This window comes from Amia ocellicauda, chromosome 14 (genome assembly GCF_036373705.1).
Source record: "Amia ocellicauda isolate fAmiCal2 chromosome 14, fAmiCal2.hap1, whole genome shotgun sequence".
Lineage (NCBI taxonomy): Eukaryota > Metazoa > Chordata > Actinopteri > Amiiformes > Amiidae > Amia > Amia ocellicauda.
Window position 1 is genome coordinate 17,772,258 of NC_089863.1, and position 135,453 is coordinate 17,907,710.

Sequence of the window (135,453 nt, forward strand, 5' to 3'; positions counted from 1 at the left end):
CTTTACTATATTTATACTATACTATACTATATTTACTATATTACTATATTACTTTTAATTTACAGGCACTAATACAATTGTGTGGAAAAAACAGAGTATGCTAAAATGATAGGATTACATACTTTCGTTACATGTAGAATATTTTTCTCGCATTTACTTCATCTTCACTGTTCCTGACGGTGGGGGTGTGGGGAGGGGGTGGGTGGGATTTGGGGACGCCAACATTGATCTTGCATAACCCACAGCAAATGTGCAGTTGCGCCCCTGGATGGATGGAATCTTTACTTGGCTGTCATATTAAACTCAACATCTGCTACAAGGAAATGCATCGGTGGAAATTCCCTCCAAAAAGGGAACACCCACAACAGCATCCAATCAGCTGCAAGGCTGTAATGCAATCTCTTGAGTGCTCTCCACAGTTGAAAAGAAAAAGCAAACGCATCCCAAAACACCAGTAACAGGGTTCATACACATTTAGAACAAATCAATTCCAGGAGTTTTCCAAAACTATTCCAGAACATAGAAATACATTTCCATGACTCACTCACTATATTTTTCTATACTGATTGTGATCATGATTTGTAGGAATAGTGAGAATCAATTACTTTGAAGTAGTTATATAGGGCAATCATTAAGGGGGGTTAAGGGGGATTTGACAGGGCACCGAAGGAATGTACAGGGTGGGGGGTCTTCAACTGTTTTTCAATCCCTCCAAAAGATTTGTATTTAAGCCAGACTGATTCTGTAGTAAAATAGCTCATTTTCCCTATGCTAGTGAAGCTCCAAAAGAGCTCTATTTAAGCCCTCCCGATTATTTAGTAAAATACATATTTTTACCTACACTAGTGAAGCCCTAAAATAGTTATATTTATGCCCTCCAGTCTTTAGTAACATAGATATTGTTACCTAAGCAAGAGCCGCGAGGCTGTCTTTAATATAGAAGAATTATAGAATATATATGTTATATAAGAAGCATAGACTATATATGTAGAAACTGGGAAATTTCAATACAACTCAATAAAATCAGCATTTGTAATAATATTAGTAACAAAACATCAAATGATTTTAAATAAATATGTAATATAATCCATTCATGCATTAAGATTAAGTAAATACATTTAATACAATCTAAGCACAAACCTATGTGTGTGTGTGTGTGTGTGTGTGTGTGTGTGTATATATTTATATAATTTACACATTAGAATAGCTTGACAATATCAAGTTTGAACATCCTTCAGTACATTTAAGTAGTATCATTCTTACAGAGGGGTGTGTGTGTGTGTGTGTGTTTACATATATACCGAGTGCAAGCTGGAGATCAAGGCCCCAGGTTTCTTTTCTTTTTCTTTTTCAGATCCTAATAAGATTCAGCCCGTCCTCCACTTTGCACAGATTTGTACTAGATTGCAACTGTTACGTACAGAGCTAAAGAATGATAATTCAGGCTAAATGGTGTTAACTTTAGAAAATCCTGAATATGCACAAAAGTAAAAGAAATGTAAAACAGAAAATGTAATTGGAACTTTCAGTAATCAACATAATATCAGTAAATACCACTCCTACCCAAGACCTATATTTTCCTGTATTGTAGAATATATCAAACGTGTTATTTAAAGAAAAGGTAAATGTAAAGCTTGAATAAATATATAAGTATAATGTTTTAAATGTATGTGTGTGTGTGTGTGTGTGTGTGTGTGTGTGTGTGTGTGTGTGAGTGAGTGTGTGTGTGTGTGTGTGTGTGTGTGTGTGTGAGTGAGTGTGTGTGTGTGTGTGTATTCAAAACACCCGGTGATGTAAATGAAATGCAACGTTACTAAGTTAACTTAAGAAATCCTTAGAAGAATTATAGAATATATATGTAGAAACTGTGAAATTTCAATACAACTCAATAAAAGCAGCATTTGTAGTAATATTAGTAACAAAACATCAAATTATTTTCAATAAATATCTAATGTAAGCCATTTATGCAATAAGATTAAGTAAATACACAATATGATTTAAGTAAAAATCTATGTGTGTATGTATATTTATATAATTTGCACATTACAATAGCTCGGGGGTGCAGTCTGAAGACCTTAATGATCTTGGTTGTATTGACAGTAAGACATTTGAACAGACTTCAGTACAACTAACTAGTAACTTATGTACAGACATAAAGAATGAAAACACAATTTAATAACGATAGTAAGTAAATGAAACTAAACCACACTTATTTAACTTAAGAAGTACATAACCGTAACAGTATATAACCGACATTTAACTGAGCACAGCTCTTTGCTAGTTAGATAACTCTCCACGGCCAAACAAAAGCCTTATAGTAGTAACTTTCTTACAGAAATAAAGAATGCACCCCATGATGTTAAGAAAAAAAATGAATTAAAAAATACTAAAGTAACTTTAGACATATTAAATATGTATCATTCATTAAGTATGTGTCTATTAAAACTGTAGATTTATACTTTTTCTAGAACAATAATCTCCAGGCTCAGCATCTCAGGGAGTGAGACCGACCCAGCAGCACATCAACACAATACAGACAGAGGCCAGAGGGAGCGGCAACCTTAGAGACGACAGCGAGAGACAAGCGCAGGGAGACACAGTCACACTAGAGTCACACCGGATCATGAGTGAATCCAGCAGGTCTGTAGTGAGATAGGGTTAACACAAAACAATCAGGTGCAGAAAAAGAGAGATGGGCTAGAAATAGAGAAAACACACACACACACACACACACACACACACACACACACACACACACACATACATTTAAAACATTATACTTATATATTTATTCAAGCTTTACATTTACCTTTTCTTTAAATAACACGTTTGATATATTCTACAATACAGGAAAATATAGGTCTTGGGTAGGAGTGGTATTTACTGATATTATGTTGATTACTGAAAGTTCCAATTACATTTTCTGTTTTACATTTCTTTTACTTTTGTGCATATTCAGGATTTTCTAAAGTTAACACCATTTAGCCTGAATTATCATTCTTTAGCTCTGTACGTAACAGTTGCAATCTAGTACAAATCTGTGCAAAGTGGAGGACGGGCTGAATCTTATTAGGATCTGAAAAAGAAAAAGAAAAGAAACCTGGGGCCTTGATCTCCAGCTTGCACTCGGTATATATGTAAACACACACACACACACACCCCTCTGTAAGAATGATACTACTTAAATGTACTGAAGGATGTTCAAACTTGATATTGTCAAGCTATTCTAATGTGTAAATTATATAAATATATACACACACACACACACACACACATAGGTTTGTGCTTAGATTGTATTAAATGTATTTACTTAATCTTAATGCATGAATGGATTATATTACATATTTATTTTAAATAAGTTGATGTTTTGTTACTAATATTATTACAAATGCTGATTTTATTGAGATGTATTGAAATTTCCCAGTTTCTACATATATTGTCTATGCTTCTTATATAACATATATATTCTATAATTCTTCTATATTAAAGACAGCCTCGCGGCTCTTGCTTAGGTAACAATATCTATGTTACTAAAGACTGGAGGGCATAAATATAACTATTTTGGGGCTTCACTAGTGTAGGTAAAAATATGTATTTTACTAAATAATCGGGAGGGCTTAAATAGAGCTCTTTTGGAGCTTCACTAGCATAGGGAAAATGAGCTATTTTACTACAGAATCAGTCTGAACCCCCCCTTGAGTTCAACTCAAGTTCAAGGTCAAGAGGTCAAATTAGCAAAGGTCTTGATGAGTGCCCTATACAACTACTCTTTGAGACCCCAGCGAACCTCAAAAACATCAATGATGGTAACAGAAGGAAGGTAACGTGTTGTGTTTTACATCACTACCTACCCATGTCTTTGAACTAGCTGTCTTTGAAGATGATACAAAAGATGATATACCCTTGTGCTGGCATGGCAGGAACTGCATATAATAATTCATTTTTTCCCTTTTCAATGACTGCTGCTTGTATTAGAAATGTCTTATCGCAGTTTACACTTTGCACAACTCCTGTCCACATCTTTCTCCAGCCATTTACTTTTCATACAAAAAGGCCATTGAATATACATTTCCCAAAGTAATGCAACACACCTAATACAAGTAGCCTGACTTTGGGCGTTTCCATTTTAGTGTTGCTCTTTGAAATTGGAAAGAGTACGCGAGTATGCTAAAATGATAGGATTACATACTTTTGTTACATGTAGAATATTTTTCTCGTATTTACTTAATCTTCACTGTTCCTGGGGGTGGGGGTGTGTTACTACAGACCCCTATTGGAACAGCACTATTCTACTGCACTGTTACTACAGCCCCCTATTGGAACAGCACTATTCTACTACACTGTTACTACAGCCCCCTATTGGAACAGCACTATTGTACTGCACTGTTACTACAGCCCCCTATTGGAACAGCACTATTCTACTGCACTGTTACTACAGCCCCCTATTGGAACAGCACTATTCTACTGCACTGTTACTACAGCCCCCTATTGGAACAGCACTATTCTACTGCACTGTTACTACAGCCCCCTATTGGAACAGCACTATTGTACTGCACTGTTACTACAGCCCCCTATTGGAACAGCACTATTCTACTGCACTGTTACTACAGCCCCCTATTTGATCAGCACTATTCTACTGCACTGTTACTACAGCCCCCTATTGGAACAGCACTATTCTACTACACTGTTACTACAGCCCCCTATTGGAACAGCAGTATTCTACTGCACTGTTACTACAGCCCCCTATTGGAACAGCACTATTCTACTGCACTGTTACTACAGCCCCCTATTTGATCAGCACTATTCTACTGTTCGTGTGCTGTCAGTGAGATATGTGTGCATGTATTCAATAACTCCACAGGTTCCATGTTCAGAGGAATAATTTTCCACTTTATTATTTCAGTGTCATCCACTGTATTGGGCGACTAGGTGTACTGGAATGGAATTGAAAAGAAAGAACATCATATTCCAGACCATGGGCTCACCAGAGTCTCCATAAATATTGCAGTTTAAAGGTTACACACCCTTCACAGTGGTTGAATGTACATGTGTGTCCTAATCAAACTCAAGACACTCTGCCCCCTCTCTCTCTCACTCTCCGAGTTTACTGTTGTACTGGGTAAGAGCTACTGTTTCCACAATGACATGCAAACAATGTATAAGAGGGGGTTCACATGCTAATTAGGTATATGCATTTTGCCACCTCCAACCTGTGGGACTTACATGCACATAGAATGGAAGCACAGGAGAATGACATCATAAGAGCCCAGGCTGTCATGTGACACCTGGTTTCTTCACCATCCTGGGCTTCATTCTGACAAACTCTCAGTGGCTCTAAAGCATGTGTCCACCTGCAGGATTGCAAATTGGACCAATATATTAGTGTTGTACTGCATTGTGTGGAGTGGGGGAGGGGGAAGGACAATCTGGATAACCTTAGATATTGCAAAGGCTGCTAATAAAGCCCAGGGACAGCAGGAGTGGCACAGCTGAGCCGGGCCTACTAGAGGCTGAGGATGGGGTTGTGACAGTGGCTTTGTGTGCTTTCCTGGCAAAGGTGACGATGGGGCTGTTGGCAATGGAGGAGGTGGGGGAGGTGAGCTTGGCATTGTCGGAGGCGCGCAGGGCGAAGAACAGCACAGACTGGTTGGTGGCAGGCAGCGCGGTCAGGGGCACCTGCAGGGTCTGCTTCTGCCCGGCCGGGACAACGTACAGGGAGGAGGTGTAGAGTCTGTGGGCCTGGGAGAAGCTGTTCCACAGGGCGTCGGGGGTGGGGCTCACACGCACATCATAGCTGGAGACTGTGGGGGGTCAAGGAATGAGGAACAGATTAATTAGGAGAGGAAGCACAGTGAGAGAGAGAGAACAGCATCCTTCAGTTATAGACTCATTGGCATGATCTACTGCTCAAAACTTTTCCTCTCCCTTTGCCTGTCTCTCTGTCTCTCTGCCTCTGTCTTGCTCTCTCCCTCTGTTTCTCCATGCCCCCCCCCCATTTCTCTATCTCCCTCATTCTCTCACCAGTGCCCACATTGTAGTCGTCCCCGGGTGCTGTCCACTGCAGGAGGATGCTATCATTAATCAGTGAGGCGGTCAGATCGGTCACTCTGGACGGGGGGAAGTTGTCCTGGGGCACATCTGGCACTCCTGTTACCTTCACTGTTCCCCCCACCGCACTGCGGCTAAAATTACCCAGACCTTTGTGATTCTGTTGATCGAAATCCACGCTGCGCCGCACCCGCCCTGTGGGGTACAAAGACGTCAGAGAGGCATAGAGATGGATGGAGGCACTTAATGGGCCCAATTGGTCACTTGGCAATAGGTGAGCCATAGTGTTGGTGGGATCTATTGGGGGCAGTATGATTGTGTGACTGTGTGGCCAGCATGTAGCTGCGTGTGCATTTGAGCATCCGCGGGTGTGATTGCATCAGCATTGGTGTGCAGTGTTTTTCAGTGTGCTTGTCAGTGTGAGTATCAGTGTCAGTGTGTCAGTATCAGAGTCAATATCAATGTCAATATGAGCATTAGTATCAATATGAATATTGATATAAATATCAGTATCAATATTAGTATCAGTGTCCCTACCCTTGCAGTGGTCAGGTTTGGCATGAGAAATTTGCTCTTTTGGGGACACCACCTGCACCCTGCCCCCCTCTCCCAGCACCTCCAGCTTCACACTGTAGCGCCCGTTCTGTGGGTAGTCATAGAAGAGACAGGTGTAGAAGCCATCATCCTGGGTTGTGTCAGGACCTGGAGGGGGAGATAGAGAGAGAGAGAGAGAGAGAGAGAGAGAGAGAGAGAGAGAGAGAGATATTGCAGCTTATTGGCATGCTTTGTAGGATGTATCTATGTATTTGTTATTCTATCTATTCAGTGTAAATCTGTTTGTATTTCATTCTATACTTTCATTTATATACATTTGCCTGTTTCTTATTGGTCATTAATAGGTGTGTATATATGTCTCTATGCGTAGCGTGCGCAGGTCGGTCCTCCTCTGGGTGCTCCTCACCACGCAGTTCTACTAATTAAAAAATCAAATGTTCGGTTGTGGTAATATGATAGATGAGAACAGTTCCCAAGGAGATTATGGGACATCTCCTTCCCACTAGGAAGCACCTGAAAGCCTGATGGTGAAGCTGCTGAAATGCCTCTGTGTACTGAGACCCACTTGGCCCACCCCCCGTCACAAGTGCACTGCACACGGGCTGTATACCCTCTTTTGCCACAGCCGGATAGGACTGCAGAGCTACCTCAGAAAGTGGGGAACTCTTTTCACAGATAATCAACTCAACATTATCAACGTTATCTTCCAATTCCAATGGACTTGGTGGAAATATCTTTGAGCACAATGACATAATTACAGCTTTTTTCAAAATGTGAAAGTGTGGGGCAAGCAGGTTTCTGATGGACACATTATGTTTCTTAACATGACCGATACTTTCGATGACGAGGGACAAGATTTCAGTCAAAGTTTGATCTGAGGGTGTGCATCACCTCTGGTGCTCCTGTGGCTCAGTTTGACCAGTATGTCCCCAGCAGTCCCACTTCTGAAATTCTGAAATAGATCTGGAGGAGACCACCTAGATCCACTTGATTGGCTGACAGACCTTCCAATCAGAATAGGTAAACTGGTGCCTGGCAGCCCCTTAACACAGGAACTCACCTGCGCCATCGTCGAGGGCAGGCAGCCTCAGTAATTTGCCGTTGTCGAGGTCCACGATCACTGTGACGTTGGCCTGGGTGATGAGACGGTTGCCCTGGGAGACCATGCCGGTGATGATGATTGGTTCAGGGTAGGTCACCTGTGTCTTCTCTATGATTGCAGTGACGATGACCGGAGGGATGCACTCATTGACAGCCTTTGAGATCACTGTGAGTGTGAAGTTCTGGGTAGTGTTGTGGCTGTTCAACAGTGTGAAGCTCCAGGTGCCTGACTGAGAGACACACAACACACTGTCTGTTACTGAATCTAGACACACACTGTGTTACTGACTCTAGACACACACTGTGTTACTGACTCTAGACACACACTGTCTGTTACTGACTCTAGACACACACTGTGTTACTGACTCTAGACACACACTGTCTGTTACTGACTCCAGACACACACTGTGTTACTGACTCTAGACACACAATTTAAAACCCAGACAGGCGCAGTGTGCTGGTCTCTCAGTGAGGCTCCAGCTCAGTCCAATACCTCGGCAACTCCAGGCAGTGTGAGGCAGGCGGTCCTCACGGCAGGGTCAGTGTCCAGATGGCTGTTGTTGTAGACGTTCCCCCGGGGGCTCCTCACGCTGACCTGTGGCTGGGCCAGCTGCCAGGTGAAGATGAACACTGTGTTGTTCCCCACAGTGGAGTCCACACTCACTGAGCCACTGAACTGGGTGCCTGGGGCAATCGTTTTGCCTGTGCTGTGCAACTGGGGGACAGAGAGAGGGAGAGAGAGAGACACTGTGAACCCTTATTGTCTATTGAGAAACTTACTGGACTATGGAGAAAAAAGATAGAGGGAAAGAGAGAGAGAAACACCATGATCTCCTTTAGCTGATATACTTGACCTAGTAATTAATGTAATGAATCAATTACAGTCCTTTTTCTGTGACCCTTCAGATTTGACCTGATGTCTGTCTCTGCTCACTGATCACTACAATAGACACCATACCTGTTCATATGGGTTCGTACAATAACAGGTATGATGTTTGCGATAACTGTGTGGAGAACTTTGATGACAGATGCAGGAATTGTGATGTGACAGGTTTCGAGCCTGTGCAGTTGCTTAATTACAATGTACCTGGGTGGGGGTGGTGATGTCGTCTCCTGATCCAGAGGAGATGCCACTGAACACGTCCATCAGCCAGGTGGACTCCAGTTTGTCAGTGGCGGAGAAACACTTCCCTCCTGCACAGCAACACACAGCACTGAACACACAGAAACTGAACACAGCACTGAACACACTGAGACACTCAACACAGCACTGAACACACTGAGACACTCTACACAGCACTGAACACACTGAGACACAGCATCAGTAACACAGAAGGGTGTATGTATGAGCAGACACACACAGTCATGCAGTTGTTCAATTGGGAATTCCCTTGAGACACAGGAATGTTCTACTGACTGCAGACCCTGCTGTACTGTACTGTACCTGTCCTGAGGGAGAACTGTTCCAGTCCAGGGTCAGCGCTGCACCCCAGGGCGATGGTGTGGACAATGGCCCCACTTTGTGCCACCTCGTCCACACAGTAACATACATCCCTGTCCTTCCCGTCTGTCAGCAGGATGATCTCGTCTCCGGCCACCTGTTTGTCGTCCCCCCTCAGGACCTGTGGCAGGGACAGTGGGTGTTGGTGCCGTCTCCACCAGGGGACTCCACTGAGACAGAGCTGTCACCCAGGGTCTGTAGAGCCAATGTGCCTTCTGCTTTTTCTTTTGTCCAATTGGTTAATGGTATTGTTACTCAGCTGTTGCACTTAATTAGCCACATTTGTATGTATTGAGGATATCCAGTGACTGATGAGAGGGGCCCTGTGTTAATTTCAAACTGTTCTTCTGAACTGTAACTCATTTGTTATCCTATAGTTGTCTCTGTAGGCAACTTTTTTTACATTTATTTTATTCACTTATGTATGTACTAATTTCATATTATTATTATCAGTAGTAGGAGTATAAGAAATAGTATAATTATGCTTTGTAACTGAAAACAAATATGCTGTATTAGGATTGCAGTGAGAGTCCACAGTGTTGAACAGCAATGCAGAGAGAATCAGCACCACCGACAGGGAGACAGAGTGTGTTGATTGGATATCAAACATATGGCTCAATGCTGACTGGCTATCGACTTTGCACAAGAATGCAATTTGAAGTGTGCCACTATTGTTGTCAAGGGGATTTTGGGTGTTTTCGATCAATCCATACAAAAAGCACAACACTTGGTATCAGGGTGAACAACTGTTGGGGTACAATTGCCCCCTATGCATTGTATATACCCACTGTATAACTGTTAGAAAATATAAGAAACTTTCCAGTAAGTTACTAGTTAAAACTTGTTTTTATTAAGATTTCTCTGCTCTTATTATGATTTCTCTGCTCAGACTTATCTGTGTGGCATAGAAACAATTTCTGCTGCCTTGGAAATTCTTTGGGTAACGACCCAAAATGATCTATTAACACATTCTTATTAGTACAGTGTGTCCTTGGTACCAGCGCTTCCATGTCTGGACTAATTACAAAGAATATTGTTTCCCATGTCTCGGAGCTGTCCCGGGACATATGCCAAGAAAATATCATCTAGGTTCGGGACGGCCCAGAAAGTCCTTGTAAATGTATAAAAGGCAGTGTGAAACTTTCAATAAATGAAGATAAACGAACAGACTTCGGTGTCTGTGACTTTTTTGTTCCCGAGCGCTCGTCTCCTGCTGAAAAGTCTCCTCTGTTGCTGGAAGCACTGACTGGGGTGCCTGATTCACTGGGATCCGAAGGGTTGCTTTAACTGAAGCATTGTATCTTAACAACAACTGTATGAAGATTGGTATGTGTAACAAGAACTGTATGAGGAGTACGTGTTTGGATGAACGGAAGAATAAAAATATTATATATCTTGCAAGAGGATAAGACTCCTAATAGTATAGGTACAAAACAATCTGTTTCTTTCTGAATAACTGAATACGTAATTGAACTGGGATCAACACATTTCATTCAACCAGCTCGCAACTTGACCCACAACAGGTGTGCAGTTTGGAAAATCATAAATGGACAAAAGAAAAAACAAACACAAAGAAGAAAACCCTACCATGTGCAAAGAAAAGTGCAGTGAAATGTCTTTGAATGAATTTTGGATTCAGAGCTCCAATTGCTCTGTGTTAAACACTTGGGTTCGAACCTGGGCTTTCCATACCTTCCCCTCAGTGTGGCACAGAGCCCCAAAGGGTAACCCACTCACCTCAAAGCCCCTCCTGAGGCCTCCACAGATGTCAATTTCCCGTTTGGGCTTACTGGGCAGAGCATTGACCAGCTCTTTGCGTGTGCTCATGCTGTCGATCTCGGTGAGGTTCTTCAGGATGACGGACTTACTGTTGAACTCCACAATACCCACCAGTGATCCCTGCTCTAAGATCTGCAGCAGGAACAGCTGGGCAGCCTGCCTCAGCGTGTTGATCCTGTCGGCCTGGGGAGGGAGAGAGTTTGCTGAAGGTGCTGCCCACTATAGCCTGAGCATTTTCAGAGAGTTTCAGCCACAAAACAAAATACACTGACTTACTGATACATTGACTGTGTGACTGTTCAGACTAAATTGTAGCTATTTGTAGTGTTGTAATTATGTATTTATACAATGTAGTGGCACCTACCACGTTAAAAATGCAGAGTGAGTTACTTTACAATTTTGCCTCATTGCAATCTCACGTATGACCAACACAGAACGTGTGCAGTCTCCACACACTTGACTGTGTTTTCTGCCTGTGAGGCGCATTTCCAGAAAAATGGCCACAGCAAGTTCATTGAGCAGAGAAGAGGACCAGTGAGTTTGTAAATGAAGTGAACTTACATTTCACACTTATACTTCATTTTGTCAGCAGATGGAATATTATTATAAGGGTTATTATTTAATTACAGTCTACAAGAGTTAATCTTTTGGGACCGAGAATCACCACATCTCATCTGAAAACATTAGCATCTATCAATAGAATTTAAAAAACTCTTTCTTTGTTATTTTCCAAATTACTGGTGATTTATTGAACACCTTCTGTCATATACTCATGGCTATTTGATATTTGATTTGATTATTTGATATCTGAGTGTGGATTAAAGCAGTTTACTTACAGTTACAAAAGACTTTGCTCCCAAAGACAAAAAGGGAACAAGTGGGAATTTGTAATCAAACATACAACCAGTAAATATAAACAGTTTTTGTATTAGATATTCACTGGGATATCAGTTTGCTCTATCAGCGTGTTTTCCTGATCTTCACTTTTATGAAGAATTGTTGACTTTTATTACAATATAGCCCCATTTATAATCGATATATAATCGACTGAACTGATCATAAGTGTTTATATTGTGTCATGTGTTTATTGTGTGCCTCGGTTGGTGCTGTACTCTACTGGATGTTTAGGGATAATGTTAAATATGAAGTGCAGTAAAGAGCAACTGCAAATGCTTAATTCTTGAAGTTGTAGTTTTATACTGCCAGTGGTGACTGTTGCACCCAAACACTGACTGGCTGACTGACACACTGACTGACTGAGACACGGACTGACACACTGTCTGATTGACACACTGACTGACTGACACACTCACTGCTCCCTGTCACTCACAATACTCATGCTGCCTGAGGTGTCCAGCACCAGACACACCACCCTGCGCTGGGCTCTCAGCAGGGTGAAGGAGGGTGGCGGGGGTGCACTGTCATTGGGGGGGTTGTTGCCATTCAGGAAGTCAGGGGTGCTGCTGATCACGTCCCACACGCTCCTGTAGTCACACAGCCGGTTGTGGGTGTTGGGCGCCTCGGAATTGTGGGAACGGCTGTCACAGAACTCTGTGATCTGAGAGAGAGAGAGAGGGGTTGGGAATGGGGGGAGGTGGTGCAGAGGGGGAGAAAGGGGAGGTGTGGAAGAGAGGGGGAGGAGTTGTTGAGGAGGGAGTGGCTGCGTTGTGTGTAGCGTTTCCAATACCTCACTCCAACAACAGAGCAGTTTTACATGAATTATTTAATCAGTTATTTTGTCCTATTTAATATGCTAAATATTTTACTTTTTGAATTCAATTCTTTAATATTTTCAGATTAAGATATTAACATTTAAGTTATTAACATATAAGTTATAAATATATAACTATTCAATTACCCAATTAAAAAAATAAACAAACAAAACAACTCTAGAATATTTGCACTGTACAAGTGGACAGGTGCACACACTGCTGTTGGCACATGAGAAAGGCTCAGCCACCCCCCCTTAAACACTGTCAATTTTTCTCTGATCCCAAAAGACAAACAAGATTCTTTCATGATAAATACAGCATCACAATACACATAAATGCTCTTTATACTTTTAGTTTGAAATATATGGCTAAGGGTGTCTGCTAAGAAATGAGAAAACAATACAATTTTATATCTACAAAAATAACAAATGAAAACAACATTATGAACAAAAATCACCCAGAAATTGTGACTCCCAGCATGGGGAACCCCAGCCCTAGTGGCCAGCACAGAGTCTGGCAGGCGCCCCACACTCTCTGCCAGGGTGACGCACTCTCTCACCTGTGGGATGAAGGGCTGGTACATGATGGACCCTGTGGTGTTCTGGGTGCTACTCGGCCGGAAGGTGCAGTCCCCAGTGGGCAGGCCTGTCTGAGGGTCCATCTCACACGCTGAGCCATCACTCTTCAGATGGGAACCAGAGATTGAACTGGAACACCTGGGAGCCAGAGCCAGAGGAAAGGGAGGGACAGACAGACAGACAGACAGACAGACACACACACACACACATAGAGGCAGAAGGAAACAGAGGAACAGAGGGAAAGTGAGAGGAGGAGGGGGGAGTGAGATTAGGGAGAAAATGGAAAAGAGGGAGAAGTTTAAGACTGACTGGTTCGATGCAATGGTATTGTAACACGGGGTGTTCTGTGAGGGAATCTGCACATTATCTGTACATAAGTGTTTGTGTGTTGGTTCGAGAATGTTCTGGGACCAAATCCTGTATATGTCAGTGTAAGTGAGGTCGCCCTGTCTGAAGCATGAAGCAGCACTAACTGGTGGTCCCTGCTCGTGATTGGTTGGCTGGGCACCAGGGGCGGGAGAGCCTCGCTGACGGCTTAGATACAGGGTGCCCAGCCTGCGAAAGGGGTTTGTTGTTTGTTGTTGCTGGGGAGTTCAATGAAAGGGTCTTTCTCTGGGTTTGATGTAGGGTCTGCTGCTGTGGATGTGTGTAATGTGTAGGAGCTGCTGAAACAAGTCTGTGCTGTAGTCAATAAACCAGACATTCAAGAACTGTAACTGATGTTAATTTCTCACAATTATCACAAGAACCTGCAAACACTACAGTATATTTATAGTGAGAGAGAGTAACTACAGCCTAACCCTCAGTCCAGAGCAGGTTAATTAACCCCCCAACCCTGCTGCTGTTAATAGAGCAGTTTTAAATTGATTATTTAATCAATTACTTAATTATGTTACTTTGTGAATATTTTCAGATTAAGATATCAGAGAGAGAGAGAGAGAGAGATAGAGAGATAAGTGGGTGCAGGGGGTGTGTGGGGGATGGAAGTGATGTCAGATACCTGGTGGCCTCTATGGTGCCGGTGCCTGATCTGTAGAAGGGAGTCTTGGCGTCAGACTCACTGAACACCCCCCAGCGCAGAGTCGCCCAGAGGCGCACCAACACACGACCTAGAGAGAAAGAGGGAGAGAGAGAGAATGAATGACCATACAGACCATTAATACTGTACTGAGCATTAGAGAGAGAAGGAGGGAGAGAGATTAAGAAAGTAAGAGGGAAGGGGAGGATCAGTGTGTCAGGCCTGTCTAGTCCAGTAACATCTCACCTCGAGGTCCGAAGATATCAGTGGCTGAGTTGTCCATCAGGTATCGGGGGGTGAAGTGGATGTACCGGCCCTGCTGGACACAGTGCCCCAGAGTGGAGGTGAAGGGAGGAGTGACGGCGTTTTCACAGAAAGGGTCAGACACCCGGACACTGGCCTGTGAGAGGAAACACCATTATATAGACAGTGCAGCAGCTCCCATAAGGGTCTGTACTCCTGTGGGTCTGTTTATACAGTACAGTGTCTGTACTCCAGGTGTATATATACAGTACAGTACAGGGCTCAGTCAGTGTCTGTACTCCAGGTGTATATATACAGTACAGGGCTCAGTCAGTGTCTGTACTCCAGGTGTATATATACAGTACAGGGCTCAGTCAGTGTCTGTACTCCAGGTGTATATATACAGTACAGGGCTCAGTCAGTGTCTGTACTCCAGGTGTATATATATAGTACAGGGCTCAGTCAGTGTCTGTACTCCAGGTGTATATATACAGTACAGGGCTCAGTCAGTGTCTATACTCCAGGTGTATATATACAGTACAGTACAGGGCTCAGTCAGTGACTGTACTCCAGGTGTATATATACAGTACAGGGCTCAGTCAGTGTCTGTACTCCAGGTGTATATATACAGTACAGGGCTCAGTCAGTGTCTGTACTCCAGGTGTATATATACAGTACAGTACAGGGCTCAGTCAGTGACTGTACTCCAGGTGTATATATACAGTACAGTACAGGGCTCAGTCAGTGTCTGTACTCCAGGTGTATATATACAGTACAGGGCTAAGTCAGTGTCTGTACTCCAGGTGTATATATACAGTACAGGGCTCAGTCAGTGTCTATACTCCAGGTGTATATATACAGTACAGTACAGGGCTCAGTCAGTGACTGTACTCCAGGTGTATATATACAGTACAGGGCTCAGTCAGTGTCTGTACTCCAGGTGTATATATACAGTACAGGGCTCAGTCAGTGTCTGTACTCCAGGTGTATATATACAGTACAGTACAGGGCTCAGTCAGTGTCTGTACTCCAGGTGTATATATACAGTACAGTACAGGGCTCAGTCAGTGTCTGTACTCCAGGTGTATATATACAGTACAGGGCTCAGTCAGTGTCTGTACTCCAGGTGTATATATACAGTACAGGGCTCAGTCAGTGTCTGTACTCCAGGTGTATATATACAGTACAGGGCTCAGTCAGTGTCTGTACTCCAGGTGTATATATACAGTACAGTACAGGGCTCAGTCAGTGTCTGTACTCCAGGTGTATATATACAGTACAGGGCTAAGTCAGTGTCTGTACTCCAGGTGTATATATACAGTACAGGGCTCAGTCAGTGTCTATACTCCAGGTGTATATATACAGTACAGTACAGGGCTCAGTCAGTGACTGTACTCCAGGTGTATATATACAGTACAGGGCTCAGTCAGTGTCTGTACTCCAGGTGTATATATACAGTACAGTACAGGGCTCAGTCAGTGTCTGTACTCCAGGTGTATATATACAGTACAGTACAGGGCTCAGTCAGTGTCTGTACTCCAGGTGTATATATACAGTACAGGGCTCAGTCAGTGTCTGTACTCCAGGTGTATATATACAGTACAGGGCTCAGTCAGTGTCTGTACTCCATGTGTATATATACAGTACAGGGCTCAGTCAGTGTCTGTACTCCAGGTGTATATATACAGTACAGTACAGGGCTCAGTCAGTGTCTGTACTCCAGGTGTATATATACAGTACAGGGCTCAGTCAGTGTCTGTACTCCAGGTGTATATATACAGTACAGGGCTCAGTCAGTGTCTGTACTCCAGGTGTATATATACAGTACAGGGCTCAGTCAGTGTCTGTACTCCAGGTGTATATATACAGTACAGGGCTCAGTCAGTGTCTGTACTCCAGGTGTATATATACAGTACAGGGCTCAGTCAGTGTCTGTACTCCAGGTGTATATATACAGTACAGTACAGGGCTCAGTCAGTGTCTGTACTCCAGGTGTATATATACAGTACAGGACTCAGTCAGTGTCTGTACTCCAGGTGTATATATACAGTACAGGGCTCAGTCAGTGACTGTACTCCAGGTGTATACACATTGTGAACACATCCAATGTCATTGTGCTGTTACCTTGGTGTATCTCTCTCTGCTCGGCCTGCGGTATACAGTGTTGTTCTCTCTCCAGCTCATCGGCACCAAGATCTTGATGTCCTTGAAGAAAGCCCGTCTTCTGGTGGCTGTGAACAGGTACTGCGAGGCCTCTGTGAACATCGCCTAGATGCACATAAACACAGATACACACATACAGACACAAACAGTCACTTAAGCTGCTGGCACTGTGCATAGACTACAGGGACGAAACACATAGTTTGAAATTAAATAAATATATATGTAGAGTTTACAGATAGTGGGACATGTTCCAAACACAGAGAGTTAGAAAGAGGAGATAACAGATTTCTTATGTAATAAACACATAGAGTAGGACAAGATGCAGACAGAAAGAGGTAGACAGCAGGAGAAAGCCAGAGAGACGAGACACACAATGCAGGACAGAAAATGCACACAGGCACACACACACACACACACAGAGGACAGGTGATGTCTGACCTGGATGCTCTGGAGCAGCGCGGGGTCCTCGGGCACTCGGGGGTGGATGGCCACCACCACGTCCCTGTAGCCATTCTGGAGCAGCTCCACAGCAGAGCCGGGACACACAGACAGCCACACTGCACACAGCAGCACTGCGGGGCCCAGCAACACAGCCCTGGACATCACCGACTGACACACTGACACACTGACACACTAACTGACTGATACACTGACTGACTGACTGACTGACAGACTGAGATGCTCACTGATACACTGACTGACTGCTTCAGGGTTTTAAATCGTCAGCTGCCTGCCTGAGTCTTTAACTCTCCTCCCTCATTGTAAGATGAGTTCCAGGAAATAAGGCGTGACTCTTACTGTTCACTTTTGGCAGCCCTGTGTAAGTCTTACTTGTGTCAGCCCCTCAGAGTCTTGCTGCATGAAGGAACTTGGATCTGTTTTTTGTTTGTATATGCAGTAGTGCAATGAAAAGCAGGGGCGGATTTTCAACTGGTTCAATGATTGCTCACAATTTAATAATTCTTCTGGAGCTGAATGCATAACAAGCAAAATAATCGATCATATCTTAAGAGTCAGTTGTATATTATAGATTTGGTAGTTTCTAGATTTGAATTGCTCTTTTACCTTCATAGATGTACATGGATAAATGATGTACTGTAGCTGTTCAGCACTCAGTTATTATGCACTTTATGTAACGATGTTTCCTTATGTATTGTTGCTTCTGTTGTCTCCCCTGATCTAGCACAGACCTGGGACTTAACTGAATTATGTCTGCACTTGTTACCTATTTGAACTAGGATGCGTGCTTATTGTATTGTACTGCATTTCTGTAATGCTTAGTGTGTAAACTGTCGCCCTGGATACAAAATAAATAATAATACTAAATGGTAATAATAATAATAACAGGCTGCACAGTATCTCTGTGGGAAAGCATTCATGGCTGGCTGGCTGTTTTAGGGCTACGTTTAGAGTGTGTAAACTTTAACACTGTGTTTGAGGTCAGACTTCATGAACAGCAAAGCTACATTGAAACAGTGACTGAAGTGACTTGTCTTCTTCACTGTAGGATGAGCCCTTACGGTGGCTGTGCCATAGAGTTACAGTGTCCTGTGGGATCAGCTCGCCTGTCCTTTGCTTTACTGCTTTGGACCCTGGGGAAGGCATGTCTAGTGTGGTAGGGCTGGGTTTCACTCGGGCTCAGGTGTCGTAAAGCAGAGAGGAGGCAGCTTGAGCTGAGGCACAATGCACAGTGAGATCATGGTAAACATGTCCAGATTCATGACTTGTAATTAATGTTGTAATTTATCCTCCCTCGATGCAGGGTTGGTGTTTTTCTCCAACCAAGCCCCCAAAAGTGTAACTTTGATAAACCCTTTAAAGGCACACAGACAAAGTCGTACACTGAGACTGGAGCCTTGTCCTCCTTGTGAGTCGTGAGTGAGTTGTATTCATCCCTGCTTGTGGCCTGGGCGGCTGTGCTATGTGAGCAGTCTTTCTGTTGTTGTTTTTTCCTTACAGAACTGGGATTAAGGCAGAAGGTGTGCAAAGATCGCATGTCACAATCTGTCGCTTGGTTTTAATTTTTTTCAAAGAGCCAGACCTTCTGCCTGCTGGTACTGTGCCAGGAAATTATTTTGTATTTTGGACTAAGTCAAGTTTTGACAGGAAACTTTACTGGGTGGCACGGTGGTGCAGTGGTTAGCACTGCTGCTTCACAATTCAAGGGGTCCTAGGTTTGAGTCTTGGCTCAGGGTGCCTGTGTGTGGAGTTTTCATTGGGTTCCTCTGGGCACTCTGGTTTCCTCCTGCTGTCTAAAGACATGCAGGTTAGGTACATTGGCTACTTTAAATTGTCATGTATTTGTGTGTGTCCAGCAATGGCCTGGCATCCTGGACTGGGTGTGTTCCTGCCTTGCACCCTATGCCTGCTGAGATTTGCTCCAGAATTCCCATGACACTCATCAGGGTAAGTATTTTTGAAAATTGATGGATGTGGTGCATGGGGGGGGGTGCATGGGGGGGGGTGCCATTGTGCCAAAATCAATCCTTTATAAGACGTTATATATAATCAAAAGGTTATTTGTTAATAAATAATGAAAGGAAATATTTTTATTTAACTTTTGTTTAGCATTTTCAACATTTATTTTCAAACATTTATTTTATTATATCAAGTGTTATAATAAGATTTGTGCACACAGACTAAAGCAAAAAAGCAAGTGTACAGGAATCATTTGCTACCCCTCAGGAAATGTGCAGTTGCGCCCCTGGATGGATGGAATCTTTACTTGGCTGTCATATTAAACTCAACATCTGCTACAAGGAAATGCATTGGTGGAAATTCCCTCCAAAAAGGGAACACCCACGAAAGCATCCAATCAGCTGCAAGGCTGTAATGCAATCTCTTGAGTGCTCTCGACAGCTGAAAAGAAAAAGCAAACGCATCCCAAAACACCAGTAACAGGGTTCATACACATTTAGAACAAATCAATTCCAGGAGTTTTCCAAAACTATTCCAGAACATAGAAATACATTTCCATGACTCACTCACTTTATTTTTCTACACTGTACAGATTCTGATACAAATACTTGTATCATTATCATTATCACTATCATTATCATCATCTTGTATCACTGCACTACCATTAAGTAACTGTTTTATACAGTATTTGTATCATAGTTTGTATTATTATTTTTATTATCAACAGTTTTATAATTATGACATAATAACATCTAATGGTTTAGATTTCAGATGCTTATTTAAGCTTTCATTAAAAAGCACCAGATGGTCTTTCTACAGTTTGATTTGGTTTGTAATTTCGAGAAAGAAAATGTGTCCTTAAGCCACATAGTTTTCACATGATTTGTAGGAGTAATGAGAATTAATTACTTTGAGACCCCAGCGAACCTGAAAACATCATTGTTTGTAACAGAAGGAAGGTAACGTGTTGTGTTTTACATCACTACTTACCCATGTCTTTGAACTAGCTGTCTTTGAAGACGATAGGAAAAGAAAAACCCTTGTGCCGGCACGGCAGGAAGTGCATATAATAATAATAATAATAAAAAAATCCCTTTTCAATGACTGCTCAATGCTGCTTGTATTAGAAATGTCTTATCGCAGTTTACACTTTGCACAACTCCTGTCCACATCTTTCTCCAGCCATCTACTTTTCATACGTTAACCACAGAATGCTTAAGACAAGTAGCCTGATTTTGGGCGTTTCCATTTTAGTGTTGCTCTTTGAAATTGGAAAGAGTACGCGATGTTCATCACTTAACAACAGTTTAAATATTTAAAAGACAGATGACTTTAGGACTTGACAGATGGGAGCAAAATAAAATGATACTCTCAGAAATTGATGTTCAAATGATTATATAGGATATTCCACTTTTTTTCCACTTATTATTTTATCATTTTCCATTAACATCTCCAGGCCTGGAAATTGTGATTTTCAAATTTCATGACATTTCCAGAATTTTCATGACTTGTTTGAACCCTGCAGGAAGTAACAGGGTCATATCTGTGGGGCTTCATTAAAATTATTTAAAAAACAAACTTATGAACAGGGTCAAAGGCTGTAGAGAGATCAAGCAGGATTAGAACAGGATATAGAGCAAAGTGACAGAGTGGAGAGCAGGTTCAGTTAAGGATACAACAGCAATGTCCCCCACCTGGGATTGAGCCCAGAACTACGGTGGCTCTGAAGTGCAACTGCTGAAAAAATAAAGCAGGGGCTGTGAGATTTGGAAGTGCTGAAAAAATAAAGCAGCTGCTGCAGCATTTTCAGAAGAAATTATAAAGGGAGGCACATTGTGAAATATATTTGACTGATGCCATTGGACAGCAAGCAAGTCACGTGGGCTGAGCAGCTTCTCAGAGGAGCCGACAGAGTCAGAGAAACGAAGCGTCATATTAATATCGCTGTGTCTTCTGCTCTGTCCACTGTGGTGTCATATTAATATCGCTGTGTCTTCTGCTCTGTCCACTGTGGTGTCATATTAATATCGCTGTGTCTTCTGCTCTGTCCACTGTGGTGTCATATTAATATCACTGTGTCTTCTGCTCTGTCCACTGTGGTGTCATATTAATATTCTGTGTCTTCTGCTCTGTCCACTGTGGTGTCATATTAATATTCTGTGTCTTCTGCTCTGTCCACTGTGGTGACATATTAATATCGCTGTGTCTTCTGCTCTGTCCACTGTGGTGTCATATTAATATCGCTGTGTCTTCTGCTCTGTCCACTGTGGTGTCATATTAATATCGCTGTGTCTTCTGCTCTGTCCACTGTGCACTTCAGGGCCACCGTACAGAACCCTCTGGACTGTCTTCATTGAAGAAATAATCTGCTTTTTAAATCTGGTAATAAAAGAGTTGGTTCTTTAATAAGTAATTTTTACAATGTTATACTTATTTTTAACCCCCCTACTGTTAAAACTAATGAAAAGGCTGATTTAGGAAATTATTAGTTCAATTAAGGATTCAATTAAGTAATTGAGAGCTCTGTTGGAACAAAAAACAGTAGGTTAGGGGCTCCTCCAGGACCAGGGTTGGGAACCCCTGCTCTAGGAAATACAATTGCAAAGGGGTGTGCTGTTCCGCTCATTTCAGATTTGCATTAACTTTTGAATAATGTCCATCTTGAAGCGGGGTTGATTATGCATTTGTAATAGCAGTCTTTGCCATGCTATTACAATAGCGTTTAACATCGCATTTTCATTTTGCCGGACATGTATTTTCAAAGAGGATTACATGATCCTCTAAAATAAAGATCCATAATAAGTCCACCATATAGCAAGGAAGTATTTGAAAATGCAATTGCAATTGGCTTTACCAGTAATATTTTAATATTGTCATAAATATGCTTACTCGTATACAAATATACAAATGGAATGATTGCATTTGCATTTTCATTTAGTCCCAAATAATGTGTGTATATATTGAACATGATTACCCAATTTTGAGATTGTATAATGATGTTCCATTTTGCATTAACATTTGAATGAAGTCTTCTATATGCTTCCATAATACATGACATCATGATATTATTCAGCTGCAGCATTGACACACAGCAAGCAATATTATTCTGCCTACTGCCAACATACACTAGATGGCACTACTGGAACCTAAAAACAGCACATAAATGAAGCAGCCAGAGAGAGCAGCACTGCAGCAACCTGTTACTGCAGATTAGCCTACATTTTACTCACCATTGCAGTTGGAATACATTTTTTCCTGGTCTTTGCTAATGCAAACTCAGATTTACTTGATAGCTAGATAGCTAATACAAATATTTGTATATTATAAAATGTCCATTTACAGCCAGACCCCCTGGAGCACGATGCCCTGGCCTGCAGCCTAGGTAACCCATTGGGTCAACCTGCCTCTACACAGAGGGAAAGACAGAGGTACACACATACAGATAGAGATGAGACAGAGAGAGAGACGTGCACACATACGCACACATACAGATGCAGACAGGACAGGAGACACACACACTCAGGCGTAAAGCAGACACACACACACTCAGAAGACAGGAGACACACTCACACACACAGAGGACAGGTCCTGAGGTCAATATTTGTATTGACAGAAAACAACTATTGCCGTAAAGTCAATGGTCCCCTGGACGAGAAAAACTAAAAACTAGAACCCTTATTTATAATTCTGCAAAAGCAAAACTAGCGCAGTGGAAGCACAAGTGGTTTATTTCAGCACATAAAGCTGAAGCATCAATAATGTGCTGGACTCGAGGAGGAAAAAGACCCACACAGCCTGCCTCTGCTGTACCATTGAGATAGCACTAGTACAAGAAGCGATCCAGAGAAAACACGGACAATATCCAGATAATACTGAGCTTAGTGTAAATACAATAATACATTGGAACTGATGATTTTAAAGTAGATTGAGTTTTAGCATGACGGGTGCATACTACTTCTTGCTTGTTCTACAGTGCTTTACAATGATATTGCATAGAACAAACAAAACAACGCATTCCGCACATGCGTGCCTTCATCTGAGGTGCGTTCAGTATTACATAAAACCGCAGACGGTGGCAATATATTACATTTTAATATATCAAAATAGATACAATAATAATAATAATAATAATAATAATAATAATAATAATAATAATAATAATAATACAAAAAATACTTCTGTTCAAAAAGTACAGAAAACTACAGATTTGGCAGATTTCCCCCAGGGCATGCCGATGGGCTAAACATTAGTTAATCTTCAATAACAGGCTAATTTTTTTTGTTTTTGTTTGCAGACTTAATGGTATTATTGTGGCAATAGAATTATTCAATGTTTTAAGCTAGTTTATGTATTTTGTTTCCAGAGGTTTTTCAAACATGCCACCAATGCATATTCCAAAGAAAAGTATTTAACTTTTGATTGTTGTTATTTGTTTTCAATCTTATTATAACTTTGCTATATTAAGATGAATAATTATTATGAAAGCTGTTTGCTTTTTCATGTATTGTTAATTATTAAGAATAACCTGATCTGGATTTAATCAATACACGTACCTTTACATCTGGAACTCTGGAATCAAAGGCCCTTGGAGTGGATTGCAAGCTAATATCTACCATAATCTGCTAAATGGTAAAAAAACAAAATATATGTATTATTATTGTAATGCAAGCAGAGGCGATTCTAGACTCGGTAGGGGCCCTAGGCAGAACATTTTCAGTAGTTTTTTTTCACATTCCACATTTTTCACATGCCCAGGAGCTGCTAATGGTGTTTTTTCTGGGGGGTGGGTGCTGACGGAGTTTTCTCCGGTGCTGGCATTGCTGTCAATGCTGTAGATTCGATTTGGTTGCCATTCGGGGGCCCCTAGAGTCTTGGGGCCCCAGGCAGCTGCCTGGCTTGCCTGTCCTTAAGTTGTGCCTCTGAATGCAAGCATTGTTATAAACAGAAATGTTTGAAGTTTAAAAAGTACAGGTTATGTAAGTAATTCTAAAGATATATGTTTGTTTTGTTTCTTCACCCCCGCTGCCCAGCCCCAGTAAAACAACATCTGCAGGATAATAATGTTTATTGTAACACTTTCAAGCATTAGTGAGTTGTGAGTATGTGCCTGTTTAAGGGCAAAACAGCTCTTTTACAGAACAGTGGTGAACTGACAGAGGCAGACAGGAAGGAAAACCAGACGGGTGGTATTGGACTCCTTCCAAAATAAACAGGGTGGATAGACAAAGGTGAACACAGAAGAGTCGGGGGCTCACAGGACAATGTTACAATGACAAACATAGTGGTTAAACTATCTACATTCTCCCACTCTCCCCCGAGTCATGTCCATCTGCTATGAGGGGGACTGCTCCCATTATGCCTCTGTCCCTTATGCAAATACCGGAGCAGCCCACCCCCACCTCCTCAACAAATCACATTATTTTTGTTGTTTTATTTTGCCTTTTTTGATTTGTTCCTGTTAACACAGCGCAGTCTGTCCTTGTTTTATTGGCATAAAATAAATATTGACTTGCTGACAGTTAGTTGCTAGTTGCCCCTTCATTGTAAAGGCACAAGGCTCCACACTCGCAACTCACAATGCACTTTAAACCCTTACTGAATGAGAAATTCTTGGAAACATAGGAAATTCCAGGGGTTGAGACAAGAAATCCTGACACTGGAGCCAGACTGACACCTCTCCTGTAGGCCAGTATGACAGCTGAACGATACTGTTGTGGCGTCAATATGATGAATGGCAAGATATAGACAATGTGAGGTTTGTTTCTGTGCCTGCAGGGTATTGGCAGTAATGGCTGATGGTGGTGCAAGAGAGAGCTGACTTTCCAAGCGTCACAAGGTCACTTCCTGTAACACTTTCAGCTGTTATGACTGTTGTTGTTGTTGTTATTAGTAATGTAGTTTAAACTAAAGTTCAGGAGGAGGACCACCCCCAGTCTTCCATCACTTTTGCTCCGAGCGCAACCCGTCAACTCCCTCATACACACGATCATAAGCAACGTGTCATAAGCTTCCCTGTGTCGGTCAGTAGATTCTCTCCATGGATAGGATCCTTGGATCACTTAGATATTAATGAACACCAAACGAGCACGATGGGTCGAATGGCCCCCTCTCGTTTGTAAACTTTCTTATGTTCTAACATACCAAATCTTAGATTTTTAGAATGTATATAACATACATACAGAGAGAGACAGGGAGAGTGAGACCAATGAATTGACAGATGAATTTCTTACCATTTATACACCCTGTAAGAGCAGATTTAAGAAGCCACAAATGGAGTTCAGCACAAGGAAGATTTTATTAGGCTTACAAGAGCGTTCCTGGAAAGAGGACTCAAAACACCAAGTAATCTCTAAAGCCTCAACAAACTCCAAAACATAACCATCTGTTTTACAATGAAGTAACAAACAAAGCTACAAAATAAACAGTTTTCACATTGTCCTGTTCCAGGTCACAAGTGACAATCCAGCTGCTATCTACATTATTAACATATTCCTGTTTAAACAGAATAACACTCAGCCATTAGCTGGTACCTTCCTGTTCAGTAGCTTAGTTTACATACATTTCTATTGAATCTAAACTTTATATAAATTGCTAACACTACACAAACATACATCAATTACACCCATCTTAAATATACAGTTGCTCTATTTAGCACAATAAAGTTTGATATCTGTAACAAACGTTACAGATGGGGCAGTCATTTAATGTAACTTGATTAATGACTTAGATATCTTCATGCTGAGGTCACCGATGTGTAAAGACCTCAGTAGTCGGGACGAGAAGCTCAGGGTAGGTTAAATGAATGACCAACACAGAGATGTATAGTCAAAACAGGAGCTGTGAAATGTATTGTGCAGAGGTCAAAGTGCAACAGATATGAATTAAGCAAACCAGAAGTGAAGCAGATAAGCAGGACCATGAAACAAAAAGGGCAGAAGAAATAAATGGTTTGAAGGCATCCCTCAGTTAAATTGATGAGGGGAAACTGAACCAAAAATATTTAAAAAAACAAAATGGCAAAACCACTAAATACAGAAAGATTTAACAGAAACTGCTACTCGGGCCTAGAGTGACAGTGTGTGAACGCTGCTAATACACAATGTTGTCACAATGTTGTAGCAATGTAATATAACTTCATTTAAGTTGCTAAAATGTTGTGTCAACATTGTGTGTTAGCAGGGAGGCTTACTCCTGATGAGATTAACGTTTGGGGCCTGAAAATGCTCCTGGAAAAGGAAAGAAAATTTGTATGCTCTTTTAGTTGAAGAAAAGGCAATGACATGCATTTAAAAACAACAACAGAGAAAACCATACACTTTATATTTAAGACTGGCTTAGATTTAACTAAATATCCTCATGAGTCCTCTTGATGCATCAAGGTCAGTAGTTTAAAAATGTCTTATTGTTAGAAAGGGTGATGTGACAAAGGAAAAGGCCTTATTATGTATTGAAATATAGCTGGAAATGAAATGTTTGGAATCTAGACTTTAAGGATCCAAAATGGAGGTGGTATTCAGAGTCAAAATGGCGGCAGTGATGAAGGCAGGATCAGATCATCACATCCATGCTGGCAGTTTAACCCAAGTTACATATAACTTGGCGTATTAGTTTGATATCTCCTCTTTAGATGGTGGGGACCTAGTCGAAACTTGCATTATTTGCATTGATGTTTTTTGGTATAAATAAAAAAAAGATATGTTTAATCTTTTTTACAGAATTAATGGATCTCCTGGAATACAAATGCTCATCTCTCTCTTTCTCTGTAGACAGGTACTGGCCAGCCTCCGCACTCTCTCCCCGGCTGCTACACTGGACTGAGGCGTGCTAACTTTTTGAGATGTGGGGAGGGGTGTCCACAGAGCGCATTAATGACCGAGACAGAGATAAAATCTGGGTAACCCTAGATGCTGCAAAGGCTGCTAGTAAAGCCCAGGGACAGCAGGAGTGGCACAGCTGAGCTGGGCCTACTAGAGGCTGAGGATGGGGTTGTCACAGGGTTTTTGGGTGTTTCCATGGCAAAGGTGACAACAGGGCTGTTAGCAATGGAGGAGGTGGGGGAGGTGTGCTTGGCGTCATCGGAGGCACACAGGGCGAAGAACAGCACAGACTGGTTGGTGGCGGGCAGCGCGGTCAGGGGCACCTGCAGGATCTGCTTCTGCCCGGCCGGGACGACGTACAGGGAGGAGGTGTTGAGGCTGTGGGCCTGGGAGAAGCTGTTCCGCAGGTCATCAGGGATGGGGCTCACACGCACGTCATAGTTAGAGACTGGGGGGGAGAAGGTAATTGATTGAGGAATAGATTAATTAGTAGGATCCACAGTGAGAAAGGGAGGGACGGGCAGAGAAGAAGAGAGAGGAGGTAATGAGGGAATAGAAATGCATTAGCAGGGGAGGTAGAGGGAGAGAACAATATAATTCAGTAACAAACGTATTACCATGACCTATTACTAAAAGCATTTGTTCTCATCCTCTCTCTCTTTCCCTCACCTGTTACATTACATTATTTGTTATTTAGCAGACACTCTTATCCAGGGCAACTTACATTTGTACCCATTTATACAGCTGGGCATTTTACTAGATCAATCTAAGTGAAGTATCTTGCTCAAGGGTACAACAGCATAACCTTCCAGTTATGAGTCCAGAGCCCTAACCACTACTCCACAGTGCTACCCACTCTCTTTCTCTCCCCTCCTCACATCCTCTCTCTGTCTCTCTCCATCTCTCCCTTTCTCTCCTCCTGACTCTCTTACCAGTGCCAATGTTGTAGTCGTCCCCGGGGGCTGTCCACTGCAGGAGGATGCTGTTGTTGGTCAGTGTGGCGGTCAGGTCGGTCACTCTGGATGGGGGGAAGTCATCCTGGGGCACAGCTGGCACCCCCATTACTGTCACTGTCCCCCCCACTGCACTGCGGCTAAAGTCATCAAGACCCTGATGATTGATCTCCACGCCGCGCCGCGCCCGCCCTGTGTGATACAAAGATGTCATGAAGCATGGAGGCAGACTGGGGTTCTTTAAGGGCCCCATTCGTCTCTTGGCAGTAGGTGAGCTAATAGTGATAGAGGGATCCTTTGGGTCAGAGTGAGTGTCTGACTCTGTGCGCAAGTGTATGGCCAGTGTCTAGGTGTACATGTGATCAAGTCTGAGTGTGTGTGTTGTCTGCTTGATCCTATCAGTGTCTGTCACTATGTATTACTGTGAGGGGGTGAATCAGAGTGTGCAGTTGTATCAGTGTCAATTGTTACTGTGTGCCTCTTATTTTCTAGTGGTGTATGTTACTGTATTACAGTGTGCGTTACTGTATCAAAGTGTGTGTTACTGTGTTAAACAATGACTGTAAGAACTTTAACTTTTTACTGACATTCTAAAGAAACATTTAACTCCCAGTAGTATTGTAACAATTCTCAAAATGCACAGGTAATACCGCAGATCATTTGCTAGCTTAACACTGAAAATACTGGTATTAGTGAACACTGTCAGTTACTGCGGTACTTCATTTACTAATTTAACAGGTAGATTACTAATTTAGTCCACACATTATAACAAGTCTGCCTTCATTAAAATGAAGAACAGACTCTCAAACTTTAGTGACTGTGTTCCTGAAGGACTGAAGGACCTCTTTGTGCTGACACTGGAATAAAGCTGCAGCTATATCTCTGAAACAATGATGGTAGTATCTATATAATATATAATAAGCAACTGTTACAATATTGGGAATTGTTTAATATTAAATAATTCAAATGTAAGCACAAAAGTTATGAAAATTGAAATCCTTACTTCCACTCCTATTCTCTGATTGTGTCAGTGTGTGTGCATAGCCATATCAGTGTGTGTTGGTGTCAGTATTAATATCAGTGAGGATTGGTATCAGTGTCAGTGACCCTACCCTTGCTGGGGGCAGGTTTTGCAGGTGTGGAATGATATATAGGGGACACTGCCTCCACAATGCCCTTCTCTCCCAGCACCTCCAGCTTCACACTGTAGCGCCCGCTCAGAGGGTACTCATAGAAGAGACAGGTGTACAAGCCATCATCCTGGAATGCATCATCACCTGGAGAGAGCATGAGAAATTAAGGGTTAAAACAGACTGAGTGCTTGATTGGAGAGAGAGAGACACTGTCTGACTGGACACTACAGAATCATAAAACTGTACAGGGAGAGAGAGACATAGAGAAAGAGGTATAAACTAGGGCTGCCTCAATTAATCTGGTGTATTATGCAACTCATGAATTGATTGACGATCAATATTTTCACTATTTAATCGATAAGTCAATCACTTTCTATGATGTGACCTCTCCAGCCTTAAGATAAATCACAGAAATCCATGAAGCAAATGCTGGGAGTGACATCTGCAGCATAATCACTCGTAAAAGCAGTCTTGCTAACATTTGCTTGCTTTGCTTGCAATTGGATCTGTTGACATATTAGTATTTCAAATATTAATATAAAACATTATACAGTTTATATAAAACATTTTACCGGCTCATACACACACACACACACACACACACATATATATATATATTATTCCATTCCACTACCTACAACAGCCAAACCTGATCATTTTAACCTAAAGCTCTTTAAATGCTGTGGTATTATAATGAAAGGCAAACCATAAAACTAGCACAAATGGACATTTGAACATTTTAATGAAACTGGTTAATCACTCACTGTCCACTCAATCTGACCACAGTTGAAAGAAGACACTTGTAATGCTGTACAAGGTGTGTATTTTTCAATCACATGAAAGACTAGACAGGTGAGGTAGATATTGACTGTATAAAGGGTAGGAAGGATTTAATTATAATGTATTTTAAATTACCGGTCAAAATAACAGATTTTGGCTATCCTAGGTAAACATTGCATTTATGCAGCTATAACACAGTAGGCATATTTAATTCATGTATTTAGCAATAGTCACAAACTGGTATGCTCAGTGTACTCAGGAACACCGAGTAATTCAAATTAAATCTGTCAAACTGACCAGCTAAGCATTGCCAGTGTTAAAGGTGAATCATGCAAGATATCACACCACGAGTGTCACGGTTACCTCGTGAGAGGACCATTAAGCTGATAGAGAAAGGACCCAAGTGCAGAGCTACTGCAATGAGCAGACAGAAACCAAGGAAAATCCAAAGGCGAGGTCGAGGTCACAGAAAGAAGATCAGGACTAAAGGTAGTGGGGAAACAGAAGACAAGAAGGAGGGGAAGGGCAAGATTTCTATAGGGTGGCCATAAGGCAAGGTCGGGAGGTCTGGGAGGTGGCCACAAGGCAGGGGCAAAAGGTCTGAAGGATGGCCATGGGATGGGAATCGGGTTCTGGAGGTCTTGGAGGTGGCCACAGGTAAGGAACGGGATCAGGAGGTCTGGGAGGGGATCTCAGGACAGGAACAGGTTCAGGAGGTCTGAGGAACGGCCACAGGACAGGAACGGTTTCAGGTGGTCTGGGAGATGGCCTCAGGACAGGAACGGGTTCAGGAGGTTTAGGAGACGGCCACAAGACAAAGACAGGGTCTGGAGGTCTGAAAGACAATTGCAGGACAGAGGTGAGATCCAAAGAGCCGGAAGGTAGTTTCCGGACAGATGCAGAGTCTGGAAAACTGGAAGGCGATCTCCAGAAAGAGGTATGGTCTGGGTCAAGCCGAGGAGGTGCTGGAGGTTCGGTGGATGGAACTGATGAGGCCACAGAAGCCGGGACCTGGGAAGTCAAAGCCACGGAAGCTGTAGGAAGCAGAGCCGTGGGAGGTGGAGTCTTGGAAGGCTTAGGAGATGGAGATGGGGAAACTGTGGAAGGCGGCACCGCGGAGGCCTCGGGAGGCTGAGCTGTTGAAGCCTCATAAGTCTCGGGAGGCGACACCAAGGAAGGTGGCGCCACTGGAGGCAGAGCCAAAGGAGTTGCAGTCTCAGGGGATGGCAACAAGGAAGGCGGAACCACAAGAGGCGGCGCCAAGGGAGGCAGAGCAGTAGAAGCCTCATAAGGCAGAGCCGAGGGAGGCGCAGTCTCATGAGGCGATATGGTTGATACCTCGGGAGGTATGAAAGCCTCAGTAGGCGGAGCCATAGAAGATGGGGTTGTAAATGTCACTGGGGGCGGAGCCTGGGAAGGTGGAACCGAAGGGACCTCAGGAGGCAGAATTGCAGGAACCGTGGACAGCACAATTGCAGGAACTGTGAAAGCCACAGAAGGCAGTGCCGTGGAAGCCAGGGGACTCTTGACGGGCGAAGCCATAGAAGGCGGAGTTGTAAATTCCTCTGGGGGCGGGGCCTGGGAAGGCAGAACCGAAGGGACCTCGGGAGGCAAAATTGCAGGAGCCGTGGAAGCCAAGGAGGTCTTGATGGGTGGAGCCATAGAAGCCAGAGCCGTGGGAGACTCGGGAGGCAGAGCCTTAGAAGCTTCAGCCACAGAAGACGGCATCATAGGAGGCGACACAGTCTCAGGGGGCGGAGCCATGGAAGTGTCTGGAGGCATGAAAGCCTTGGGAACCGTATAAGACTGAGTCTTGGGAGCTGTAGTGGTTTTGGGAGGTGGAGCAGCAGGAGGTAGTGCCGTGGAAGCATCAGGAGGCATGGAAGCCTTGGGAGCCGTAGAAGGCGGTGTTTTGGTTCGGGAGGTAGAGCTGCAGGAGGCAGTGCCATGGATGCATTAGGCGATGGAGCCGTAGACACAGGCGCCAGGACCGTCGAGGGCGGAGCTGGCGACTGCTCGGGCTGGGCGGCAGCGAAGGCGGCGACCGCTGGGCACTCGGGCTGGGCGGCGGCGGGGATCTGGAACGGGACCATTGGTTCAGCGGCGGCTGGGATCTGGAACTGCGGTTCGGGACGGGTGGCAGGGGTCGGGTCCAGGGCCTGGAACTTTGGCTGGGTGACCGGGAGAGGCTGCTGCACGGGAAGGCGCTCCAGCACCAGGTTCAGTTTGGCAATAAGCCCCTGGAGCAGCCGCGTATTCTCCCCGATCATGGCCCCCCGGGTAGCGAAGGCGGTCAGCATCGCTGGGTCCATTTAGCGGCAAAGTGTTGTCATGGTTACCTCGTGAGAGGACCGTTAAGCTGATTAAGCCCAAGTGCAGAGCTACTGCAATGAGCAGACAGAAACCAAGGAAAATCCAAAGGCGAGGTCGAGGTCACAGACAATAGGTCGAAACCCAGGAGGTCAAGAGAAACAGATACACGGAACCAGGCGCACACGGAACCAGGCGCACACGGAACCAGGCGCACACGGAACCAGGCGCACACGGAACCAGGCGCACACGGAACCAGGCGCACACAGCTAGGTGAAGCAGGTAGAGCTGACAACACTTTGCCAAGAGTGAGGGCAGTGAGGGGTTTATAAAGGAGAGCAGAAACTAGGAAGACAAGAGCAGGACCAATGAGAACAAAGGACAGAAGCAGAAGTGCACAAGGGTGAGGAGGAATGTTAATTGATAGAATGAAAAAAGGAAAGCAGTGAAGGGAACAGGAAACGGCAAGGGAACATTGGCGGCCTCTAGTGGAGGAAGAGGGTCGGGGCTAGGGAACTGTGACAACGAGAGCTACAGTCTCTGGATTCAAACTGAAGGAAACATTAAAGATAGAGGAAAGGTTTGCTTTTCTTACAAGGTCAGAGTAGTTTACAGCATAATTTGCAATTTAGTTTGCTGATTATAATTATTTTGTATTTATTAAAATATATATATATATATATATATATATATATATATTTTTACCATTCCTATTCAGTGTTGTTTATACTGTAATATCAATATCTAGTTTTTAACAAAGTATTACTGTGTGGTACAACCACTTAAAGACTGTTATACTTATATTAATAAGTGCCTGATTAATCTACTGATTAATCAACTAATGCCCATTGGTTTACCGAATATATATATATATATTGATCTCTCCACAGCATTTGACATCTTTGATCACTCCATCCTCCTCTCCTGCCTTGCTGACCTTGGAATCTCTGGGACTGCTCTCACCTGGTTCTCCTCCTACCTCAGCAACCGGTCCTACCAAGTGACATGGCTCCTCATCTACCCCCCAACCTCTCCTCACAGGTGTTCCCCAAGGCTCCGTCCTGGGCCCGCTCCTGTTTCTACACAGGGGAGGCTCAGATCTTCCCACCTTTTCCCTCTTCTGACCCTCTCATCCCCTCTCATATCTCTTCCTGTTTGTCTGCTATCTCCGTTTGGATGCACTCACACCACCTCAAGCTCAACCTCTCCAAATTGGATCTCCTGTTTTTCCCCCACTCTTCCTCACCTTCTGCTGATCTCTCCATCTCAATCCCCTTGGAATCCACCACACTCTCTCCTTCTTCTTCTGCTAAAAATCTCAGAGTCACCCTTGATCCTGCGCTCTCCTAAACCCAGCACATCACCACGCTGACACGCACCTGCAGATTCTTCCTGAGAAACATACGCCGAATCCGACCCTTCCTCACCGACTACTTGACTCAGCTGCTCGTCCAGTCACTGGTCCTCTCCCGCCTGGACTACTGCAACTCCCTCCTGGCCGGCCTGCCTGCAACAACTACCCGCCGCTCCAGCTCATCCAGAACTCTGCGGCTCGTCTGGTATTCTCTCTGCCACGATTCGCACACGCTACTCCACTGCTCCACTCCCTCCACTGGCTCCCGATACCGGCACGCATTCAGACGCTGACCCTCACCTACCGCTGTCTCGACCACACTGCACCAAGCTACCTTCAGTCACTCGTCTCTCCATACATCCCCTCCAGACCACTGCGCTCCTCCAGTGCCAGAAGACTAACTCTACCTCCTCTCCACTCTCCTTCCTCCAGAGCCACATGATGAAACGACCTTCCCACCAAAGTCAAAACAGCAGAGTCCTTGACCTCCTTGCGGTGCTTACTCAAGACACATCTTTTCCAACAGCACTTGTAATATTAGTCCTTTACTCTCCTGTAAGATAGCACTTCACAACATTTTACCGTGCTTCTTGTGTTACTAATACTTGTATTTTTGATTTCCCCTTTGCTCCCTTTCCCGTAGTCCTTGACTGTGACCCTACATCTTGACAGCACTTAGCTTTTACTTTCCAGGATGTATGATCTCACTTATTGTATTTACTTATTTACTTTGTATTGCACTTATGTTGTAAGTCGCCCTGGATAATTGCTTTGGTCCATTTTGAGTGCTCCCAGATAACCTAGTCACTACATTTTGTGGCAGTGTGAGAGGCAAGGCTGGGGTCAGGGCGGGTCTTTCAATGGAGGAGACTACAAAACCTCTCCTCCAAGACTCCAAACCCCAGAAGCCAGCAGGGCTCCTGATGGCCATAGCCCCGCCCACCACTTCCCCTGTAAAAGGAAGAAGGAAACTAACCAGGGTGTGCATGCTGCCCTGTGTTCGGATCTGCCAACCTGGGCATTTACTGTTATTATTGTTAGACGTGTTTTGTTTGTAGTTAGGGACTGTTTGTTTAGTTAGTGCTCGAACAGAGTTAGATTTTGTTTTGCTTGTTTTGACACTGACATTGCCATTGAGGGAAGAAATAAAACAACAGCGAGCCTGTTTTGTACCCTCTGCCTGCCTCCCTACTGTGTGTTTCAAGATCAGACCCCACCTACATACACCCCTTTCTTGTGACAGGCCCTGCAACCTGCTACAATTTGTAGACTGCATTGATCAAATCTTTATGAACTTAATGAATTCTGAAAATCAATATAGTAAGAATATCTTGTAAATGTAATAGAACATTAAATTAAGCTAAAACAATATGGCTGGAGGAGTCGCTTCTCTTCATTGGCTGACTGTCTGTCCAGTAAGAGCAACTAACCTGCAGCCTGGCAGTCAATCACAGACCTCTCAACCCAGAAGCTCACCTGCGCCATCGTCGAGGGCAGGCAGCCTCAGTAATTTGCCGTTGCCAAGGTCCACGATCACTGAGACCTTGGCTTTGGTGATGAGACGGTTGCCCTGGGAGACCATGCCGGTGATGATGATTGGCTCAGGGTAGGTCACCTCGCTCTTCTGTATGGTTCCAGTGACGGTGAGCGGAGGGACGCACTCACTAACAGCCTGTGAAAGCACTGTGACTGTGAAGGTCTGGGCAGAGCTGTAGCTGTTCAACATTGTGAAGCTCCAGGTGCCTGACTGAGAAACAAAAAACGCTGTCTGTTAATGACTATAGACACACACTGTGTTACTGACTCTAGACATACTGCCTTTAACAAACTGTAGATGCACACTGTAAAACCCAGACAGTCACAGTGTGCTGGTCTCTCAGTGAGGATCCAGCTCAGTCCAGTACCTCGGCCACTCCAGGCAGTGTGAGGCGGGCGGTCCTCATGGCAGGGTCGATGTCCATATGGTTGTTGTTGTAGATGTCCCCCCGGGGGCTCTGCACGCTGACCTGTGGCTGGGCCAGCTGCCAGGTGAAGGAGAACACTGTGTTGTTCCCCACAGTGGAGTCCACACTCACTGAGCCACTGAACTGGGTGTCTGGGGCGGTCTTTGTGCCTGTACTGAGCAGCTGGGGGACAGACAGGAAGACACTGTGAACCCTTATTGTCTATTGAGAAACTGTGGAGGGATGGAGAATGGGAGAGAGACTCTGTGAAATCCTTATAGTTACACTGGGGAAACTGGGTGACAGACAAAGAAAGAAAAGGAGAGACACAGAGAAGTGAAGACAGAGAGATAGAGACACAGTGGAAATCGGAGGACAGACAGAGGGAAAGAGAGAGTGAACACCTATAGCTGATATACTTTACAGTCCAGCTACCCAACTTTGACCCTTCAGATTTCAGAATTCCTTAAACAAATGATCCCCTGTTGTCTGGTTCTGCTCACTGACCATTACAATAGACACCATACCTGTTCCTATGAGTTCATACATTACCTGTCCTGTTTGTTTTAATGCTACAGCATCACGTTAATTGGACACAGACATCGGAATTCTGACTCATAGAATCACTGCTGGTTTTGTTTTCATTATAATGGAGCCCAGGCCTGCTTGGCAATTGGCAAGTCTGCAGACTAGGGAGAGGTGAGAGTGGTGCTGCAGTGGACTCGTCGGACCTTGGGCATTTGCCTCAACTGTGCTTAGAGATGTGGGAACACTAAAAGGCACTAATGCTGTATTCAGTGTACCTGAATGGGCATGTTGACGTCATCTCCTGCTCCGGACAAGATGCCACTGAAGACATCCAGCAGCCCGTTGGAGTCTATGTTGTCAGTGGCAGAGAAAAGCTTCCCTCCTGCAAAGCAGCACACAGTGACTGAACACACTGGGACACTCAACACAGTGACTGAACACACTGAACTACTTAACACAGTGATTGAACACACTGAGACACTCAAAACAGCACTGAACATACAGATACAGTCAACACAGTGATTGAACATACTAAAACACAATATCAGTTACACAGAGGGCTGTGTATGTGTAACAGGTACACACAATCATGCTGTTCTTTAACAGTGAATTCCCTTTAGAAACAGTTGTACTGTTCACTTTGTATTGCGCTTATATTTTGTAGTTGTTCCTGCATAAGGGCGTCTACTAATAAATAAATAAATAAATAAATAAATAAATAAATATACTGACTGAAGGCCCCAGCTGTGCTGTACTGTACCTGTCCTGATGGCGAATTGCTCCAGTCTGGGGTCAGCGCTGGGCCCCAGGGCGATGGTGTGGACGATGGCATTGCTGTTCCCCACCTCCTCCACACAGGAGCCCACACCACTATCCTCCCCATCTGTCAGCAGGATGATCTCATCCCCGGCCACTTTGTTATCATCCCCCGTCAGGACCTGTGACAGAGACCATGGGTGTTAGTGCCATCTCCACCAGGGGGCTCCACTGAGGCAGAGCGGTCCCCCTGGAGAGCCACAGTACCTTCTGCATCTTCTAGAATGAGACACTTAACGCAGTGACTGCCGCACTCTGGTGAGTCTGCCCTCCTTGCAGTGGCCAGCAGATGCGTGCAAAGCACCACTGTGACCTTTGCTTCCAGGGCCGACAAGGTGGCTTTTAAGCTTCTAAGGGCTTCCCTCGGCCCTCCATGAGGACTTATATTGAAAATACTTCCCAGTGCCAAGAAAGATGACGTTTTCCGCCCCATCTTGGATCGGAGGGGACTGAATCTTCACACTCTGTTGGCCTTCTCTCTCACTCCTCACACTTTTTCCAAGTTCATGGATACAGTCCTGGCACCTCTTTGGCTTCGGGGCATGAGGGTCCTCAATTATGTGGATCACTGTAATGGCATTTTTAACTACCCCCTTCACTTCAGAGGAGGGTTGTCATCTGCATTTGCTTTACCCTGTGCAGACTTTGCAGTGCTAGGTTGAAAGGATCTATACATCAGTCTGACCAACTTTTTGTCCGTCATGCTGGATGCATCTTGGGACAGGCCTTGTCTAAGCAATGCCTGCCTCACTGGATTGTGGATGCCACTGCATTGGCTTACAAGTTAGCTGGCCTTCAGTTACCTGAGTGGTTAGTTGGTCATTCCACACGTAGTGTGTCTAATTGTTGGGCACTTTTAAGGGGTACTACATTTTCTGAGGTTCAGCATTCGAGTTGGCATGTGTACACAGTATCTCATTTTCCCGTGGGGAACTGTTTATTAATTTTAGATAACCATGATTGCATCTGGAACATTTTAATTTTATCCAGCTCATTAAAAAGTCAATTGAGGGTGTCAATTAGTCAATGACTCTGTGTTCAAGGTATCCAGTGAATGGTGATTTAGAGACCTGGAAAACTTGAAGGATTCTGGATCTCCAGGAAAAGGGCAGCCACCAGTACTGTAACACCTGCTGAAACACAGGCCCTCCAACACTAGAATTGCTCTGCCTTAAACCCTTTTGTTCAAGCCTGGGCTTTCCATACCTTCCCTTCGGTGTGACACAGAGCCCCAAAGGGTGACCCACTCACCTCCAAGCCCTTCCTGAGGCCTCCACAGATGTTGGTTCCCCCTGAGGCCTCACTGGGCAGAGCAGCGGCCAGCTGTTTGCGTGTGCTCATGCTGTCAATCTTGGTGAGGCTCTTCAGGATGATGGTTTTATCGTCAAAGTCCACAATTCCTACCAGCGAGCCCTGCTCCAAGATCTCCAGCAGGAAGAGCTGGGCTGCCTGCCTCAGCCTGGTAATCCTGTTGCCCTGTGGAGGGAGGGAGGCTGCTGAAGGGGCTGATTGACTGACTGCTACACTGCCTATATGACTGTTCAGACTGCATCCTTTAGCATCTCTCTCTCTGTTAGCATCCTTCCCTGTCTGTGCCTGTGAGTGTTGTAGTCATGTATTTATGCAGTCTCCACACACTTGATTGCTTTCTCTGCATGAGAGGCGCATTTCAGAGCAGATTAAGCAAACTTTACTGAAGCATTGATACATCTGAAATATAATATTATAGTATTATACAACAACAACCTTAAAATATTCATATTTCTTACAACCAGAAAAGGTCTAAAAACTTTGATACCAAGATGTCCTTTATTGTGTTGTGGAATTATATGGTTAAGAGTATTATCTAGATTCTATCCCAGTACATTCATTGACACCACTGACTACGATCATGTTTTATTTAACTCTTTGTTCACCAGTAGAGCTGATTTAAGCAAAGTGGCCTGTGAAAGAACCAGTCCACCCATGGCTAAAGCTGAGTTGACTGACTGTTACTAGTGGATTGACTGATGTACAAATAAACTGACTGACTGACTGACTGACTGACTGACACACTCACTGCTCCCTGTTACTCACAGTACTCATGCTGCCTGAGGTGTCCAGCACCAGACACACCACCCTGCGCTGCGCTCTCAGCAGGGTGAAGGAGGGTGGGGCGGGATCAGGGGCGTGGGGGGGGTTGTTGCCATTCTGGAAGTCGGGGGTGCTACTGATCACGTCCCACACGCTCCTGTAGTCACACAGCCGGTTGTGGGTGTTGGGCGCCTCAGAATTGTGGGAACGGCTGTCACAGAACTCTGTAATCTAAGGGAGAGAGAGAGAGAGAGAGAAAGAGAGATGAACAGGGAGAAAGTGGGTAGGGGACAGAGAGATGAGAGGGGGGAGAGATAGGGAGATAGAGAGGGATAGAGAGAAAGTGAGTGGGAGATAGAGAGAGGGGGAGACCTGTTTTGTGTAGCTGTGTGAATTGCAATCTGCTACTTTAAATATGCTAATAACATTTTGTTAATTAAATTATTGAATATTCATGGTTAATATTTACTAGACAACAACTTACTTCAATATTTTTACGTAATTATAGTAACATAGTAAAATATATGTTTGTAAACATTTTAACTATCAAAACAACTCGAGTATATTACACTGGTCTACAATTTTTTGAAGTTGTTTCCTTCAGATATAAAATGTTCTATTTATTATGGATTTTGATGTGCTGAATTCAAATATGAAAATTAGAACAACTAATTGGCTACTGCTGCCAAGATATTTAAATTTTTAAATTTTACATTTAAGTATATTGTGTAGAAAGAAAAGTTTTAATCATAAATTGTAAACCTAGGTCTTTTCATGTGTTTATGGTTGCTTTTCTGTACAGCAGAGTGCCTTCTGGGAATAACAATGCAATTCATGCAATACCAAGTTCAGATTGTTTCATTCATTGTTTTGCTCAAAAAGCAAGTACTGTCCAAACCCAGTCATAGATTTCTTCATAGATCCATTTAAATATGTATTTTTATCATTTCTGGTTTAAATTGAGATCCCTTAATCAAAGGTCTTTTGTGATAAATACTGCATCATGATGCACATTCTCTTTATACATTCAGTTAGAAGCATTTAAGAACATTTTAACTTATTTTTATTATATAGTTTGTCACCATGGGTAAGAGTGTCCACTTAGAAAATTTAAAATAATAACAACTTTATATCTACAAGAAATAGTAACAAAATAAAAATAAAACATTATCAAAATTCGCCCTGAATTTGTGTGCCCATTTGTTTATGGGGCTACCCTAAGTGGGGTCACAACCCCTAGCGTGGGGAACCTTGGCTCTAGTGCCCCACACTCTCAGTCTGGGTGACACACGCTCTGCACACCTGTGGGATGAAGGGCTGGTACATAATGGACCCTGTGGTGTTCTGGATGCTGCCCGGCCGGAAGGTGCAGTCCCCAGTGGGCAGGCCAGTCTGAGGGTCTGTCTCACACGCTGACCCGTCACTGTTCAACTGAAAGCCAGAGATTGTACTGGAACACCTAGGAGACAGAAAGAGAAGGGACAGACAGTCAGAGAGAGATGGAGAGAGAGACAGACAGACAGACAGACAGTGAGTGACATTCAGTGAGACAGAGAGGCAGACGGAGACAGGGACAGATGAGTAAGAAAATGGGAGAGACAGAGAATGAGGGTTAATTCTGACTGCTTAGATTCAATTTTATAGCACACTCAGAGAAAAAGAGAGAGAGAGACAGAGAGGAGGGGGTGCGGGGGGCTGGGGTGGGATGGTTACCTGGTGGCCTCTATGGTGCCAGTGCCTGATCTGTAGAAGAGAGTCTGGGAGTCAAACTCACTGAACACCCCCCAGCGCAGAGTCGCCCAGAGGTGTACCAACACACGACCTGGAGAGAGAGAGGGAGAAAAGGGGGGATGGGGGGGTGTTAATACAGTACAGAAACACAGACTGACACTGCACTGAGAGAGAGAGAGAGAGAGAGAGAGAGAGAGAGAGAGAGAGAGAGTTTAACAGAAAATAACAGAAACATTACTAAAAACATGCACTGAGACTATGAGAAGGAGGGAGAGGTCAGTGCTCAGTACAGCAAGACTGTCCAGTCCAGTCCAGTCCAGTCTCATCTCACCTCGGGGTCCGAAGGTATCAGTGGCTGAGTTGTCCAGCAGGTATCGGGGGGTGAGGTGGATGTACCGGCCCTGCTGGCCACAGTGTCCCAGAGTGGAGGTGAAGGGGGGAGTGATGGCGTTTTCACAGAAAGGGTCAGACACCATGACATTGGCCTGCAGAAGGAAACACCTTTATATAGACAGTGCAGCAACTCCCATAAGGGTCTGTACTCCTCTGGGTCTGTTTATACAGTACAGCTGTTCCTGTCAGTGTAGCATGAGTGTATTACCCTCTGTCTGTCAATATAGTACAATGTGGTGTAGTCCAGTCAGTACAATAATGTATAAGTAATAATGTAAGTATAGTTGCAGTGTTGCACAATACAGTAAGGTAAAGTACATTATAGTATTGCTCAGTGCAACCACAGTACAGTGTTTTTCAGTACAGTATATTACAGTTGTGTTCAGTTTAGTGCAATGTCAATATACACTCACCTAAAGGATTATTAGGAACACCATACTAATACTGTGTTTGACCCCCTTTCGCCTTCAGAACTGCCTTAATTCTACGTGGCATTGATTCAACAAGGTGCTGAAAGCATTCTTTAGAAATGTTGGCCCATATTGATAGGATAGCATCTTGCAGTTGATGGAGATTTGTGGGATGCACATCCAGGGCACGAAGCTCCCGTTACACCACATCCCAAAGATGCTCTATTGGGTTGAGATCTGGTGACTGTGGGGGCCAGTTTAGTACAGTGAACTCATTGTCATGTTCAAGCAACCAATTTGAAATTATTTGACCTTTGTGACATGGTGCATTATCCTGCTGGAAGTAGCCATCAGAGGATGGGTACATGGTGGTCATAAAGGGATGGACATGGTCAGAAACAATGCTCAGGTAGGCCGTGGCATTTAAACGATGCCCAATTGGCACTAAGGGGCCTAAAGTGTGCCAAGAAAACATCCCCCACACCATTACACCACCACCACCAGCCTGCACAGTGGTAACAAGGCATGATGGATCCATGTTCTCATTCCGTTTACGCCAAATTCTGACTCTACCATCTGAATGTCTCAACAGAAATCGAGACTCATCAGACCAGGCAACATTTTTCCAGTCTTCAACTGTCCAATTTTGGTGAGCTTGTGCAAATTGTAGCCTCTTTTTCCTATTTGTAGTGGAGATGAGTGGTAACCGGTGGGGTCTTCTGCTGTTGTAGCCCATCCGCCTCAAGGTTGAACGTGTTGTGGCTTCACAAATGCTTTGCTGCATACCTCGGTTGTAACGAGTGGTTATTTCGGTCAAAGTTGCTCTTCTATCAGCTTGAATCAGTCGGCCCATTCTCCTCTGACCTCTAGCATCAACAAGGCATTTTCGCCCACAGGACTGCCGGATGTTTGGATGCTGGATGTTTGTCCCTTTTCACACCATTCTTTGTAAACCCTAGAAATGGTTGTGTGTGAAAATCCCAGTAACTGAGCAGATTGTGAAATACTCAGACCGGCCCGTCCGGCACCAACAACCATGCCACGCTCAAAATTGCTTTCTTTCTTTCTTTCTTTCTTTCTTTCTTTCTTTCTTTCTCACCTTTCTTTCCCATTCAGACATTCAGTTTGGAGTTCAGGAGATTGTCTTGACTAGGACCACACCCCTAAATGCATTGAAGCAACTGCCATGTGATTGGTTGGTTAGATAATTGCATTAATGAGAAATTGAACAGGTGTTCCTAATAATCCTTTAGGTGAGTGTAGTACACTGCAGTACAGTCCAGTACATTGCAGCTAGAGTACAGTATATAACAATCCAGTGTTGTATGCAGTCCAGTCCTGTGGAGTGTCAGTGTGCTGTTAACTGAGTGCTGTTCTCAGCATAGGCATAGGTTTAGGGGGGCACGGGGAGGACATGTTCCCCCAGTGTTGTGAGAATGTTGTACAGTGTAGTGCAGTATAGTGCCAGTACATTGCAGTGCAGCTTGAGTACAGTAAAGTGTCAGTATAATCCAGTGTCAGTGTGCTGTTACCTCTGTGTACATCTCTCTGCTCGGCCTTCTGTACAGAGCGTCGTTCTCTCTCCAGCTCATCGGCACCAAGATCTTGACGTCCTTGAAGAAAGCCCGTCTCCTGGTGGCCGTGAACAGGTACTGCGAGGCCTCTGTGAACATCACCTGGAAACACAGATACCCCCCCCACACACACACCACACACATACAGACAGACAGACACAGACACACACACATACAGATACATACAGTAGAGACTATGTCAGCTGTCTCTATGACCTCACTGAGACTGCTGGCCAACTGTCTATATACTACAGTTAAATAACCATTAGCCATTTGAAGTTTGGTACTTAAAACTATATATATATATATATATATATATATATATATATATATATATATATATATATAGAGAGAGAGAGAGAGAGAGAGAGAGAGAGAGAGAGAGAGAGGTCATAACAGAATCTCTAAGTAATAAACACAGTACAACAGAATGCAGACAGGGAGTGAGAGAGACAGCAGAACAGGAGACCCAGGGGAGAGACACACACACAAGCAGAGACATATACACACAGAGACACATACAAGTCAGGAGACACACACACACACACACACACACACACACATAGTGGACAGGTACTGAAGTGTTGTCGGACCTGGATGCTCTGGAGCAGCGCGGGGTCCTCGGGCACTCGGGGGTGGATGGCCACCACCACGTCCCTGTAGCCGTTCTGGAGCAGCTCCACAGCAAAGCCGGGACACACAGACAGCCACACTGCACACAGCAGCACTGCGGGGCCCAGCAACACAGCCCTGGACATCACCGACTAACACACTGACACACTGACACACTAACTGACTGATACACTGACTGACTCACACACTGCCTGACTGTTACACTGCCTGACCGACTGACTGACAGATTGAGATACTCACTGATGCACTGACAAACTGCTTCAGGCTTTTATATAGTGTGCTGCCTGCCTGGATTTTGTCCTCTCTTCCCACAGTAATTCCATGAAATAAGGTGTGGCTTTATTCCTTTACTTTTGGCTAATGGTGTAGTCACAAGTCTTGGTGCATGAAGGAACATGTATTTATATTATATTTGACATTTTATATGAGAAGTGCGGGGGGGGGGGGATTGGGTTAGGTTCAGGTGGCAAGGGAGCCACTTAGGAGAAGAATATGACTTATTTTTCTTTTATATTGCTGTACACAAATCAATCAGGTCTTAAGAGTCAGTTTAATGTAATAGAGTATGTATTTTCTAGTTATTTTCTGTATGGATCTGAACTTCTCTCATTGCCATAGTATGCATGGTTAACTATGCACCACACAGTCTCTTGATGTGCCAAAGCATGCATGGCTGGTTGGCTGTACAACTGTAGGTATATAAATTCTAGGGCTACATTTTAAAAACATTATATATTATAATTGCACAGAAGGTGGACTCCACTCAACTAATTACATGACTTGTAACACTGTAACTAATTACAGACAATTGGTTTCACCACAGCTCAGCAAGGTATGTAATAGCAAAGGGGGTTATTACTTCTGCATTCCATTATTTTCTGTTTTGTATTTGTAATTACTTTAGAACAATTTGCAGATTATAATTTTCACTTTGACATTATGGACATTTTCTGTGTTGATCAGTGGCAAAAACTGATTAAATCCAGTCTGATTTCATGTTGTAACAGTGAAATGTAGAAAATTCCAAGGGGGGTGAATACTTTTGAGAGCCACTGTATATTGAGCAAGAAATATCTTGAAAATCTTGGACAGCTGATTAACTGTAATCGAGATGCACTGCTCTTTGTGGTGAACTGCAAGTAGCAACCTGCAAATTTCCTGAGTTAAGATGAAGAGACAGATTAGGCAAAGTTACGAAAGGTGTTTATTTTTTTATTTATTTCTTCTGAAAACTGGGACCAAGTGCAAAACTCAACACAAAAACTGAGTTGTAAGCTTCTCACCATGAGACCCAGAATATCGTGGTTACATTTGAAGTGGCCACCACTTCATTACCTTCTCGATTAATTTAATACCTGTGTCTCATGTAAGGACCCATTTCAAATGCAAATGGATCTTCATGCAAAATTCTAGTTTATCAATTATTATTATAATTGATTTATTAGCAGACACCCTTATTCAGGGCAACTCACAAAACATACGAGCACTGTAAAATCAGTGTTGTTGTTTGCCACCGGACGGCCAGCAGAGCAGTCGCCTAGCTCATCTCAGCTCAGTATCGGATTTTCATGTGTTTACTAGTTTAGCTAAGAGATATGTATATTGCACCTGTATTGTATTAACAGCAGCGACTGTTTGTTAGTTAATCAGTCACTTACTTAGCGCACTTTGTCCTTAGATTGATGCGCAGGTTCTATAAATCAGAAGCAGTTACATTGTAGGCTGTTATTTCTTAGCAGATGCCCTTGTCCAGGGCGACTTAGAAAATATAATACAGTGCAGTTCAATGCATATTATTTAACATTGTTGTGAGCTATTGATCAGTGTAACTGTGTGTGGCCGCTGTTCTGCCAAACTGCGCTTCCCTATCAGGATGAGCTGCCCGGTATCTGAAGAAAATGGGCTACCGGTTGGAATGAGCTGCCCCGACCGAAAACATTAGGCAGCTTATCCTGTAAGACATAAAGGACACGTCAGGATGGGTTACATCTGTTTTTGTTTTTAACACTATACTGTATTTTCACTTAAAAACTGAGGCAGCTCATCCTGTTGGACAGAAGGTATCCATCAGAATAGGCTACCCTCTGTTTTTCAATACAATTACTGTATTAGAAGCCTTCAAACCCTTGGGAGCTCATCCTGCCATCTATGCGTAAATAGCAATTTGGTCGCTATGAAATGAGACTGACAAAATAATTTTAAATGTACATAATTACCAGCAGATTTATGGGCGTGTTCACTGCGCATGCGTACTTTCGCTAGGTACAAGTAGAATAGTCAGAACAACAGCACTGCCCTTGTCTGTATTCAGATCTAAAGTGGCCATGAATTGTATTATTAGCAGTCCTGCCTGGGAGGGATCGTGCCATGCGGACAGCCTTGTGGTTTTACGGTCCAATTTCAAATTTAAATTAGTTGGTTTCACCTTTAGTTTGCAGTGTTGTCGTTTTACACTGGACAGCTCAGCCCAGTATCATTGTGTTGTTTTTTTACACGTTTACTAGTTTAGTGAAGAGATATGTGACGATGGCAAAGAGGGGAACAATTGCCACCATCATGTGACCACACCTCCCCCCATTTCATTCCAGTGAGGAAAGATATTCCCCCTCTCCCCGCGCAGGCCTTGCCAAGATGCCAACTTACACACCAGAGTCAATAGGAGTTGCAAAAATTAATAGTTCATCAATTACCAGTGGTTTCCGGGCGGGGCACGTTGGCACTAAACTATAAGTTAAGCCTGTCCTGGCCCCTCGAAGGCCACCAGTGTCCATTCGAAATTGTAGTGAGTGGAGGTCTCTTGGCAGCACGGGGTCCCCGTTACGCTGTGTCGGCCTCCAGACCTGGCTCTGCAGTGCCTCCAATCCTGGGAAGGGAGAGAGAAACAAGTGAAGAAAAAGCAAACAAGTAGTGAAAATTAACAGAAGTAGTAAAACTAACACAATTGCAAGTATAAAACCACAACAAAACACTCCATATTAAAGGGAAAAAACACAATAATAAATACACCAGTTACTACACAACACAATCAACCCTCCTAACACATCTTGTAACAGATACATTGAGTGTTTACGTGGCTACTTGTTGAGCTAACATATATGTCGCAAGATATAATCTCAAGTGCCTGTGTGATCACAAAGAAATGACAGTTTATTAGCAGCATGGAGTGAAATCCAGTACAGAGACAATGACTGATACAGTTCATATCAGTGCATTAAACACTGTGATTCACAGACTAGTTACAATAAACTGAAGGATAATAATGTATTAATATTGTATGACAGCTGTGTGTGTGAATGTGTGCAGGACAATCCAGAGACAGTCAGTGTGAAGGAACACGATTCATTAACGTGTCCATTTACAAGATTAATTAATTAATAAATTAATACAGCAGATCTGGGTTTCCTCTAAAACATAAGGACTGGATTAATAAATGCGTCCATAAACGCCATGACTGAGACGCGCACTTTAGTTCAATTAAAGCTGCTATATTGTATCTGGATGATTAATCATCAAATGTGTGTATTTTGTTTCAACTGTATTACCCGGGTTAAGGACGTCTGATAAGTACATTATAAATAATACGGCAAAATCGTTTGCATTACAAATCTGTAGTAAGAGTAATAAGTGAAGGGAGTCACGCTGTGCATTTAAAATACATATATACCAGCTCAAATGATGACGATAATAATATCAATACATATTTGCTATTTATTTTATTATTGCACATGGAAACGTATTCTTATGTGAACATGCTTGTCTGAATATAATGTTGTCTCTACACGTTTAGCTCTTCCTAATATCTCTAACAGAAACGTGTATTTATTCGCTGTTTACAATCATGTAAAGCACAAAGAATAAAACAGACACAAAGTCCTCTCTCGTCAGGCTGTGTCGCTCATAGTGTTTCCTGTCTCTGTTTTTAACACGAACACAAACCAAACAGCGGCCTGGTTTTGTAGAAACAGCTCTGGGACTCCGGCACGACATGGCGTTTAACCCTTGTGTTGTCTTAAGGGTCAAAAATGACACGCCACTATGTTTAACAGCAGAGAAAACCACCTAAATTATATTTTTTCAACTTGAAATTTGATGACTTTTCCTAGAGTGACCACAACTTTAGAAAAAGGGAAACACTGCCTTTGTACATGTTTCCATGAAACACCAGGGTATAAAGATTGTCTTACGGTCATTTTTGACCCGGCAATTATAAAATCATTTACACACCACAAAAACCACAAAGACACACACAAACACACGCATACACTCGCACACACACACTGATAGTATGCCCATCAAGCCTGCAAAGTATGGCATCAAGATATGGGTGGCCTGTGACACACAATCCAGCTACGCTTGGAAGATGTCAGTCTACACTAGGAAGCCGACCAGTGGAGGCCCAGAAAAGAACCAGAGGATGCGGGTTGTGCTTGATGTGACAGAGGGGGCACAATGTCACGTGTGACAATTTCTTCACCTCTTATGAACTCGCAGCTCCTGAAGAGGAAGATCACCAGGGTTAGCACAGTTAGAAAGAACAAGTCTGAGCTCCCCCCTGCACTCCTCGCAACAAGGGGGAGAGAGGCCTTCACCCCCACCACCACTCTAGTTTCTTACCTCCCAAAGAGGAACTAGAATGTGGTCCTCCTGAGCACACTGCACAAAATGGCTGAGATCAGTGATTGTGAGGACAGGAAGCCAGCCATCATCCTGGGCTTCAACCACAAAACAGGAGGCGTGGACAACCTGGACAAGGTGATTGGAACTTACAGCTGCAGGAGGATGACTGGCCCCTGGTCATCTTCCATAACATCATTGATGTGTCCTCATACAATGCCATCGCGATATGGAACAAGATCAACCCTGCCTCGATGACTGATAAGCGGAACAAGAGGAGGGTGTTCCTGGAGCAGCTGGGAAAGGCAATTGTAACCCCACACATTCAAAGAAGGGAGCACCTCCCCTGCACAACAGCCTCTGCAGTGCTTGTGGAAGCTGTTCAGGAGGCTGAATCTTGTCCTGATCCACCTGAGGCTGCAGCTGGGGCAGGCAAGAGGAGAAGATGCCAATTCTGCCCCCCAAAGAAGGACTAAAACAAATACTATGTGCTGCACATGTGAGAAATACATCTGCAAATGCACACACACTTGCATACTGTCCCACATGTGCTAATTAGAGTTGATTGATTTATGTTCTTCATGTTTTTGTTTTGTATTTATTATTTTATTTTATTCTGATTTATTTTTGTTGTTTGTACACCTTGTGGATGGGGGCAATGGTTAGAAAAATGGAAGAAGACTTGTATTTTGTAGTTGAATATATAAGAATATATCACTATGTTGCCAAAAAACTACTTTCTGCACATTTCTGTTACATTCTTAGGCTATACAAGTGCTATCTCTTGCTAAAAAAATAATGTTTACACCTATGCAGTACCTTTAACAATAATAATAATAAACCTCTACTTTTGTAAAGAAAATAATTATGACAGGTGTGTTGTAATAAAAAAAACGAGTGGTGTCCACTGATTAAATGCAGTCTTTCTGCACTGTGGAGAGGGAAAACCCAGATATTCACAAAGTTTGTAATGAATGACAGATTGTTTCTTCATTCAAAATAGATGTGGGGTTTAAAATTCAATTAAACTGCTTTTTTAGGGGTTTAGTGAAGTCGGGTAATTTTTGACCCTTAGGACAAGGGTTAATACAGAATGTTAAGACTACACAAGGGCCAGTGGAACCGAGGCACACACGCACAGAGCACAGGTACTGAGGTGCTGTCTGACCTGGATGCTCTGGAGCAGCGCGGGGTCCTCGGGCACTCGGGGGTGGATGGCCACCACCACGTCCCTATAGCCGTTCTGGAGCAGCTCCACAGCAGAGCCGGGACACACAGACACCCACAGTGCACAGAGCAGCACTGCGGGGCCCAGCAACACAGCCCTGGACATCACCAATGACTGATTGATTGACACACCGACAGGTACACTGACTGAGACATTGACTGACCCACACACTGCCTGACTGTTACACTGCCTGACCGACTGACTGACAGATTGAGATACTCACTGATACACTGACAAACTGCTTCAGGCTTTTATATAGTGTGCTGCCTGCCTGGATTTTGTCCTCTCTTCCCACACTTAAAGACTAATTCCATGAAATAAGGTGTGGCTTTATTCCTTTACTTTTGGCTAATGGTGTAGTCACAAGTCTTGGTGCATGAAGGAACATGTATTTAAATTATATTTGACATTTTATATGAGAAGTGCGGGGGGGGGGATTGGGGAGGTTCAGGTGGCAAGGGAGCCACTTAGGAGAAGAATATGACTTATTTTTCTTTTATATTGCTGTACACAAATCAATCAGGTCTTAAGAGTCAGTTTAATGTAATAGAGTATGTATTTTCTAGTTATTTTCTGTATGGATCTGAACTTCTCTCATTGCCATAGTATGCATGGTTAACTATGCACCACACAGTCTCTTGATGTGCCAAAGCATGCATGGCTGGTTGGCTGTACAACTGTAGGTATATAAATTCTAGGGCTACATTTTAAAAACATTATATATTATAATTGCACAGAAGGTGGACTCCACTCAACTAATTACATGACTTGTAACACTGTAACTAATTACAGACAATTGGTTTCACCACAGCTCAGCAAGGTATGTAATAGCAAAGGGGGTTATTACTTCTGCATTCCATTATTTTCTGTTTTGTATTTGTAATTACTTTAGAACAATTTGCAAATTATAATTTTCACTTTGACATTATGGACATTTTCTGTGTTGATCAGTGGCAAAAACTGATTAAATCCAGTCTGATTTCATGTTGTAACAGTGAAATGTAGAAAATTCCAAGGGGGGTGAATACTTTTGAGAGCCACTGTATATTGAGCAAGAAATATCTTGAAAATCTTGGACAGCTGATTAACTGTAATCGAGATGCACTGCTCTTTGTGGTGAACTGCAAGTAGCAACCTGCAAATTTCCTGAGTTAAGATGAAGAGACAGATTAGGCAAAGTTATGAAAGGTGTTTATTTTTTTATTTATTTCTTCTGAAAACTGGGACCAAGTGCAAAACTCAACACAAAAACTGAGTTGTAAGCTTCTCACCATGAGACCCAGAATATCGTGGTTACATTTGAAGTGGCCACCACTTCATTACCTTCTCGATTAATTTAATACCTGTGTCTCATGTAAGGACCCATTTCAAATGCAAATGGATCTTCATGCAAAATTCTAGTTTATCAATTATTATTATAATTGATTTATTAGCAGACACCCTTATTCAGGGCAACTCACAAAACATACGAGCACTGTAAAATCAGTGTTGTTGTTTGCCACCGGACGGCCAGCAGAGCAGTCGCCTAGCTCATCTCAGCTCAGTATCGGATTTTCATGTGTTTACTAGTTTAGCTAAGAGATATGTATATTGCACCTGTATTGTATTAACAGCAGCGACTGTTTGTTAGTTAATCAGTCACTTACTTAGCGCACTTTGTCCTTAGATTGATGCGCAGGTTCTATAAATCAGAAGCAGTTACATTGTAGGCTGTTATTTCTTAGCAGATGCCCTTGTCCAGGGCGACTTAGAAAATATAATACAGTGCAGTTCAATGCATATTATTTAACATTGTTGTGAGCTATTGATCAGTGTAACTGTGTGTGGCCGCTGTTCTGCCAAACTGCGCTTCCCTATCAGGATGAGCTGCCCGGTATCTGAAGAAAATGGGCTACCGGTTGGAATGAGCTGCCCCGACCGAAAACATTAGGCAGCTTATCCTGTAAGACATAAAGGACACGTCAGGATGGGTTACATCTGTTTTTGTTTTTAACACTATACTGTATTTTCACTTAAAAACTGAGGCAGCTCATCCTGTTGGACAGAAGGTATCCATCAGAATAGGCTACCCTCTGTTTTTCAATACAATTACTGTATTAGAAGCCTTCAAACCCTTGGGAGCTCATCCTGCCATCTATGCGTAAATAGCAATTTGGTCGCTATGAAATGAGACTGACAAAATAATTTTAAATGTACATAATTACCAGCAGATTTATGGGCGTGTTCACTGCGCATGCGTACTTTCGCTAGGTACAAGTAGAATAGTCAGAACAACAGCACTGCCCTTGTCTGTATTCAGATCTAAAGTGGCCATGAATTGTATTATTAGCAGTCCTGCCTGGGAGGGATCGTGCCATGCGGACAGCCTTGTGGTTTTACGGTCCAATTTCAAATTTAAATTAGTTGGTTTCACCTTTAGTTTGCAGTGTTGTCGTTTTACACTGGACAGCTCAGCCCAGTATCATTGTGTTGTTTTTTTACACGTTTACTAGTTTAGTGAAGAGATATGTGACGATGGCAAAGAGGGGAACAATTGCCACCATCATGTGACCACACCTCCCCCCATTTCATTCCAGTGAGGAAAGATATTCCCCCTCTCCCCGCGCAGGCCTTGCCAAGATGCCAACTTACACACCAGAGTCAATAGGAGTTGCAAAAATTAATAGTTCATCAATTACCAGTGGTTTCCGGGCGGGGCACGTTGGCACTAAACTATAAGTTAAGCCTGTCCTGGCCCCTCGAAGGCCACCAGTGTCCATTCGAAATTGTAGTGAGTGGAGGTCTCTTGGCAGCACGGGGTCCCCGTTACGCTGTGTCGGCCTCCAGACCTGGCTCTGCAGTGCCTCCAATCCTGGGAAGGGAGAGAGAAACAAGTGAAGAAAAAGCAAACAAGTAGTGAAAATTAACAGAAGTAGTAAAACTAACACAATTGCAAGTATAAAACCACAACAAAACACTCCATATTAAAGGGAAAAAACACAATAATAAATACACCAGTTACTACACAACACAATCAACCCTCCTAACACATCTTGTAACAGATACATTGAGTGTTTACGTGGCTACTTGTTGAGCTAACATATATGTCGCAAGATATAATCTCAAGTGCCTGTGTGATCACAAAGAAATGACAGTTTATTAGCAGCATGGAGTGAAATCCAGTACAGAGACAATGACTGATACAGTTCATATCAGTGCATTAAACACTGTGATTCACAGACTAGTTACAATAAACTGAAGGATAATAATGTATTAATATTGTATGACAGCTGTGTGTGTGAATGTGTGCAGGACAATCCAGAGACAGTCAGTGTGAAGGAACACGATTCATTAACGTGTCCATTTACAAGATTAATTAATTAATAAATTAATACAGCAGATCTGGGTTTCCTCTAAAACATAAGGACTGGATTAATAAATGCGTCCATAAACGCCATGACTGAGACGCGCACTTTAGTTCAATTAAAGCTGCTATATTGTATCTGGATGATTAATCATCAAATGTGTGTATTTTGTTTCAACTGTATTACCCGGGTTAAGGACGTCTGATAAGTACATTATAAATAATACGGCAAAATCGTTTGCATTACAAATCTGTAGTAAGAGTAATAAGTGAAGGGAGTCACGCTGTGCATTTAAAATACATATATACCAGCTCAAATGATGACGATAATAATATCAATACATATTTGCTATTTATTTTATTATTGCACATGGAAACGTATTCTTATGTGAACATGCTTGTCTGAATATAATGTTGTCTCTACACGTTTAGCTCTTCCTAATATCTCTAACAGAAACGTGTATTTATTCGCTGTTTACAATCATGTAAAGCACAAAGAATAAAACAGACACAAAGTCCTCTCTCGTCAGGCTGTGTCGCTCATAGTGTTTCCTGTCTCTGTTTTTAACACGAACACAAACCAAACAGCGGCCTGGTTTTGTAGAAACAGCTCTGGGACTCCGGCACGACATGGCGTTTAACCCTTGTGTTGTCTTAAGGGTCAAAAATGACACGCCACTATGTTTAACAGCAGAGAAAACCACCTAAATTATATTTTTTCAACTTGAAATTTGATGACTTTTCCTAGAGTGACCACAACTTTAGAAAAAGGGAAACACTGCCTTTGTACATGTTTCCATGAAACACCAGGGTATAAAGATTGTCTTACGGTCATTTTTGACCCGGCAATTATAAAATCATTTACACACCACAAAAACCACAAAGACACACACAAACACACGCATACACTCGCACACACACACTGATAGTATGCCCATCAAGCCTGCAAAGTATGGCATCAAGATATGGGTGGCCTGTGACACACAATCCAGCTACGCTTGGAAGATGTCAGTCTACACTAGGAAGCCGACCAGTGGAGGCCCAGAAAAGAACCAGAGGATGCGGGTTGTGCTTGATGTGACAGAGGGGGCCCAATGTCACGTGTGACAATTTCTTCACCTCTTATGAACTCGCAGCTCCTGAAGAGGAAGATCACCAGGGTTAGCACAGTTAGAAAGAACAAGTCTGAGCTCCCCCCTGCACTCCTCGCAACAAGGGGGAGAGAGGCCTTCACCCCCACCACCACTCTAGTTTCTTACCTCCCAAAGAGGAACTAGAATGTGGTCCTCCTGAGCACACTGCACAAAATGGCTGAGATCAGTGATTGTGAGGACAGGAAGCCAGCCATCATCCTGGGCTTCAACCACAAAACAGGAGGCGTGGACAACCTGGACAAGGTGATTGGAACTTACAGCTGCAGGAGGATGACTGGCCCCTGGTCATCTTCCATAACATCATTGATGTGTCCTCATACAATGCCATCGCGATATGGAACAAGATCAACCCTGCCTCGATGACTGATAAGCGGAACAAGAGGAGGGTGTTCCTGGAGCAGCTGGGAAAGGCAATTGTAACCCCACACATTCAAAGAAGGGAGCACCTCCCCTGCACAACAGCCTCTGCAGTGCTTGTGGAAGCTGTTCAGGAGGCTGAATCTTGTCCTGATCCACCTGAGGCTGCAGCTGGGGCAGGCAAGAGGAGAAGATGCCAATTCTGCCCCCCAAAGAAGGACTAAAACAAATACTATGTGCTGCACATGTGAGAAATACATCTGCAAATGCACACACACTTGCATACTGTCCCACATGTGCTAATTAGAGTTGATTGATTTATGTTCTTCATGTTTTTGTTTTGTATTTATTATTTTATTTTATTCTGATTTATTTTTGTTGTTTGTACACCTTGTGGATGGGGGCAATGGTTAGAAAAATGGAAGAAGACTTGTATTTTGTAGTTGAATATATAAGAATATATCACTATGTTGCCAAAAAACTACTTTCTGCACATTTCTGTTACATTCTTAGGCTATACAAGTGCTATCTCTTGCTAAAAAAATAATGTTTACACCTATGCAGTACCTTTAACAATAATAATAATAAACCTCTACTTTTGTAAAGAAAATAATTATGACAGGTGTGTTGTAATAAAAAAAACGAGTGGTGTCCACTGATTAAATGCAGTCTTTCTGCACTGTGGAGAGGGAAAACCCAGATATTCACAAAGTTTGTAATGAATGACAGATTGTTTCTTCATTCAAAATAGATGTGGGGTTTAAAATTCAATTAAACTGCTTTTTTAGGGGTTTAGTGAAGTCGGGTAATTTTTTACCCTTAGGACAAGGGTTAATACAGAATGTTAAGACTACACAAGGGCCAGTGGAACCGAGGCACGCACGCACAGAGCACAGGTACTGAGGTGCTGTCTGACCTGGATGCTCTGGAGCAGCGCGGGGTCCTCGGGCACTCGGGGGTGGATGGCCACCACCACGTCCCTATAGCCGTTCTGGAGCAGCTCCACAGCAGAGCCGGGACACACAGACACCCACAGTGCACAGAGCAGCACTGCGGGGCCCAGCAACACAGCCCTGGACATCACCAATGACTGATTGATTGACACACCGACAGGTACACTGACTGAGACATTGACTGACCCACACACTGCCTGACTGTTACACTGCCTGACCGACTGACTGACAGATTGAGATACTCACTGATGCACTGACAAACTGCTTCAGGCTTTTATATAGTGTGCTGCCTGCCTGGATTTTGTCCTCTCTTCCCACACTTAAAGACTAATTCCATGAAATAAGGTGTGGCTTTATTCCTTTACTTTTGGCTAATGGTGTAGTCACAAGTCTTGGTGCATGAAGGAACATGTATTTAAATTATATTTGACATTTTATATGAGAAGTGCGGGGGGGGGGATTGGGGAGGTTCAGGTGGCAAGGGAGCCACTTAGGAGAAGAATATGACTTATTTTTCTTTTATATTGCTGTACACAAATCAATCAGGTCTTAAGAGTCAGTTTAATGTAATAGAGTATGTATTTTCTAGTTATTTTCTGTATGGATCTGAACTTCTCTCATTGCCATAGTATGCATGGTTAACTATGCACCACACAGTCTCTTGATGTGCCAAAGCATGCATGGCTGGTTGGCTGTACAACTGTAGGTATATAAATTCTAGGGCTACATTTTAAAAACATTATATATTATAATTGCACAGAAGGTGGACTCCACTCAACTAATTACATGACTTGTAACACTGTAACTAATTACAGACAATTGGTTTCACCACAGCTCAGCAAGGTATGTAATAGCAAAGGGGGTTATTACTTCTGCATTCCATTATTTTCTGTTTTGTATTTGTAATTACTTTAGAACAATTTGCAAATTATAATTTTCACTTTGACATTATGGACATTTTCTGTGTTGATCAGTGGCAAAAACTGATTAAATCCAGTCTGATTTCATGTTGTAACAGTGAAATGTAGAAAATTCCAAGGGGGGTGAATACTTTTGAGAGCCACTGTATATTGAGCAAGAAATATCTTGAAAATCTTGGACAGCTGATTAACTGTAATCGAGATGCACTGCTCTTTGTGGTGAACTGCAAGTAGCAACCTGCAAATTTCCTGAGTTAAGATGAAGAGACAGATTAGGCAAAGTTATGAAAGGTGTTTATTTTTTTATTTATTTCTTCTGAAAACTGGGACCAAGTGCAAAACTCAACACAAAAACTGAGTTGTAAGCTTCTCACCATGAGACCCAGAATATCGTGGTTACATTTGAAGTGGCCACCACTTCATTACCTTCTCGATTAATTTAATACCTGTGTCTCATGTAAGGACCCATTTCAAATGCAAATGGATCTTCATGCAAAATTCTAGTTTATCAATTATTATTATAATTGATTTATTAGCAGACACCCTTATTCAGGGCAACTCACAAAACATACGAGCACTGTAAAATCAGTGTTGTTGTTTGCCACCGGACGGCCAGCAGAGCAGTCGCCTAGCTCATCTCAGCTCAGTATCGGATTTTCATGTGTTTACTAGTTTAGCTAAGAGATATGTATATTGCACCTGTATTGTATTAACAGCAGCGACTGTTTGTTAGTTAATCAGTCACTTACTTAGCGCACTTTGTCCTTAGATTGATGCGCAGGTTCTATAAATCAGAAGCAGTTACATTGTAGGCTGTTATTTCTTAGCAGATGCCCTTGTCCAGGGCGACTTAGAAAATATAATACAGTGCAGTTCAATGCATATTATTTAACATTGTTGTGAGCTATTGATCAGTGTAACTGTGTGTGGCCGCTGTTCTGCCAAACTGCGCTTCCCTATCAGGATGAGCTGCCCGGTATCTGAAGAAAATGGGCTACCGGTTGGAATGAGCTGCCCCGACCGAAAACATTAGGCAGCTTATCCTGTAAGACATAAAGGACACGTCAGGATGGGTTACATCTGTTTTTGTTTTTAACACTATACTGTATTTTCACTTAAAAACTGAGGCAGCTCATCCTGTTGGACAGAAGGTATCCATCAGAATAGGCTACCCTCTGTTTTTCAATACAATTACTGTATTAGAAGCCTTCAAACCCTTGGGAGCTCATCCTGCCATCTATGCGTAAATAGCAATTTGGTCGCTATGAAATGAGACTGACAAAATAATTTTAAATGTACATAATTACCAGCAGATTTATGGGCGTGTTCACTGCGCATGCGTACTTTCGCTAGGTACAAGTAGAATAGTCAGAACAACAGCACTGCCCTTGTCTGTATTCAGATCTAAAGTGGCCATGAATTGTATTATTAGCAGTCCTGCCTGGGAGGGATCGTGCCATGCGGACAGCCTTGTGGTTTTACGGTCCAATTTCAAATTTAAATTAGTTGGTTTCACCTTTAGTTTGCAGTGTTGTCGTTTTACACTGGACAGCTCAGCCCAGTATCATTGTGTTGTTTTTTTACACGTTTACTAGTTTAGTGAAGAGATATGTGACGATGGCAAAGAGGGGAACAATTGCCACCATCATGTGACCACACCTCCCCCCATTTCATTCCAGTGAGGAAAGATATTCCCCCTCTCCCCGCGCAGGCCTTGCCAAGATGCCAACTTACACACCAGAGTCAATAGGAGTTGCAAAAATTAATAGTTCATCAATTACCAGTGGTTTCCGGGCGGGGCACGTTGGCACTAAACTATAAGTTAAGCCTGTCCTGGCCCCTCGAAGGCCACCAGTGTCCATTCGAAATTGTAGTGAGTGGAGGTCTCTTGGCAGCACGGGGTCCCCGTTATGCTGTGTCGGCCTCCAGACCTGGCTCTGCAGTGCCTCCAATCCTGGGAAGGGAGAGAGAAACAAGTGAAGAAAAAGCAAACAAGTAGTGAAAATTAACAGAAGTAGTAAAACTAACACAATTGCAAGTATAAAACCACAACAAAACACTCCATATTAAAGGGAAAAAACACAATAATAAATACACCAGTTACTACACAACACAATCAACCCTCCTAACACATCTTGTAACAGATACATTGAGTGTTTACGTGGCTACTTGTTGAGCTAACATATATGTCGCAAGATATAATCTCAAGTGCCTGTGTGATCACAAAGAAATGACAGTTTATTAGCAGCATGGAGTGAAATCCAGTACAGAGACAATGACTGATACAGTTCATATCAGTGCATTAAACACTGTGATTCACAGACTAGTTACAATAAACTGAAGGATAATAATGTATTAATATTGTATGACAGCTGTGTGTGTGAATGTGTGCAGGACAATCCAGAGACAGTCAGTGTGAAGGAACACGATTCATTAACGTGTCCATTTACAAGATTAATTAATTAATAAATTAATACAGCAGATCTGGGTTTCCTCTAAAACATAAGGACTGGATTAATAAATGCGTCCATAAACGCCATGACTGAGACGCGCACTTTAGTTCAATTAAAGCTGCTATATTGTATCTGGATGATTAATCATCAAATGTGTGTATTTTGTTTCAACTGTATTACCCGGGTTAAGGACGTCTGATAAGTACATTATAAATAATACGGCAAAATCGTTTGCATTACAAATCTGTAGTAAGAGTAATAAGTGAAGGGAGTCACGCTGTGCATTTAAAATACATATATACCAGCTCAAATGATGACGATAATAATATCAATACATATTTGCTATTTATTTTATTATTGCACATGGAAACGTATTCTTATGTGAACATGCTTGTCTGAATATAATGTTGTCTCTACACGTTTAGCTCTTCCTAATATCTCTAACAGAAACGTGTATTTATTCGCTGTTTACAATCATGTAAAGCACAAAGAATAAAACAGACACAAAGTCCTCTCTCGTCAGGCTGTGTCGCTCATAGTGTTTCCTGTCTCTGTTTTTAACACGAACACAAACCAAACAGCGGCCTGGTTTTGTAGAAACAGCTCTGGGACTCCGGCACGACATGGCGTTTAACCCTTGTGTTGTCTTAAGGGTCAAAAATGACACGCCACTATGTTTAACAGCAGAGAAAACCACCTAAATTATATTTTTTCAACTTGAAATTTGATGACTTTTCCTAGAGTGACCACAACTTTAGAAAAAGGGAAACACTGCCTTTGTTCATGTTTCCATGAAACACCAGGGTATAAAGATTGTCTTACGGTCATTTTTGACCCGGCAATTATAAAATCATTTACACACCACAAAAACCACAAAGACACACACAAACACACGCATACACTCGCACACACACACTGATAGTATGCCCATCAAGCCTGCAAAGTATGGCATCAAGATATGGGTGGCCTGTGACACACAATCCAGCTACGCTTGGAAGATGTCAGTCTACACTAGGAAGCCGACCAGTGGAGGCCCAGAAAAGAACCAGAGGATGCGGGTTGTGCTTGATGTGACAGAGGGGGCACAATGTCACGTGTGACAATTTCTTCACCTCTTATGAACTCGCAGCTCCTGAAGAGGAAGATCACCAGGGTTAGCACAGTTAGAAAGAACAAGTCTGAGCTCCCCCCTGCACTCCTCGCAACAAGGGGGAGAGAGGCCTTCACCCCCACCACCACTCTAGTTTCTTACCTCCCAAAGAGGAACTAGAATGTGGTCCTCCTGAGGACACTGCACAAAATGGCTGAGATCAGTGATTGTGAGGACAGGAAGCCAGCCATCATCCTGGGCTTCAACCACAAAACAGGAGGCGTGGACAACCTGGACAAGGTGATTGGAACTTACAGCTGCAGGAGGATGACTGGCCCCTGGTCATCTTCCATAACATCATTGATGTGTCCTCATACAATGCCATCGCGATATGGAACAAGATCAACCCTGCCTCGATGACTGATAAGCGGAACAAGAGGAGGGTGTTCCTGGAGCAGCTGGGAAAGGCAATTGTAACCCCACACATTCAAAGAAGGGAGCACCTCCCCTGCACAACAGCCTCTGCAGTGCTTGTGGAAGCTGTTCAGGAGGCTGAATCTTGTCCTGATCCACCTGAGGCTGCAGCTGGGGCAGGCAAGAGGAGAAGATGCCAATTCTGCCCCCCAAAGAAGGACTAAAACAAATACTATGTGCTGCACATGTGAGAAATACATCTGCAAATGCACACACACTTGCATACTGTCCCACATGTGCTAATTAGAGTTGATTGATTTATGTTCTTCATGTTTTTGTTTTGTATTTATTATTTTATTTTATTCTGATTTATTTTTGTTGTTTGTACACCTTGTGGATGGGGGCAATGGTTAGAAAAATGGAAGAAGACTTGTATTTTGTAGTTGAATATATAAGAATATATCACTATGTTGCCAAAAAACTACTTTCTGCACATTTCTGTTACATTCTTAGGCTATACAAGTGCTATCTCTTGCTAAAAAAATAATGTTTACACCTATGCAGTACCTTTAACAATAATAATAATAAACCTCTACTTTTGTAAAGAAAATAATTATGACAGGTGTGTTGTAATAAAAAAAACGAGTGGTGTCCACTGATTAAATGCAGTCTTTCTGCACTGTGGAGAGGGAAAACCCAGATATTCACAAAGTTTGTAATGAATGACAGATTGTTTCTTCATTCAAAATAGATGTGGGGTTTAAAATTCAATTAAACTGCTTTTTTAGGGGTTTAGTGAAGTCGGGTAATTTTTGACCCTTAGGACAAGGGTTAATACAGAATGTTAAGACTACACAAGGGCCAGTGGAACCGAGGCACGCACGCACAGAGCACAGGTACTGAGGTGCTGTCTGACCTGGATGCTCTGGAGCAGCGCGGGGTCCTCGGGCACTCGGGGATGGATGGCCACCACTACGTCCCTGCAGCTGTTCTGGAGCAGCTTCACAGCAGAGCCGGGACACACAGACACCCACACTGCACACAGCAGCACTGCGGGGCCCAGCAACACAGCCCTGTGTCACACACTGACACAGTGATCAAACTTTGAGACATGAGCAAAGCTACACTGAGAAAGTGACACAAGTGACTTGTCTTCTTCACTGTAGGATAAGCCCTTACGGTGGCTGTGCCATAGAGTTACACTGTCCTATGGGATCAGCTCGCCTGTCCTTGGCTTTACTGCTCTGGACCCTGGGGAATACCATGACTGACCAGTGTTTCTAAGGCATGTCTAGTGTGGTAGGGCTGGGTTTCACTCGGGCTCAGGTGTCGTAAAGCACAGAGGAGGCAGATTGAGCCCCATAGGAGCTGCTGTAGAACTGAGGTGCAAAGCACATTGATAACGTGGTAAACATGCCCAGATTCCTCCTGTACATGTCCCAAGGTGCACTTGCTCAAACATGGAGTACTGGGCTGGAACTTTGCAACAGTTGCTTGCAGAAACATTGTGATCACCTCACATTGATTGGAAGTGGGCAGCACAGAGTGTAGGTGTGGCCAGGACATTGCTCATGTGCTTACTCTGAAACTGGTCCCCCTCCTTATAACTTGCACATGATTTGTAATTTATCCCCACTCGCATTTATGTATTTCTTGTTACAGCCAATCCTCTATAAAGCAAACAAATATCTTTAACACCACAACTTTAACACATTTAACAACAATACTCACTGTTTCTGCTGTACTTACAGTGGCTGGCTAGAGTTGGGTACAGGAGAGAAGGGGAGTTTTGACCTGTAAGATGGTAGATAAAAATGCTCCAGAGAGCATGCAAGTGTGGTGAGTTTCTTGTGTCGTTGGTTATAGGGCCTGTCTCGGGGACGAGCTCCTACACATCCAACACCCATTTTTTTGCCAGCACACACATACTAAGTTTTTGTCTGAGTTTTGTAATTTGTTTTTAATACATTTTCATTTTCTTCTGTGGGAGTTTTTATTTTTTCCACACTGTTGCCACAAAGTCATGTGATGTCAAAGTCTGGGAGACTATACAAAAACTCCCTTTGTCTGGGAGTCTAATTTATTTTGGCATGAGCATTGTACATTAAACATATTCATTTCCTCACATCCCTGCCTACACATTCCTTTAACGTACCTGACCTTGGGTGATACCATTATTACATGCTGGTGTAAATCCCCTCTCAAATATTTATTGCATGAGAAATTCAAAGAAACAGGAAATTCCAGACAAATTCACTGACTGACTTCCTTCCCCTTGGACCCCCTTCTCCAACAGCACCTCTCAGTTACTCCATTGATTTTTTTTCTCTTATTAAGCATCATGCCATTTTATTTTTAAGTCTGATTATTCTAAGATAATTGGATCCACAAAACATGATGGGAGTCTCGGGACAAAGTGCTCATATCATTAAGATTAATTAGGAGCAGTGAAGGAGCTGAGAGCTGGGCTGCAGCAACAAGCTGAAGACACTGTGCGCCCCCCACACACCCCTCTTGACACTGGAGCCAGACTGACACCACTCCTCTAGGCCTGTAGCGCTGACAGTGGACCGATACTGTTGTGACACTAATGTAATGAAGTGAATTAGCACAGCTAGGACAGGGCCACACATCTGCTGTCTCACTACAAACACTGCAGGTACAGGAGCCAGCTCATGCACCTCCCGTGCAACACAGGAGCAGTCAACACCTGCTAATTAGCACAGCTAACGCAGGGCAACTGCAGCTCTTACGGTGTTGGGATAAATTAACTCTCTACACAGTGGGGCATGAGAGCCAGCTCAAGTGCCCTCCGCTGAAGACAGCAGCAGCAGTCTCCTGCTCAATGGTTCACAGCCAGAGCGGGCCACAGACCTGCTGATAAAGAAACTATATACACACTGAGGCAGCAGTGGGTGCAGACTGGGAGTAGAGACCAGGAGCCAGATCACACAGGCTACTGGGGCGTGTTGTACTATTGGGATCAAATCTTGATCTTGATCTCAATTGTGTTGTACTAATAATGCTTTTCCACTGACAAGGTGCCGGTGCTGGAGCCACTGCTTGGCCTGGGAAGCAGGTGATATTTTTGCGAACCGGAACGCTTTTCCACCAATTTTGGAACCGAACGCTGATGTCACTGGTGTGGGCATTCCCAAGCGCGGAGTAGAAGAGAAACACAGTAATAATAATCAGCACCGAGGACTGCGACGTCAAACCCTATTATACATCACAATCAAACTCATTCAGCGTCACACACGGCACAGATACACTGTAGAAAAACAACACAAAAAAATGGGAGATCATATGTAGACAAGAAGTAACGAAAATACAACTATACTATACTATACGAATATGCTAAGATAACTCAGCTTTTTATTTTTATTTATTTGTATTGATGCATTAAGGGATTTACACCGATTCGCTATTTCAGACACTTTTACTGTATTGAATAAAATCCAAGTTAGAGTTAACATGCATTCGTCCCATTTTCATTAATTTTGTGGTGTATTTTTACTTTTATTCTTGTTTAAAAAATAGTGCCTATAGGCTGGCCTATTGATTATGGATGCGGCTGTTTTGGGGGTATTTGTGGTGCAGTCGCGGGCAGATCAATAAACTGTCGGAGATCTCAGGTGATGTTAATAGTTTGATGGGAAATTGTGCTTTTTGATGAAGTCTGGGATGATGGTCCCAAATCACTGTTACATTGTCCCTGTTGCCAGACACGCAGCGATGCTCTTGTGTTTTGAAAGTCACCCTGGATAAGAGCGTCTGCTAACAAATACATACTACTACTACTACTACTACTACTACTACTACTACTACTACTACTACTAATAATAATAATAATAATAATAATGATAATAATAATAATAATAATAATAATAATAATAATAATAATAATAATAATAATAATAATCCATTGTCAGCACTGCTGGCGTGTGAGCACAAAGTGCATCACTGTAACAGATCTCACTGTGTATTTGATCTCTTACTGTACAATATGTATGTTTTGTGTAATCCGCCCTGTGCTAAGAAAATGAATTTATTCATACATGATTAATCATACGCAAACCAACCCAAGACACGTGACTCGTAGGGGCGCTGGATTCGGAGTCACACCGGACCAGATAATGACCAGTTCATTAACAAACCACATTTCTGTTCAACCTATAGTCGCATTAACTCCCATCATCATAATCTCGCTGTAACACAGCTTTCCTCTCACAGAAGTTGAGCTCAGTCTTCTTGTTACTGTAGTGTCTCTGAAAGACACTCAATTTTTATCAAATCTCTCCTCACTGCTCTCGTCTCTGCTGGCATTTTAAACATGGCGGCTGCGCTCCGGCGAATCACTGTCTGTGGAGACGACTTAACCCCGCCCCCGCCCTGACGTCACGGGTTCTTTGGTTCCAGACCAGCAAGTTTTTGGTGCCAGAAAAAGCGGCTCCGTGCGGCCGGGAGACGGGTCTTCTGCGGGGGAAAGCAAGGAGCGGATCCAGATTAGCCACCGACTCCGAACCGGCATGGCCTCCTTGTCGGTGGAAAAGCACTATAAATGGATCAGGGCTCAATCTGAGCTCAGATCCAAGCTCATAAATAAGCCTGCTTTTCATCAGGATCAGAGCTTGCTTCGACTTTTTAAAATGCAGGAACTCTGTAGACTTAATCCAGTTCACCGGCATCAAAAACGCAGACCACGGGTATGTAAAGACAGGCAAAAGCCTTTAGAGGTTTTTCGGGAGGAAGACTTATGAAAGGGGTATAGATTAACAGCATGAAGCATTATACCTCACAGACATAATTGATCCTGTTTAAGGACCTTCATCGAAGCACAGTCATAGACTACCAAAACGTTTGAAGCTGTTAGCCTCTACACTCCATAGTTTTAAGACCTTTCTTAAAAATCACCTTTTTAAAGAGCTGTTAAGGATCTCAGTTGCAAGTTTAAAATACTGTAACGACCCGCCAGGGGTTCTCGTGTCCTGGCGAGATGGAGAATTGAACCCCAGTTTCCTGTGCCGCAATGCAATGATCTTACCGCATCCCGAAAAGGCCCAGGCCTCTAAGTGAGGCTCGAGATCGCTACAATACTTGAGTTGCTGCTGCAGTGATGCCTGTTTGATCTTGTCTGTTTTGACTGTTTGAGTTGTAGCGCTATTGGGTATGAGAAAAGCGAGTTATAAATACAATTTATTATTGTCAAATTGTTATTATATTATATTATTTTTGTAGTTGAGGAGTTAAACAACAGTGGCAGCTTGTGAGACACACACCAGTGCAAGAAACTGGAAAGGTTGTAGTGTGGTTTTAACAGATCCAATGGGCAATGTCCTTGACAGACAACTTTTCAGTTTAAGGTCTAATTAATGTAATGTTTAATTAATAAACACATAAAGGTATTAGTTAATAACTAACTAAAAAACACACAGAGAGAGACAAATGTTGAGAATTGGTACATGAACTGCACTATTTGTGCAGCCAGCTGACACAGGTTTGTGTTATAAACAAACACACAGATAACTCTCATGACACGATGTTCCAAAGGCGAAATGGCAAAAGAGGAAGTAGAAAGGGACCTGTTTTGAGTGATGTGCACAGGGGACAATGGCAGCTTTGATACAGGGATGTGTCAATTGAGTTCCAATGCAAATGTGCTAAAATTCCTGCCCCCTTGGGCAGTGCCTCTGATTTGAAAGATAACCTAATACTGTGTTATGCCCGCTAGGCTATTTTGTCTGATATAATGATGCAGGCTTAACAATATTTTGAATTGCTGTATTTTAGCTAAGTTGAATTTGTAATGATTGCCTTGTACTTCTCTGTATTTTGCACTTATGATTGTAAGTCGCCCTGGATAAGGGCATCTCCTAAGAAATAAAAAAAAATAATAATAATAATAATAATAATTAAAAAAAAAAAAAAAATAATATATTGTTTTTTTCAGAGGGTTAAGTAACTTGTAATGTGCTTATATATGTACCGTGCCATCCCAGTCCCATTGTGCATTGCACTCTGCTGCCTTTGCCCTGGCTGCAGTCCACCCTATGGCACAACTTTGCTGCCCACTGGAGGCGGTGTTCTCTCGGCTAAGAGGGTGCAGGCACAGAGGGCAGAGGCAATGCGACCCTGGGGTCTGTGACTCCTTCCTCCTGCCCGTCCGGGGCATCCGAGCGGATGGTCAGGGATTTGAGAGCCTGTGGCTGCCCATCTTCTGCCCACACTGCCAAAAGCTCCTATGTGGCCGGTCAGGGCAGGCGCACCTCCGTGAAGTTGGCATCCCATGTGTTCAGAAAAGGAATAAAAATATATGCATTAATTTGTGCTGCATTTGTGCTGGTTTGTGCCGCACTAATCATCGTTTGTGCCAGTATAATTCCCGAGATATAAAGATTATATTTTATGAGCTGCGACGTCACTCTGCACCCCATCTACATCCAAATCACCCCAAAATAGTCCCTTTCGTTCATGTTACATTAGTGCCGGTTTGTGCCGTGTTTGTTTTCATCAGTGCAGTTATAGTTTTTTAGATATTATTTTTTAAATTATCAGTGATGACGTCACCTAGCACCCCATTAAACTCCAAATGGATCCGAAGTGGTGTCATTCATTTGTGCTACGTTTGTGCTGTTTTTTTGCAGCAAAAATAATTGTTTGTATCAACATGATTCTGGAGATATTACACATTATATTTTTAATCACTTAACAGTGGTCTCTGTCCTTTATGTTACGATTGTGCCGATTTGTGCTGTACAATGCAGGGGCTGTTTTGGCCATATCCAGTGCAGTGCAATTAAACAACAGGGTCTTTACTTGGCTGAATACAACAATGCAGGAGAGGATCCCGAGCTCCCCCAGATCTTGTATTTGCCAGTTCTTAAAGGCTTCCTCCCTGCCCCTCTGATGGACCTCCAGATTGACATAATCCCTCACTAGTACCATTCCCCTCCGCGTGATGACAACTGTGTCCAGCTCCTGCTTATTGAACAGATGTTCCGTCCCTCCCACAGGGCCTGTTTCACTGCGCAGATGACACGCCACCAGCACCTCAGGGTTGGAGATGTAATTCCCCATACAGGATCTGCTGGGCGGTCGCCTGCACAGGAACGGCAAACCTGTGGAGGAACGGAGAAAACAGGAGCCAGACCCTGCAGGCAGTGGGGCAATCCCTAAAGATATGAGCTCTCCGTCTCCTTCCCCAGGCAACCCTTGTAGACATCTTTCTGCGTATTTGTGAAGCAAACGTGCGTAGCGTTAGCCCAGATAAACCGTCAGGTTTCGGGAGGGAAATCTTCTATCCGGCTGGTCTCCTGGGTAGATCTCATCTGACTACAGATGGTCTTATAATCCCAGGAGGCCAGCGCGACTTTATGGAGGCCTACTTCGAGCGCAAAGGCTCATAGCGCCCTGTAGAACGGCGGGGGATCCCACGAGTGTGGCCTGGTGTTATCCATGGCATAGAGGCCGAATGGTCTCAGGCTGCTGGCAAAGTAAAAGCGGTTCATAAAACTCACTTTCTTGCCAGCAGCCTGGATGTTCTTGACCACATAGGCCAGCCCATGCGCCTTTATCAGCCGCACAAAGTCCGGGACCCCCCTGCCTCCGCCCAGGGTGCCCTTCACCATCTGCACTCTTTTCAGCCTCTCCATTTTGCTCCCCCAGACAAACCGAAATATAATTCGGGTCACTAATTTTGCGATGACCTTGTCTGGGGGGAAGATCATTCCTACCTAGAGAAGTATCGGGAAGAGGATGGCCTTTACGACCAGCACCTTACCAGCCATCGTCAAGGTCCTTGTGCTCCAGCCGTGGATCTTCCTTTGGACCTTAGATATGGCCTCCCAGCTCCGGGTGCCCGTGTTGGTCCCGTCGATCGTGATCCCCAGAACCTTGATAGACGGCTTCACAGGAAACACGGTCGGTGGGCCCCGGCCGACATGCCATGCCCTGGAGAGGTAGACCTCGCTCTTGGCCTTGTTAACAGCGGCCCCCGTCGCCCTGCAGAAGCCATCCAGCAGTTCCTCAACCCTTAAGTTGCTCTCCGCCGGAACCCGGGAGATGGAAACCTGTCACCCGGACGTCCCGGCGGATTGCCTGCATGAACGGCTCCAAACAGAGGACGTACAGCAGGGCCGACAGGGGACAACCCTGTCGGACCCCCGACCTGACCGGAAATGGTTCGGTCAGGTGGCGGTTCATGAGGACCCTGCTGCTTAGGCCGCTGTAGATGATCTTAACCCACTTCCTCAGGCCAAGAGCGAGACCCATCCTCTCCATGACGAGCTGCAGGTATTCGTGGCCCACTCTGTCGAAGGCTTTCTCCTGGTCCAGGCTGATTAGGACCAGGGGAAGCCCTCTCTCGTTCGAGTAGGCCACGACATCCATGAGCAGCATGGCGTTGTCGGCCACCGATCTCCCCCGGGCACCGCAGACCTGGTCGGGACCCACGACTTGAGGGAGTGGCCGCTGCAGCCGGAGCGTCAGTGCTTTGGCCAGTATCTTGTAGTCGGTGCACAGGAAGCTGACTGGCCGCCAGTTTCTCAGATCCTTTGGATCTCCCTTCTTATGAAGAAGAGAGAGGATACTCTGGAAAGGTAGACCTCACTCTTGGGCTTATTGACAGCAGCACTTAGAAGTGTTAGAACTAGGCAGAGACAGAGACGCAAACAGTGGTGAATAGTCAGGGGATCCCCATTGGGGCAGACCAACAGAATTAGGGTGAACAGACTGGACGACACATAGGCAAGTCACAGTAGGTGAGGGGACACACATAGACAGACACAAACCCCAACAACAATAACCCAACAACACAATAACCCCAAACACAACAATAAACAGGCAAACAACACAGACAATGTGATCCACATGTACTGCACTGCATTCTGTGATGCTGCCCCAACAGTTCTCCATTAGTCCTGCAGATTGCTGCAGCAGGCATGCTACAATATCAAACCCAGTCAGTCCGTTCCTTTGGCATCAAGCTATCCAGACTCCAATTGCATTGGGCGGCTAGCCAAGTTCTATGAATTGTAATGGTATTAAAAAGAAAGAAAGAATATTCCAGACCATGGGCTCATAAGAGTCTATATTAATCTATACAGTAGATGATGCAATTAGATTATATAAATATTGACTACCACTGAAAACTGTAAAGCTGCGATTTCTAATCATGTATCATCCTGCAATTCTTGATAACCCTAGATGCTGCCATGGCTGCTAATAAAGCCCAGGGACAGCAGGAGTGGCATAGCTGAGATGGACCTACTAGGGGCTGAGGATGGGGTTGTCACAGTGGCTTTGCGTGCTTCCCTGGCAAAGTTGAAGTTGGCAATGGAGGACATGGGGGAGGTGTGTTTGGCGTCATCAGAAGCACGCAGAGTGAAGAACAGCACAGACTGGTTGGTGGCGGGCAGCATGGTCAGGGGCAGCTGCAGGGTCTGCTTCTGCCCGGCCGGGACGACAGAGAGGGAGGAGGTGTTGAGGCTGTAGGCCTGGGAGAAGTTGTCCCGCAGGGCATCGGGGGTGGGGCTCATGCGCACGTCATAGCTGGAGACTGGGGAGGGGGGGTAATGGAGTGAAGAACAGATTCATTAGGAGGGGAGACAAAGAGAGAGAGAAAGAGAGAGAGCAGAATCCTTCAGTAACAGACTCATTGGCATGACCTTGTTATGTACGACAGTATGTAAATGTAAAAGGTGGCCGTTACCAATGGTTTTTGCTACAGTAAAAAATTAAAGTGAGCGAGTGTGTGAGCAGCAGCAGCAACACGTTAATAAAGGTTTCTGGGAAACTTGAGCTCTCGACTGTGATGCGAGTTATTAAGCAAGCTTACTCAAGCTTAGTTTTAAAGATAATAGGCCTATTGCTCAAAACATTTCCTCTCCCTCTGTTTGTCTCCCTCCATTTATATTTCTCTATCCCTCGCCCCGTCTCTTTGTCTCTATCCCTCTGTTTCTCCTGGTGCTCTCTTTATTTCCCTCACTCTCTCTCTCTCTCTCTCTCTCTATATATATATATATATATATATATATATCCTTCTCTCACCAGTGCCCATGTTGTAGTCGTCCCCGGGGGCCGTCCACTGCAGGAGGACGCTGCCATCAAGCAGTGAGGCGGTCAGATCGGTCACTCTGGACGGGGGGAAGTTGTCTTGGGGCACATCTGGCACTCTTGTTACCTTCACTGTTCCCCCCATCGCACTGCGGCTAAAATCACCTGGACCTTTGTGATTCGGTTGATCGAATTCCACGCTGCGTCGCACCCGCCCTGTGTGGTACAAAGACGTCAGAGAGGCACAGAGACAGACAGATGCACTTAACGGGCCCAATTGGTCACTCGGCAATAGGTGAGCCATAGTGTTAGTGGGAACTTTTGGGTGTAGTGTAATTGTGTGACTGTATGCAAGTGTGTGTGGCCAGCATCTAGGTGTGAGCGTGCATGTGCAGTGTGTATTGGTGTCCTTGTCAGTGTCTGTCAGCACGTGTGTGTCAGGTGGAGTCGGCGTGTTCGACTGTATCAGTGTCAGTGTGTAACAGTTAGAGGGTGCAATGTGTGTGAGTGTGTCAGGATGTGATCCAAATTTAATTCTTGCTCCCTACACCCTACTGCCCTTTGAAAAGTGATCACTTCAAACAGGACTTCAATATCATGATTTACTGATTCACTGAAAAAGCATCATCATTTGTCAGCACTAGAGTTCTCTAGTATTTTGTTCTGGAATATGTGGAGTAACTAATGTATTTATACATTTTACTTTAAGATTGTCTTTAAAAATTGAAAAACAAGCTTTGTCTCCATCTTTGATTTATTTATTAATCTATGTGGGGCAATGAAAATATTCACATGGGTTATCTTTCAAGTTGGAAGCACTGCCCAAGGGGGAGAGGTTTCTGCAAACTTCCATTGGAACCCGATCGAAACATCACTCTATCAAAGCTGCCATTGGCCACTGCGCTCGTCAGTCAGAACAGGTCCCTTCCCACTTCCTGTTCTATAAAATGTGATGTCAGTGCATGTTCGTCCTCTTTTGCCTCTTTGCTGGACTCAGGAATGTAAGCTCTCTGTGTCTGTTTTTTTAATAAACATTCAAACTGCGTATTTCGGCTGGCTGGCTCACTTCATAGTGTTGTTCACCACCGTTTTCGCTACACATCGTCTCTGTCTTGTGTGTGTTTAGTTATTATTGATAGCTAATCCCGATTCTGTCCTGTCCGTGCACTGGAAGTCTGGCTGTGCTTTCTGATTCAGTTTCGTTCACAAGAAGAGCCATTTTAAAAATAATAGTCGTGTTTATATAGCTCTATATATATTCTCTCGGTTCGCCAAGAACGAGCACTACTAACCTCCCGGTCCATGCGTGCGTGCCTCAGTTTTAGATCCCACTACGGCTGGTGGTCTACTACACTCGACCCCTGTGGACCCCGGACTCCGCATCACCTGGTGTCCCCAGAAACCCCGGCACACGTGGTGTGGTTAAACCTACGGGCCTACACAGCACTTGTATCCAGCACATGGTGCTTGGTATACACAGTGTTCAATCCGGCAACAACAAGGTTGTGTGTGGTTGGTGTTGCAAAGCCCTGTGTATATAAATGTTGCCGGGTGGAGACACACTTACAGCAACGGGCCCACTAGGCGCTCCCCTTTTTGCACAGGCGTTCCAGTTGTTGTGTGCCCCTGGTGCAAACACTGAACGGCGCCTCTGCCGCACGTTTCCCTGTTCATGCATGTGTGCGCTCGGCTCGGCGATGAGTTCCTCTTGGCAAAAACCGACCCCACCTCCTCCACCACCCGAGCCCCGCCCCAGAGGCATTCCAAAAGCCTCTGGCCCACCCTTACACCCCCCAGCAACTCTCGAATTATCAACTCTATCTATATCAGTTTGCTACTCCCTGCAATTTCAGATATGTCCACCCCCCCTTCCAGGCTGTTGTGTGGACGTGAGTGAGGGACCTGTTGCAGTGTGCGGTGCTTCGCGTCGAAATCTCTGCTCTCCTGGAGAAGTGAGCAATCCGCAAAGTGCCCCCGCCAGGGCAGCACGAGGGATTTTATTCCCCATACTTCCTTGTGCCCAAGAAAGATGGTGGTTTCCGCCCCATCTTGGATGTGAGGCACCTGAACAAGCAGTACTCCTTGGACTATCTCATTTCCTGCCAGTCCTGCGGGACAGATATGTGCTGGTCTGGACGGACAACACAGCGGTAGTTGCCTATATCAACAGGCAAGGAGGTCTCCGGTCGCGCAGACTGTACTGTCTAGCGTGCTGTATGTTCTGTGGGCGCAGCCATGGTTCTGCTCCATCAGAGCAGTTCACCTCTCAGGCCTGTCCAACACAGCAGCGGACCTCCTCTCTCGGGGAGGCCCCCCAGTCTCGAAAGGGTGGATGTGGATCTCTTTGCCTCGGCAGAGTCCACACACTGCCCACTATGGTTCTCTGTTCAAGACCGCTAGGGATTGACGCGCTAGCCCACATATGGCCGCGCTGTCTCCTTTACGGCCCCCACCATTACCCCTTCTCCCGGTGGTCCTGGAGAAGGTCAGGAAAGAAAGAGCGTCAGTTCTGCTGATAGCCCCTCAGTTGCCTCGCAGATTCTGGTTCGCGGACCTGATCGCCCTCCTCTACAGAGAGCCTTGGCAGCTCCCAGTGAGAGTGGACTTGCGATGGATTGCCTGGGGTCTGTCGGACGTGGTAGTTGCCACTATTCAGTCGGCGAGAGCTCCCTCTACAAGGTCTCAGTATTCCTACCACTGGCGGACATTTAGCACATGGTGCCAAGACAGCGGTCAAGACCCAATTAAGATCCAAGTCCCCTTCCACACTCAAAGTGTATCTGGCGGCCATCTCCACATGTCATGTTCGGATTGATGGCGAGCCTCCTGGGTCTCATTTTCTGGCTGTGCAGTTTCTAAAGGGAGCTCGACAGCTACAGCCTCCTCGAATCCTTTCACTGCCCGCATGGCGCCTTGATGTAGTGTTGAACGCACTTTCCCAAGCCCCATTTGAGCCACTGAACTCAGCTGAGCTGGCAATCACCTCTGCAAACCGCGTGAGCAAGTTACACGCCCTGTCCGTACACCTATCGTGTATCCGTTTTGCGGGAAATGGCTCCAAGTTTACGCTATGGCCTAACGCTGCGTTCCTCCCGAAAGTGCTGTCTCATGTCAACAGGCCTATTGAGATGATGGCTTTTCATCCTCCTCCCTTCGCTTCAGAGCAAGAGGGTCGGCTTCACCTGCTCTGCCCTGTGCGGGCCCTCAGGTGCTATTTGGAATGCACTAAGGACATTCGGCGCTCAGACCAACTGTTTGTGTCTTATGGAGCGTGAACACAGGGCCAGGCGCTTTCAAAGCAGCACGTCTCGCATTGGATTGTGGACACCATTACCATGGCCTACGAGTCCACCAGGATCCCGGTACCTGATCACCTGGTGGCCCACTCGACTCGAGGCGTTGCCACATCGTTGGCCCTTTTTCAAGGTGCCCCCGTGGCAGACATTTGTGCGGCTGCAGCTTGGGCCTCGCCGCTTACATTTTCCCGGTTCTACAGGTTGGATGTGATGGGACCAGTCCCTTCCATTGGGAACCCGGTGTTGGCTGCAGTCGAGCCCCAGTAGCCTGCGGGCTCTGGCTCCTGCCTTTCCTCTCCAAGTCTGCCCCTGTAAGTGCATCCTGAGGGAGCTAGTGAACCGTGTCTTTCCCTTCCACCGGACTATGCCTTCCAGTTGAGCACCCACGCAAGCTGCTCCTGTTCCACCATGCTGTTCAGCAATAACAGAGGAGGCGCAGGTTGAAAACCAAACAGGAACTTTATATAAACAGGCTTTTTCAGGCAGGGGCAACTTCGCAGACTGACTTTAACTATAAGACTCTGAACTACTGAACTGCAACTCTATAGCAACTCAACTCCTACTCAACTCTCCCTAAAACTGTCACGTGGGAACAAGACACCCCCATTTATTAGTTCGCACCCCGTGACTGGCTCCCCCAATCACGGCGTGCCCTGTGTTCCCGTGCGGAGCCAACCCCTGACCCCTGGAACTAACTAAACAAGTTACATAAACACAACGGGAAGTATCAAACACATACCCAAATGACCCCCCCAGTCCCAGATCACTACAATATGTATCAGTATCAGTATCAGTCAGTGATTATTATCAGTGTCAGTGACCCTACCTTTGGCAGAGGCAGGTTTGGTGGGAGCCGTGTGTTCTTTTGGGGACACCACATGTACCCTGCCCCCCTCCCCCAGCACCTCCAGCTTTATGCTGTAGCGCCCGTCCTGTGAGTAGTCGTAGAAGAGACAGGTGTAGAAGCCATCAGCCCGGATTTCATCAGCACCTGGAGAGAGAGAGAGACAAAAAGTGTATTTTATTGGCATGATTTTTATGATTTATTTATATATTCGTTATAATTCGGCCTGCACAGTGTCAGATTTGTAGGACTCGATCGGGATTCAGACTCGAGTAGCAGATTTGGTGACATGGACTCGAATAACAAAGGATAAGACTTGGTTAGACTCTACCTTTCAGTGACTTGGACTTGGACATTTTTTATGATGAGTCTTCATCATTACTACTAGTATTCCTTTCCAAAGTATAAGGATAAATACATTTAAAATACTATCAAGATCATGATGTTGTTTTGTGTTGAGAAACACTCCACGCTTTGCTTCTAACCTGTTTACAAGCAGCAGCAGTTAAACTGGCCCCTCCTCCAATTGAAACCAAACTGCAGTTAACCAGGCAGGTCAGAGAGACGGATTGGAAGTTATTCTTATGCTGTACTTTTTTAGTTTTTTTACAAATTGTATTTTCCAAAGATATACCAAAGTAAAAAGAAAAAGAAAAAACTGACAATACGTATTACTAAAAGTTCTTGTGCGGTAGATCTTTACCTAGAGCGTACAAACTAGAGTGTGGAGTTTTAATCCTCTTTAAGCCTTTACACTCCACCCTATTTTTCCTGTTATTTTCCTCTATTTATTTGTGTGTAGCTCCTTGATAGTTTGTGCCATATGCATTTATCTTGTATCTTAAATGAAAGAAATATGTGTGCCCTTCCATAGTATAAAGGGATAGTCAGCTGACTGAGTAAAAAAACTAAAATGAAAGCATATTCAAGTTAGGCCAGTACATTCTGAGAAATGGCCAAAGTCTCAAGCCTGTAGCTTATTATGTATTTAGGAAGATCCTAAATACACGAGTCCGCAATTTGCCACATTATTTTCAGCAATCAAAAAATAAGGGGGCAGAGTGTAAAGGATTGACATTGAATAAGTGTGTATATCTACAAATCTCTGTAGGACACCCTTTTTTTTATTTTTTTTTACAAATACATTAAATAACTTTTTGTGTGTGTGTGTCATTAAAAAAAGTGTAACTCTTCCCCCACTACTAGACTAGGAAATAACAACTGAATCAAAGATTATATGGTGTGTGCAAAAAATGAACCTACTAAAGTATTGATTGATTTAAGGATATGGTAGAGTAGGACTCTGGAATTAATGTCAGACATTCTACCAGAATCTGAGTTTTATTAGAGTAACCCACAGTGATAACAATATCTGCCACTCTTCCTTTTGATTACAGTCTGTGGTTTTACTGATGTTACCACAAATTCAATGTTGAAATGAGGTGATAGAGAAAAAAACACGAAAATCTGTGAACAAAAGTAATCTTTCACGTGTACATCAAGAGCTCACTGATCACATATTACATTTTTAAAGTGTAACAAGAAGCCCAAAATGGGTTAATTGAAGAAAATTAGTTATTAATAATAACACATATTAATACATTAAGACAACTGGTTTATACAGATGACATGCATACAAATTCAATCTAATTATATAGTTGGAGAATGGCCAATTAATTAATCGGAATCTGAGAAATGTTCTAACAAAATATCGGTAACGTTCAGTATCAGTCATGTCCGTGCTGGTTAGGAATGTTCAGTTCCATCTACAGACAGCAGATCTCGTAATAATGGAACAACTGTTAATGCTCAGGGCCTTGGACACAAAATAAACTACCCATTAGTAGTTGTGAGTGTATTTTCAATCTCTGATGATTCTTATTTGAAATTAATTTTGTGTCCACTGCACCTCAGTTCAATTTCTACACAAAGACTCGTGAAACTACTCACTTTTCCATATATATGTTAAGGCTAGTCGCTGTGTAACCAGCGGCAGAAAATCCGAGGCCCAGCTGCCATAAAAGATCTCGCCCATGTGAGGGGCTCCCCTGCCAGCTTGCAGCAAAATATATTTTGGTTTGAGTTGTACATGAGCAAAATCAAAAAAGTTGTCATAGTTTTTGAACCCAGCATCATATATAACAGAGGAAATATTTTGAGCACAATGACATAATCACCGCTTTTGTTTGTTTGTGAAAGTGTGGGGCAAGCAGGTTTCTGATGGACACATGATGTTTCCTAACATGACCGATATTTTCGATGACGAGGACCAAGATTTCAGTCAAAGTTTGAACAGAGGTTGTTGCATCAACTTTGGTGCTTCCGCGGCTCACTTTGACCAGTATGTCCCCAGCAGTCCCCCTTCTGAAATTGCCTGCATTCAATACCCTTCTACAAATGGACCTGAGAGCCTTGATCTGCTGAATGACTGTAAAAATGACCTGATGGAACTATCCTCTGATGGATCCATGGAAATGACATTTACTGATGTAGCAGGTGCATTTTAACCTGCTGTTTGCCTGAGGTGTTGTGACATTTTTACTTTCATTTAAGTAATAACCTGATTGATTGTAGAGACACTTTTTATGTATTGTTTTTGTTTCTTTGTATAGGAAGAATAGCACTTCCACTGTTCTTATCCTGTAGTTTTATCAGTGTTGACTGATTTCATTATTTGAATACATGAATGGTTTTTATTATGAACGTTTCTAATTACATATTTGCCTGGAGGCAGTTCACCTCCAGTCACTGTGTGATAGGGCCACGGTGGTTTTCTTTGAGTTTGTTTGTAGTTGGAACTTATATATTGTTTTATAATATTGCATATGGTAGATCTGTCCTTTCCCTAGCACTTTGTGGTAGAATGCCTTAATATTTGTTAACATTGACAAATGGATTGCCTTATATTAAATTGTGTGTTGGGTTGCTCCTAATTACAAATAAACTGGTCCAACTGTATGTCTTCTTAATTAAATCTTTAACTGAACTCTGTTTGCGGGGATATTCATATCAGGGTTGGAATAGAGAATTCCCCTCTCCTACTTCTTAATAAAGGGGTGGCATAGAGTCTACATGGAGTCACAAGATACAGGCGTCCCACGGAGGGGTCTCCTAAAACATTCTGGATCCTAATTAAATGTAAATATCCCTAGATTGCACAGAAAGCCTTTAAGCACTTGCTGCCTTTTGCAAACAACATATTTAGGTGAAAGTGGGTTTTCTGCCAAGGCAGCAATACAAATTAAATATGGGAACACACTTCACATTGTGAATGACCTCAGAATCAACTTCTCACCCATAACACCTTGTTGGAAAAACCTAATTGAGGGCAAGCAGGCACAGATTGGGAGAGTGATTCTTTATTATTTATGAATGTATCAGATATATATCAGATATATATGTCATATACATTTACTTCAAATAAGTTTATTACATTGGATGCATTTGATTTGATTCTAACATGGTGGGATAATGCAGAAGTGGGTCTCCAATGAAAGGGTTGAGAAACCCTGCTTTAAACACCCCTGAAATCTTCATTTGACCTTAATGAATGCTGAAAATCACCTTAATAAGTATATCTTATAAGTGCATTGCCATAATCGTAAATGCAATAAAGTTGGTAGAAAACTAAATTTCTGGAGGAGACCACGAAGACCTACTTGATTGTCTGACAGACAGTCCAATGAATAAGTAAACTGGGCCTGGCAGGCAATCACAGGCCCCTCAACACAGAAGCTCACCTGCGCCATCGTCGAGGGCAGGCAGCCTCAGTAATTTGCCGTTGTCGAGGTCCACGATCACTGTGACATTGGCCTGGGTGATGAGACTGTTGCCCTGGGAGACAGTGGCGGTGATGATGATTGGCTCAGGGTAGGTCACCTCGCTCTTCTCTATGGTTCCAGTGACGATGACCGGAGGGACACACTCATTGACAGCCTGTGAGATCACTGTGACTGTGAAGGTCTGGGCAAAGCTGTAGCTGTTCAACACTGTGAAGCTCCAGGTGCCTGACTGAGAGACACACAACACTGTCTGTTAATGACTATAAACACACACTGTGTTACTAACTCTAGACATACTGCCTGTAACAGACTGTAGATGCACACTGTAAAACCCAGAGAGTCACAGTGTGCTGGTCTCTCAGTGAGGCTCCAGCTCAGTCCAATACCTTGGCCACTCCAGGCAGTGTGAGTCGGGCGGTCCTCACAGCAGGGTCAGTGTCCAGATGGCTGTTGTTGTAGACGTCCCCCCGGGGGCTCCACACGCTGAACTGTGGCTGGGCCAGCTGCCAGGTGAAGGTGAACACTGTGTTGTTCCCCACAGTGGAGTCCACACTCACTGAGCCACTGAACTGGGTGCCTGGGGCGGTCTTTGTGCCTGTACTGAGCAGCTGGAGGACAGACAGAAAAACACAGTGAACACCTATAGCTCAGGGGTGGCTAACCCTGGTCCTTGAGATCCACAGGGTCTGCAGGTTTTTGTTTTATCCAGATCGTTAACTGCTTAACTGAACCAATTATGGGTCTTAATTAGGCAAAATGTGCCTGTTTTCAAGATATCGATTGATAGGTAATTAAGAGAGACCTGGAAATCCTGCAGGATTGCGGCTCTCCAGAACCAGGGTTAGCCACCCTTGCTATAGCTGATATACTTCACCCAGTAATTAATATAATGAATCAATTACATGTACAAGGAAGTTACTCCACTGTGACCTGTGGAAGGAAAGTTAGAAATTCTCTCTCTCATACCTGTTTTACTCACTTGTATACTTAAGAAAGATAAGGTCAACCAGAAGGACAGGCCAGAAGGTAGCTTGATTTCTGTTTGTTATTTACAATGAGAATCTTGGAGACAATGTCAAACAGTATGATTGAAGTGCCTGCTCCCTAATCCATGTGTTGACCTATGAACTCTGTCTTATAATGATATATATTCTGCTTAGCTAACTCGCTAAGATAATATAGTAATGACTTTGTGATTGTAACCAGATCTTTGTTTTTTGTGTATAAAAGCCTCTGACTTTTAAATGAAGGCAGAGTGATTTGGGATCTTCTTGATTCACTGTTCCTCTCCACGCTGCGTGTATTAAAGGCATTGCAACTAACGTTCCAACCTGATTGAAGATTGTTTTTCTTCCACAGACCCTTCAGAATTGAGATTCCCTGCGGTCTGGTTCTGCTCACTTACAATAGACACCATACCTGTTTGTGTGGGTTCATACATTAACTGTGTCTGTATCCAAGTCTAGTGTTTGCTTTAACTGTCTGGAGAACTGTGATGACAGATGCAGGAATTGTGATTTAACAGGGTTTTGATCCAGTGCAGTTGCTTCAATATAACACAAGAGGGTACTAATGCTGTATTCAGTGTACCTGGATGGGGGTGGTGATGTCGTCTCCTGATCCAGAGGAGATGCCACTAAATATGTCCATCAGCCCGGTGGAGTCCAGTTTGTCAGTGGCAAAGCATTGCTTCCCTCCTGCACAGCAACAATCAGCACTGAACACACAGCACTCAACACACAGACACTCAACACACTGAGACACAGCATCAGTAACACAGAAGGGTGTAAGTATGAGCAGACACACACAATCATGCAGTTCTTCAATTTCGATTTTCTTATTGATACGGGAATGTTCTACTGACTACAGACCCCAACTCTACTGTACTGTACCTGTCCTGAGGGCGAACTGTTCCAGTCCAGGCTCAGTGCTGTGCCCCAGGGCAATGGTGTGGACAATGGCCCCACTTTGTGCCACCTCGTCCATACAGGAACCCAGACCGCTATCCTGCCCATCTGTCAGCAGGATTATCTCGTCTCCGGCCACCTGTTTGTCGTCCCCCCTCAGGACCTGTTGCAGGGACAGTGGGTGTTGGTGCTGTCTCCACCAGGGGACTCCACTGAGGCAAAGCTGACACTGAGTGTCTGGAGAGCTGCAAGTGCCTGCTCCTATATTATCCAGTTAATTAATGGTATTGTTAATTGAGTCAGGTGCTAGGTTTAATTAGTCACAATCTGCATGGACTCAGGATATCCAGTGACTGATGAGTGGGGCACTGCATTTATTTCAATGTTTTTCTGAACTATAGTTAATTAATTATCCTATAGTTGTCTGAGTAGGCAACCCAGTCTTTTTCTATTTATTATTTCATTAATTCATACTAATTTAATTTAATTATTTGTAGTCGTAGAAGGAATATAAGTATTAATATAACACTGCATTGTAATGGAAATCAAATAATATGCGGAAGTAGGACCACAGTGAGAAACCATGGTGCTGCACAGCAATGCAGAGAATCAACACCATGGACAGGGAGATGGAGTGTGTTTGACAGTGAGTTTAAAAGAATTGAATGTCTGCCCAAACTGCTGATTGGCTATCAAAAATGTTTTTGAATTAACTTTGGATTAGAGCTGAAAAAAGATTTCTCAATTTATCACAACATGCAATATACAGTGCATCTGGAAAGTATGCACAGGGCTTCACTTTTTCCACATTTTGTTATGTTGCAGCCTTATTCCAAAATGGATTAAATTCATTACTTTCCTCAAAATACTACAAACAATAGCCCATAATGACAACGTGAAAGACGTTTGTTTGAAATCTTTGCAAATTTATTATAAAATATTTATAAAATGCCTTTACTCAATACTTTGTTGAAGCACCTTTGGCACCAATTACAGCCTCAAGTCTTTTTGAGTATGATGCTACAAGCTTGGTGCACCTATTTTTTGGCAGTTTCTCCCATTCTTCTTTGCAGGACCTCTCAAGCTCCATCAGGTTGGATGGGGAGCGTCAGTGCACAGCCATTTTCAGATCTCTCCAGAGATGTTCAATCGGGTTCAAGTCTGGGCTCTGGCTGGTCCACTCAAGGACATTCACAGAGTTGTCTTGTAGCCACTCCTTTCTTATCTTGGCTGTGTGCTTAGGGTCGTTGTCCTGTTGGAAGATGAACCTTCACCCCAGTCTGAGGTCCAGAGCGCTCTGGAGCAGGTTTTCATCAAGGATGTCTCTGTACATTGCTGCATTTATCTTTCCCTCGATCCTGACTAGTCTCCCAGTTCCTGCTGCTGAAAAACATCCACACAGCTTGATGCTGCCACCACCATGCTTCACTGTAGGGATGGTATTGGCCAGGTGATGAGCAGTGCCTGGTTTCCTCCAGACATGATGCTTGCCATTCAGACCAAAGAGTTCAATCTTTGTTTCTCATGGTCTGCGAGTCCTTCAGGTGCCTTTTGGCAAAGTCCAGGCGGGTGGTCATGTGCCTTTTACTGAGGAGTGGCTTCCGTCTGGCCACTCTACCATACAGGCCTGATTGGTGGAGTGCTGCAGAGATGGTTGTTCTTCTGGAAGGTTCTCCTTCTCCCCCGATCACTCAGTTTGGCCGGGCAGCCAGCTCTAGGAAGAGTCCTGGTGCTTCCAAACTTCTTCCATTTACGGATGATGGAGGCTACTGTGCTCAGTGGGACCTGGGAATTTTTTCTGTACCCTTCCACAGATCTGTGCCTCGATACAATTCTGTCTCGGAACTTCTTTCATGTTGTCATTATGGGGTATTGTTTGTAGAATTTTGAGGAAAATATTGAATTTAATCAATTTTGGAATAAGGCTGTAACATAACAAAATGTGGAAAAGGTGAAGCGCTGTGAATACTTTCCGGTTGCACTGTATCAGAATTTCTGTGGATGGATTCTGGATATGGGCAGGTTTTCACACAACCTCCTCAATACATGTAAGAAGACCAGGTTCCAATGCTTGAATTAGTAGCAAAATATAACATTGGACATTTTCTCTCCTGACAATGTAAGTTTGTATGTTTGTACTTTATATTGTATTTATGTACTGTACAGCATAAATACATTGACTTTCTGATTTCAGTATTTGTTACCCTCTTAAAATTAAGAAAATTGGTGATGAAAAATGATTAATTGTGAACATCTTAATTGACTGTTATAATGTTATAATGTTAAATAAAACTGACACATGATTCAATAAATGTCAGTAGCTGTGTACAGCACATGCAAAATACATAATTTTAGGATTAAAATTACTAATTGAGATGATTAAGGTACCGTAAAGGGATGATTGTTCCATATGTATGAAAACATCGGCCTCTTGGTGTTGAAGGACTGAAATACAGATTACACAGCCCAGTGGAAGAAAACACTACACTCTGTTGATGATTTAGAGACACCTGAGAAACCTGTAGTACTGTGGGTCTCCAGTACCAGGGCTGCTCCTCCTACTATAACACTTACAGGAACGCAGGCCCTCGAACATTGGAATTGCGCTGCATTAAACACTTGGGTTTGTGCCTGGGCTTTCCATACCTTCCTATCAATGTAGCACAGAGCCATGAAGGCCCACTAACCTCAAAGCCCTTCCTGAGGCCTCTACAGATGTTGGTGCCCCCGTCGGCCTCACTGGGCAGAGTGGCGGACAGCTCTTTGCGTGTGATCATGTCGATAATGGTGAGACTCTTCAGGATGACGGACTCATGGTCAAAGTCCACGATTCCCACCAGTGAGCCCTGCTCCACGATTTGTAGGAGGAACAGCTGGGCTGCCTGCTTTAGCCTGGTGATCCTGTCAGCCTGAGGAGGGAGAGAGACTGCTGAAGGGGTTGCCCACTGTAGCCTGAGCATTTTCACAGAGTTTCAGCCACAAAACAAATGGCTCATGTGCACATTTCTTTACTACAACTATGTTGTGGTTGTGAGTATGCATTTATTGTGAATTGAATGAGCACAGGACAGCAAGTAGTTTATACTTGAAACGTAGCCATTTATTTCTAAACTTTATAAATGACAAGACTGATGTGAAGTTGATATTGATTGAAGTAAAACACCTGTTCTTTTGTATATAGAACTGGTAGGTGCGGGTCTTGTCATTAATAAAGTTAGGATTATATTGGTTAACATGTATTGTTAACCACATGAAGAGCTTTCAACATCAAATGCAATTCATGCTCTGATACTGTCAAGCAAAGTGTTGTATGTGTCTAAATAGTTTGATCCTATGTGGCACATGTACATGGCAGCATTTTGCAAAATACATGCTTTTACATTTTCATTTCTGCTATTTTCAGAGTTCTCAGAAAGCTTTAGGACATGCCTACTTGTAAACATATGCTGCAACCATTGAAAAGTAAGGGTTATATTTAAAGCACATTAAGCCACTTTAAGGGTTTGCTACTGTGTCATCAGCCATTTTTGATTTATTGAGATTGATAGTGCCGATTATCTAAGAAGCCTGATCTACGCTTAGTTTTTTTTAAGTCAGTGAGAAGAGTCGAAAAGAATTGCAAACATGTAGCTTGGATTTTAAATGTACAGCAAGAAGCGTTAATGTGCAGTTCTGTGTGTGCACAGACAAACTGCAAAGGTGAAAATGATATTGAGCGAGCGCAGGATGGAATTATACAAGTTGTGTCTAAGTTCTCAAATTTTGACAGTGAATTCACTCCACAGTGAGGCGTCAGAATCGCTACAATATGTATATAATTAAGTTGGAACTTATATGCTAGTGCACATGCGAAGACCCCTGGGGCTGCTGACAGTTGAACCCTGATCAAATGGCAGTGGAGACGTGACACCACTGATCCTGATCAAATGATCAGAAATCAAATGATCAGAAATGGCCATCTAAATGTGACTATTGACTGACCGTCACACTGCTCCGTCACTCACAATTATCATGCTGCCTGAGGTGTCCAGCACCAGACACACCACCCTGCGCTGGGCTCTCAGCAGGGTGAAGGAGGGTGGGGGGGGATCAGTGGCAATGGGGGGGTTGTTGCCGTTCAGGAAGTCGGGGGTGCTGCTGATCACATCCCACACGCTCCTGTAGTCACACAGCCGGTTGTGGGTGTTGGGCGCCTCGGAATTGTGGGAGCGGCTGTCACAGAACTCTGTGATCTGAGAGAGAGAGAGAGAGAGAGAGAGATAGACAATTATGAGCTCCTACAACATTTCAAATATATATTGTTTCTTGGTGAAATAAAATACAAAAAATTAACAATACAGACAAATGAAATAACAATTAACACTATAGAAAACTAAAACATTGGTGAAATATTATGAAAACATTTAAAAAAGAAGACATCCTGAAGACAAGAATCAGAAGCATAATGCAAGGAAAGAACAAAGAAACAAAATTAGAAGGAAGAAAGAAAACAAGTAGAGTAGAGGTAAATTATCAAGTACTCTTAATGTAATATTAATATACTATCAAACTAAATAGTTAGTTTATATTAAAAAGTGGCAACAACATGTCTCAAAATGCATGGTTGCCATGGAGACCAGTCAGCATGCAGAGAGCAGGAGATGCAGGATCTGCTGAGGCAGCAACGCAAAGACCAGGAAGGAGCACAGACTGGAGGTGCTGAAGAGCAACCCTGAGTGTCTGTACACAGACATTGCTGGTGCAGGAGACGAGAGGATGAGAAGCAACCTCATCTTCATCACTGAGCACAACCAGGCCTGGCACGCTGCTATGTGCCAGACATACAGCAACATAAAGAAAAGAGGGATCAGCTACAGCAGGTAGGTTCTCATTGGGAAGGACTCTGACCCGCACAGCACAGTCCTCAGTGTCAACATCTACACTGCGTTGCTGCAGTCTGAGCCCAACACTGTTCAACATCTACATCAATGTTGGAGCAGTCTGATGCCCCTGGCCTCACCCTACATGACACAGAAGTCAAATTCCTGCTCTACACAGATGACCTGGCGTTGCTGTCGCCCACAGAGCAGGGGCTTCAAGCAGGACCTAACCCTGCTAGAGCAGTACTGTCAGTCCTGGGCCCTGGCAGTAAACATGAAGAAGACAAAGATCAGGGTCAGGGGGCTTTTACCTGGCAGTGAAGGCACCCAAAGCAAGGAGAGCTTTCTATGCAATCAGAAGAAGAACATTAATATTCCAGTCAAAATTTGGCTCAAACTAATTGACAGTGATCTAGCCCATTGCGCTGTGCTGTAGTGAGGTATGGGGTCCACTCAGTCAATAGGAATTCACTAGGTGAGACAAACATCCAATTGAAAACCTGCATACTGAATTATATAAAAACATATTGCAGGTGCACAGGAACACAGTGTAGCTCCCTGCCATTTCAGGAAAGTCGTCTGGCCGAGGGTAATGGCTGTCTTTCTTTTTCAGGGAACCAGGGTTATGATAATAACCTATCATTCCCTTTCAAATTGAAAGACAGGCATTACCTAATGGGAAGACAATACCAGAGCTGTCGCGAGTCCTGACACCTGACTTTGCCAAAACCCACAATGACAAGGATAGCAGAGCCTCACGGCGCCTGAGGGTTAGCAGTGTGAAGTACCTGGGTGCCAAAGCCTGGGCGCTGCCGGTCTGCCACGTTGAGGCGGTAGAACCTTGTGAAGGTCTGTTGCCTGGGCAAGGTAGCAGCATTGCACAATTCTTGCAGTGTGGCACCATGAAAGAGAGCCCAGGACATGGCTTGTCCCCTCGTTGAGTGCATTGAGATGTGTTCAGGCATGGGAACAGTAGCAGTCTCATAGGTGAGCCGGATGGCATCCACCACCCACTGCACCAGTCGCTGTTTTTAAACCACCCTCCCTCTTGTGGTGGAACCGTAGCAGACAAACAGCTAGTCGGATTTGCGGCTCTGCGCAGTCCTCCACATATAGGACCTCAAAGCCCAGACAGGGCAGAGTGTGTGTAGTCTGCAGTCCTCATCCAATTCGTGTGGAGGGGGATGGACAGACTCCAGGACAATAGGTTGATTTACAGTAAATGCCGACATGACCTTGGGCAGGAAGGCCGGGTTCATCCTGAGAGTGACTCTGTCTTTGCTTTCCGAGAAGATCAGACAGGCTTTATCCACAGACAAAGCGTGAATTTCACTAATTCTCCTTGCTGACGTTATTGCTACAAGAAAAGCTACCTTGAGTGAGAGGAAGCGGAGCTCCGTTGTAAAGATTGGCTCTAAAGGAGCACCGCTCAGTCCTTTCAGAACTAATTCCAAGTCCCAGGCTGGAATTGTGTCCTTTATCGGTGGTCTCAAGCGTCTTGCACCTTTCAGAAACTGGATTGCCAGAACATGCATTCCTGGGGAGACATTGTCAATTTTATTGTGACATGCCGGATAAACTTTCAGCGTGGATGCAGATTTCCTGTCTTCAAGCAGCTGTTGCAGGAAGCACAGGATTGTCGATATGGGGCACGACACTGGATCCACCCGTCTCTCTAGACACCAGTTCTGAAAAGCTGACCACTTGTAAGTATATTGGGCCCTGGTGGAGGTGGCCTTGGCTGATTGCAGCGTTTCCACGACATTCGCAGGCAGCCCTAGAGACATCAGACGGTGCCTTTCAGGGACCAGACCCACTCTGCTTGAGTCAGTAAGTCCCGTCGAAGCGGAAGCTGCCATGGATTCACGCTGATCATCTGTGCCAGCGTTTTTGAACCACAACTGTCTCGGCCACCGGGGGGCGATCAGGAGAACTTGAGCTCCTTGCTGGTAAATCCTCTCCAGTGTCAGTGGAAGAAGTGGCAGCTCAATATAGAGGTCCACCGACTCTCCAAACGTCTGGCCCGGGGTGATGGGAGCATCAAGGAGGACGGACTTGTCTTTGTCTTGGAGCTTCATCTGTGTTAGCCACAGATGGCGTCTGGCTGCCACCATAGCTGTGAGAGATCTCCCCATAGCTTTTGCTCCCTCTTGCAGCAGATCCGTCATGTAGGCGTTGATGAGCTCCAATTCCTCCACATCCGCCATAGATTGGTGCCCCCTCAGGCGTCCCATCAGGTGCCCCATGTACAGGATGAGGATAACCTGCGCATTATTGGCTCAGACAGCTCAATTTTCCACAGCATATGCCTTTTTCAGCATTGCGTCTGTCGTCCTGCACTGTTTTATTATAGGGCAGAGTAGCTCCTTGCCCAAAAAAGCACCCGCTTGGACAAGCCTGGACACAGAGTCCCCGATCGGTGGGAAAGATCCCAGTCCCTTTTGTTCCACCCCGCCGTTGCGTACATCGCCTCCGCCTGTCTGGAAGCCGCAGGAGCCGACGCCGCCTGTTTTCAAGTGAACTGTTAAATGTCCAAATAGTCTTCAAGCAAGGGGACAGTCTCCATGGGCCTTGCGGTCTTCTCCTTGATTAATCGTTTTTTGGGAACCTGCTCCTGGGTGCACCATGGGACGTCCACTGCCGTAGCCGTCCGCCTCATCAGGGCTTTGAACTCTAGGCTCGGCCCTTGAAACAGTTCCGACACTGAGCTCGCTCTCTCGGTCTCCTCCGCAAAGGAAAGTGCATCCAAGATATCGGAATGAGAAGCCACGTGAGACAGCGCCTCTTCCGGTGGCAGTGGTAGTCGGGGTGGCAGCTGAGGAAGACGGGGGGCTTCCATGTTCAGTATTTGTTGTTGAGAGTCCAGCCTGTCCACCAGCACCCCAACTGTTTTGATCAGTGATGCAATCCCTTCAGTCTCTTGTCTCCTGCATTGCAGAGGGGCTTGCGGAGCTGAGCGCCTTGCCGATCGGGAGTGGGAGTGTCTCGCCCTCATTGATCTGTGTCTCAGAGAGGGTGCTCTCCTCCCAGGGGAGCGTCTGCGAGGAGGTGGAGGTGGAGATGGGGAAGCCGACTGCACTCTCGCTGAGGAGGAGCGAGATGAGGACGAGCGTCTCCGCCCTGGAGAAGTGCTCGCTACAGTCTCCCACAGGGCTCACAGAGGAGTGGTGAGCAGAGCTTCTGTGGCGATGGCTGGCAGACGGGGAGTTTCTAGCCCTCTTACGGCAGCTTCATGCCTGTGAGAAGGTCCGTCTCTAGATCATCCACGTCCAGACGCTCCAAGTAGGTTGAAAGCTCTCATGTTAGAAGCACTTCACCAAACTCCTCTCTGAGACTGTCCCCCTCGATGATGAAGTCGAGGTTGTCAACGTTCAAGGTCCAAGAGGTCGACACGGGCGTCCAGAGGTTGAGAGCGGATTGACGTGAGCTCATCCAGAGATCGATGGTCAAGGTAAGCTGATGTCGACATCAGGGTCGAGGGATTGATGAAGTTTATCAATATCGACAGCAGGGTCGAGGGATCGACGAGGTTGATCAATGTTGAGCAGCAGGGGTGAGGGATCAGTGGAGTTGGTCGATGTCGACAAGTTCGATGGATTGACGAGCTCGGTGTCGAGAGGGTTAAAATCCACCGACAGAGGTCGAGATCCCAAGTCTACCCTGTACTATCGGCACTCGAATGTAAAAGGAATAGAAATGGTACAGGAAGTAAAATTGTGTAGAAGATCTCTGAGAAGGGACCGAAGCCGGCTCCAAGCGAGACTCCTAATGCACACTTACCTCCAAGAGAAGCTTAAACACAAATAATAATAGAGAAAAGACTGTAGTCTGAGCTCCAAAGAGATAGAGAAAGACTAATCAAGGATATAATCTGATGAGGAAAACCTAACTCCGAAGAGTAGGGGAGCGCACTTCTCAAACTTCAGGGTCGCAAGCGAAACATTTACTGGCAGTTGAAAGAAGATATGGCAGGGAGCTGCGTCAGGAGGAGACTTTTCACAGACGCCGAAGGTGGGTTTCTTCTGACAGCAGGGCCCCTATTGGGCAGCTTTGGTATATGTTTTCAATGATTGGCATGATTGGCAGGTCAGAAGGCTTTTCCCATTAGGTAATGGCTGTCTTTCGATTTGAAAGGGAACAGAAGGGGGAAATCAAAATCAATGCACCCCTTATCGTGATAAACGCTCCTTCTCCCCGACAACCGGAGTACGCATGTGCACGTCCCTTTCTCACCCCTTTGCTGTGCGTCTCTCCACCCAGCTGCCTGAGTCCAATCTCCGGAATGCCTTCCACCACTGAAACCCCCGCTTCACCAACGCTGTTTCCTGCAGCTCTCGTCCTGGTGCAACTCCCGCACTCTCAAGATCTGTATGTCCTTTTTCCTTCCCTCTTTCCTTAGTCCAAGGGCAGTCTCAAATAGCCAGGAGTGTAATCATTCATGAGTGGGAGCCGATGGTGGTAGCAGTGCCATGTCAGACCCTCTGGCAGCCCAGTATGTAGCCACCTGCCACAGCCTGAGGTGCTCACCGTGACGGATGAGAGGGGGTTGAACAGGGAGTAGGAAGAGGAAGAAGAGCAAATAGAAAAAGACGGAGAGAGAGCTACAGACCAGGGGCATTGCTAGACATAAAGCTCTACTGGGGCACAGGCCCCCATTACTCATATCACTTTTTTTTTGTTGAAAGCCTGCTGCATGCAAGAAGTGTGCAACACAATGTACTATACAAACTTCCCTTGCTTATCCCACTATTTCTACTCTGCAACAAGTACTGGGAAAGGTAAACATGTATAGATATGAATTTTTATAAAAATATTTAAGTATCTTCAACATACTGTACATGAACATTCTCAATATGTTTTACAGCATAAAAGGCATACACTGTATATGCAAATAACAAAACCTACCTCAATTCTGACTTGTGTGCCGACACTGGCCTCTGTGCACTGCAGCAGCTATTATAGCAGTACACAGGCGCGTACGCAGCAGTTTGTGGTTTCAGTTAAACTGCGTTGCTTTTACAAGCGTTGATTGGGTTACTGCGTTGTATTTAGATCAATTTCTTTTTTCCGGGTTTATTGCACTGACAAATAAAGTAAACTTGAGATTTTACTGTGGCAGAGCAGATTTATACTGGAGCATGTGCCACAGTAAAAGGGGTCTAGTGACGCCCATGCTACAGACCCTAAATTTTTATTGAGCTGTTGCATGTAGATGTATGGTCATTTTTATAGTTTCCAATAACTCAGTAATTTAGGCCTAACCATTTCCCTCACTCCAGAGCAGGATAATTGACCGCTTGAACTCATTAGACATTTGTTAAATACCAATTGACCCTGCTGCTGTTAATAGAGCAGTTGTACATTAATTATTTAATCAAATATTTACTCCTGCTTAAACAAGAATGTTACTTTTGTTAATTAAATATTTGAATATTTTAAGTTCACATAAAATGTGTCAAAGACCTACTTGAATATTTAACATTCACATGTTTTTAAAAATGTAAACTATTCTACTAGCCAATTAAAAAAATAAATAAACGAAAAACATCAAGAATATTTGTCCCAGCTACACTGCACTATACATATGGTAAGAGGTACAGTGAGGGAAAGAAGTATTTGATCCCTTGCTGATTTTGTACATTTGCCCACTGACAAAGAAATGATCAGTCTATAATTTTAATGGTAGGTGTATTTTAACAGTGAGAGACAGAATAACAACAATAAAATTCAGAAAAACGCATTTCAAAAAAGTTATAAATTGATTTGCATGTTAATGAGGGAAATAAGTATTTGATCCCTTCGACTTAGTACTTGGTGGCAAAACCCTTGTTGGCAATCACAGAGGTCAGACGTTTCTTGTAGTTGGCCACCAGGTTTGCACACATCTCAGGAGGGATTTTGTCCCACTCCTCTTTGCAGATCCTCTCCAAGTCATTAAGGTTTCGAGGGTGACGTTTGGCAACTTGAACCTTCAGCTCCCTCCACAGATTTTCTATGGGATGAAGGTCTGGAGACTGACTAGGCCACTCCAGGACCTTAATGTGCTTCTTCTTGAGCCACTCCTTTGTTGCTTTGGCTGTGTGTTTTGGGTCATTGTCATGCTGGAATACACATCCATGACCCATTTTCAATGCCCTGGCTGAGGGAAGGAGGTTCTCACCCAAGATTTGACGGTACATGGCCCCGTCCATCGTCCCTTTGATGCGGTGCAGTTGTCCTGTCCCCTTAGCAGAAAAACACCCCCAAAGCATAATGCTTCCACCTCCATGTTTGACGGTGGGGATGGTGTTCTTGGGGTCATTCCTCCTCCTCCAAACATGGCGAGTTGAGTTGATGCCAAAGAGCTCGATTTTGGTCTTATCTGACCACAACACTTTCACCCAGTTCTCCTCTGAATCATTCAGATGTTCATTGGCAAACTTCAGACGGGCCTGTACATGTGCTTTCTTGAGCAGGGGGACCTTGCGGGCGCTGCAGGATTTCAGTCCTTCACAGCGTATTGTGTTACCAATTGTTTTCTTGGTGACTATGGTCCCAGCTGCCTTGAGATCATTAACAAGATCCTCCCGTGTAGTTCTGGGATGATTCCTCACAGTTCTCATGATCATTGAAACTCCACGAGGTGAGATCTTGCATGGAGCATGGTTTTTCTGGATTTTTCTGTTGTTATTCTGTCTCTCACTGTTAAAATACACCTACCATAAAAATTATAGACTGATCATTTCTTTGTCAGTGGGCAAACGTATAAAATCAGCAGGGGATCAAATACTTTTTTCCCTCACTGTATCTTGACAATGTCTCCCTCTAGCAGTCACTGGTGCACACTGCTGTTGGCACATGGGCAAGGCCTCCCTCTAGTGGAGAGATACCCAACCGTTTACTCAGCCAACCCCCCTTAAACACTGGCAATTTTTTCTCTAATCCCAAAAGACAAACAAGATTCTTGATAAATACAGCATCACAATACACATAAATGCTCTTTATACTTTCAGTTTGAAATATATGGCTAAGCGTGTCTGCTACGAAATAAGAAAACATTTACAAAAATAGCGTAAAATCCCCATCATGATCAAAAGTCACCCTGAATTTGTGAGCCCATTAGTTTATGGGGCTACCCCAAGTGGGGTCACAACCCCAGCATTGGGAACCTCGGCCCTAGTGGCCAGCACAGAGTCTGGCAGGCGCCCCACACTCTCTGCCAGTGTGACGCACTCTCTCACCTGTGGGATGAAGGGCTGGTACATGATGGACCCTGTGGTGTTCTGGGTGCTACTCGGCTGGAATGTGCAGTCCCCAGTGGGCAGACCAGTCTGAGGGTCCGTCTCACACGCTGAGCCGTCACTCTTCAAATGAGAACCAGAAATTGAACTGGAACACCTGGGTGAGAGGGAGAGAGAGAGAGAGAGAGAAGGAAACAGAGATAGAGATATAGACCATCAGAGACAGGTATAGAGCATCATTCAGGGAGAGACAGAGAGGCAGAAGGAAACATAGGAACAGAGGGAATGTGAGATGAGGAGGGAAGGAGTGAAATGAGGCAGAAACTGGAAAAGAGAGAAGTTTCAGACTGAATGATTAGACACAATGGTATTGTAACATGCCATGGGGTGTTCTATGAGGGAATCTGCACAATATCTGTATGTAAGGGTTTGTGTGTTGGTTCGAGAATATTTGGAGGTTTGTGACTTCTCCTGTGGGCAGCAAAACCTTTGTATATCAATATAACTGAGGTCGGCCTATCTAAAGCATGTAGCAGAACTGATGTTGCCTGCTCACGACTAGATGGCTGGGCACCAGGGGTGGGAGAGTATTAGATACAGTGACAGTTGTTTGTTTGTTGCTGGGGAGTTCAATGAAGGGGACTTTCGCTGTGTTTGTTGTAGGGTCTGCAGCTGTGGATGTGTGTAATGTGTAGGAGATGCTGAAGTCTGAGCTGTAGTCAATACTCTGGGCATGTGAGTACTGTAACTGATGGCTTCTTCTCATTACCGCAAGAACCTGCAAACACCAGCAGTGGTGAGCGACCTAAATTAATCAGAGGGCCGCAAGTTCGGGTGTCTAATAACAGCCTGCACCGCAAGACCCATTTTACCAAAATTACAAGTCACAAATACTACATTTTAATTAAGAAATAGCACTCTAATGCAATAAATACATGTATTAAGGGAGCAACAAATTGATACAAAATAAGCCGTTGTTTTAAATATACTACTTAATTCTTAATTTTAATTTTAATTTTTTGGGGGGTGGGGATGAGGCCACAATTGTATACACTTTGGGCCACATGTGGCCCGCAGGCAGCTGAATACCCACCACTGCGCTACAGTATATTTATAGTGCTCTTATAGACAGAGAGAGCGAGAAAGGATGGGTGGGGGCAGGGGGTGTGTGGGGGATGGAAGTGATGTCAGATACCTGGTGGCCTCTATGGTGCCAGTGAATGATCTGTAGAAGGGAGTCTTGGAGTCAAACTCACTGAACACCCCCCAGTGCAGAGTCGCCCAGAGGCGCACCAACACACGACCTGGAGAGAGAGAGAGAATGAAAGAGAGAGGGTTTAACAGACAACAACTGGAAGGACACTACAGACCATTAATACTGTACTGAGACTTAGAGAGAGAGGGAGGGAGAGAGATGAAGATAGTAAGAGGGAAGGGGAGGATCAGTGTGTCAGGCCTGTCTAGTCCAGTCCAGTAACATCTCACCTCGGGGTCCGAAGGTATCAGTAGCTGAGTGGTCCAGCAGGTATCGGGGGGTGAAGTGGATGTACCGGCCCTGCTGGCCACAGTGCCCCAGAGTGGAGGTGAAGGGGGGAGTGATGGCATTCTCACAGAAAGGGTCAGACACCCAGACACTGGCCTGCAGAAGGAACACCTTTATATAGACAGAGCAGCAGCTCCCATAAGGGTCTGTACTCCTGTGGGTCTGTTTATACAGTACAGTGTCTGTACTCCAGGTGTATATATACAGTACAGTACAGGGCTCAGTCAGTGTCTGTACTCCAGGTGTATATATACAGTACAGTACAGGGCTCAGTCAGTGTCTGTACTCCAGGTGTATATATACAGTACAGTACAGGGCTCAGTCAGTGTCTGTACTCCAGGTGTATATATATAGTACAGTACAGGGCTCAGTCAGTGTCTGTACTCCAGGTGTATATATACAGTACAGGGCTCAGTCAGTGTCTGTACTCCAGGTGTATATATACAGTACAGGGCTCAGTCAGTGTCTGTACTCCAGGTGTATATATACAGTACAGTACAGGGCTCAGTCAGTGTCTGTACTCCAGGTGTATATATACAGTACAGGGCTCAGTCAGTGTCTGTACTCCAGGTGTATATATACAGTACAGGGCTCAGTCAGTGTCTGTATTCCAGATGTATATATACAGTACAGGGCTCAGTCAGTGTCTGTACTCCAGGTGTATATATACAGTACAGTACAGGGCTCAGTCAGTGTCTGTACTCCAGGTGTATATATACAGTACAGTACAGGCCTCAGTCAGTGTCTGTACTCCAGGTGTATATATACAGTACAGGGCTCAGTCAGTGTCTGTACTCCAGGTGTATATATACAGTACAGGGCTCAGTCAGTGTCTGTACTCCAGGTGTATATATACAGTACAGTACAGGGCTCAGTCAGTGTCTGTACTCCAGGTGTATATATACAGTACAGGGCTCAGTCAGTGTCTGTACTCCAGGTGTATATATACAGTACAGTACAGGGCTCAGTCAGTGTCTGTACTCCAGGTGTATATATACAGTACAGTACAGGGCTCAGTCAGTGTCTGTACTCCAGGTGTATATATACAGTACAGGGCTCAGTCAGTGTCTGTACTCCAGGTGTATATATACAGTACAGTACAGGGCTCAGTCAGTGTCTGTACTCCAGGTGTATATATACAGTACAGGGCTCAGTCAGTGTCTGTACTCCAGGTGTATATATACAGTACAGTGCAGTGTGGCACAATTCAGTGATTAAGGTAAAGGGCATTACAGTGTTGCTCAGTACAGTCACAGTGCAGTGTTGTTCCATCCAGTACAGTACAGTGCAGCTTGAGGACAGTAAAGTGTCAGTATAATCCAATGACATTGTGTTACCTCGGTGTATCTCTCTCTGTTCGGCCTTCTGTACAGAGTGTTGTTCTCTCTCCAGCTCATTGGCACCAAGATCTTGACATCCTCGAAGATAGCCCGTCTCCTGGTGGCCGTGAACAGGTACTGCGAGGCCTCTGTGAACATCGCCTGGATGCACATAAACACACACACACACACACACGATCATATACAATCACACACAGAAAAACCCACAGGGGAGATTCGGTCAGCTCATTTCCATAACCTCCCTGAGGCTGCTGGTCAACTGTATTTGCCACAGTCAAAAATGAGAGAGAGAGAGGAGATAAGAATATTTTAGTAATGAAGAGCTAGAGGGAGAGAGTCAGCAGGACAGCAGACCCAGAGGGGAGATACAGAAAGAGAGAAAGAGTAGACACCTGCAGAGAGGAGGAGAGATTCACAGAGAGATGCACAGAGCAGCACAGCCTCCGAACAGAGAGAGAGGAGACATACACACGGTGAATGAGAGGAAATGCGAAAACACACACACAGTCCAGGAGACACACAGGGTAGGATACTCAGTCAGACACACAAACAGACAGAAAGCAGATGCACACACACAGGACAGGAGACACACACACACACACACACACACACACATAGAGGACAGGTAGGTGCTGTCTGACCTGGATGCTCTGGAGCAGCGCGGGGTCCTCGGGCACTCGGGGGTGGATGGCCACCACCACGTCCCTGTAGCCGTTCTGGAGCAGCTTCACAGCAGAGCCGGGACACACAGACACCCACAGTGCACACAGCAGCACTGCGGGGCCCAGCAACACAGCCCTGGACATCACCGACTAACACACTGACACAGTGACACACTCACTGACTGACCAACAGACTGCTTAAAACGGTCACTGATACACTGACTGTTTGCTACTACTCCCACATTATAAGACATGAGATTTAAGGTGGGACTGTGTCTCATCACTTCTGGGAAACTTGTTTATTCCCTACTAGGGTGTCAGCTAGGGTGAGAGGAGTGAGGGGGGAGGGGGGTGGGAGTTTTCAAGTGACTATAGGGAACTGCTCAGTAGAAGAATATAAACTGGAAACATGTTATAATGTTATCAATGTTGTTATTAAATTATTACATAATTACAATGTTTCTCTTTACAAATATGTGTATCATCTTATTTGAATGGGGTGGGAGTAGAACCACCTTATGCGAGTTTTCATATTCTTTTGCATTTTTAAGATATTTGATCATAACACATTCATTTTATTAGTTTTGAGTTATTACCCAGATAGCTCAGTTAGCGTTGGGCAAACATCGGAAGACGACATCGGGCAGTCGTGTTTTTGCTCATCAGGCCAACATTAGCCTATGTTCAAAATTGGTCCAACGTCAGTCCATCCGTGTTTTTACCTGCAAAAGCTAATTCCCCAAAAATTATCCTTTGCTCTTATCCTGGATCCAGTGTTGCTCGTTCATTCGCTGTCCTGTAGCCCTCAGTGTTTTCAGAGGCCATTCTTGATCTTGTAGAAATACAGTATATTGCAGAAGAGCAGGAATATAGTCACAATGTGTCAATGCTTCGTTTTCTCTCTCCCCGGTGAGGTTCAAATGCAGGAAGCTTGAGAAAGTATTTCTGAAATTAGTATTAACCAATATATTGTTATTTAAATAGGTGACATCTTATACATGTTGAACAGAAAGATTAATTAAATAATGAATTTAATATTAAGCACACGGGGAGGTACTCCCTGTTCTCCCTCTGGAGTGTCCCAGCCGCTGAAAGTTATGTTGTCCAAACCAGCATTGAGTGGCAATCAGTTAAAGGTTTGATTTTTTCAATTATTCCTTACATTTCTACCTCCTCTCTGTTTTTTATACCCTGTCGTTTTCAGATCAGCCGTATCGTGACCTCTTTCACCCCATTCATACAGCTGTGGTATCGTTTACTCGATCCTGCATCACAGCTTTTTTTACAGCTATAGTTCACAGTTTAATTTTAGCTTAAGTGATTTGATACTGGTATGTTTGTTGAGTCGACTGGAGTAAAGAGATTAGAGAGATGTGGTACAGACACACACTCATACATACAACAAATACAAAATAATAGTATTTGTTTGAAACGTTTTCATATTCAATTATTGATCATAAGTTAAAGTACATCTACCCTACATTATAGCAGACTGTAGTATAGTTTAGTAAACCAACATATAGATTTGTAGAATAATACATTTTACTATGTTATAGTGTGAGAGAAAGAGTGTGAAAACAGTTGTGATTTTCTCTGATCTGTCACTTAAAAGCCAACGACCTTTAGTTGTTTGTTCATTTGGGGAATAAAAATAACACATAAATCCCTCCCATCCCCGTCACTCACTGTCCACTGACATTCCCTTACATTCCTAATCCACTGTGTTACACTGGCATTATCTGTGGAGTTAAAATAGTGTGTTACACTGGCACTGTGTCTGCACAGTTATAATAGAGGCACTGTACACACTCTCTCTTCCTCTTTTTTAGCGAGGTTAATACAGTATTGACTGGCTGACTGGACACTGAACTACTCTGACATTGCACTGAGAGAGAGAGAGAGAGAGAGAGAGAGAGAGAGAGTGAAGAAACGCGTGGAGCTGGAATCTGTTAAAAAGAGACTGTGCTTCCACCGTGAAAGGTGGCGGAGATGTGAAGGTGGTTGGCGGCGTGTGGACGTGTACTGTCACGCCCTCTTCTAAGAGCGCCGCGGGGCGGGACTCGGGTCAGAAGACAAAGAAAATGTCTTCTCCAAAAACCGAGTAGGCCGCCAGGGCCCGCGACACTCTTCCCTCCCCGGCTCATCCCCGGGCCTACGCTCCGGACTTTAATACACCTGCGGACCCCCGAAGCATCATCCCCCGATATAAAATACAAATGACACGTTTTGTTTGGTTAATAAACATGTTCATGGTCTTATCCTGTGAAATAGGGTGTATTTATTAATGTTAAAGAACTACAATGTTTTTGCGTGGACGGTGCGCTGGGTTAAAATCCAGAAAGCATCGGAATACATTGTACGGGGTTATTCGTTTTCAGAACCTGTTTATAGGCTCAAAAGTATAAAAGTGCCTAAGCTAGATCCCTCTGTGAATACCTCAATATAAACACGGTCGTTGAAATATGTAATCATGTTTAAGGTGTTTGACGCTATAAATGGGCCACCTGTAGGTGAAATAACTAAATACATGTTTTGTTTGTATAGAGGTGGAAAGACGACACAAACAGTCTTGTAGACTCACATTACACCAGATCCCTGTGCTATAATCAAGTACACAATACTAACTCCATTTAAAAACAAAGCCGGTAAGATGTGCCATATGTTTAAAGATGCTCCAAAATATGGCGATAAAAAGGTCAAGTTTAAGAATGGGACATTTTTACATATAGAATACATAGGAATATAAACATTATATATATATATATATATATATATATATATATATATATATATATATATACATACATACATACATACATACATACATACATATGTTTTCATTTGATCTATTTAAGGCTATAATCCACCTCATACATACCTCCTATAGGGCAATTCTAAATGTTACAATTAATTCTATTGTCTGACTTTCCTCTATTATTTGAATATATGTCCTTTAAAAAATCTTTACACTCGATATCTGTAAAAGAAAATTAGGTATATAGTCAATGATACAACTAAACAAAAAAGCACCCCTACTACCTAGGTCCTCGGTCTGTGCTACCAACCAGAGGAGCTCTTAGACGCGCCTGCTCTGCCCCTGCAGGGGTTTTGATAAGCGGCTCCACCCCGGCCTGGGGCCCCTAGCCTGTGACTGATGCTTATTACTGATCGCTGAGTTCACAGCTCTCTCATATCAAACCCCTGATCTGATATGAATGTGCAGTTCTTTTCAGGATGCTCAACCAGAAAGGAAACTGTAAAGAAAACACATAAATAAATAGTAATTCAAACTTATGTAATGAGTCAGAGTTTTCACAATCATGTTTCGTGACTTTTTAACACACAGACACAGATCGCTTCCACCCGGGCTGTGGTCACCCGCTACTCAGTTTTCTTATTTGAACGACACAAATGTGTTGTTGTTTCAAAGAATTTATTAGGTCTCTGTTTTAGGGCCTCAACTTAGTTTTCTTTATTGTCATAAATGAGTAAAATGTTGTTTTTTTATTTAAAGTTACACATTTGTTTCTTTTATCTCACTTTGAAAACCTTTTTCAGCCGACTAAAGTCATAAAGACGGAAAGTCTTTGTAAACAGTTATTTATGATGTGTTTGAGGTATTCGGTCTAGTTATTTGAAATGACATACTAATCTAAAGCAGATTCCCCCTGAGTATTTGTTATAGGCTCCCTGTTTGTATTCAGCATTGTGATTTATAATAATGCATTTGATTAAGGTTGAATAAATCCAAAATAAAAATATAATAATCTTTACTATTTCTGTTTGCTATGTGTGCTTTGTTTCAACCAGAATTAACTTTGATATAGAAAATACATTTTATATTGCACTGATGTTGTAAGTTGCCCTGGATAAAGGCGTCTGCCAAGAAATAGAAATAATAATAAATAATAATTATTATTACTAGTCACAATACAACTTTTTAAACAAACTTGGGTGAAAAGAGAATAAAGTGCATGTCACTCACTCGACTCGACTCGAGTCTGTACCCCTAAATGACTCGACTCGATTCCCAGTTTTAGTTACTTCGTTACAACTCATTGTACCACACAGTGGATGTACAGGGCTCTTGGCTCATCTTGTTACACAAGTGCCTGTGGTTCACCAATGCTAGTTCCAGAATGTTTGTCCAAGGAGCCTGTATCACTTGAAGCTGATGTTTAATTTGTAGTTTTTGTTTTCTTTGATTTAAGCTCATTGACAAACATACATTTTCTTTGCAAGTTAGAGATTAGGAAGACCAAGCATGGGTGCACTCACAATTAGGACAATACAGACATAGTCTATGTCATCAAAAGTTGCATGGTAACCATGAAAGCTGCCCAGTGATTACATGCTAATAATAACTCTCAACCCAGAGCTTTATACGATGTGTGGAAATGGTCAAAAGTGTAGAAATACTATTTTTATTTAACATTTTAAGGTGTTACATGATTTTCATTTTACTTTTGTAAAGTGCCCGGGGGTAATTGGTGCCTATGGTATTAACATACAGTACTCTTACTCTCACTCTCACTCTCACTCTCACTCTCTCTCTCTCTATCTCTCTCTCTCTCTCTCTCTCTCTCTCTCTCTCTCTCTCTCTCTCTCCAGGTCATGTGTTGGTGCGCCTCTGGGCGACTCTGTGCTGGGGGGTGTTTAGTGAGTCTGACGCCCAGACTCCCTTCTAAAGATCAGGCACCAGCACCATAGAGGCCACCAGGTTCTGACATCACTTCCATCCCCCCAACACCCTCAATCCCCCACCCATCCTTTCTCCCTCTCTGTCTCTGAGAGCACTATAAATATACTGTAGTGTTTGCAGGTTCTTGTGATAATTATGAGAAATAGATATCACTTACAGTTCTTGAATGTCTGGTTTATTGACTACAGCACAGACTGTTTCAGCTGCTCCTACACATTACACACATCCACAGCTGCAGACCCTACATCAAACCCAGTGAAAGACCCTTTCATTGAACTCCCCAGCAACAACAAACAACAAACCCCTTTCGCAGGCTGGGCACCCTGTATCTAAGCCTTCAGCGAGGCTCTCCCGCCCCTGGTGCCCAGCCAACCAATCACGAGCAGGGACCAGCAGTTAGTGCTGCTTCATGCTTCAGACAGGGCGACCTAGGTTACATTGACACACACAGGTTCTAGTGCCCAAAAACACCAAAACATTTTTCAACCTACACACAAACACTTACATACATACATACATACATACATATATACAGTGAGGGAAAAAAGTATTTGATCCCCTGCTGATTGTGTACGTTTGCCCACTGACAAAGAAATGATCAGTCTATAATTTTAATGGTAGGTGTATTTTAACAGTGAGAGACAGAATAACAGCAAAAAAAATCCAGAAAAACACATTTCAAAAAAGTTATAAATTGATTTGCATGTTAATGAGGGAAATAAGTATTTGATCCCCTATCAATCAGCAAGATTTCTGGCTCCCAGGTGTCTTTTATACAGGTAACGAGCTGAGATTAGGAGAACTCTCTTAAAGGAAGTGCTCCTAATCTCAGCTCGTTACCTGTATAAAAGACACCTGTACACAGAAGCAATCAATCAATCAGATTCCAAACTCTCCACCATGGCCAAGACCAAAGAGCTGTCCAAGGATGTCAGGGACAAGATTGTAGACCTACACAAGGCTGGAATGGGCTACAAGACCATCGCCAAGCAGCTTGGTGAGAAGGAGACAACAGTTGGTGCGATTATTGGCAAATGGAAGAAACACAAAATAACTGTCAGTCTCCCTCGGTCTGGGGCTCCATGCAAGATCTCAACTCGTGGAGTTTCAATGATCATGAGAACGGTGAGGAATCAGCCCAGAACTACACGGGAGGATCTTGTTAATGATCTCAAGGCAGCTGGGACCATAGTCACCAAGAAAACAATTGGTAACACACTACGCCGTGAAGGACTGAAATCCTGCAGCGCCCGCAAGGTCCCCCTGCTCAAGAAAGCACATGTACAGGCCCGTCTGAAGTTTGCCAACATCTGAATGATTCAGAGGAGAACTGGGTGAAAGTGTTGTGGTCAGATGAGACCAAAATCGAGCTCTTTGGCATCAACTCAACTCGTCGTGTTTGGAGGAGGAGGAATGACCCCAAGAACACCATCCCCACCGTCAAACATGGAGGTGGAAACATTATGCTTTGGGGGAGTTTTTCTGCTAAGGGGACAGGACAACTGCACCGCATCAAAGGGACGATGGACGGGGCCATGTACCGTCAAATCTTGGGTGAGAACCTCCTTCCCTCAGCCAGGGCATTGAAAATGGGTCATGGATGGGTATTCCAGCGTGACAATGACCCAAAACACACAGCCAAGGCAACAAAGGAGTGGCTCAAGAAGAAGCACATTAAGGTCCTGGAGTGGCCTAGCCAGTCTCCAGACCTTAATCCCATAGAAATTCTGTGGAGGGAGCTGAAGGTTCGAGTTGCCAAACATCAGCCTCGAAACCTTAATGACTTGGAGAGGATCTGCAAAGAGGAGTGGGACAAAATCCCTCCTGAGATGTGTGCAAACCTGGTGGCCAACTACAAGAAACGTCTGACCTCTGTGATTGCCAACAAGGGTTTTGCCACCAAGTACTAAGTCGAAGGGGTCAAATACTTATTTCCCTCGTTAACATGCAAATCAATTTATAACTTTTTTGAAATGTGTTTTTCTGGATTGTTTTGTTGTTATTCTGTCTGTACTGTTGAAATACACCTACCATTAAAATTATTATTTTATATTTCTTTATAAAATTATAAAGAAATTATCATTTCTTTGTCAGTGGGCAAACATACAAAATCAGCAGGGGGTCAAATACTTTTTTCCCCCACTGTACATACATACAGATATTGTGCAGATTCCCTCACAAAACAGCCCCTGACATGTTACAATACCATTTTGTCTAACCAGGTAGTCTGAAACTTATCTCTCTTTCCCATTTTCTTCTCCCTCCCTCCTCAACTCACTTTACCTCTGTTCCTGTTTCCTTCTGCCTGTCTTCTTCTCTCTTCTCTCTCTCTCTCTCTCTCTCTCTCTCTCTCTCTCTCTCTCTCTCTCTCTCTCTCTTCTTGTATGTCTGCCTGTCCCTTTCCTCTGGCTCTGGCTCCCAGGTGTTCCAGTTCAATTTCTGGTTCCCATCTGAAGAGTGACAGCTCAGCGTGTGAGACGGACCCTCAGACAGGCCTGCCCACTGGGGATTGCACCTTCCGGCCGAGTAGCACCCAGAACACCACAGGGTCCATCATGTACCAGCCCTTCATCCCACAGGTGAGAGAGTGCGTCACCCTGGCAGAGAGTGTGGGGCGCCTGCCAGACTCTGTGCTGGCCACTAGGGCTGGGGTTCCCAATGCTGGGGTCATGACCCCAATTAGGGTAACCCCATAAACAAATGATTTTTGATTGTGATGTTTTTTAGTTGCTTTTTTTTGTAGATATACAATTATTTTATTATTTTCTCATGTCTTAGCAGACACCCTTAACCATATATTTCAAACTGAAAGTATGAAGAGCATTTATGTGAATTATGATTCTTAAAGGGGAACTGCACCCCCATTTTAAAAAAAATGTTTTTTTACCTATTAATATTGTTTTAAATATGGCAATGTCGAAAATAGTCTGAAATGAATACATATTTTAGGAAAACCATGATTTTTGAATGTGTGGGTGGCCGCCATTTTCTCTCTTGCTGACACTCAGTGATTTCATACATTTACTGTATATCTCGGTATACACTGGTGTAAATTGCAATTTGTAAAATGTATTATGCTAATAAATAAATTACAGAATCTATACATACTATGCATACGTCTGTTGCCATAATAATGAATTGTACATCTAAAAATAATACACCCACCCTGCCTCCATTTTATTTGATTAAAGAAGTACAGTAATACATACAATGGCATACAACATCCCATTGTGAACATGTTTAATTAAAATTATCCACATTATTTTCTCGATTTAAATGTATCTATATTGGTAATTTAATAGATTAAATGATTTGATGCTGATTATTTACATTTATTATGCAAAATAATATATTTTTTTAACCAGTGATGTACAAATAATGATTGATTTTTGTAGTATCTGTATAGTCCACATATCACTGCATGACAGAGTACAGGGTTTTAGGTATTTTGTCATTTAGTATTCTCTTTATCCATCTTAATATGAATTACTTATTAATGAAATGCATCATCCCTGACCCACATATCAAATAATTGTTTAATGAGCATAGAATTAAGGATTTCACACAAAAAGTATTGTAGCGATCTGGGACTAGGGGGGTGCATGTGTCTGTATGGAAGTGTGTTTGGGGTTCCGTGTGTTGGGGGGTGGGTGGTTCATAGTGTGCGTGCTTGTGTTACGACGGGGAAGTTCCAGGGTTAAGGGTTGGCTCCACGTGGGAACTCGGGAGGCACCATGATTGGAGGAGCAAGTCATGGGGCCAGAGGGCTTAAACAGGGGTGCTTCCCACACATAGGAGTACAGTTGGTAGTAGTGTTGCAGTTGGGGAGAGTTAAGATTGGAGAGTGTCACTCCAGCCTGAAGAAGCCTGTGTTCAAATAAAGTTCCTGTTTATGTTTAACCCTGTGTCCTCTTTATTCCTGCCATTGGTGGTGAACTCCCACAACAATATGGCAAACAAATATTGTTTCATTGTACTTGTATCACAAAGCCTGTATCATTACAGTATGAAAAGAAAAGTCCTGCTAGGAAACTAATGGGTTTTCTACTTCGCTGGTAAACATTAGTTTAACACATACTATTATTATAACAGTTTCATTCCAGTATTCTACAGTATTCCCGAAGTTGAGGTCAATAGGCAGTTGCCACTGGGATATGAAGTTTACTCATAAGAGTTTTCATAAGAACAAAGTTTACAAATGAGAGGAGGCCATTTGACCCATCATGCTTGTTTGGCAGGTCCTTCCACCATTTGGGGTCCAGGGATGAGAAGGAGCGGCTCTGGAGGTAGGAGAGTGGAGAGGAGGCAGAGTTAGTCTTCTGGCACTGGAGGAGCGCAGTGGTCTGGAGGGGATGTATGGAGAGATGAGTGACTGAAGGTAGCTTGGTGCAGTGTGGTCAAGACAGCGGTAGGTGAGGGTCAATGTCTCAATACTGGCACGCATTCAGTTCAGGATCCAGTGGAGAGAGCGGAGCAGTGGAGTAGTGCGTGCAAATCAGGGCAGAGAGAAACCAAACGAGCCGCAGAGTTCTGGATGAGCTGGAGCGGCAGGTAGTAGATGCAGGCAGGCTGGCCAGGAGGGAGTTGCAGTAGTCTGTGTGGGAGAGGACCAGTGACTGGATAAGTCAAGTACTCAGTGAGGAAGGGACATAGTCGGCATATGTTGCTCATTTGGTGTGTCAGGGTGGTGATGTGCTGGGTGTAGGAGAGCGCAGGATCAAGGGAAACTCCTAGATTTTTAGCAGAAGGAGAGAGTGTGGTGGAATCGAAGGGGGTTGAGATGGAGAGATCAGCAGAAGATGAGGAAGAGTGGGATCTGAAAAGATCCAATTTGGATAGGTTAAACTTGAGGTGGTGCAAGTGCATCCAGGCGGAGATAGCAGACAAGCAGGAAGAGATGCGACAGACAGAAGAGGGAAAAGACACAAATCTATGCGAACGATGTCCAGAAGTGGTAGGAGAAAACATGGGATGCGATGAGGAGGCCCAGGGAGCAAGTATCAACAGAACAGGAGGGGTACGCCTGTGAGGAGAGGCTGGGGGCGTGGCTGAGGAACCTTGCCACGTTACTTGGTAGGTCCTGTCGCTGAGGTAGGAGGAGAACCAGGCGATTTTAAAACCCATTAAAAGTCAAATAAAAGGGAATACACATTTAGGCTCCGAGGCACCCGATCCATCAGGCTAGTCACGAAGAGTAACTGAGCCACTGCCCAAACCCCAAACCCACTAACTCTTTTCTAGGCACCTCTAGTACTCTATGCTTTTAGCCTATTGTCAGCTCCAATTCTATTGCCTACCGATTTTGGCTGCAGTACCACCGCTACCCGCTACAGGCAGGGGGTGCTAAAGAGCACTGGAATTGGCGTGAATTCTGGATAAACCAGAAAATGAAAATCTACAATTAAATATTTTAATTTAAGATTTAAAAAAAAACCTACCAATGATAAAAACAGTACCTCAATCGACCAGGAAATATTGCACACACCCGTCCTAGACAAACATTTGACACTGATCAGCAAAATATAACAATCACAAAATCACGCTGGGTTTAAGCAGTGCAGCCACTTACCCAGCCACAGGTGAAATACCCACTAGAAACCTTAGGCCCGCCAGCTACAAGAGGGACTCGCTCATTTAGGTATAAACTGCATTCTCGACCACTGCATGTTTTATAAGGCAGGCAATCAGGACCTAATTGCCTCAATCGTCCAAAAACCGGTGCAACCACTTACCCCCGGGACTACCCCGTCTCACCCGCTACACATGAACTTGTTAGGCCCTAATGGATTTATTTCACTATTCACTGTAAAAGTGAATCTTCATATAGCTTGAGCTCCACAACCAAGTGAATTACAAACGGATAGACTGTATGAATTTCAAACTTTGTTTTATATCATTGTATAAATATCAAATGTCAATGTATATTCCACACTAAAGCCTCGGCAATAAATACACGTTTCTGTTAGAGATATTAGAAGAGCTGAACGTGTAGAGACAACATTATATTCACACAAGCATGTTCCCATAAGAATACATTTCCATGCGCCACAATAATACTAAATAGCGAATATGTATTGATATTAATATCGTCATCATTTGTGCTGGTATATATGTATTTTAAACGCACAGTGACTCCCTTCACTTATTACTCTTACTACAGATTTGTAATGCAAACGATACTTTTTGCCGTATTATTTATAATGTACTTATCAGATCCTTAACCAGGGCAAGTTACAGTTGAGACAAAATCCACACGTTTCACATTAATCATCCAGATACAATATAGCAGCTTTAATTGAACTAAAGTGCGCGTCTCAGTCATGGCGTTTATGGACGCATTTATTAATCCAGTCCTTATGTTTTAGAGGAAACCCAGATCTGCTGTATTATTTATTCATTAATTGATCTTGTAAATGGACACGTTAATGACTCGTGTGGCTTCACACTGACTGTGTCTGGATTGTCCTGCACACATTCACACACACAGCTGTCATTCAATATTAATACATTATTATCCTGCAGTTTATTGTCACTAGTCTGTGAATCACAGTGTTTAATGCACTGATATGAACTGTATCAGTCATTGTCTCTGTACTGGATTTCACTCCATGCTGTCATTTCTTGGTGATCGCTCGGCTCTTGAGATGAGATCTTCACACTGTGTCTGCTGTCCTCCTGTGTCTCAGTCAAACTCGCTCCTCTGACAGGGACTCAGTGTCCTCAGTTAACCGGCTCTGAACCGAAGTATATCGAGTTGCTGTCGCCTAAAGCCCGATCACCTCTGCGCTCTGCCTCATTACTGACTGATAATTCAATTATCATCCCGGTCTCTTACCTTGATTACGGCACCTGTCTCTCATTCTGCTGCGCTCCACATTCAAGTATATATACCCCTTTGTTCTGGCCATCCAGTGTAAAGCCCTGTTTTTGTTTTTGATATAGTGCCAAGCCCTGATCGCTTGCTAGGCTGCGTCTGATGCCCTGACTCCTGCTTTCGTCTTTTTCACGGCTGTGTGGATTTCCTCTGTGGAGCTCTTTGTACAGCCGAACAAGCCGGGGCCCGTTCCCCTAAACGACTCCAGGTTCAGCCCTCTTTGAAGTGATGGAGAAACCAGGCTCTGTGAAGAACTGGCTTTCCAGCCCATTGTATCGCACGTTACTCGAGGCCTCGAAGAGGAGCTGTGCTTTTAAAGCACATTTTAGTTGGAACCGAATGGGTTAAATGGGCTGGGTTACAACAGTGCCGTTACACTTTTTTTTTTGTCCAGCTGAACTTACCATATTTCTTGTAGGGCTTCCCATTTGCTACCACACCTCTGCCATTGCCTTCTCTGCCTACCTGAATAGTCTATCAGGTGCCCCCCCCCCCCTTTTAATTCCGAGAGCTGTAGGAATGGCCATGTGACTGGTCACCAGAGTTTAAGCAGCTGTAGAGGCAGGCATCTTCCCAGATGTAATTGTGAGACCACTGCTCATAAGAAGGTTTTAGAGACCGGTAAATACTTAGAAGGACAGTGAGATCTCCAGTGTGAATGGGAGAGAGAGAGAGATGGTGAGAGATAAACAGACAGTAAGAGAGATCGTGTGATCAGAGATAGGGAGAGAGTGACAAAGATCGAGTGATGAGGTAGACCGAGGTATTGCAGGTTATGTTGTGGCACTACCTCAGGTTCTGGATGTTCTTGCGTTGTCATGCATTCCAAACCAGCGGTGATGTAATATTTTAGGGGAAACAGGATGACGGTGTCTGTGCTGCCACAGACATGGCGATTTGCTTCAGTGTGAACAGGCCTGTAGATCAAAGCTTTGTGTCTGAGGGGGTGCTCAGGCAGGGGAGGTGGGCCCTGCTTTTGGAGAGCCACAGTGATATGGCTCTCCCAGCCTTCTCTCCGTCATTAGTCACTGGACACCTGGAACAGGCAGGGGCAAATGGGGCAAATTAAGGCCAACAACCTGACGACTCATTAAGAAGCAAATGAGGGGGAGAAATCAAACACTCAACCAGCACTGGGGCCTTCCAGGGCTCAACTGTCACAGATTGAGTGCTGTTTGTCCCACTAGTGGCCACTGTGTACCTACAAGGGCACCTCCTACCTTCCTTTCTTCCTTCCTTCCCCCCCCCCTCCAAGCCCACAACATCAAAGTCTGTGTGGTACAAGAAGGCCTGGATTCATTCAGCAGTCACTCATTCAAGTGACATGTCACCCAGAAGTCTTAGGGCTGCAGCATCACCTCTGGGGTCCAGTCACATGATCATCACCACCCTTCTCTGCATTAAAGATAGAGCCTGATAGAGGCACAGACTAGACAGGTAGGCAGAGAGTGAGAGGTAGGGTAAGAGAAGGCCCTAAGAGAAATGTGGTTAGTTCAGCTGGACATAAAGGATCAGTGTCACAGCACTGTTGTAACCAAGCCTGTTTGTCCAACTAAAACATGCGTTGAAAGCTCATCTCATTACATGAGTCCCAATTAGATCCAATCAATCAGTCTGTCAATCCACTAACTCTGAAAATGTCAGTAGGGAGAATAGTCTGAGACAGTTATCAACTATAAAATGAAAATGTGAAAGTCTTTAGATATGCCTCCCTGAGGAGATAATGGCATTAATAGGGTAATTAACCCCTAGGACTAGAGTCTGACCCCCCTGATCTAAGCTCTAACTGATATATGCCTGAATCTGGTTGAGTCAGCAACTAGTCAGTTTTCCGTTTCAAGAGAATAAAGAATCACTGGGAGCAAATCTCTGGTGGATAGTGTGAGGCTGGAGTTTAGGAGGAGGACCATGTCATGGTGTACAAACTGACTCAGCTTATGCAAGAGAATGTGCCAAAATCAGTGGTGGGTACCTTCTGGGGCGGCCCGGGCCCATCAACTGTCCCACACACGAGGTCTGCTATCAATAAGGGTTTCTTATCGCCAGAGGATTTTGCCACAACACACCAGGAAACCTGCAATCGGTCCACAGGTGTGAGAAGGGTTGCAGAGGAGTGCCCGGGTCTGGTGTTTACCTCCACTGTGGTGAACACTGAGGCCTATACTATCAGGTTTTTTTCCTGATGAAGGCTGTACACAATCACCCTACTTCATCACACAGTCACTGAGCAAAAACGAAACCTATTAATATCAGGGTCACAGCTATGGAGTCACTCTGGTCTGTTGATATGTCACCTCATCGAGCCCAGGCATCAGTACCACAGTGGATGTAGCTCTCAGTTGACTTGGAAAAGATGAGAGATCACACTAGCCTCAAACCCCCCCGCCCCCTCTTGGCTGTCGGCCCAGATATCTAGTGGAAAAATGTGGTTTCCTTTTGTTCTCTCTGTTTCTTTGAAGTCATGTGAGATCCTGTGGGTCTCTTTCTCTCTTTATGTCAGCCCCCCCTTCCTTCTGTGGTGGGGCCTATGCTGAGTGGTCTGCCACAAGTACAAAAGAAGCAGAAACGCACTTGCACCACACAGGCTGGGGAGCTTTAATAATTTTCTCATCATCTCTCTATCATCTCTATTTACTTTGTACCTCTCTCTCTCTCTCACGCTCTCTCTCTCTATCATGCTCAGTTTAGCTCAGCTCTGCTGTAGGAAGTCAGTCAGTCAGTCAGTCAGTCAGCCAGCCTGTGCTTGGTATGTCTGCGTGCCTCAGACAGTTGCTTAACATGTGCACATATATAAAGAGATATACACAGCACTGTTTCCTGTTGTCATGCTCTCTCATCCTGTCTCCTGCTGTGGTCTGGAGGTGAGATCCACTGAGTTGTTTTTGCTGAACAAACTGAATAACGCACTAGAGGAACAACTGACTGACACACTGACTGACTGACAGACTGACTGAAACACTGACACCATGCCTGACTGACTGATAAAGATACTTTAACTTGATCTAACTCTTTCTCCGCTTCCACTATGCCCTGCCTCTGTGTCTCTGTCTGCCTCCCTGCCTCCTTCTTTCTACCTTATCTTCTTACCCCAGTTCTCTCTCTCTGAAGCCAATTCAAATTCAATTAAATTCAAAAAAGCTTTATTGGCAGGACTATGTGACATCAGGCATTGGCACTGACAGACAGGTATGGTGTTCAGAAACCGGACAATGGGGAACAGTAAACACAGAAAATATACATTTTAGACTTTAACATTTTTGTGTAGACAAAATTATAGATTTTATTTCCTGTGTGGTCTTGAAAACCACCCCCCAACCCCGGCCACACGCTCTCCAGTTCTATGTCTGTATATCAATCCTGTGTGTTTGCTGTCCTTATCTGTGTGTGTTTCTTTCTGTGTCAGTGTTTGTGTGTGTGCCTGTGTCTCAGTGTGTCAGTGTATGTGTGTGTATGTGTCTGCCTGTGTCTCGCAGCAGCCCACTCAGAGTCCTTCCCCCCAGTCTCTCTTGTTCTCACACCTCTAGCGGAAGTCATAGCTGTAGAGAAACGGTTGCTCAGAGTCACACTCCTCCCAGAACAGACGACAGACCCCAAGCAGAACAGACCCCCAGCACAGCGCAGGTACGCAATCTCCCTTTCACCCTAGACTCTGTGTTCAATTATATATAAATTCAGTTATTTATGCATTTCACCTTCCTGTACTGAAAATTCAAGTGGCTTACTGGCTTGAGTAATACCAAAATAAATATTCAACCTTCTTTATTGTATGTCCCATCACTCACAGATATAGAAATGTATATATAGCTCTGGAAAAAAATTATCTGAAGAAAAAGACCACTGCAAAATGATCAGTTTCTCTGGTTTTACTATTTATAGGTATGTGTTTGGGTAAAATGAACATTTGTGTTTTATTCTATAAACTAATACAAATATGAATGGAATGGAATGGCTGCCATACATGTAGAGATACTGATTTAAGAAAAAATTGCAGTGGTCTCTTAATTTTTTCCAGAGCTGTATATTCAATTTATGTATGTATGTAATGTTGGCTAGATGTCACAAATTCCTTTACAGGAGTGCTGACTAAATTAATGTTATATTTAATATCTAATGTTTATTGTTTTTACAATCTCATATTATTTATTTATTTATTTATTTATTTATTTATTTATTTATGTATAAATATTTTTTTTATGTAAAACAATGGACTCAGGACACTAGTAATGTAATACAGATTCCCTCAGCAGTGGTCTGTTGATCCAGCTCCAAATGACTGCATTGCCACACTCAATAATTGAGCTAAACATTACCTAAATGGAACTTTTTCCCTTATTGTCAGCTCTTGAACGGTTAAAGTAGTCCCATCGGCGATTGATTCAGATCACGAGAGGCTCCGCCCGAGCACCACAGCAGGCACAGGGGCGACGTGGACCAGCGCTCAGCACCAACGAGTAAGTGTTCAGTGAAACAGTGATGGATTCTTGTCCCCTTCGCTATGCCCCCTGCCTTCTGCATCAGTTCAGCATCTGTGCGCCACACCTTTAACCTTGGGGAGAGCATTTTACACTGCAATGTACTCTACTGGGACCAGAGGCCGCTAGATCACACCAAGCAATTATATAGAAATTTGTTGAGATCCAAGCTTTTAGTAAATGGAAAATGTATAGGATGTATTTAACATATATATTTAGACTATAATCCAATATATATATATATATATATATATATATATATATATATATATATATATATATACACACTCACCTAAAGGATTATTAGGAACACTATACTAATACTGTGTTTGACCCCCATTCGCCTTCAGAACTGCCTTAATTCTACGTGGCATTGATTCAACAAGGGATGATAAGGCAAGGGAAGGAGCTGGAGCAAGAAACAGACTAGTTTGGGTCACTTAACACTACGGATTTATATGAGATGTGTTGTGCTTCAAATTTGTGTGTCTCTGCCAAACTGCAAAGGAACTGATTTCGTTTCTTCAATGGAGTTTAAAAAATAATAATTTCAATGACCAACATGTTGTCTTGTGCCTTTCACAAATCGCAAAAAGTCAGTGATCACACCGCAAACCAATGCTCAGCAGCACCAATGTCTGCCCCAGCAGGACTGACCATGTGATAAGTCTGCATGTTACTTGATATGAAGTCATAAACCAGCTAAAACACAATATATTTGCCACAACGTTATATATAACATTGTGGCAACATAAATTACATTGCTACAATGTTGTGACAATGTTGTGTGCTAGCAGGGAATGGACTGACACTCACTGAGAGGTGTTAGTCTTTGCACTTGTTTTGATTTCACGGCTGCTATCTACTGGTGTTTCAGTTTGAGGCTGGTCAATTCTGTAACCAGCTGTCATCTAGCTTACCAACAGAAACTGCCTAGAATGTTGAGTGCTTGTCATCTATATAGAAACTGCTGTAGTTATGCAATTGACCCCCTCTGTGTTTAAAATGTCTCTGTAACCTCCCCCTGGCATATTCTGCCTGCTTCAATTTCCCAGTCTACAGCCTGGGAGTGTGCAAGGAGCTTGAGCGCTACAGCAAGCCACAGGTGCGTGTACAAAACCACATTAGGATCCATTCTCCGTAGCAAACAAACTACATGTTATTGGTCTGATCAGTTCAAGCAATCACTTCATCGTTCTACACATTGAGGTACAGCCTGTAACCTCAGATCAGAAATCCATGCTATTTAAAAAGCTGCTATCATACATCATTAGAAGTGACAATAGGTACACATTTATAGTTACCAATTCAGTACTCTGACAAAACACTGCTATTTATTTTTATGTCAGGACAAGGTCAACACAGCAAGTCCTCATGAGCACACATCTGCGCACTGTGTTACTGTTACACTAAGCCTAGTCTTGGGGACAGGTACCAGATCGGCAGACATGTTTCAAGAGAGCTCGACAAAATGAAAAGGGTGAAAATAATGTATTCTTCCATTCTTATATATGGTCGTCTTCTAGGTCTTTTTTCATCTCTTGGGATGCATTAAATAACTTCCTTTGTCGATCTTTGATCTGTTCTTCTTGCAATGTGTCTGGCCCATTGCCATTTTAATATTTTCACTCTTTCATTATGCCACATATTTTAGTTTGTTCTCAGATCCATAGGCATACATTTAGGGGGAGATTCTGATTCAATTCTGAAACCAAACCTACGCCACTGCTCAGATCAATTTGTTTATTTTTCTATCTCTTTTCTCTATTTCTCTATTTCTCTATCTATTACTTTTCTCTTGAGGATTTCCTTTCAACAGTGTGCTGTTTCTTTTGCACTCCATCCCATTTTTACTCTTCTTTTGTTTTCTTAAATAATATATCAGTCTGCACTGAATTGTTGTCCATGGTAGTCATAACTTTTGACTTCTATGAGTATATATAAATGCACTTGTAATGGGTATCAAGAGATTAGGATCTGCTCCCCTCTTCCCTCTGTGTTTTCCGGCTGCATCTATAACACCCCCATCAGGGGAAAACAAGTCTCCAGCTCTTGACACAGCTGGGGGATTTCAGAAAGAGGTATGAATTCTTATAAAGCATTAATAGTTGTATTTGGTGTTATAATTAGGGGGTTTACTGTGCAAACTGTGTTTAACATGTCAGTCAGACGGCAGTTTCCTGCCAGTACGGTGGGTGCCCCATCAGATCAGCTCCTCTTTTGGTCTGCCCTTCCATTGGCTAAAGCACATCTTTTGGCCAGGGAAGGCACAGGAGTCTGTTTGTGGTCAGTCCTTTAGTGACGATTGTGGAGACAATTACCCAACACCTATCAGGCCCTTAACAGGCCACTGCTGCCCTAACTGCACTGCGACAAGAGTGGCCAGTGGAGTGAGCTGATTCAGGGTCTTTCCCAGGGTTTGGACTCAGTGGCAAAGTATACAAACCTTAATCGGGACTCTCTCTTATAACTTTCTTTATTCTTTATTCTTTTTAAGTTACCAAATTTAATTAATACCAAAATTCATGTGTTATTTGCCTTCACACACATTATAGATTTAAATTAGTGTTTGTATGTATTAAATGAAATAGTCATTTGGAAATATTGATCATTTAAATATGCACATATACAATCACGTGTGCAAGTATTTAATTCATATTGCATTTTACTAATTAAAGGAAATGCCTTTACTATTGATCAGAACTGTTGGACTGCTCCGTACAGTGACAGAAACAAAGAGAAAAAAAATGACGGGGAATAAAACACTGAATAAAGCGACAGAAAAGTATCTATATGTGAGATATGAGGTTCATTTTAACACCCTGTAGTATACGGAGCTAATGTGTAGAGGGGGCTCTGGGAGAGAGACCCTGTCAGTCGGATTAAGCAGCAGTGTGTAATTAAGCTTTCGGCTTCAGCAAAGACTTTATTATTGACGATGCTGTCGACTTTTCTCACGGTGACTGGCACTGCCTGACCACATGCGCACAACAAGGAGCTTCAAAGCGCGGTGCCAGCTACCTGCTACTGCACAGCTGCGCACACAGAGGTCAGGACTCGGCCACCACAGAGGACACAATAACACAATGCAACGCACGGGGATCTATATTGCACTTGTGTGTTACAGCTCACAGTTCAGACGTCTTGCTTTGTGCATTAGCTGGGTTACATTTACAAACTCGCTCCAGCCAGCCCACAGTCTTGCAGGCGCTTGTATGTGCCCAGAGCCACCTGTAGGCGGTTTGCATAGAGGTAAACTGAGCGAATAACGGTCCGACCTTGTGTTATTAATGCATAAGCACCGACCTGAAACCGTAACTGTCATTCATCTGAAATGCGGAAAATTTGAAAGGCGCCCTAATAATAATAATAATAATAATAATAATAATAATAATAATAATAATAATAATTACAGCATACCAGTATTAGTAATTTGTAAGACTATATGCTATCTAGTTGCGCTATTTATGTATCTGCGTCATACGGACGCGTCTATTGTCACTATACCCCTGTTCAGGCAGCCGGAGCCCCCCCTGGTTGAGTCACTCGGTGGGGCTTCCACGCACTGACAGTGGAAACCTGGCTGGTGCGCAGCAGATATAGACAGGTGTAGGAAGGCTGTGCGGAGTGTCGCGTCGCAGCAGCAGCACTTTGCAGTCATCAAGGTCTAGATCAAGGTCCCCCCCCCCACACACACACACACACATTGAATGCATTATGAAATGTAACCCCCCCCCACCCAGGTTTATCACTCCTCGCAGTTTAACTTCGATATGCAGTGTTGCGGCGACTGAGTCATTCTCCATTCACTTTGCGGGATTATTGCGAGCGTGTGTGAAATAAACCGCTGTTATTGCAACGGATTAAACGAATTGATTCCGTAATCGGGTGGGTTAGTCAGATTTACTCTCTGTTCAGTGTCTGGTGATGATGATTATTAACATCGTTTTAAATTGCTTCTTGCTTAAGACGAGGGAGGAAGCATCAGGACCAGGATGGTTTGCTGATAGTGGTGAGACTCATATCTGCTCTCGAAGCCACTCAGCTATCGAGGGCATGAAGTCTGACTGATGCCCTTACAGCGACCAACCCCAACACTGAGCACAGAGAGATAGAGAGAGAGGAGGGGGAGGTGCATGAGAGGAATAGATGTCAAGAGAGATAAAGAGATACAGAGAACGAGGGGTGAGGTCAGAGAAGGATAGATGTCAGCACAGAGAGAGGGAGAGGGAGGGGATGAAGTGAGAAAACAAGATGCAGCGAGAGAGGAATAAAGTGAGATGGAGTGAGATAGAGAGACAGACAGGGATGCTGTGAGAGGGGAGAGAATGAGAGAAAAGAGAAAGGCAGAGGAAGTGTGAGGGCGAGACGAATAGGAAGAGAGAGAGGCAGATAAAAGAAACAAAGAGACAGAGAGGAAATGAGAGAGAGAAATTAACTTTTTATCACAAACCCACTAATGCCCCGCCTCTCCTTCCAGCCAATCGGATACAGGACACCATCTCCTTACTCGGCTTGGCAGCATCGCCCCTGCCCGAGCACACCTCCCTCCTCTCTTTGTTTGTACAGACCTCAAATGCTATTAGTCTTCACCCTGACGTTGTGGGTAGGGCTAGCCTGGTCTCTCCCTTCCCTGCCCAGCCAATGGGGGCTCACAGGAGCGCCCCCAGAGTGCAAGGAGGCGGAGCTGGCACCAGGGACCAACCTGGCGGGTGAAGGCTATGACATTGTGACGTTGGAGCGGAAGGGCAGCTACGTGATTGATAGCAAGGAGTGGAGGAAGAAAGACAAGACCTGCACTCTGGTCCACAACCCCTACCTGGAGAACAAGCTGCAGAAGGTGCCCCTGTCCGTGGTGGACTGGAGAGCCACAGAGGAGTGCAAGATGAAGGTGTCCAGTTCCTTGTACCAGTCCAGTGATGCTCTGGTCAGCTCCAACAAGGACGAGGTCAGCGACAACTGGAAGGTCAACCTGGATGTGGACGCCAAGCGGGCGGCAGGGAAGGTGATGCTGGCTGGCACCCAGTCCAAGGTGGCGCAGTACTCGATGAACAAAAGTAAGCAGGACAAGTTCAGCTTCACCAGTCAGCAGGTGTCCTGTCGCTACTACAGGTGAGTCCATGGAGTGTGCTGGTGTTGATGGCTGTGTGCATCTGTCTATGTATCAGTCAGTCAGTATATCAGTCAGTCAGTCAGTCAGTCAGTCAATAAATCAGTCAGTCAGTCAGCCAGTCAGTCATTCAGTCAGTATATCAGTCAGTCAGTCAGTCAGTCAGTCAGTCAGTCAGTCAGTGTGTCAGTGTGTCAGTCAGTCAGTATATCAGTCAGTCAGCCAGCCAGTCATTCAGTCAGTCAGTCAGTCAGTGTATTAGTCAGTCTTTTAGTGAGGGATTAGGTTGATGTGTGAATGTGTTTAAGTCAGATAGTCATTGACAAATAGCAGACAATATGGAAATATGATACCAGGGAAATGGCTTACAGTTCTACTCAATCGATTTTGCACATTTTCTGAAACAAACTTAACATTCTCAGAACTCTAAGTACAATCCTCACATCACGTGGTACATTCAGCACAATACTTTCACCTGCAATAGGCAATACCTCAATCAAAATAATTAACTCATGTTTCAATAGTAAATAAATCCATCAATGAATAAATCATTGTCACCAAAACAAAAGGTTCCTTTATCATTGCTTAAACCAAGACAGTCAAAATGCCAAGACATATCGTGAAATGACAGTGTACTCTGAAAGTGTGATAGTTGCCCACTATAAAATACTGTCAAATTACTAACATTTCTTATGTAGCCAACTGAATAGTAATGCTGTCAGAAAGTCATGGCTCACACTGTAATTTCAAAAAAACATGTATTTATACATTTCTCTATACTGCATGTAGCTACCTTTACAGTAGGATATAAAAAGCTTGTACAGAACAGAAATATACAAAAGCAAAATTATGTAAACTAGGAACTACAGTATATGTAAAAGAAAATATGGGTCATGAGACAACCTAAGTTGTCCCAAACTATAACATAAGTTGGCAACATAAGAGAGGCTGCCTTTTCCTCATCATCTGGCTCTTCCTCTCCCCCTCACCACCACGCACTATAATCCCCCTTCTGCTTCCACAAGCAGGCTCTTGCCCCTGTCTGTCTCCTGCCTGTTCCATACTCCACACATGTACAGTTCAGTCTTGCCTTCACAGTATAAATGTGTTGGAGAACTGATAGGTTATGAGTTGCACCTCTAAGCTAAATTTGACAGCATATGCAATTTGGTGGCAAAATGTTATATTTCCCATCTAGCCTAAGCCAATCCATCTGACAACTATTACAACAATACCACATAACTGCTCTTTATCTAATATATGTTTGACAGGTTATTATGACTGCTGGTTGTTCTATTTAGCATGAGTATTTCATACACTGTTTGACAAAGTTGGATAGTCATTCGACGATTGTGCCAAAGCGATTGAGAAGAACTGTATAACAACCTCTACAACCCTGCGAACTGAACTAGACAACTGCTGGTCAATGTAATTTACCCCACTGAGCCCCCCTCTCACACACACAACTATCTGTCTCTCTCTCTCCAGTTATAGACTGTCCAGTAAAGCACGTCTGAGCAGTGAATTCAACCGTGACCTGCAAAATCTCCCAAAGGTATACAACGGTCAGACCAAGGCAGCCTTCTACAAGCTGATCAACACCTATGGCACACACTTCATCAAGCAGGTGAGGGCCTTGAGTGTTCGGGTGGGGGGACACCCTCTGTGTCACTGAGGTCAGAACAATGTTTAACCCTGAGGGCCAGGGACAGGGGCAGCTGTGTCTCAGGGTAGACGGAAAGAAGGAAAGAAGGAAAGAAAGAAAGAAAGACAAACTGCTCCCTCACATTCTCTTCTGTCCTCCCCCCCCTCTCTCTGTGTGGCAGGTGCAGCTCGGGGGCCGGGTGCACAGTGTGACATCTATCCGCACCTGCCAGGCGGCGCTGCAGGGGCTGGACTCGGAGGAGGTGCGCACCTGCCTGGACGTGGAGGCGCAGGCCAGCGTTGGCGGGAACTCCCTGAGCAGTGAGGTGAAGCACTGCCAGGAGGCTCGTAAGAACATGGAGAGCAAGAGCCGCTTCTCCAGTACCTTCAACGACCGCTTCACCCAGATCACGGGCGGCCACGTGTCCAGCCCCGAGCTCCTCTTCTCCTCCGACAAGGACCCCGCCGCCTATCAGGAGTGGCTGCAGTCCCTGAAGACCACCCCCGACATCATCTCCTACTCGCTGGATGCCCTGCACGAGCTGGTGCGCCACAAGGGCCCGCTGAAGGACAACCTGCGCCGCGCAGTCAGCCACTACATCCTGGAGCACGCTCTGCTGCTCAACTGCTCCACCCGGTGCCCCGCCGGTGTCAAGAGCAATGCTGGGGACCCCTGCGCCTGCGTCTGCCACAGCAACCCCGGGGTGAACTCGGCCTGCTGCCCCACGCAGAAGGGGCTGTCCCAGGTCACGGTGAAAGTGCGGAGGGCCCACGGCCTGTATGGAGACTACACCACGGCGACCGACAGTTATGTCAAGGTCTTCCTGGGCAGCCAGCAGGTGGGGCGCACCGAGGTGGTCTACAACAACAACGACCCGCGCTGGGGCGCCACCTTTGACCTGGGGTCACAGACGCTCACCATGGGCAGCCAGGTGAAATTCGAGGTCTGGGACGAGGACAACAAATGGGATGATGACCAGCTAGGGGCCTGCGAGGTCCCACTGCGCCGGGGCATAGTGGACAACATCTGCCGGCTCAACCACGGAGAGCTTTACTACTCCCTGCAGGTGGACTGTGCCCCGAGTCTGGGCGGGCCCTCCTGCTCCGAGTATGTGAACACACCCATGGACGCCACACTGCAGGAAGTGTATGTCTCCCGCCATGCCCAGCCCCTGCCCCGCCCCCTGCTGGCTCAGATGGGCGTGGTCTTTGCCGACCCTGTGGGCCTGAATGCCAGCCAGCCAGCCAGCAAACGCAACTGAGTAACTGCTGCTCTCCCCACACAGAATTGCTCTCAGTCAGGCCCATGATATCTTTCCCTCCAGCACATGTCAACATGCCAGGTTACATACTGCTGGGGCTGATGTTTATTGGTTTTTATTAGAACCTTTAATCTGTCTTAAATTCTTTCAGTTTAAATTATATAAAGCTCTAGGATTCTTCCTTTTTTGAAGCCAAGCAATTTAAAAGGTCAAATTAAGCAAGTATGCAGTGCAATTCAGCTTTCAAATAAATCATTGGGACCTCAGAGTGAACTCAGAGCACTGGGGCACAACGCCCAGCACTGAGCAACACTGTTCTGAAGGAGAGAAATTTAGTGACTCATTCCCCTTGTGGAAATGCTGTGTGAAGAAGAAACAGCAGCTGTCCTTATTTTTCCAGCAGATGTTCATAGGCGATCATGTGTATGAAAAATGTGGGCTGATCGAACATCTATTTATTGTCACATCTGTTGATCACAAGCCATTACATACTATACCAGTTTATATTCGAACATTACAATATTTCTGTAATACTGCTCCTGCAATTGCTCCTGATAAACTTTCAATAAATGTTCATAGATAGAACCGTGTTGTTTCTTATACAGCACCCTTCTCTTTATCCGACCTTCTGGACATGTTTATGCTTCAATATTGTGTGTTGAAAGACTGTTGGGTTGTGCTGTGCGCTGTGGGGTTTGGGGTTGTTGTGGAGGAGCTCCAGTCAGTTGTCACAACCAGGAAGGTTTTATAAACAGGCAAAAGTAGCAATGCATGAAATCCAGGAGACAGTTCAAAACAAAGGCAAGAGTCAGTGATGCCAGAATCAGTGCTTGGTGCTGCAACTCTGAGAGAATACAATACTTCACAAAGTGTTTGTGGAACAAAGGGGTATAATATTATTATTATCCAATTTCTTATCAGAAACCTTATCCAGGGTGACACAATTGTTACATTTGTACAGCTGGGCATTTACTGGAGCAATCTAGGTAAAGTACCTTGCTTAAGGGTACAACAGCACTACCCCCACCTGGGGACTGAACCCACAACCCTCCAGCCCAGAGCCCAGAGCCCAGAGCCCAGAGCCCTAACCACTACTTTATGTTGGGAAGTGGGAAGCAGGTAAAAGAGGCTGGGCATGCTGGATCAATGGGAGGAGAGGGTGGAAGGAGCAAATGCACATGGTATGGAGTAATGTCAATTGGGGAATTTTGCTGAGGAATGTGAGAGTCAGGGTTATAATGTGGGGGAGGATGACCTCTGGTGGTGCACTGGGGAAGTTGTTTTAGACTTGGTCCTTGTTTTTTGAAAGAATGCCTCAAAGCTAACCATATTGTGAACACTGTCATTGGTTCTCTAACTACTGTCCCTCTGATTCTATCTTGGTCATTTGAAAATATCAAGTCAATGCATGCGCTCTCCCTGGTTGGTTCCCTGACAAAAGCAGTCATTTACCATCTCAACCATTTTTATTTCTGCTTCTGTAGTCCCAACTGGGCTTTCCCAGTCGATGTTTGGGAAATTTAAGTCCTCCATTATAACAGCCACATCCTTGCTACATGCAGTCCTGATTACACAATGCAACATCTTGATTATCTGAGTTGGGTGGTCTGTAACACACTCCTACCACTAATCCTCCAGATGTTTTATTCAAAAGTTTGACCCACAAAGATTCTGTTCCATTACTGGGATCTAATTTGAGTTCTTCTGCCTCAATGTCATTTTTCACATATAATGTTATCCCATCCCCTCTTTGATTTTGCCTGTCTCTCCTAAACTGTGTGTATCCTTTCAACTCATATTCATCCCCATAATTTTCTGTAAGCCATGTTTCTATCACTCCTACAACATCATAGTCACATGCCAGCACTGTGGCTTCTAGGTCTAACATCTTGTTCCTTATACTCCTGGCATTGAGGTACAAACATTTCAGGACTTTCCTACTAGCAGTTTCCCTTTGTTTTCTTTCCTTAGAGGAACAGACCATTGTTGGAATTTGTAAAACGTATTATGCAATGAACTGCACTGTATTTTTGCACTTTGTATTGCGCTTATTTTTTAAGTCGCCCTGGATAAGAAATATTATTATTATTATTATTATTATTATTATTATTATTATTATTATTATTATTATTATTATTATTAAGGAGAATGCCTTGCTTCGGCTGGTTGTTCACTGAGCTCCTAAAATAGAGAAAAGAAAACTGAAACTATGCAAGAGACAAAACGCACAATCGCACATTGCAAGGGACGAGGATAAAGAAGTGCTGGGGAGCACTATCATTATTAGGGAATGTACTGATGTATATTATCATTTGTTGTCATCAATACATTACAGTACATTACAGTTCTCCACATATTACATATTACAGTTCTGCCACATATTTCCATATATACTGCCAATAGTAGCCCGGGCTGGTCGCCCCTCGCTTCCACAGTCTATGCACCAATTATAATTTTAAACATCTGCGCCTCTCTGCCCCCACCCATCCCCCAATGCATCACAGGCTGGCAGGTGGCACAGACACAGGGCTGCACACACAAGAGCAAACCCAACCACAAGCTAAGATGACATAGATGCAGAATACTTTGTAACACATTTTCCCCAAGCTGTACCAGCCCCGTTGCTGGATCGGGCCCAGGGTCTCAAGCCCTGATAAGCCCTTGCATTATGTAGGGCATGGTTATAGTGTATATGTAGATCTATTTTTTCGCCCTAGAATAATTAGTGATGTGGGGGAAGCTTCGAAACAATTGAACCAAAAAAAGACTTTCGAATCCGCAGCACCACAGTGACATCTGCTGGCTACATACAGCTCAATGCAACTGACAGACCCTTAAAAAGTTGCAGTGATTCAGTGGCTCAGAAGACCGTAACCGACTATATCCATTGGATACTAACTTAGGTAGAATTAAGTAACTACTTTTAATACTATATTTTGTATTTTTATACTAATTAAAATGAAACCTACTATAATTCTCATTTGTTACTGGCATTGCTAAATATTCAACTTGCATAAATAAGTGCACATACTGTACACTTAATGGCAAGCTGAATAAGAAGCAGAGTGAATAAGAAGTAAACTTCAGCCTTGTGTATAAAATCTTATTGCAATTTAAATGTAGTATTTCACATTCACACAACCTTATTTTAACTCACAAATGCGAGTAAAATGCTTGCACTGTAGAGCCCTGCATGAAATGCAGTCTGTTTTGTTCACTAGTAAGTATTTTGTTTTAAACCTACAGAGTACTTTCTGTGCTGCATCTGCTGGAATAATCTAGAATAATCTGGTCTCCGCTGACTTCCCATGCAACTAACACTGAAAGCACCAGTCTTTCATGCTGCTGACCAAAACTCACACCATAGCAAGTGAAGAAACCAGGGTAATGATTAATATTAACTGAAATCATTGGTCTTAACATTGGCATTAAAAAATACTGTTCAACAATATATGGCTTTGCTGACTTCTTCTTTTCTCAGGGTTACTTTGTGTTTTTTCTGTTTACCAAATATATTGGATGCTTCTCTGTTTTTCTGTTTCTAACTTAAAACCAACATGTACCATCCATTTCTGTGATGGGAGTTGCCCAACGGCCATGATGCTCAGCTCATGATTCAAAAGTATAAAACCTGTGACAAACGTTTAAGCTTTTGAGACTGACAATTGGATTGCTCCTATGTCGCTCTCTCCAGAGCTCATAATAAAGATTCTATTTGCTTTACTTATCTACGACTTCTCCACTTCATTAAAGAAAGGTTCTTCAGCAAGCGGAAGTGCATATATACACGCACACACACACACACCCATACAAACCCTCTCTCACACACTCATATATAGGCTACAAACACAGTGTTCCAGCAGTGCTGTGAGCCCATGCTGTTTATAGTGCAGGGTGATCCTGGTGTTTCTGAGCCCCAGGAATGCAGTGCTGCTCCTGCAGGACCACAGGGTCGCCAGGGTCTCACTGCATCTGAGCTCTGAGCAGCCCAGCCCAGCCCAGCTCCTCACTCTTTACTCATCTTGCCTCATTCCTGGCCTAATGCAGTGCTCTCCCTCCCTGGACCTGCAATAGCCTCATTCAACAGGTTGTCATCGAGCTTCAGACCCCTGCTGTACTGTAGCTCTCCAGGACCAGAGCTGGAGACCCTGCTGTACTGTACTGTGCTGTTCTCTAGGTCTCCAGGACCAAGGATCTCTTAGCCTAACTGCACCAGAGTCCGCCATTATTTTGTAATCTAATGGATTATACTGTGGTGTTCTATACTGTTTTACTATATTATGAGGGGCCGTACAAGCCATTATTCATTCTGGGCTTCTCACATACATACAGTGATGGAAAAAAAGTATTTGATCCCCTGCTGATTTTGTACGTTTGCCAGTGACAAAGAAATGATCAGTCTATAATTTTAATGGTAGGTGTATTTTAACAGTGAGAGACAGAATAACAAAAAAAAAATCCAGAAAAACGCATTTCAAAAAAGTTATACATTGATTTGCATGTTAATGAGGGAAATAAGTATTTGACCCCTTCGACTTAGTACTTGGTGGCAAAACCCTTGTTGGCAATTACAGAGGTCAGATGTTTCTTGTAGTTGGCCACCAGGTTTGCACACATCTCAGGAGGGATTTTGTCCCACTCCTCTTTGCAGATCCTCTCCAAGTCATTAAGGTTTCGGGGCTGAAGGTTTGCAACTCGAACCTTCAGCTCCCTCCACAGATTTTCTATGGGATTAAGGTCTGGAGACTGGCTAGGCCACTCCAGGACCTTAATGTGCTTCTTCTTGAGTCACTCCTTTGTTGCCTTGGCTGTGTGTTTTGGGTCATTGTCATGCTGGAATACCCATCCACAACCCATTTTCAATGCCCTGGCTGAGGGAAGGAGGTTCTCACCCAAGATTTGACGGTACATGGCCCCGTCCATCATCCCTTTGATGCGGTGCGGTGTCCCCTTAGCAGAAAAACCCCCCCAAAGCATAATGTTTCCACCTCCATGTTTGACGGTGGGGATGGTGTTCTTGGGGTCATTCCTCCTCCTCCAAACACGGTGAGTTGAGTTGATGCCAAAGAGCTCGATTTTGGTCTCATCTGACCACAACACTTTCACCCAGTTCTCCTCTGAATCATTCAGATCAATCATTGGCAAACTTCAGACGGGCCTGTACATGTGCTTTCTTGAACAGGGGGACCTTGCGGGCGCTGCAGGATTTCAGTCCTTCACGGCGTAGTGTGTTACCAATTGTTTTCTTGGTGACTATGGTCCCAGCTGCCTTGAGATCATTAACAAGATCCTCCCGTGTAGTTCTGGGCTGATTCCTCACCGTTCTCATGATCATTGAAACTCCACGAGTTGAGATCTTGCATGGAGCCCCAGACCGAGGGAGACTGACAGTTATTTTGTGTTTCTTCCATTTGCCAATAATCGCACCAACTGTTGTCTCCTTCTCACCAAGCTGCTTGGCGATGGTCTTGTAGCCCATTCCAGCCTTGTGTAGGTCTACAATCTTGTCCCTGACATCCTTGGACAGCTCTTTGGTCTTGGCCATGGTGGAGAGTTTGGAATCTGATTGATTGATTGCTTCTGTGGACAGGTGTCTTTTATACAGGTAACGAGCTGAGATTAGGAGCTCTCCCTTTAAGAGAGTTCTCCTAATCTCAGCTCGTTACCTGTATAAAAGACACCTGGGAGCCAGAAATCTTGCTGATTGATAAGGGATCAAATACTTATTTCCCTCTTTAACATGCAAATCAATTTATAACTTTATTGAAATGCGTTTTTCTGGATTTTTTTGCTGTTATTCTGTCTCTCACTGTTAAAATACACCTACCATTAAAATTATAGACTGATCATTTCTTTGTCAGTGGGCAAACGTACACAATCAGCAGGGGATCAAATAATTTTTTCCCTCACTGTACATTCTCCTTTCACATACATATATTTTCACTCTCACAGACATACATTCTCCTCTCACATACATATATTTTCAATCTCACATACATTCTCCTTTCACATACATATATTTTCACTCACATACTTTTGCTCTCACGCACAAGCAGTCAATGTATACATGTAATATTATATATAATATATGGATGTAAGTAGAGAATATATGTATGTAAGAGCAGAATGTATGCATGTGTGAGAGAGCATAGTGGAAACGGAAGGCAGGTCATTTATCGCGCTGTGAAAAGCTTGACGTCATTTTATGTGCTTTAAGCATAACCATTACTTAGGTACATCCTACTATGAATAAAGAATGGATATGTTTTTACTAACATAAACAATATGATTATGACCTTAGGCTCTGCGTATATTAATTCACTTAAGGTGAATATCACTTAATGTAGAAAACGCTCAACGTGACTTACTGTATTAAAACACAGCCGTTTACATCCCATCTATAAATGACAAGACTGACACTTTCCAAACTGTTACACAAAAGATTGAATGTTTAAAATGACATTAAAAACATAACTGTCTTGTCTTTTCTAACACCTATTTTATTGTAGCCAAGCTGCATTGTGCTTAATGTGGTTTACTGTTTACAGATATAATAAATGACAAGACTGATGTGAAGTTGATATGGACTGTGTTAAGTTAAATGCCTCTTCATTTGTATGGGCCTGGTAGGTGCGGGGTATAGGTAAAGCCAGGATAGAAGTGCTTCACTTAATAACCAATAACCACATATAAGCTTTCAATATGAAGCACAATTCACACTTCGCTACAAGACTTAACAAGATACTTTTGCTTTTAATATCAATTTGAACATTACATACTGTCTATCAGCCTGGGTGGTGCCAGTCTAGTTAATTATTTAGTTTGAATATAAATGGTTACATTTTAAAGTACAGTAAAACACGTGAGTTCAACATTAAGCGCAATTACGTCTGGCTAGGGCTAACACGACACTTTAAACATCCCATCCTTTGTGTAACAGTTTGGAAAGCGTTAGTCTTGGCATAAACCACATTAAGCTTTTGTAGACTCTGCCTCTGCTGCCGTGTGATCAGCCACGTGTGATGAGAATGGAGATCAATCGTGCGAATTGAATTGTAAGCGTCAAATAAAAACCGTGAGTATAGTTTTGCACGTACAAGTTGTATTTCTGTGCTAATTTTAACCATCCACGCTGACCGTGACCTGAACATGACCCAGTACAAGCTTCTCAGCCAATCACAGCGCGATAAATGACCTGCCTTCCGTTTCCACTATACTCTCTCACACATGCATACATTCTGCTCTTACATACATATATTATCTTCTTACATCCATATATTATATATAATATTACATGTATACATTGAATGTATGTATGTGAGAAGCCCAGAATGAATAATGGCTTGTACGGCCCCTCATACTATATTGTAATGTACTATACTGTACTATAAATCATACAGTTTTATAATGAGCTGTACTTTGCTGTTATATGCTGTACTGCACTATACTTTAATGTACTGCACTGTACTATAATACATTCCATTACACTGTGCTGTGCTGTGCTGTACTGGGTCCGTGTTGTATTGTATGCAGGCTAGGCTGTGCTGTATTGGGTCTGTGCTCTGCTGTGTCCCTCAGGAAGTGAAATACACGGAGCTGTAAGATTCCCTGTCAGAGACAGAGTGGCTTAGCTGCGGACATGAGAGAAAGTTTATAGCAACATCCATCCACCCATCCATCCATGCATTGTAACAGACACACACTCCCTCACTCTCACACACAGCATCATGTACTCGCACACACACACTTTCATATCCTCACACATAGATCGCGATAGAACCATAGATATTATTTTTTTGTAAAGTACGTCTCAAAAAAATCAAGAAGTGTAGGGGTATTAACCATTACTTTTAGGGAACTGGTGCTTGGCCAATAACCAAGATGTACATTTTATTTTTGCAATATTCAGCCTCTTAAAAGTTGAAATCAGTAAGAATAATTAGGGTCATTCATTATATTTCAATAATGGACATGATGTAAAATACAATGCACAGTAAAACTGACACTACTAGGATTTCGTGGTAAATATGAATTCAAGTAAATATGTACATTTTATATTTTCAATCACTGATTTAAATCTATTATTATTTATTTATTAGCAGATGCCCTTGTCCAAGGTGACTTAAGACTTAATATAAGAGCAATACAAAATGCTATAACAGTGCAGTTCAGGCCATAATACATTTTACAAATTCCAACTTAAACAAGTGTATAAGAGATATACAGTAAACAATATATAAGGTCTTACATCCTAGATTGTAAAAGCTGATAAGAGCAGACAAGATGTTAAGTCACAGTCAAGGGCTGAGGGAAAGGGAGCATAGGGGAAATTAAAATAAACAATACGAGTACTAGTATGGCAAAAGCAAGAAGTATTACAAAACCTTGTATAAGTGTATTCTTACAGGAGAGTAAATTACTAAATTACAAGTACTGTCTGAAAAGATGTGTCTTGAGTAATCCCCGGAAGGAGGTCAAGGACTCTGCTGTTTTGACTTCGGTGGGAATGTCGTTCCACCATTTAGGGGCCAGGGATGAGAAGGAGCGGCTCTGGAGGAAGGGGAGCAGAGAGGAGGCAGAGTTAGTCTTCTAGCACTGGAGGAGCACAGTGGTCTGGAGGGGATGTATGGAGAGACAAGTGTCTGAAGGTAACTTGGTGCAGTGTGGTACAGCGGTAGGTGAGGGTCAGTGTCTTGAAATGAATGTGTGCCGGTATCAGGAGCCAGTGGAGGGAGCGAAGCAGTGGAGTAGCGTGTGCAAATCGTGACAGAGAGAATACCAGACGAGCCGTAGAGTTCTGGATAAGCTGGAGCGGTGGGTAGATGCAGGCAGACCAGCCAGGAGGGAGTTGCAGTAGTCCAGGCGGGAGAGGACCAGTGACGGGATAAGCAGCTGAGTCGAGTAGTTGGTGAGGAAGGGTCGGATTCTGCATATGTATCTATACATTTAATATCAATAACTTTAATTAGTCTTTCAAGAAAACAGTGTGTGTCCCTGCTGATCTGGAAAAGCTCCTCTGGTTTGATGTGGTCGATGCCTTTCATGATTTTGAAGACTTGAATCAAGTCCCCACGTAGTCTCCTTTGTCCCTCTGTCCCAAAGTCCCTTTGAATAACCTTTGCTGCTGAGAATGTATCTACTGAGCCACCTATTTTAGTATCATCTGCAAATTTGACAAGTTTGCTAACTATACCAGAGTCCAGATCATTAATATAGATTAGAAAAAGCAAAGGCCCTAGTACTGATCCCTGTGGAACTCCACTAACAACCTCACTCCAGTTAGAAGCAACTCCTCTAATCGACACCCTCTGCTTCCTATACATCAACCAGTTTATAATTCATCTACTTACATTACCCTGAATGTCTACAGCTTCCAATTTGAGGATCAGTCTTTGGTGTGGAACCTTATCAAAAGTTTTCTGAAAATCTAAGTAAATCATATCATATGCTTTCATGTGATCTACAGCTGCAGTTGCATGTTCAAAGAACTCTAATAAATTAGTAAGACATGGGGCCGGATTAAATCAAAACTGTGGCCCACCCGCTAATAGAAAACTACAGAACTGTACTCATTTGCGGCTTCATTTTCAGTAAGAAGACACTTTCTTCTTATCAGAAATGTAACCGCTATGATGTACGGGTTTGTAGTTTGCTATTAGCGGGTGTGTCAAAGTTTTGATTTAAACCGGCCCATGATCTGCCTCGTCTAAACCCATGTTGACTATCTCCAAGAATATGGTTTTCATTAAGATGCTCCTCTATTTTCTGTCTAATAATTTTCTCCAACATTTTACAGGTGATGCAGGTTTGACTGATTGGTCTGTAATTTCCTGGCTCAGTTTTGTCCCCTTTCTTGTGGATTGGTCTGACATTTGCTGTTTTCCAATCAGTTGGCACATCCCCTGTTCTAAGTGTCATTTGGAATATTTTAGTTAGCAGCCTATAAATAATTTCCCTCTTTTCTTTAAGTACTGTTGGAAATATACCATCTGGCCCAGGTGATTTTTTGTTTTTAATTCTGCTAGTCAGTTTAGTACCTCCTCCTCATTTATCCTGATCTCTCTTAGGGTTTGACTGGACTGATTGTTAACATGTGGCATGTTATCCATTTTTTCCTTTGTAAAAACCTCTGTGAAATACTAATTTAGAACATTTGCTACATATTTTTTGTTTTCTAAGATACTTATGTTCCACGTCCTCCTTTATTGACCTCTTGCTGTTGTAGTATTGAAAAAAACTATTTGCATTATTTTAGCTATAAGAGCTATGTTTCTTTCTATTTCCCTATTTGCTTTCCTGATCCCTTTCTTAACATTTCTTTGGAGTTCTATATATTCTTTGTATTTTGTTTAATCTCTATGTTTTTTGTATGCACTTTAAAACATTTTCTTTCTCTTAATATTTTTTGCATACCTCTATTAAACCATTTTGGCCAATGTTTTTTGGTCCTCAATTTGCTAAGTTTTGGTACAAATTTCTCCTGAGCCTCTAGTAGTATATTCTTAAAATATACCCATCAATTTTCGACTGAATCTGTATCCAGTGTGCCCCAGTCTAACAGTGCTGCCTTATACCTTCAAGGTTTGCTTTTCTAAAATTGCAAACCATTGTTTTTAACTTAGTCCATGTTATTTGAAAGTATGCCTCAAAGCTAACCATATTGTGATCACAGTTTGCCATTGGGTCTCTAACTAGTGTCCCTCTGACTTGACCTTGGTCATTTGAAAAGATCAAGTCAATGCATGCACTCTCTCTGGTTGGTTCCCTAAATTGGGTTAGCAGTCATTTACCATATTTTCTATTTCTGTTTCTGTAGTCCTGACTGGGCTTTCCCAGTCTAAGTTTGGAAAATTGAAATCCCCCATTATAACAGCCACATCCTTGCTACATGCAGTCCTGATTAAACTGTACAGTGCAACATCTTGCTGAATATCTGAGTTGGATGGTCTGTAACACACTCCTACCACTAATCCTCCAGATATTTTATTCAAAAGTTTAACCCAGAAAGATTCCATATCGTTACTAGGATCTAATTTGAGTTCTTCTGCCTCTGTGTCATTTCTGATATATAATGCTACCCCACCACCTCTTCGATTTTGCCTATTTGTATCTTTTCAATTTGTATTCATCCCCATCATTTTCTGTAAGCCGTGTTTCTGTCACACAACATCATAGTCACATGCCATTACTGTGGCTTCTAGGTCTAACATCTTGTTCCTTATACTCCTGGCATTGAGATACAAACCTTTCAGGACTTTCCTACTAGTAGTTTCCCTTTGTTTTCTTTCCTTAATGGAACATCTCCCATTGTCAGAGCTGCCTGCCCCCCTGGTCCCTAGTTAAAAAGATTCTCAATTACTCTGCACATACACTCTCTCAATGCATTAGCCCCCCTTCTGTTTAGATGTAGACTGTCCAGTTTGTACAGGTCCCATCTATCCCAGAAGAAAGACCAATGCCCCATAAATCTAAAGCTCTCTTCCCTACACCAAGATTTCAACCTGGTGTTGAACTTTCTAATCTCTGCCTGTCTCCCTGGCCTGGCACGTGGTACCGGAAGTATTTTGTAGAGAACTACCATGGAGGTTCTGCTCTTTAGTTTCTTTCCTAACTCTTTAAAATTGTCTTGCGGAACCTCTGTCCTACCTTTTCCTATGTCATTGGTTCCAATGTGTACCATGACCAGTCTACCGTCTCCCGTCTACTAGTTTAGGAAGATCTGCAACCTGAACACCAGGCAGGCAAGATACCATGCGGGTCTCCTTATCACTAGAACACACTGTGTGATCTACACCTCTAGTCTCCTACTATGACTACCTCCCTGTTCTGGGGGCCTGGGCACCATGGTGCTCTGGTGCTCAACTGCCCCCCCATCACCCTCTGAGCTGTCACTTTCCAACTCGGTGTCCAGCAGTTGGAGTCTGTTGGGCATTTCTAGCTCTTGGGGTACCTCTAGGGGTTGTGCTCAGCCTTTTCTGTGGTTACAACCTACTGTACTCTATGCTGTCCTGCTCTAAGGTTTCAACTCTCCTAGGTTTTGGCGTGCACACCATCTCTGTAATGGGCTGCTTTGATAATATTTATATTTTCTGTGTTGATCAGTAGCAAAAACTCCTGATTAAATCCACTTTCATGTTGTAACACAATTAAATGTGGAAAAGTCCAAGGGAGTGAATACTTTTGAGAACCACTGTATGTCATTACATTTTTTATCAGCGTACGATTTCCCCTAACCCCCCCCATCATCGTCATCAAATTGCCCACCCCCCCTTGACGTTTTGCCAATCGCCCTCCCCCACCCCCTCAAGGCATCCAGTATTTTTGTATCTCAAAAGTGGCAACCCTAGTGGCAATCAAGGTGCAGGGGTCATGTGACCATAACTCTGTTGCAAGCAACTTTTGGACAATCTAAATTCAGGACATTCCAGATAATAACAGATCACTGTAAAATTAGGTGAATTTAGAAGAATTTGGTTGAAATGAAAGCATTTGAAGATAGTTCATACTGAAGAGTTAAAATTGACTTACTTTTGCAAGTGGTTTATGAGAGATGTGCACTAAGATTATACAATCACTTATTCGATTGAGTGAGAGTGTGATGGTGTCATAGATTTACAATTCTAAAATAATGTATTATGTACTAATAGCTGGAGTGAGAACTTATCCTATTTTATAACCCCCAACACACAACAATACCTATGAAGTTACATATTCGGTTAATTCCAGAAAACTGGACTTAATATCTGGGAGAGTTTAATGGAGGAGGGAGAGAGTGGAGCAGCTCCATGACCTCAGCTCCGTCTTCAGCACTGCCAGCTCCAGCTCCGCTCCGGAGCACAACTAACAAAAACTGTACAGCTCTGCTCCAGCTCTGGGTCCTAGTTCACATACCAAAACCAATACATCTGTATTGAAAATACAAATGAAGCAAATCATGGCTGTATATGAGACAAGCTGTGTGATCAATATGAATCCCATGAAAGTCACGTCAAAGAGAGTAAGAATTGTCTTAAGTTGTTCGTGTTAATAAAGGCTTCTCTGATTAAGTGCTTAGTGGGCCAGCCCTACCTCTCTCACTGAGCTGGGGACGGCAGCAGCACTGTGTCGCACTCAGAGCGATGCTGCAGTAGACGGCCAGTTTCAGTGTGAGCCTGTGTGGGTATCAAGGCCATTTCCTCCCCGGCTGTAACTGCAGCAGCCTGGGCTCTGAAGAAGCAGCAAAGCTGGCTTCCCTTCTCAGAGCACTGAATCATAAAGCAGCACAAGCTGCAGCTCATAGAGACTAAAAAGGTTTTAAATATCAATGTTTAACTGTTTTCTTGAAAGACTATTTAAAGCTATTGATATAAAATGTATAGATTTAAATCAGTGATTGGAAAACAAATATTTACATATTTACCATGAAATTCCAGTTGTATTTAAGATCAAGTGTCCATTATAGAAATATCATGATTGACCCGCATTATTGTTCCCGATTTAAACTTTTAAGAGTCTGAATTAATGCAAAAAATGTAAATTACTGTTGGCTTATCTGCGGAGCACCAGTTCCCCAAAAGTAATTACAGCTGGTTAACACCCCTACACTTCTTAATCTTTTTGAGCCACACTTTACACTAAAATAATATCTGTGGTTCTTATGTGATCTTTCTCTGTGAGGATATGAAATTGTGTGTGTGTGCAAGTGCATGATGCTGTATGTGAGAGTGTGGGAGTGTGTGCATGTTACAATGCATGCAAGGCTGGATGGATGCTGTACAATGTCTACAGATTACATTTGCTATAAACCTTCTCCCACATCTGCAGCTGAGCCACTCTGTCTCTGACAGGGAATCCTGCAACTCGTATTTCACTTCCTGAGGGACACAGCGGAGCACAGACCCAATACAGCACAGCGTAATGTACTGCATTGTACATTGCAGTACAGTATAGTGCATATAACAGCAAAGTACAGCACAGTATAAAACAATATGCTATAGTACAATAGAATATAGTAAAACAGTACAGAACACCACAACATAATCCATTAGATTACAAAATAACCGAGTACACTGGTGCAGTGAGGATAAGGGATCCCTGGTCCTGGAGACCTACAGAACAGCACAATACTGCACAGTAAAACAGGGTCTCCAGCCCTGGTCCTGGTTCTGGAGAGTTACAGTACAGCAGGGGCCTGCAGCCCCATTACAACCTGATGAATGAGGCTCTTGCAGACCCAGGGTCTGAATTAGCACTGAATTAGGTCAGAAATGAGAGGAGGTGAGTAAGAGTGAGGAGCTGGGCTGGGCTGCGTGTGTGTATGTTTCTCCTCTTGCTATGGTGCGAGTTTGCTCAGCAGCATGAAAGACTGGTGTTTTCGGTGTTAGTGGGATGGGAAGTAAAAAAAAGTTTACACCCCATACATTGAATGTAGAAGTGGAATGGATACATATTTAGTTTGGACAGGCAAAATAATATTCTTTTGGAAATTGTATCCAGTCTGCCACACCTTAAATTTCCCGAAGGTATAGACAACAAATATATGCCTAATTTTCTAGAATCTAGTGGGTAATCAAAAAATGCTTGCTGATTTATGAATTCCTTGAACACAATGTATCTCTTCCCATTAACCAATCAGATGCTTTGAACAATAACAACCCTCTTTCCAACTGAAATACAGTTGTCCCCAGTTGATGTCTTAATGCATAATACAAAAAAAAAAAACTCTGAACTGTTCAACAGGGTTGCCTAATTCTTCTGATAAGGGCCCCTCACTATGATTCTTTTTATATTCATCATTAGCATGGTCAGGTCTACGTTGCATTAATTTTAAATTTCTGATAATCTTGGGACAACCTGTGATAATGGAAACTAGGGCTTCCGCAGCAGCTTCTTTAGCTTACCTAAATAATTTTCAAAAACAAAAGCAGAAAACAAATCTAAATGCCCATATCTTTTAACATCTTCAGCTAGATATACCAAACCATGAATATTGTAAACCACAATTTCTTGCCCATACATTTCACTATAATGTTTGATAAATAAAACTAGCAGACTGTGAGCATAGTCAAAATAACTCAAAGACAGCGTAGAGCTGCTAAAAATTAAAATGGCAACGAACAACAGCATGAAGTTCTTCTGTACACCACAGAATCCAACTGGTTCAGTGTATAAAAAAACTGTCAAAATTCAGTAGCTTTCCAGTAGTGCTTTTCTGCAACAGGTCTTGGATTTCTTGCAAATTCAGGTGGAATGTTTGGTCTGAAAATCATTAGCTTATCAGATAAGCACCTAATTAAAAATCCTGAAAGTTTAAGTGAACCTTTCATCCACAAATGTAGTAAGCGACGCATCACCCCAAAACAAACTAAATGCATATAATCGTGTGGAAACTGTGAAACCATTCCAATCAATGTTTCTTGAAAAGGTGAACTTGGCAGATGGTGATCCTCATCCAGCATTGATTTCAACATTTAATCTGTTCATAACACAGCATCAGTCTCTGGAAATGTAATTCTATTCAAACACCAGATTTAGTGCATCCATCACAAACAGAATAACCTGTATAGTGTTTTATGCCTTTGATGCATGCCCTGGCTGGTACATCACAAATAATAGAACCAATAATACTGTACAGTGTTTTACTCACAAAAACAAAACCAGATTGCAATTTGTTAATTTCTTGAACAAGATCCCACAAAAACTCTTTTTGGTCCACAAAACTGCCCTGTTAAACTCAAAGCCTTGGAGCATGCCAAGGATTGGCCACAATTGTGTTTTGGAACTCCTGAACAGTGGAAGTCCATCAATATTCAGC

At 43.6% G+C, this 135,453-nt stretch overlaps 4 protein-coding genes across 7 annotated transcripts; 1 reads left to right on the forward strand and 3 right to left on the reverse strand.

Annotated features, from left to right (window-relative positions):
- Window positions 1-4,869: 4,869 nt before the first annotated feature.
- LOC136767745 (calcium-activated chloride channel regulator 1) lies at window positions 4,870-17,500 on the reverse strand. The gene is made up of 14 exons (XM_066721710.1): window positions 17,137-17,500; window positions 16,660-16,803; window positions 14,539-14,692; window positions 14,275-14,383; window positions 13,256-13,412; window positions 12,315-12,542; window positions 10,943-11,167; window positions 9,149-9,326; window positions 8,792-8,898; window positions 8,198-8,419; window positions 7,664-7,934; window positions 6,586-6,750; window positions 6,022-6,243; window positions 4,870-5,801 (listed from the first exon to the last, which is right to left on the reverse strand). The coding sequence occupies exons 1-14, from the start codon at window positions 17,299-17,301 to the stop codon at window positions 5,437-5,439; spliced, it is 2,712 nt and encodes a 903-aa protein (XP_066577807.1). The 5' UTR covers window positions 17,302-17,500; the 3' UTR covers window positions 4,870-5,436.
- Window positions 17,501-25,392: 7,892 nt separating this feature from the next.
- LOC136767746 (calcium-activated chloride channel regulator 1) lies at window positions 25,393-43,880 on the reverse strand. Of its 2 annotated transcripts, XM_066721711.1 has the most exons (14): window positions 43,525-43,876; window positions 42,890-43,033; window positions 40,886-41,039; window positions 40,537-40,645; window positions 40,126-40,282; window positions 38,827-39,054; window positions 38,002-38,226; window positions 36,695-36,872; window positions 36,210-36,316; window positions 35,368-35,589; window positions 34,940-35,210; window positions 28,999-29,163; window positions 27,866-28,078; window positions 25,393-27,381 (listed from the first exon to the last, which is right to left on the reverse strand). In XM_066721711.1, the coding sequence occupies exons 1-14, from the start codon at window positions 43,687-43,689 to the stop codon at window positions 27,017-27,019; spliced, it is 2,703 nt and encodes a 900-aa protein (XP_066577808.1). In that variant the 5' UTR covers window positions 43,690-43,876; the 3' UTR covers window positions 25,393-27,016. The 2 variants fall into 2 exon arrangements, with proteins under 2 accessions (XP_066577808.1, XP_066577809.1); XM_066721712.1 differs by lacking the exons at window positions 25,393-27,381; window positions 27,866-28,078; window positions 28,999-29,163 and adding an exon at window positions 29,170-30,634 and having other exon boundaries at window positions 43,525-43,880.
- Window positions 43,881-44,755: 875 nt separating this feature from the next.
- LOC136767739 (calcium-activated chloride channel regulator 1) lies at window positions 44,756-95,837 on the reverse strand. Of its 3 annotated transcripts, XM_066721690.1 has the most exons (17): window positions 95,576-95,837; window positions 94,932-95,075; window positions 93,537-93,690; window positions 93,247-93,355; window positions 92,052-92,208; window positions 83,977-84,204; window positions 82,660-82,881; window positions 79,958-80,135; window positions 79,656-79,762; window positions 78,452-78,673; window positions 78,024-78,294; window positions 74,266-74,430; window positions 70,138-70,359; window positions 69,359-69,646; window positions 57,915-58,087; window positions 52,085-52,257; window positions 44,756-46,427 (listed from the first exon to the last, which is right to left on the reverse strand). In XM_066721690.1, the coding sequence occupies exons 1-16, from the start codon at window positions 95,738-95,740 to the stop codon at window positions 52,126-52,128; spliced, it is 2,937 nt and encodes a 978-aa protein (XP_066577787.1). In that variant the 5' UTR covers window positions 95,741-95,837; the 3' UTR covers window positions 44,756-46,427; window positions 52,085-52,125. The 3 variants fall into 3 exon arrangements, with proteins under 3 accessions (XP_066577787.1, XP_066577786.1, XP_066577788.1); XM_066721689.1 differs by lacking the exon at window positions 44,756-46,427 and having other exon boundaries at window positions 50,581-52,257; XM_066721691.1 differs by lacking the exons at window positions 44,756-46,427; window positions 52,085-52,257; window positions 57,915-58,087 and adding an exon at window positions 65,455-68,737.
- Window positions 95,838-110,706: 14,869 nt separating this feature from the next.
- prf1.1 (perforin 1.1) lies at window positions 110,707-123,383 on the forward strand. Its single transcript, XM_066721766.1, has 5 exons — window positions 110,707-110,793; window positions 111,512-111,623; window positions 116,125-116,756; window positions 118,243-118,381; window positions 118,581-123,383. Exons 3-5 carry the CDS (start codon window positions 116,221-116,223, stop codon window positions 119,658-119,660), a joined length of 1,755 nt encoding a protein of 584 aa, XP_066577863.1. The 5' UTR covers window positions 110,707-110,793; window positions 111,512-111,623; window positions 116,125-116,220; the 3' UTR covers window positions 119,661-123,383.
- The last annotated feature ends 12,070 nt before the right edge of the window (window positions 123,384-135,453 follow it).

Bases quoted from the DNA above. Each gene is read 5' to 3' on its own strand.
- LOC136767745 (XM_066721710.1), bottom strand. From the start codon at position 17,301: ATGTCCAGGGCTGTGTTGCTGGGCCCCGCAGTGCTGCTGTGTGCAGTG. The intron at 16,804-17,136 runs GTCAGACATCAC...ATGTGCATCTAG, and splicing joins CGCTGCTCCAGAGCATCCAG to GCGATGTTCACAGAGGCCTC. The intron at 12,543-13,255 runs GTGAGAGAGTGC...TCTCTCTCTCAG, and splicing joins ACCAGCCCTTCATCCCACAG to ATCACAGAGTTCTGTGACAG.
- LOC136767739 (XM_066721690.1), bottom strand. From the start codon at position 95,740: ATGTCCAGGGCTGTGTTGCTGGGCCCCGCAGTGCTGCTGTGTGCACTG. The intron at 93,691-94,931 runs GTAACACAATGT...TTCCTTCTGCAG, and splicing joins ACAGAGAGAGATACACCGAG to GCCAGTGTCTGGGTGTCTGA. The intron at 93,356-93,536 runs GTGAGATGTTAC...CTCTCTCTCCAG, and splicing joins TGATACCTTCGGACCCCGAG to GTCGTGTGTTGGTGCGCCTC.
- LOC136767746 (XM_066721711.1), bottom strand. From the start codon at position 43,689: ATGTCCAGGGCTGTGTTGCTGGGCCCCGCAGTGCTGCTGTGTGCAGTG. The intron at 35,590-36,209 runs GTACACTGAATA...TCTGTCCCCCAG, and splicing joins ACGTCAACATGCCCATTCAG to CTGCTCAGTACAGGCACAAA. The intron at 28,079-28,998 runs GTAGGGTCACTG...TGTATCACACAG, and splicing joins AAAACCTGCCCCCAGCAAGG to GGCGGGCGCGGCGCGGCGTG.
- prf1.1 (XM_066721766.1), top strand. From the start codon at position 116,221: ATGCTATTAGTCTTCACCCTGACGTTGTGGGTAGGGCTAGCCTGGTCT. The intron at 116,757-118,242 runs GTGAGTCCATGG...CTCTCTCTCCAG, and splicing joins GTGTCCTGTCGCTACTACAG to TTATAGACTGTCCAGTAAAG. The intron at 118,382-118,580 runs GTGAGGGCCTTG...TCTGTGTGGCAG, and splicing joins GCACACACTTCATCAAGCAG to GTGCAGCTCGGGGGCCGGGT.